At 35.6% G+C, this 121,896-nt stretch overlaps 1 protein-coding gene across 2 annotated transcripts; it reads left to right on the top strand.

Annotated features, from left to right (window-relative positions):
- Window positions 1–35,699: 35,699 nt before the first annotated feature.
- On the top strand, window positions 35,700–113,158 carry RSPO3 (R-spondin 3). Of its 2 annotated transcripts, XM_081296483.1 has the most exons (6): window positions 35,700–35,830; window positions 65,444–65,635; window positions 67,361–67,507; window positions 72,099–72,296; window positions 110,968–111,137; window positions 112,565–113,158. In XM_081296483.1, exons 1-6 carry the CDS (start codon window positions 35,734–35,736, stop codon window positions 112,598–112,600), a joined length of 840 nt encoding a protein of 279 aa, XP_081152609.1. In that variant the 5' UTR covers window positions 35,700–35,733; the 3' UTR covers window positions 112,601–113,158. The 2 variants fall into 2 exon arrangements, with proteins under 2 accessions (XP_081152609.1, XP_081152610.1); XM_081296484.1 differs by lacking the exon at window positions 112,565–113,158 and having other exon boundaries at window positions 110,968–112,556.
- The last annotated feature ends 8,738 nt before the right edge of the window (window positions 113,159–121,896 follow it).

Below are 121,896 nucleotides of genomic sequence, written 5' to 3' on the forward strand. Positions count from 1 at the left end.
CTCTTCTCAGAAGTATCTGTTCAGTTCCTTGGCCCATTTATTGATTGGGTTATTTGGATTGTTTTTGTTTGTTTGTTTGATGTTAAGATTTTTTGATTGTTGAAAAGCCGTTTTTGAGAATACTCACCAACCCTTGGACTGAACTAGCCAAGGTAAGAGGAACATTAGTCAGAGGATTGAGTAAATGCATGAGTTTGGAAATGAGGCTACCAGGACAAAACCTTGGCTCTTAATATCAATAATTTCAGGTCTTATTCTGAGTCATCTCATCTGTAAAATGGGGATAATTATAGCACAGTTATTGAAAGGACTTAATAATTTAATGCATATAAAGCACTTACCATACTGTCTGGCCCAGAGTAATTACTCAATAAGATCTTGTTGCTACTGCTGTTATCTTCACCATTGTCAGCATTTTCCACACCATCAGTATTGTCCTTCTTGTTATTCAGGGTTAGTCAGCAGGAACACTGGAACCTGGGACTCATGAGTTCCAATTCAATATTCTTTCACTTTCATATCAGGCACTCAACAGAACCAAGTTACTGTCAGTGAACCGGAATGCAACTCAAAAAGTCTCATTTCATGGGGATATCCTTCAACAATGGAAATTCTCTTTCAGTAAAAACCATCATGTATGCACTTACACATCATATATGTACATAGACATATATGTACCATCATATATGTACTTACACAGCCCTTAGGACAGTATTAGGATGAATGCTCTACAGATAGCAGTGTCACAGTGTTGAGATAGTCAGATACACAATCTCTTGGAAGCAAATTGAAATTGATATCTTTTAATCAGTCCAGTTGCTTGTGGCACCAACTCTTCTTCAATTCTCCCACATTATTCAGATGGTAATAATGAAAGCCTCCATTTCTATAGACTATATGGTTTACAGAAAAATCTTCATGTACATTCTTCCATTTGACTCTCTCAGATTACTATTCAGCAGGCAGAGTATTATTGCACTTACTTTACAAGTGGGGGATATTGAACCTAAGAAGTGTCTTAAGAGCAGCTGAACTTATATTCAGACTCCAAATTCTGATTACAAAATTCTGGTTCTAAGTACATATGTGCTCTTCCTACTATAGAAAGCTCCCCTGAGCTTGATTTCTTACATACATAGACAATCCATTATGAAAAAGTCAAAATGATTTTTATTTTCAGATCGGGTCCAAGTGTGAAAGATTTGCTAAGTGAAGTCTTAGAGTGACTGACACATATTAGCATCCTGTGAAATAAGTTAATAGACCTACAGAGATAATCAGTCTGGTCTTCCGGAGGTCATTAGTTGTGTTCCTGCCAGACAGAACTAAACACCTGGGAAGATAGAGCTAGGACTCTTTCCTCAAGTCCTGGCAGTATAGATAGTAAACTTTCTAGTAAAAAAGAAACCTGACAGAGCATGCAAGCAGTGATCATCTTTCTAGCTTGTTATCAGGACTTCTGTGCGACATCTGATTCTGCAATCTGTCATTACCCAAAGCCAAGAAAGGAAGAGACAGTGGGAGTCAAATCCCTTGTAGAAAGCAGTGGAGTTGTTGGGGGCTTTGTTCCCTTCTTTGTGCCAAATGGGATGGGACTCTGGCAGCAACACTTTGAATAAATCGTGAAAACAGTTCTAAGGGCCAAGAAATTACTTCATACGGGAGAGGGAGGAAGAGAAGGAGGCGCTGGATCCCTGGGGCAATCAATTTATGTGCTGTGGTATGAGATTTGATTATCTTTATCTGATTTGTATAACTTCAAATGCTATTGGTCACAAAACACCCTGAATTTTTAAGATCTGTGACTCACTTTTTAACCTGGTGACCTGTCTCTACATACTGGTTATGAGTTCAATTTCCTCAAGCAATTCAGCATGAATTAGCTCCATATTCCCTGAGAACATTATCTTGTCTTTTCCTAAGTATCATTGGTTTTCATTCCTGAGTTTTGCAACATTAACTCATTTTCAAACAAGCCAAAATAATAACAGCAGGTTATAGTATAAAAAATGTTGAATTTGATATAGTGGGATGTAAGTTGAGGTCCTGGTTTTGTCATTAACCAATTGTATGGCATTGATGATGTTATTTTCATCTCCCTGGTGCTCAGGTTTTTTTTTCTTTGTTCAAAAATGTTTAATTTCTGTCTTTAATACATTTTGAGATTCTACAAATTTCTGACTGCCAAACAATCCACAGGATTTCTCCTAGTGTCAAACTCTGAGGTACTATTTCTAAGTACAGCACGTCTCTTTGCATTCTGACAAAAGAGTGAAAGAATCCAGAATCTCTGAGAAATATAGTTAAGGCCATATTCTCTTCCAATGTGTTTCATTTCTGGTGAATTGAATAATTAGAAAATCAATGAAGATTTTGTGTTTTTGTACCAAACTTGCTTTAATTCATAACTTACAAGAATAAACAAAATCACATGGTAAAATTGAAATATCAAAAAATCAAAATAAGAAAATTATTAATAAAATAGAATATTAAGACCATACATGGAAATAGAACAAAGACATGTATAGATTGAAAATTCTTATGCAATCACTCACATTGGACTTATGTCAGTCCTCAGACTATGCTTTCTCCAGGCTTAAATATCACAAATTGTTATATGAGAGTATTTTTATGGGTTTTGTTGTTGTTGTTGTTGTTATTTTTATGGTTTTCAAGGTCATGTATTTTCAAATATTGGTGGTCTTTTATTATCAAATATCTATATAACTCAAGAAAAGCTTTTCAAAAACCTTCCTATTTCTAAGAACCCAAGTAATAGTTGAAGCACTTACGATTGGGCAATTTGCATGTCTTATGAAAATAATAAATGTTTCATACCTTTTAATGCATCTCGTCCATTAGAAAAGTTTCAAATCCATGGCCTGGGTCTTGGTCAAAATCGTTTTCAAAATACACTTCCCAAGTGCATATTACAATTCAATATTTGTCACTATACTGTCAAACCAGAAGATACAAATCAAGTAAAAGCTCAATGGCCATCTGTTGGGAATCTTTATAGATTATTCATGCTTTGGGAAAAGTTTTACTTATTTTCATAAAAGCTAGTGAAAACAGTGTGAACTTCAACCCTGTGGAGCAGTTTTCAGTCCTGAGATAGAATCCAGGAGCCTGGCTCGTTCAGATTTGTTTTGCAGAGCACCGAACAACAGATACAAGCCAAGCAGCAAAAACACATATAATCCTGGGATTATCAGTCACTATCTGAGGAATATTATTGGGCAGAAGATGCAAGAAACAAAAGTGAAGACATAGACAGGAAATGATACAAAAGGTCAGAAGCTGAAGAGATCACGAAGAGGTCAGAAACTGGAGTAATGAGTAGTGTGTCATGAAATGTTTATGATAGTGCTATATTGTCTGTGAATGGATGAAGCAAGGCTGCTAGAACCATTTGGGGGGTTTTAACGGTAGGTAGATTGGTCATGTTAGAAGAATATTAGGCTGGATATTATTACCACAGCTATTCAATAGGGACAGGTAGAATCACTTACCAAGAGAAAAAAATATCAAACCCTCTTATGTCCTACGGCCTTAAGAGGCCACCATAGTACCACTGTTCTGTCAGACTATGTAATAAGCTTCTCAGACCACTCGATGACTTAAATGTAGGGTATCTAGAGGAGAGGCATTTTTAAGTGTAGGGTATCTACAGGAGAAGCTTTTTTTTTTAGACTATTGTTTTAATTTTTATTTCTTGTATTATATTCATGTACTCTGAGATATGCTGGAGAAAGGTCACACTGACTCATAAAAATCCATGATGAACATCCCTTCCCAACTTTGTGTCCAATGACATCACATTGGTAGCTGGATATCGACTTTGTTAGGCAGGGGATTTATATTATTACAAAAATTGGCAAATGCCAAAAATCAGGGCTTCTCATTTTTAAAATCAGAGTTTTTTATGTTTTACTTTTTGGAGAAACAGTTATTAAACTTCTGTCAGCATACCACTCACTAATGAAGAGTTAAATAATTTTTTATGCTCTTTAACCCACAAATAACAGTCTAAAAGTGAAAACCATGCAGCTTCCAGTTATGTATGATGGATAGAAGATATGTGTTTATCTTTTCTCCTGTATAAAATCATACACACACACACACACACACACACACACACACACACACACACACACCATGGTAAAGGAATAAAAAGGACAAAAGAAAGGGAATAATTAAAGCCAGAAGGAAGATCTCAAAAAACTTCCAAAAATACAAAACAGATGGACGGTAGTAACCTTCCTAGCTGAGTGGAGATGGCAAACTCAACCACACTCAATCTTCCAGGTTGGCATCATTCTGCCGCCTGGAGTCCTACTGATAGTACACTTAATTTAATTCCTTATGAGACAAATTGAACAGATTTGTCTCAGCTTCTGTTGATCAGATTGATTACAGGGGCCATTCAAGTCGCCTACTCATGGGAAAATTAAACAGAAGCCAAACTGGTGTCAAAAACAGGGTTTATATTATTGAAAGATAATTCACAACTGAGTTTCTTCCATTTTTTCACATCTGTGAGCAGAGTAATTTTTACAGACTATGATTTAAAAGATATTTGTGAAACAGGGAGCATGGGTATAGACAAACAATGTTTCTTTCTGACCAAAGGAGAGGGCAGTTTGGTTATTGTCCTGTATGGCTAGCTTCACAGTAGCCGTTGTAGTTCAGGGGAATGATTACTGCATACGATAAAAGACTCAGGTTCCCTAGTCTCAGGACCTTTACTTTTAATGTGTCACTGTATGTACAGGTATTATCTAACTCCTATTTGCACTGTCTTCTCAGAACTGGAGCATGGGAAACCAGCATGAAAAAATGAATGTTGATAATCTGTCCATTGCTTTTGCTAATAATCCAGTCCTTTGTCTCTGAAACAGGAATCCTACGTCTTCTGCCTGCATCCATGAAACTGGCAAACTAATTTGTTAGCTTCCAAGTAGGGCAAAAATCTCCACAAGGATTTTAAAAATAATCAAAAATAGATTGCTTATAAAAGCTATCATAACAGACTCACCTCTGTTCTTCGAAGTACCTTCAGGAGCTAAGTGATACTTAGACTTACAATAGATGTGAGAGAACTTAAAAGGGCAAACTAATCTATACAAGTGCTACAGGTAATGTTTTTCTATTATATTTTAGATACCAAAACATTGGCCTTCTATAACTACTTTCAAAAACTTCTGCATATCTACTAAAAATAAACTCAGTCATACCTAAAGATACATTGAATACGTTAACTCTATCCTAAACCAGATTTCCCTAGTTGATAGAACTTGGGTTTAGAATTCCTATGCTTTGTCCCCTTTGACTCAGTTTCACATCAGTTATACTGGATCTCTATTCCAATTTGCACTTGGTTTTTATTAAAACTTCGGATGTTCAGCAGAGTTGCAAATTTCAAAAGGTAATAATGTAAATCGGGTTGTATGGACATGTTGCTTTTCACTTATCACATCAGCAATACTCAATTCATTTATCCCGGTTAGTACTGTAAGCCTTTTAAAATAAATGTAGAGGGGCTGGGGTTCTGGCTCAGCAGTAGAGCACTTGCCTCACACGTGAGAGGCGCTGGGTTCGATCCTCAGCACTACATAAATAAATAAAAAATAGAGATATTGTGTTCAATTACAACTAAAAAATAAATATCTTTTTAAAAAAATAAAATAATAAAATAAAATAAATGTAGAGACCATGAACCATGCTTATGTGGCATTCCTCAAAGGGGTTCTCTGAAATATTTTCAAATCCCTTTTTAAAAGGTTATCAGCATTAAAATTAGCTTGGGGCTGCCATGCCAGAATATAGATGAAGAAAGATGCAGGGAGAGATGATGAAGTATCCTAACACAAAAAATATTAGAAAAGAAACTAAATGTAGGGACTCTAGTTAAATATCAGGCAAAGAGGAAAGGAAGCCAATAAATTCAGAGAGTCTGTAAGAGAGGAGGAGACTGAGAGGCAAAGAGGAAGTAACAGTGCATGTGGTAGACTGAGACAAGAACCCTAATATTCACCAAGTTTAAAGTATTGTTTTATCACTTTTGTGTTCAATCAACCTGATCAATACAAATGCACCACTCTATTCGCTTCAGCAAATCTCCGCCAATACTCAGCAAGCTTCAGCTTAAACACTTCATGGAGATGTTTACATTCAGTAGGGAAACTTGAGAATTTTCATCAGGATATACAAAACTTGAGCCTGGAAGTCTGTGGTCTAACAAGTCCTCCTACTCAAAAGCAAAAGCATTATTGAGAAGAGGCTGCTTAAGCCGGGACAAAAAGAACTGAGTCATTTCAGAGACAAAGGGAAATGGCACACCCATCCAAACCAATCTATGTAATGCATCAAACCATCCTCCCGGCCACACCAAATTAGCCAAGACCAGATTTATATACTCACTTGACTCAGTGTCACAGAAAAAAGGAAATTGTTTATTTCAACAACTGCATACTAGAATTCGTGGTCATGGTATTATTCCGGGCTTCAAAATAGTATGATTATTACTATCAATAGAATTTTTTTCCTAGAATTTATGATATTTTAAATTGTAATTTTCTTTTTAGTTTATAGTATTTCCTTCTGTATTGTTTATGCTAGGAAAGTCATTGATCATCTTCTATATTTAAATCAGTGTTCTCCGCACAGCATACAAAGAGAATGAGTAACATAAAATTTCTGCCCTAAAGGAGCTCAGAGTGGGCAGTTATCTTTGGAAACAGACCATCACAGAAGCAAATAGATATTACCACTCCAGAAAAAATATTTAGGTTGTTAGTTGGTTTAGTTTGCCATATTTATTAAGTGATTTGACCAACCTATCAGCATAGATGACATTTTATAAATATGTATGTTCATGTATAATAAGTATACAATTGCTACATGTATAGTAAGTATATAATTACTACTATTCTTTTACAAGGTTGAAAGTAAAGCAAAATTACAAGTGGCTAAATTCATTCCTGTCATTCACTGTTATTAAATTGTAAACTTACAGACATATAAGAACTAGACTGGATTAAAAATTAATAGTAATAATAACTTGTGGTTTTTCTATAACTACTATAATCCTCTTCTCCAGTCATGCATCTACTTGGTCACTCACTTCCGCCTATGCAAAGAAGCTACTAAGTCAATCTCATTGTGAATCCATTGTCATCATGAGATTAGCATTTTTTTAAAAAGTCTATCCAAGTAAAATTTCAACAGTATGGCCAGTGTAGAAGGATAATAATAGATGTTGAAGACCTGTACTTGTAGTCACCACAAAACATCTGACAGTCATGTGATTTCTTTATTGTTGGGGTGTATCCTTAAGATAGCCATCTCTGTTGCTCACAAGATGGTTATTACACTGAGATATCAGGTCATAGACAAACTGTGACTAAGAAATATACATCAGAGCTATATAGGTAGTCTTAACAACATGAATACAAATGGAAAGATCCTATCTAGAAGACAGTAGACTTTTTTCAGACAGTAAAGCCACTTTATGTTCATTCATATATGATCTGTACTTAATATTGGGAGCATTCTGAGATGGGAAAACAATGAGTAAGTGAAATCTAAATAAATACAAGGAACAAATTTTCATAAATATTGCAAATTTTATCTCTTCCAAACTTATTTCACAAAAGCTAAGACACCCAGTCTTCAGTCAAATTAAGGTCACTGATCCCTTTTTAAGATCACTGATCCCTTTACCCATCTTTTCTTCCCTTGAATGTTAACGACCCCACCCCAGATGCATTGTTTCAGTTGCTGCTCTGCATAGCCTACACCTCTGTAGTCCAACACTTATGTTGTTTTTGACAATTCCAAGTACCTGGTCTTTTTGCAGTATCTAGAAAACCTCCAAACTTGTTTAAAGAGAGAGAGAGAGAGAGAGAGAGAGAGAGAGAGAGAGAGAGACTGACTCTCAAGCATCTGCTATTAATTCTGAGGAATAAGGAGAAAATCCTTTATTTTGAAAGTTGTTACCTACAAATATATGGATTCTGGCTTCTGGTCTCAACTGTGCCTGGTTTTTGTCCCCCACCCTCACCCTCCTTTGCTCATGTTAGCCATTCCAAATCTGCAACTTGCCTTGAGCTCTGTGTTCAGTCCCACCTGTCACTTTCCAGCAGATGAGTCTTCCTAACCACCTCGCTACCTTGTTTTTGTCTGTGCATACACAGCAAGCTTTCTGAAATGTGAACCTTCCCTCCATCTGGTTTGTTACTACTACTCTGGAGTAGTCAGTTATCATTTCTTCTGGATTATTTTAATTTTCTACTGATCCACCTACCTATATTCTTGCCTTTTCCTGGCATCTGTCCCTTCGTATGCAACATATCCATTCATTATTGCTGGTAACTCCCAAATCCATATCTCTTACCCTGACTGATCTTCTAAATTACAGGTCCGTCATTGTAGTTACCTCCTGAATATCTCCAAATGGACATGCTGCAGACTCCACATGTCCAATATATCAAAATCTGAAATTTTTAATTTCCTGCACCATAACCTACTCCACCTCTGCACTAAGTTATTGAATCAATAGTGCAAGTTGGAATCTGTTAGTCATTGTAGGCTTTTTCCTCTTATTCATCAATCTCTCCTAGACATCATGCATAATTACTAAGTACACCTATTTTATTTTCCAAATATCTATTGAATATCCTATTCTCCTCCAAAATCTCCTCTTTCCAATGTCCAAATCTTCATCACTTTGGGTTAAGATTGTTAATAAAACCTACTACACATTATTGCTTTCTCAAGCTCAGTGCCTATTGGTGTATCTTTCCTGGCAACACCAGAGCAATACTTCTGAAACGTATATGCATGACTCCGTTAAAAAAAAAAAAAAAAAGGCTGGAAGTCTCTGATAAACTTCTTGCTGATCATCGTCAATTTAAAACTGAAAAAATGGGGGCTGGGGATGTGGCTCAAGCGGTAGCGCGCTCGCCTGGCATGAGTGAGGACCGGGTTCGACCCTCAGCACCACATACCAACAAAGATGTTGCGTCCACCGAGAACTAAAAAATAAATATTAAAAAAAATCTCTCTCTCTCTCTCTCTCTCTCACTCTCTCTTTAAAAAAAACTGAAAAAATGGGACTGGTAATTAAAACTGGCAGGAAACTAACACCACAATTTAGAAAACATTTAGAAATAATTCTCAATAATGAACTCAACGGTACTACCAGAGTCCAAATAATCCTGCCCACCAGAAAGAAAAGGCCAGGACTTGCATTTGTTGAGTACTTAACACATGTCAAGGAATGTACATATTAGGTAGAAAATGAATTCATCACAAATTATTGGACCAAAAATGAATGATTAAGAGAGTAATACACTATATCCCTGGTGTCAGATACTGCGTTTGGGATCAGACTGAAGCTTTCTCTCACATTCACTTCTCCACCCCACCATTAGGACCTTCCTATCCATCTCTTGTCTAAGTCTGCAAACTGTTGCAAACAAGGTATAAATAGAGTATGAATGATGAGGTCACATTTATTTCTAAAAGCTATTCTTCTTCAAGTGAGTCATTAGAGTTATAGGTAGATACAAGGTTTGTGGAAGAAGGGAATATTGAAGATTGTAGTATTTAATGTACTCATGTGCTCAAAATTACTTACAGCAGGCAATGTCATGTAAGAGTAGATTACATCTTAAATAGTGACACTAAACAGCTGCAGACAGTAAATATTGGGGACAACTCTGCACCAATCAATGATTATAGTTATGAGTCTAGGAATTGGAATTAATCATCACTAAATGAAATAAATTTTGAAGGCAAAGGGAAACACATACAGACAGTGCATTGCCAAACATCAAAAATAGATACAAAGAAAAAGAAAAAAAAATCTTGAGCTCTGAAAAAATAAGTAATGTCAATGTGAGGAATGTTACATCGAATTAAATGTCCAATGAAAGAGATAGAACTTTGAAAAAAAATGTTTCAAATGAAAATATTTGGTATCTTAATTAGGACACAAGAAGTTACAACATTTATGAACCAGAAGAGAAAGCCATAAAATGAGATGAAAATCCAGCAGAATCACCAAAAAGGAGATATAGACGAAATGAGGGAGGATTTCTTTCTTAAGTTAAACTGCTTTAAAAGACTTAAAATACACATCAGAGAGCATAAATGACATCTGTAACCCTGGAGGAATTCAAACTAATGATGCAGTGGACATGCTTGAAATATTCTCACAAAATACTGTGGAAAAGAAAAGAAGTAAATGCTAGATATGTAGGAGAGGTAATGAAGATCTAATAAGCAATGACAGTTGACAGAGACATCTTTCAAAGAACATTACAAACATTTGCATGTTTGACTTCCCAGATAATGCATGCTTTTATTTACAGATATGGCAGCTGAGTAGAAAAAGGTACAATGAGTAGTAACCCAAGGTCACAAAGCTGGTAGAGAAAGAGAAGATTGCAAACTAGGTCAGTGAACTTCACAGTCTGCTCCACCACTATGCTGTAATGTCCCTCACAAAGAACTTCTAGGGGAAAAAAAGGAAAAAAGGAGGGGGGGATTTAACTGAAAGGATTTGAAAAGTAAAATCAAATATCAGAATAAATCCATAAAAATAAACAAAAAATAGATAAAAATTTTTACATGATGAAAATAAAGGAAAACAATAGCTTACATAACTTTCTTTCTGCAATAATAATTGGCAAAAGCAATTGAGAGAAACTTTTTGACCCAATAATTTAATATTCAGCCAAGTTATTATTCATCCATGAAGACAACTAAAAAACATTCTTAAATATTCAAGGGCTCAGAAATATATCACACTGAAACATTTATGAAAAAAAGAAATATACTCAAAAATGTTTGAATTATACAGTTAAGTGGGAAAGTAGGTTGTAAATTAATAAGTATTAAAATATTACATTTTACCCCATGAATATGTCGAATTATCATTTGTCTCTTAAGAATTTAAAAAATAAAACAACAGGTAGTAAGATATTTAAAAAGTACATTTGTATAATATAAAAATATGCAGAGAAAATATATACAAAGCTACATGCCAAAACATCACTAAGTATGAAAATTTCTGGTTTTGCTTTTCTAATTTGGCTTGTTTTGTTCTTATGTTTTTCTAGGAACTAAGAATTAGTCAAGCCCAGAAATTTAAAAATTATGATAAGGGTTGAACTCTATTAAGCATAGAACTAAATTTAAATACTCATTTGATAATAAAACTGAGTGAGAAAAACATAAAAATTATTGCTATTATGTGCTACAAATGACCTCATATAACAATAAATTTTCAAAAATCAGTACATCAAAGAATACAAAAGGGGGCTGGGGATGTGGCTCAAGCGGTAGCGCGCTCGCCTGGCATGCGTGCGGCCCGGGTTCGATCCTCAGCACCACATACCAACAAAGATGTTGTGTCCGCCAAGAACTAAAAAATAAATATTAAAAATTCTCTCTCTCTCTCTCTCTCTCTCTCTCTCTCTCTCTCTCTCCCTCCCTCCCTCCCTCCCTCCTCTCTCACTCTCTCTTTAAAAAAAAAAAAGAATACAAAAGGCTAAAAAGAGTAAAATATTCTCGTGTATTTTATCATTCATTCATGTGAGCCCAAAGATACCATAAGGAAAGAATAAAAATGGGTACTTTTAGATGTTTTAGTACTCAGTAAACTTAGAAAGCTGTTTGTTCTTCTCAGTTAAGGAAATACAAATTAAAACAATAAATGAAATGTCATTTTCACAGATGAACTTAGCACTATGTAAAGATTTATAATATTCAGTGCTCCTAGAAGTGTAGCTGAAATTGATCACAGAAAAAAAAATTGCAAATTTAAAAGATATAGAACTTGGGAGCTTCCGGTAAAACAAATGTTAACATTATTCTCAGCAATATTATTTATAGTATTTCTGTCCCAGAAGATATTTAAACATAGGTACATGAAGCATTAAAAAATATTTATTGCAGCCTTATTTGTATTGGAAATTACTGAAAACACATATTTTAAAGGAAATGGATTAAATCAGTCTGGTACATCCTCATGGTACCATCTTGGTAATCCGTAGTGTGGAATGCTGTGTTTAGAAGCAGGAGAGCACTCTGTTGTTATAGGGCAGTCTCCAAAATCCATAGCTTCCTGAAGAAATCAAATTGCATGAAAAGGCATACATGATTATTCCATTTATAGAAAAACTCCTCAAAGCAAAATGATATGTATTATTATCTCTTCTAAATATATGAGAACATATATTAAACATCTTGAGTAAGGGAATGAAGAAAAGAGAAAAGGAGAGCTATTTTTTTAATTTCTACATTTTTATAATTCTAAATGGGATTCATTTAAAAATAAATCAATATTTGTCAAATTTTAACTTTCCTAGAAGGCAGAAACTAAGGTAAAGCTTGTATCCTCATCCTTTATACAGGGTGGTGGCAGGTTGGAAAGAAGATGTGCAGTACTAGTGCAGTAAGTAAGAAAAATAACAAACAAAAGCCAAGGAGAACAAAAACAACATGGAGTGGTATAGAATTGGCAAAGTGGTAGGTGGAAACATAGTGAGGGACATATCATAGCAGGTCAGAAGGAACATCTGTGATTTGGAACAGTTGGTCAGGTTCAGATGGAGAGCGGGCTAGAAAATCAGCTCTCTCTCATCTCAAATTCCTCATTGGTCAACTATTTCTCACAAGTTAACTCCCTTGAACTTCTGGGTTGTGTTAATCATCCCCTCTGAATAGTATTTAGGAAAGGCATATCTCATGCCTGAGGTTCAGTGCTCATCTGAATGTACAACGAGTGGAAAGAGAATTTTCAGATTTTCAGATAAGTAGAGCCCAATTTAGATTATGCCACAAATCTCTCTTCACCAGCCCACCTTCTTGCCAGGCAGCCTGAGACAGAAAGTAATATTTGGGATAACTGCACAGTAATACAGGCAAAGATCTCCACTGAGCAAACGGCCAAGACCCAAGAAAGCAAGTGGGGCCAAATGAATTGAGGAAAATACATAAATGTTTAATTCTATAATGTGTTTATTAAATTATGTAAATGTAGTAATTGTAGAAATAAAAATGAAAAAGTAAATGAGCAAAAGTTACTAATTTATATTCTCTGTTCAATAATAATGGAAAAAAGAAACGAAATCTATTTTGAGGGGAGGGGTTGACAGGGGCAGTTGACCACTGAGCCACATCCCCAGCCCAATTTTGTATTTTATTTATAAACAGGGTCTCACTGAGTTGCTTAGTGCCTTGCTTTTGCTGAGGCAGGCTTTGAACTCTTGATCTTCCTGACTCAATCTCACAAGACCCTGGGATTACAGGCCAGGCCCAGCATTAAATCATTTGTGTGTGTGTGTGTGTTTGTGTGTGTGTGTGGTTCTGGAGATTGAACCCAGGGCCTTGTGCATGCAAGTCAAGCACTCTACCAACTGAGCTATATCCCCAGCCACTAAATCATTTTTTTATCACTAGAAGAATTCAAAAAAGATACTTAATTATCATATTCCTAGACAAGTTTAAGCTAAAATATAATTCCTAACAGAAATAAAGAGATGAAAAACAAACATAAAAATTAAGTATGAAACAAAGAACCAGAAAGAAAGATCACACATTTCCAATATGTCCAGTGGTTAACATCCCAGAAGGAGACAAGAAGACATAGATAGTATTAAAACAAGATAAGACCCAAATAAGAAGTCCTCATCAATTCTTACTCACCTCAGTGCACAAAGATGTTACCCTTCATCTAAGACAAGGTATCTCTAGTCTTGAATAGAGAACCCCCAAATGCAAAGGTGAATATGAATGAATATTCTTAGAGTCTATGTATAAAATCTGATGACAAGAGTTGAGCAATTTGGAAGCCTGAATTCAAAAGCCTCATGAAATAATTTGTAATGACACCCAAGTTATCCACAGTACTAGAATGATTTATCTATTACTTTGATATCCAGCATAAAGAAATAAAAAGTATAATTTTCAAAATCACAGAGAGCACATATTTTTTGGTGCGGTAGAGAGAGGAAAAGTAGAGAAAGAATGCAAACACTTATTTTTGTGAAAAAGATCCTTCTGAAACTTCGACTCTTTGTGTTTTTGCTTGTTTGTTGTTTGTTTTGTTTTGTTTTATTCTGTTTTACATATCTTGGCACAGGACTGAACACAAATATAAAGGCAACAAAAGAAAACTACCAATTACCACACAAGTAAAACTTAAGAGCATTTGCTATGATAAATCCAAGTTCCTTATTTTCTGCACTTCAGTCCCCAATGTAGTTTTTTTCTTTTTCTCCTAATTTTTCCCCTCTATTTTGACATTACTATAAATGAAATAGGTTTTCCTCTCTATAATGAGTTTTATAAAGTTAATATTTAAACGTTTGAGGGCTGGGGATGTGGCTCAAGCGGTAGCACACTCGCCTGACATGTGCACAGCATTGGGTTTGATCCTCAGCACCACCTACAAATAAATATGTAGTGTCCACCAAAAACTAAAAAATAAATATTAAAAAATTCTCTTTCTCTCTCTCTCTCTTTAAAAAAATATTTTAACGTTTGAGATAATTATTGCAATATAGAAATATACATCTGCTCTCCACGTCCATACCGTTTAACCTTAAGAAATTTTTCAGTTAAAATAAGATATTTAATTCTTTGGTTTTTCTACTTCTATTCTTAGTAAGAATCATACCCGGGAACATACACAATATGAGGAACACAAACCATACTCCTGCCATAAAGATAGAAAATGCTATTGGAAACATGTTTGAGGCTGTAAGTAGCCCACAGTTTACTATGAAGAATGATTTTATGGCACTAATTTTTCCTGCAGAAATGATATTAGTGCTACACTTACGTGTGTTTGTAAAAACATAGAGTAGCCATGGTATGTTCAGTTCTAGATTCTAAAAATAATTTTGTGACATAACCACCTCTCTTTGAAGATATTCAAGCATTAGCATTATCGGTTTTAATATTAGGAGCTCCAGAAAAGATTAGAGATCATCACAAACACACACATTAACTGGTCAGTTTTTCCATACTTTCCAGGCATTAAAAAGAAAAGATTGACAGAAGAGGGGCAGGAAGAAAGTAGGAAAGGATGGAAGAAGGGGAAAAGGGAAGGAAAGGAGGAGGGAAGAAAGAAAAAAAAACGGAGGGAGACACAATCTTAAAATCCTGAAATCTAAGCTACCACGGTCTGAATGCCTGTGCTCCGCTAACATTCCTCTCTCGAACCTGCCCCTTAGGTCTTGTATCAGGAGGTGACTGAGTCACAAAGCCTTCACTCTCATGAGTGGGGTTAGGTCTCTTCTGAAACCCAACTAAAGGAGCTTCTCTTTCCTTTAGCATGTGAGAACACAGCAAGAAGTCCCCAGCTATGAAGAGCCATCTTGATCTTAGACTTGTAGACACTGGGGGAAAAAAATTGTTTTTTTGTAAATTAACCTATCCAAGGTATTTTGCTTTAGCAGCCCAAACAGACTCTACATTGAACATAGGTCAATTCTATGATAACGTCATAGGATCTGGCATTTCACTAATTTTGGCCATAGAGATGTTACATTTTACCATCACTTACATCATTTTTCAATAGCAAAAACAACCAGCATGTAATTAAAGTTAACTCTAAAACCAAAAGAAAGGACTGATACCAACCATGTTATAAGGGCTGACAATACTCAAAATGTTTCTCCATAATTTAAAGGCACAACTCAAGCTATGAAAAGAAGACAAAAACACTAAGGCCACAGAATCAGAGATGTTGCTAATTATTTTTATTTTGAAATTCTGTTCACTCTTATTATAGAGGTAAAAATATGTTTTGTTTTCTGTCACATCTTTAATCTGATTTTATTTGGAAGCATCCTCATTCTACAACAGATAACTAAAAATTAACCTGGCCAATTACTGATTATAAAGTTTCTCCTATTTCTAGATACTGCACATCCCACACTGCTCAGTGTAATGCAACCCCCCAAATAGTATCTGAATATGCATCCAAGGGGCACAGCAAAAATGCAGGCTACCCTGACCCCCAATCCTAGGTCACTCTTGAACATGACATTCATCCCTCTCTAATCCAGTATTTCTATCTGGCCTTTGACACCAATCTCCTCAATGTTTCAGGCTCTGTGATTGGTGAGTAACCCTAGTCCTCTGTATTACCAGTAGGGTTTATTTTCAGATATATCTGTAGATGACAATTAAATGTGGCCACCCCAAGTTTTCCTACCCAGCATCCCAGAAGAGGTACAAAGGCCTCAACATAAGAAAAGTAAGCAACATGAATGTAATTCAATTGTCAGCCTGGAGCTGAACTGAAAGGTAAGGAAGCCATACCTAAGTTGAAGAAATTCAGCATGCAGTAGGAGGGAAGAACTTGCCCTCACCCATTGATGAAGCCATACACATTCATAACATGATACTATGTAGGGAATGACCTGTATAAAAGATTCAGCCATACCACTTGACATTTATCATTAGGGATTTAAGTTTTTACAGCCACTAGGAAAGTGGTTCCCAGAGTGTGGGATACCTTAGAGAAGAGAAATGGCAGCCAACTGGAAAAAAAAAAAAAAGGCAGAAGAGCAAAAATAAAGGATGAAGAGTTCAGGATGGAAGAGGCCTCTGAGAGAATATGTAACTGGAAGTTTAAAACAACAATGAACTCCACATATGTCCACACATGTCACTTTTTTCCCTAGGTAAAATTTTATATGGTGGTTAAGGGAAAAAGAATAGTAAGGAAAAAAATCAAATAAAATATGTATTGTGAACCTACTATATAAGTCTGTGTAACTATGGGTTGTGAGGAAGGAACAAAAAGCATAAATGAAAGTAAGGAAGACAGAAAGAAGGAAAAATAACAAAATATACAACAATAACTAGGAAACTGTTGAACAAAGTCCTAATACACATCTTATACCAATGTGGGCATGTCTGATTCCACATGCATCTTTATTTGGAGATTTCATTATTTTTATGATACAAAAATAAATTAGTAGCTTATGGGAAAAAATGCTGACAACTCCTCACCTCCAAGGGTTACAGAAGATTAACTGTGTGAACATTTTATGCAATTCTTTTTTTTTAAGTATGCACTCACAGTCTGCTTCTGATACATATCAACTTCCAGTCACCAAAGAACACTGAAGCTATATGAGTTCTTAGAAATAAGCATGTAAACTACAATTTAAAAAAAAATATACCAAGTATTTTTTCCTCCTTCAATTCCTATGGAGAAAATTTCCTAAAACCAACTCCTCAGAAACTTAGGCATTATGGAGCCTGAGGAGTTGAAATTAGTGATCTCACTAAAACGAACTCTATGCCTACTTTAACAATTTTTCAAAAGTTAAGTTTCTTTTTTTTTAAAAAAAAGTATCCTTTCATTCATTTTGTCAGCTTTTATGACACCTATTCTTGAGCACTTCATATTACTTAAAATTGAGAATATAAAGATTAGATCACTTGATCCCTGGATTTAAGGAACTTGAACATTTGTTAAAAGATTAAGACATGTCCAAAAAAAAAAAAAAAAAAAACCTGTAACACAAGGCAGGATTTGATAGTGTCAAAAAGAGAAAAATTTTGCTTGAGACTCTGGGTCCATTCCTGAGTATTAAAAAGAGAAAGACAAAAGGGAAAAAACACAAATTGAAGTGAAATTTAGAAGAAGCAGAAATCATGCCCATCATGTTGAGAAGGAACAATGATTTTTTTTTTCACAGAGCACATACACCTCAGTTGAGGAGCACGTAGGATTTCTACAAGTGTCAATAGAAGTTGACGGAATTTCAAGTGAAAGAAGTAGTGCAATAAAAGAAATAAATATTGGAAATGCACAGGAGGTATTTGGGGAGAATACATGCAGTCCGGTTTTGTGTATGTAGTGTTGGCACAAAGATATTAAGAATGAAATGACAGACAACCAAACTTTTTCTAAGAGATTCTGGTTCATACCCAGATTTTCAAGACATGTTTTTATACAAGTAAACAACTATCTGCTGTAAAAATAATATAAAATTTAGACCTGTGACCGTCTAACTCAACTTTTCATTTAAGCAGAATTGAAAAACTGAATTTCCAAGGGGTTAAGTGGTTTGTCTAAGTTCAAACAGCTACTTATTGACACCCCTAATTGACAATTCTATAATTGGAGTTTGTTATTCCTGTTGGGGAAGAAGGAATTTTCCTGGCCCTGAGTGTGCAACCTTTCCCCCTCTCCTCATTCATGCCAAATTGTGCACTGGTACATGTGCTGACCCTAGTGGGCTGTGACCAGAGAAGAGAGATTTTCTCTGTAAGATATTCACCCAGGAGCTCAGTGTCTTCCCTGGTCTCATTAGCTTCACGTTCTAACCAAGGACTGGGGGTTTATTAACTAAGAGGGTCAAAACAGATTGCTACCAAGAAAAGGAACTCATAAAAAGAACCAACAGTACTTGAAATGCATCAAACATAACTTTCTTAGATTTGACTCCCTCTAGAGTATGTTGAAGGAAAAGACTTGATCCAATACTTTTTCAATACACATTTTAAAACATGAAAAGTTCAATCTTCAAAGCAACCCGCCTCCCAAGAAATAACTATAAGAGAAAAAAAGTCAAAACAACTCAGAGTATTTCCATGGATAGATCTCAAATGTTTCTGTTGCATAGACTACTGATTTATGTCTCTAACTTATTCAGTTACTGGTGCCAGAACCAAAGATCTCTAAGGTCAAGTCATTAAATACTGCCTCTATGATTTAAAGTGTTAAAATTCCAAATTCACAGTAATCGCTTTAGTACAAGGCAGATAGTTTCTTTTAATGAGCTTACATTTAATAAATGCTATCAAATCAAATCAACCAAACACTAAGCCTTTATTTCTATAATTTAATGTTCACTAAACCAATTCAATGAGATTCAGTCTTTCATACTTAAAATGAATAGATATTCATTTGCAAATATTTAATGTTCCTTTAGGGCAAGATATATGTTCCTTTAGGGCAAGATATATATCTTGCCCTAAAGGAACATTAAACATTTGCAAATATATATATTCCATATTGCAAAAAACAAAAAGAAAGAAAGAAAAGAATAATATTAGGGTTTTATTTACTTCTAAAATTTTAACATTTGAACATACTTAAGAGTTATTTAATTTGTTTTGCATTTTTAATCTCAGGTAGACTTATTCAATATAAACATTTCCTCAATTTGTACGAATTATACAGAAGTAGTATGAAATCCTTCATTGAAATAACACTCACTCTAGGGTAATCAAGTTTCATCAGATCATTTTTAACTTCCCATTCTAGTAGAAACACTATAGGTAGAAAAGAAAGTCAAAATGACTCATTATTTTTAATGGACATATTTTTATGAATAACAATATTTTATGTATATACTTATGGATATAGATATTTTAGTGAGTTCTGTTTGATAGGAATTGCCATCATATGTTGATAAATTCAAATATCCTGTTATTTTAGTACTGACAACCCCCAACTTTAAATACTTACATAAAGAAACTTGGAGATAATATAAGAAACCATCAAATTTTAATGTGAACAATATCTTAACATGTATCCGAATTTAGTCAGGAATTCTTCTACTATGTAGAAAACCACATTTCATTTTTGGCAAAGTGACCACTTACGTCATTTTTTTCTCAGTAATGTTCCTCCCAGTAAAGAAAATTCTTGTTAGGCCTTGAGTCCCCAGCTATTAGTTGATTAGCAAAATAATTTGACTTGTCCACAAATATTAATAATTAACTTGATTGATTCATATTCATTAAAGGAGTAAAGAAAAGTCATGCTGTGGGAAACTGTAACGGATTGGTTATTTATTTGAACACCATTGTGTGTGAGGAGTTCATTTTGACTTCCTTGAATACTGAGAAGCAGATAATTGCTCACCTTCTGTAGAACTGAGGGAAAATCTCCAGTTTTTCACAAGTTGCAAAATAGAATGACTAATCCTCATAATATTGTATTACCCAGTCATGCAATGACTCCTGATATCAATAGACAGTTTCCCATTCCACAGACTGGACTCACTTGACTTACTGTTTATTTAAGTGACACTTGTTTAAAATGCTTGGTGCTTCTTATCCCTTTGAGTCACACACTAGTCTGGGAGCCTCTGCTCTGACACTTTTAGCACTTCATTAATTACTGACTGTAGCAAAGTCCTGCTGTTTTGCAACTCCCCTCCCTTTGTTGGGAAATCACGACCCTTTGCTAGAAGGAGAAGGCAGACCAATGTTATCAGCCAAATGTCCAGTTTGGGTGTTTATTACAAAGGTGCTCATTATCTTAGGGTCTTGTAATTCCTCTAGATATTCACACAAGATAAGATAACTCATTGTGTTCCTGAAGTTCTCTTAAGTTCAGCAAGGGAAATTCAGGAAGAATTTTCTTTCTTTCTTTCCTTCTTTTTTTCCTATTGTATTTTCCTTCAACTAACTAATATTGAGAGAAAGTAAATAATTGTTAAAGTCATATAGCACAAATTTGTGATGAAACAGAAAGTAGCCCCCTGTTACATGGCACTTTCCATGTAACATAGCATTCATAGGCAGCACAGCACTCTCAACTTCTTCAGTATGTCCTATCTGAATCTCTTATTTGGTTCTCAATCCATGCTTTGATCCATTATTGTTCTTTTTTGTGCATACAAGTCCTGACCTCCAACCAACCACTCCCTAAATTTTTAAACCCTTTAGAAACAGGCACTGTATTCTCTAGTATCTTCTCTTTGTAGCCCCTTACAGAGTGTTCCATATACTTCTGATATGTAAATACTTAAGATACAGGGTATTTATCCTACTACAAATACAAAAAAAAAAAAAAATATATATATATATATATATATATATATATATATATACACACACACACAAATAATTCTATACAGCAAGTACAATTTTGAAAAGAAGACATTTTTAAACAAAATCTAATATAATCATTTGAAGAATCACTCTGTCAAATCAATCTGGTATTCTATGTTGAGATGGCCATTATACAGATGTAATAAATATAATCCTTGTAATTCTTTGAAATGTATTATTGGCCTTTGTGTCATATATACCAATAAAAAATACACATTTTTGAAATAAGTATTCCTCAATCTGAGGATCACATAAAAATGTAAGGAATCCAAAACGTAGCTTTGCACCAGTCTGAAGAACGTGTTCTTATTTCCTTCGCACTGAATCATAAGACTATTAACTATTAATCATAAGACATTAACTATTCTGATGACTTTTCCCTCTTCCCCACAAACTCTGGTTATCTTCTCTGAAATGTACCCTTTCAGCACCAAACCTTTCCCAAACAGAGATTTAGAGTTGTTGAGAATCATTCACTGATCTAGGTACAGCAACAGCTCTTGATAATGATAAAGTGGTGTCAGCTGATTGGAGACCCACCTCCACCTCTGCCCCATTCTATTGGATGTTTTGGGACCTATATCTCATCCCACATTCTCTCTTTTCCGTGTTTGTCTCCCTGCTTTGTGAATCTACTTTCTCTTATCACCTGATGAAGGATGTAAGGATACAGACAAAAATTAGTTCCCCCAAGGTCACCAGATGAAAGGAATGGAATCTGAACCATCTGTTAAATATGCAGAAGGACAACTCTCTCCTTTAAAAATTCTGATTTCTGATTCAGTAGACCCTATACCTAAACTATGGAATATTAAAAAAAAAAGAAACAAGGGCTTTAGGTGATTCTTATCTTTAGGACTATTTGGAAAAGAATAGAGCAGCTAGTCTCAACCCAAGGGCACCCTAGAATCTCCTGGGCAGTGTTTAAATCATGATGATACCGTAATACCAGCTTTTGATTTAAATGTGTTGAAATTCAATCTATTCATTGGTATCTTTAAAGGCTCTCACAGATGATTGTATCAGGAAGCAGCTTTTCCAACCTTAGTGTGCATACAAATCACTTGGAAAAATGTTAAAATGGTGGGGTAGATTGTGATGTAGAAGTTCTGGGGTGAGGCATGAAAGTCTGCATTTCTAACAAGTTCCTAGGTGATGTTGGTGCTGTAGCTCTGAGGATACCCTAAGTACCAGGCCTATTGAGCTGAATATACTTGGGAATGAAACCAGAGCTACAGCTGGTATCCATTCACCCACCCTTCTCAACACACACACACACACACACACACACACACACACACACACACACAATTTATGTGTTTTAGATTCCAGTGATGAGTAAGATGCACAACATGGAAGAGAAGATTAAGAATAACTTCCAACCTACTCAGAAGGAAAAACGATTAGGTATATGGAGGCCAGGACATGCCATAGTGCCTGAGCTCTCAGGAATTGCTGCAGAACACGAGGCTGAACATTCTGAAGGGACAGCTGACACTGGCCATTCAACTGGCCTTAGAGGAGGGAATATGAATTCCTACATAAGTTTTTCCCTTGAACAGGAATATCTTCAACACTTGCGCTGCTCAATTCCTGTAACATCATGAGATTTAGACTTCATTTGCTTCAAAAGCTGGCTTAACACTCAAGTCTTCAAAAACCAGTATCTTATTCAAACTGGCCTTGTTCTTAGTTATCTATAGTCTAAGAGAGTGACTTTTTTTCCAGTAATAAGAAAAGTTATTCTCACTACATTTAATACATCGTGCTTATTGTCCACAAAGTAGGTACTCAGCATGCTCACTGATTGGCAGCAAGGAAGTAGAATTAAAGTGACTTTTATACATTACAGCAATTTGAAAATAAATGAATGGATTTCAGCAGAACAAAAATAGAATAATAACATAAACACATGGCCTTATTTGAGGGGTTTATGTTTTCCTTAAGTATGACTGAAAAATAAAATTGGGATCAGTTTGTACAGAAAATTCATATGGAATTCTTTAGTTATAAAAACAAATATGGGTTTCAGTTACAAAGTAAATGCAGAAATGTTAGGTCTTCTTTTTAGTATATTCAAAACTCACCTGACCATAGACTTTGAAAATAAGAAGTGTAGCTAAGTCAGTGAGAAATTATTAAAAGAACAAGAATTAAAATGTTTAACCAAAAGAAAATGGCTACATTTATAGTTGTTTAAAACTTTTTGAAGATTTCTTAGTTTGAAATAATGATGAAGGTGAAGGACAAGGCCAAACAAAGTTCATACTAAAGGAATGTTAAATAAATGTGAATCAATGAATGGACTGATTAATAAAATGACTGTTTTCATTCAGGGATATGGACTGATGAAAAGGATTTCTAAAACAGATTGAGGGATAAAACTCTGAATGCTTAATGCACAGTATTCAGAATTCTGGTGTGTTTAACAGTGTCCCAGCTGTACCAAGGAAAGAGTTTTAGCCTCAACCTTGCCAGGACAGCCTTGGCCATTTATTCTTTCACTTCTCAGTTTCCCATATTCAAAATAAAAATAATCTACACTGGATGAGCTCTGCTAGTACTTCCAGTTCCAGAATTCTTGACTTCTGCAAATCCAACTAAACTAGAGCCTCCCTTAAACTTGAATGTTTTACCAGTTTCTAGGCAGATATTCCAGCTTGCTTTTGAAATTTCAGTTCAGTGCAGAAACCTTATGCTGTCCTGACTTGCCATTCGAGGACAATGAAATTTGCTTTCTATTTTTAAAAGCTTATGAAAAAGATTTGTAATTCCTTCTCTGCAAAGTCTTTAAGAACAGCATACACTTTTGTCTCTCAAGGATGCTTAAATGTTTCCTTACCTCAAGGTCAGGTGGAAAATAGGTTTCCTTATTGTGTTCCAGTTCCCATCCACTGGCGGGGACTGCATGAAACACTTGTAGGAATGTTTTGAAAGCCTCCTAGGATCTGGTGATGCAGAGTGCCAAGACTGCCTGAATAATGTGCACTGCTGAAGGAGGGAATACAGCACCACACTCAAATATTGGCCAAGTGTGAAAATTTTAATTAAAAGATCCAACAAGGATTCTTCAAGTTCTTTGAAATATATGTATCTCAACCTGGTTTTAAAGATAATTTCTGAGATTTGGATGTGCTCTGTTCTAGGAAACTTGTGTGTTAGAAGCTCAGTCCCTAGTGAGGCTGGATTAGATGGCATAAAGCCTTTAAGAGGTGGGACCTGGTAGGAGATCCTTAGGTCACTGAGAAAGCTGACCTCAGAAGAGATTAAGATACATTTTGTAGGCGCCCTGAGCTCCCTGTACAGTGACAGTGAATTATTTTAAAAGCAAGCCTGGTTCATCAATCACTCTGGAAATGTGATCTTTCCCTCTTGCTCATTACTACCATGTACCATGAGGTTCTCACCAGAGCTGAGCTAAAAAAAAAAAAAAAAAAAAAAAAAAAAAACTCTTTTGTTTTTATAAAGGTGATTACCTAAGGTATTTCATTATAGTAATAAAAAATGGACTAACATAGAAAAATCAATATTGAACAAAGAACAGAAAATGAAAGAGTCCATTTAACTTTTAAATGCCTATTAATTCAGCAACAGCAAATATATCTTATTTCAGTGGACTCAGCTGCTCCATCATTCAGTCATTTTTGCCCATTCTCAATGAGGTCCTTTTGAATTTCTTCTGTAAATTATCCATTACTTGTCTCTTTGACACTTTGATAGAAATTACCTTATTTTTAATGTCTTGTTTATTCCCTTTCTGAACAAATGTCTTGATTTATACATGCTAGAAACTACTCTGACTGAAGGACTCAGAATCTGACTTAAGGGAGATCTCAGTTGCTCAATAACTACAAAGATGTGTTTCTCATTCACAGATCAGGAGGGGAGTGGGAATGAGAAATCTGTGTACTGTGGTTACTCAGGGACCTCAGGTAAAGGAGGTTTCATTCTGTCGTGTACTTCCTTGGTCACAAAGGCACTAGACAGAGAGTGTGGTGAATTCAAATCTGATTCTTCAGACTTTTATCTGGAAATGACTAGTACCATTTCTGCTCTCATTTCTCTCCATTTATATATACCAGGCCTAACTTTAAAGGGGGTGAGAAGGCACAGGAGATGCAATCTCTACACGTGTCCAGAAAGCAGCATGAAGAGAGACAGAACTATGTGCTAAACAGCTCTGTGGCTGCCAAACAATGTCATGCCAGGGCCAGTATTACAGGGAAACTCCTTTGGTTACTTTTCATTCATACTTAAGTGCTAAACAAAATGTTTCTTGTCTCCAAGGAAATTTACTCTTGAAAAAATTATATTTATTCCCACCAACAAAGGGATGAATTTATCTCATCCTCTGACCTTTGGTTCTTTATACACATTTTACACAATGCCCTAAATGTGTAAATCCCATCTCTTGTGTAATTCCATATGAATGATCAGCCATCAAGAAATTAGAAACCAGCAGGGTGGCACATGCCTCTAATCCCAGTGGCTCAGGAGGCTAAGACAGGAGAATCACGTGTTCAAATTGAGCCTCAGTAATGGCAAGGTGCTAGGCAACGCAGTGAGACCCTGTCTCTAATAAAATACAAAATAGGTCTGGAGATGTGACTCCATGGTTGAGTGCCCCTGAGTTCAATCCCTACTACTAAAAAATAAATAAATAAATGAGAGAGAGAGAGAGAGAGAGAGAGAGAGAGAGATTAGATTAGATTCTGCTTTCTTTGTCCTACATTCTCACTCTCCTCCCTCCAGAAGGGTTCTCCATTTCTTCTTCCCTAGGCAAGGATCTCTTTTAAATTTTGATTCCTAGATAACCGGTTTTCAGTGAAACTGTCTATTTGGACTCATAACTTTGCTAGTATATAAAAAGAAAATTTGACATTAAAAATATCTTACTTTTCTCAACAGATCCATTGCAACAATACTATTACTAGGGATTGAAGGAAGACAGCTTTGAGACTTCAAAGCAACACAATGAAATTGCAGTCTAAGATGCCCTTTCCTCCAAAAATTAATGGCCTTAATTCAATGGGTAATTATACACAATCTTTTTTTCTGGGAATGAAAAACGCATCTGCGTAACATTTTGAAAACTACTATCTTCAAATTAAACAATGTGGAATATTAAACTTTGGGGTATAAGTTAATATATTTTTCACTAGTTGGGGCAATCCTTAAATTAGAATGTAACATACATACTAGCATCTAATCATATAATTCTCTATTGCCATTGAGGATCCCCCAAGGAAGCTGATCATGGCAGAGAAAATCCTTTCATATAATCATTACTACTAACTACCTATAACAGCATCAATTTTGATAATAATTACTTTAAAGCAGAAAAATGGATGAAGAGCAAAAATGATATTCTGTGTTTTTCCTCACCTCCTTGTGTTCAAGTGTACTTATTTTCAATCACCACTGAATATTCTGGATAATTTTTCTTCATTCCTATCTCATCAGATATGTCAAAGCTCAGGTGAATCACTCAGGGATTTTTAAATTATTTTTAGAATAATTCATTGTGTAATATTGTATACAATCTCCATCTATGTTTAAGAGATTGTAAAAAGGTGATAAATTAAACTTTTCTGTTAATGCTTCCTAAGGCCATCTTTAAAACACTTGTTTCATCCTTGAAACAGTCACACCTTCTCTTGTGTTTCTGCTTTTTCTGGTAGCTTCTTTTTCTGCCCTCATCTTTGCATCTCCCATACTTACTCAGCATCCTTATTAGACACAGCTATTCCACACATTCACATTCAGAATACCCTGCACAGATCATGCCTTCTTCCCTTGCCAAATATCAGAAATAAAGAAGAAAACAATCTATTAAAATAACTCACTAGCTCTTAAGTTTCTTAGTCCTATTTGTTTTAAAATAAACTTTGAGGGTTTTGAGTGGTACACATACTGATATGAAAACATTCATTAACTAGAACAAATAGGAGAAAAATACCAATACACATGCACTCACAGAGACAGAAAAGAAAACCAAGCTACATATTAATATAATTATTTGATAGAGAAATCTTCAAGGTATTACTTATTGGAATCTAGGTTGAACCTCAATTTCTCAATATCACACTATGTTTCAATCTATTCCTGCTGCTATAACAAGCTACTTTAGACTGGGTAACTTTGAAACAACAGAACCTTATTACATATAGTTCTGGAGGATGAGAAGTCCAAGATGAAAACGTCAACTGAGTCAGTATCTGGTGAGGATTTGCTCTTTGCTTCAAAGTTGGCACCATCTTGCTATACTCTCCCATAGTAGAAGGGGCATGGGTATTTCTTAAAGCCTCTTTCATAAGGGAACTAAATGAATTTGTGAAGGCCATATCCTTATGAGTTAATCACCTTCCAAAAGCCCCACTTCTTAGTACTATCACATTGGGGGTTCAGTTTCAATACAAGAATTTGGTGGGGACATGTTCAATCCATAGCATTGTGTGTCTTACTCCACAAAATGTCCAAGACTGGATAACTTATAAAGAAGAGAGATTTATTATGACTTATTGTCCTAGAGTTATAAGAGCATGGCCTTTACATCTTTCAGGCTTCTGCTGATGGCTCTATACTGCATCATATCAATCTTAACAGACAAAAAGAAGAATTCCTGGCAAAGAGGTATTTACATGAAGTTCCTTTCAATGAGAAGAATTCTTAATTGTAGCTACAAACCTTGAGGAATGCTGCCTGAGTTCTTACCATAAGAGAAAGAAAGGAAATAACAAGTTAAAGTTACCTTTCTATGAGGGAAACCCTTGTGCTTTCCTCAAGATGAAAATGACACAAAGATCTTTCTCTATAAGTTCCAAATCAAAATTGTTTTTACTTATGAACCTAAAGCCAAACTGTCTCCCAGAAGTGGCCTGGAGCATTATACTTTGATATTCTGAGGTTTTAAGTCTAGTATTGAAAACCCAGTTCAGAGGAAGAACTAACTAATCTAGAACTAAACACTCTATAGGTGGTCCAATAGGGCATATAATACCTCAGTTTTGCTTTCTTGTTTTAATTCAGTGTCAATTTACAATTGGTTGAAGGGCAATTCAAAATCTTGACTTCATACAGTAATCAGTAATCTACTCATTAGTTCTGCGGTAGATTAAAAGTAGCCAACAATTATTTGCAGCCCTTCCTATCAAAAGATGAGGTTTATTGGGTAAACCATAGAATCTGAACCAGCCCCAGTCACTTGCTTTGACCTACAAAATGCAGTATAAGTGACACTGGAGGACTTCCCAAATACTTCTCACTGAAGCAATCTTGCCTGTAAAGAAAGAACATTGAGCCAAATATCAGGACCAACAGCCAATCAGAGTTTTTACTCTTCCTCATGATGACTTGAAGTTCCCCACATGTGAGACATAACCTACAGTACAATATGAAATCAAAATGGGTTTTTAGAAAGAACAGACCCTATTGTGGAAGAGAAGGAAAGGAATTTGAACCAGCCCTTTATCACTAATATGTGAGCAAGGGTTAAGTTTCAGAGTAGGGAACTTTTAGGGTGGGGAGGGCCAGTGTGCCAAAAGGATGAGACTCAGCAGGGGACTTCTGATAAGCTTGGATGCACAAAACCCCTCTGGGGAGAACATGTCCCAAAGGAACACAAGAAAGTATGGAGAGAGCTTTAGCAGGTGAGTGGGAATAGCCAGACCCCTGGGATGGCCAGTCCTCATTTCTTTGTTAGTTACTCCAAATCTCTTCAAACACTTTCAAGAAATAGGAGAAACAAAATAGCATTTTTTCTCATATGAGAGGAATCTGCCCACAGAGTAGCTACAGTAAAGTGGTCCAATCATTAACCTACACAGACCTCCACATGGGTGTCAGCCATTAACAACACTCCCACATGGTCAACACAGCCACAATGAACTGTTGGGAGGACAAGGAGGCTGATAATACTTCTGGGGTAGGGCTGCCTCTTAAGCAAGCAGGCAGCCAGCTGCAACCAGCCACCTCCACCAAACACCACAAAAGAGGAGTTTCCCCCTCCACCTCTGAACCAGGGCCCACCTCAAGCACAGGAAGGAATCTGAACCCTTCTTTATCCTCATGAGTACTCACCATTAGTACCTCAAACATTGCACATCCTAGACAAAAAGTTCCCCTTGCCTCCCCACCCTCCCATATTGTCCCTCTTTCCTCTTCCTTTATCATCAGCATATCCCTTATCACATGTAAGCTTTAATGGTTTATGTGGAGAGAAGTTTTGTTGTCTTGGTTTTAAATATGACTCTTGGAGAGAGAGTTCTTAAAACCTGTTGTTGAGCATGTCCTTATGTGCTTTTATATGTTATTTTATTTCCATCATAAGCAAAGGGTTTTTTGTTTGTTTGTTTTTGGTACCAGGGATTGAACCAAAAAAGCAATATCCCAGCCCTTTTTTTAAATATTTCATTTAGAGACAGAGTCTCACTGAATTGCTTAGGACCTTGTTAAATTGCTGAGGCTGGTTTTGAACTCATGATCCTCCCACCTCAGCCTCCTGAGCCACTTGGATTATAGGTGTGCACTACCATGCCTCGCAAAGGCATGGCTTTTAATCCAAGCACCAATTCAATCCATAAAGTCATCCCCTCAATATTCTTGCCTTATAAGCTTTACATAAAACCCTGCCTTTGTGTCTGTACTGGAGTCACCCATAGAAGACACTGTCAACAAATATTCATGGGAATAAATGGATGGCTGATTGACCTCAGATACCACTTTGTTCCCTTTCCAATGAGGTACCCTTACTAGCTTGTGGATTATGCAAGAATCATTTTAGACATAGCTGGAAAAAAATAGTGACCTAGTCAAAACATGCCTTAAAATCAACGTCCGCTTTCACTTTTGCTACTGCTGTTTCCTGACTACCTTGCTCTTTCTTTTCCTGTTTGTCTCCTTGTTTCTGATTGCCTGGCTGTAACTTTGAACTTTGCTTCATTTCTTGTCATTCTCATTCTAGTTCTTCACTCTGGTTTAACCAATGACCTGGCTCTGATGTCTGTTGTGTGTCTGCTTCCTTATTTTATAAGCCTTCTCGCCTGCCCAACCTGACCCCCAACTCACTTTTAATCAGCCAACTCACTTTTAATAAGCATGCATTCTGCTGAAAAGGCAGGATGACATGGTAGTAAAAGCACTAGCTTTAAATCAGACCACCTCATTTCAAGTTGCAGCTGATTCTTCTGTGTACTTAGAGATGCAGCAAATATTTTTGGAAGATACTTCTAAAAAATGACTATTTTTAATGGTGCAGATGGGGTAAAAAAAATCAATAGGAGGCGTTGAGGCATCTCTGGACTAGTTATAGTATGAACCTATTTTTATTGCTAGGCCCAAAGATTTGGGGAAGATAAATGATGGTATTGAAATCTATTTGAGAGCTAGAGCTATGGAAAGGGCATTGCTTCACACAGCCATAGTATCCCAGGGATACAGACACTTCCAGAATGATGCCAAAGCAGGAAGGGAGCAGCATCATTCTTTTCTCCCACGCTCTGATTTTCTGCATATACCCCCTCTGGCTGAACTTAACAGGAAACCAGAGGAAGGGAGCTCCGGTGACTTAGTCCATTGCAATCAACATCCTGAAGGACAAGGAAGGCAGAGAAAATACATCTTGGGGAATATAAACTATCCAGAATACTTACTACCTAAGCTTAAGCAAGTGACTTTACCTTTCTGGCTTCAGTTATCCTATTGAAGACACAATGTGTTTTGAAGCTATTTTGAGGTAACCCATGCAAATGAAAATGCAAAAATGGTTCATTAGTATTCTCTCAGTTGAATATTCTACATCATAAAATACTTCATTCCTTTGAAAGTCATTCCTCAATCTGAAGATGCGACCACAGTCATTCTAGCTTTATTGCTGACCTTCCAAGGGTATTCTGGGACAAAAGAGACTGGATATAAATCCTTATAAATATGATATGAATAGAAAAAACAAAAAGTACTTTTACTTCTGAACTTTTATTCTGAAAAAGTAAGGAATACCATGAAATGAAAATAAAGGCCCTTACTCAATAAAGTTCATGTTCCTCCCTCACCTATGATTCCTGAAAACAAACTGAAATGAGTGCTATTTCCATGAGACATAGAAGTCCTTTACCCTACTTTCTCTAGGAGTCTGCCCAGAATCCAGGGCTTAACATTTGTTCTTCCTTGTTATCCCAAAGTCTACAGACATCTAGATGGATTAAACTAGTCCTGGATTTATCTTTACTGGGCTAGAGTCATCTAGGATTCTTGTAATGGGTTAGGCATTTCCAGAAAATCAACGCATTTAAAAGGAAATTTCTAAATCTGGACCTATTCAATTAAACACAACTCCGTAAGTGAAAGCTGTGATGTCACACAACTAGAAATAGCTTTGACATTTACAATTACAAGTCTCTCTTTCTTTTTTGCAGATATTGCCATTATTTTCAGAGCTAACAGGGGCTTGGAAAATCACTTAGTTGAATTTGCTCATTTTTCAGATGGAGAAACCTGGTACACAATAATAATATAGAATGAGGACTCACCATGATCCCCAGATTCTTAATCCAGTGCCCTCTTACTGCAACACATATCCTCTAAACATTAAAGCTCTTTAATAATGCAAAACTTTCTGAGTTTAGATTTTTTTATAGTGAGTACTATTGAATATTCACTTTTTAAGTGATCCCAGCAGTTAACTGATTTGTGAAAGAAAGAAATTTTAAAACAGGCATGCAATTCTGTAAATGCCCCATAACTTCATAAATGGGAGGAAGAACATTTTTTCTTGTTTGAGAGAAAGTGATCTACCTTGGGTCTTGATCTTCTCATTTTATTAATGCTATGTAGATATTGAATCACTTTTAAATGGCTATAATCATTGTAACACCTTTCTTTCTCTAAAAATATTAGTTGTCCTTTGTCTACCAATTTCAATAGCTTTGAAATACTGCTGTCTGCTCTGGGTTTCAGAGATGACTTCTAGCTACAAAAGTAACACAGAGCCAGCCAGCACCCTATTTGACTTACACATTCAAATGACTCCAGATCTGAGCAACTGGAGAGTTGAGCATTTTCAGAATGTGCATATTAGCTCTGTGGTATAATGACTGATGTCAGCCACAACTTTGCCAAACATCTCTCATCACTATTAGTTATATCCCATTCCAAACTATTGGGCTTGCTCTCTGTTTCTGGAGCTCAACCTCTTCTACATATTTGCTGTATGGATTCAACAATATGAGAATCATTTTTCTTTCCTTAAAGTGCCACTGCTGCAATGGATAAAAATAACTTGTTACTGTTGTCACTGCCTTTTGGGGGGGAGGAGGTAGAAGAGATATGAGAAATTGTTTTAGTTAGTTTGCATATGTTTAACCCTCTAATTTTTATCCAAAACTGTTTGATTCTCCTGGCCTGAGTCTCTTAGATTCTTGGGAATCAAAAATTTCTGGGACTTATGTTTTTAGAGAAAACTAAGAAGCAATTGTCTACCTCCATGCTTAGCCTATCGCTTTTAATTTGCTTTAGGTTTGAACTCTGAAATCCACTACCAGTCACAGGCTTTCCTGAGTGTTGTTTATTGAAGAAAAAAAAATAGGTACTATGCTGGACAAAATAAACCATGGCATGCCTTATGTAAGATCTTAGAGCAGTTAAGGGAATGCAAGACAGCCAGACGAGTAAACACACTTTTAACAGTAAGGTAACATAGATCAGGCAAAAAGTTATTCTAAGGCATAGCATCAGGAAAGAAAGAATACTGAAACATTTATTTAATGTTTTCCTTATGTTTCCTCTGAAGAGTGCTTACTCTTTGACAAGTTATTCCTGCCCATTGCATCTAGCACTTCTTTTCTGGGATGGCTCAAGAACTGGAGCTTCTCTCTGGGTTTGTTTATTTATTTGCACTGCCATCCCTGTTCTCATCCAAGCTAACATATGTCTGCACAACACACAGTGAGAAGTGGCTTCATGGTTTTTCCCTGAAGTTTTTCACTAAATTGCATTTTTACATCCCTTTTGCAATCTCATCCCTTCCGGCTCAAGTATCCAGGATTAGAAAGACCGTCTCTGGAGTCTTTTTCAAAGGGAGCCTCCCATAGTCTTTAAATCCCCCACATTTTATGGTGCAGATATTCAAGATCTGAGGTATTAAGCAAGAAGGAAAGCAAAGCTGATGGGGACAGGCACAGAAAAATAGAGTGGCTTCTTTTCTAGATAATCATTATTGGGATTGTCTGGTTATCTGTAACTTTTCTGGTTCAAAGTGATAAACTCAGTCATTTACAACTAGACATTATGCAACAGATGGGGGTGGCTATGTGCATGTGTTCATGCTCACTGTGCATTCACAGGCTGTCCAGAAGACAGTCCCACCACAAAGAGGAATGTTGTACATGGAAGTTTTTCAAAATAAGGCAAAAATCATACCAATAGGGTTATTGCCCTCATAACACCAACCCTAAAGAAAATTATACCTACTTTTAGAATTCCAATACAAGTCTTCAAAAGAATAAATGACATTCAAGTAAGGAATTAGCATCAAAAGGCCAGTCTAAGCTTCTAATTTTCATAACCTTAAAAAGAATGAATTATTTCCAGTTCCCTTCCATTTGCATCCAGGCCATTACCTTCCTCAATCTTCCTTTTGGGGTATTTAACAAATAACTACTAAAGCATTCCAGAGGCATAGAAAAACCCGGGAGCATTGCAAGTTTGCAAAATGGGACAGATATGGCTAATAACCTTTGTTTCTCCTCTGCAAATTGAAAGCAATCTTGCAAGTCTTGTTTGTTTTCCAGGAAGATTTGGGCGATTTTCAAAACCTAAATTATTCGAGCATAAGAATCTGTAAAGTATCTATGAATCTGGCGGATTTTTTTTTTTTTTTCCAGAGTGGCCTCTCAGAAGTTTGGTCCTGTCTAAAGCTGCAGCGCTAAAGACTGCAGTCCTTCAGGTATTCTATTACATATACATAGATCAGTTTAATATTTAAAAAAAAAAAAAGCTTTTGGGGGTTGCGATCTTCAACTAAATACTTCTTCAGTAACTTCTGAAAGCTCCTGGGCTTATGCTACTGGAGAAAAGAGATGGGAAGCTCAACGTTGACTAACAGCTAGGGTTCACACCGCCTAGAAGCGCCAGCGCTTGATTCTCCCACCTTTCTGGGGGCCAGGCAACCTCGTTCTTTCCTGCCAGGAGCCCCCACTTGCGCTCGAATAGAAAGTCATGGAACTTCTCCTTCTCCCCTAAGACAGGGGAAATCTTTCCATATATTATTCCCAGTAACCCAGTTGAGAAACCGAAATGCCAACAGATCTCACAAGAACCTTGGGAGACAGAGGAAGGGAGGGAGAGAGGGAGAGGGAGCAAGACCGAGCGCACGCCAGAGTCTACCGAGGGCGAGCTGACTACTGAGGGAATTGCCTGAGGGGAGGAGGAATCTTCCAGAACCACAGTAAAGGGTCGGTTTGGAAGAAAGCCGCAGCACAATGGCATTCCCAAACGGACGGTCCTGAGCGCTTACACCTCTGGGTTCTCCCCCTTCCGAGCAGGTAAACCACAGCCAAGCAGACCCGCAGAGCCCTTTGAGTTCCCTCCGGATCACTCGACAGACGTCCAACCGCAGCTACTTTTATTGAAAGAAAGGAAGGAAGGAAAGCAACTGAGGAGGAGAGGCTAAGGAGAACTGGGAAGGAGTCCGCAGCCAGAAACCCTACAGCTATCTACCAAAGGGGCGAGGGGCGGGCCGCCAGGAAGCAGTCGAGGGTGAGGTGGGGGTTCAGTGGCGCAGGGGAGAATGGCCACCGAGAGCAGGGTTAGCCCAGCCTGAGACCCCGAGACCTGCTGGACTGGGGAGGTGGGGGTGGGGGACTCCCGCCCGCTGGACCCTCGGCACCAATACCCCCAGTGCCAGGGCGCCCACCTCTCCCTGCTGGAGCTGCCTTTCTGAAGGGCTCTTGTCCGCAAGCAGGGCCTCCCCCAAGTCCCTCCCCTATCCCATCCAGCCCGGGTTCTCCAGCCGTCTTTGCAGTGTCCAGAGATGCTCCTCCGCAGACCCAGGACCCCTTAGGCGCCTCTTCCCTTCCCTCTGCCAAATCGCAACGCCTGTACTTTTCCAGCTCCCTCTTTCCCTCTTGAAATTGAAAGTTATTGAGGTCGCTCAGGGTTGTTGCTCCAGCAGTTTCCTTCCCCGCCCCCGAGCTCCCCCCGCCCCCCGCAGCCATCCCCCTGTCTCCCCCTCCTACCCCTCCTTCCCCTGCTGCCCCCTCCCTCCCCCTCTCCCCCCTCCCTTCCCCTCCTCCCCTATGGGGTGCTCCCCGGAGCCCAGCCCAACACTGGAGCGGCTCCTGCTCGCGAACGCCAGAAGCAGCTCGGGGTCTCTCCGCCGCCCCTTGGCCATGGCCGCAGTGCAGACTGCGTCCGCTCCCCTGCGTTCCCGGGGCCCCAGCCGCTGCCGCAGCCGCCGCAGCCTCTGAGCCCTAGGGGCCGCCTTCGCCGCCACTGCTCGCCCGGATCCCGCCCGCGGCCACAGCCGCCGCGCACCATGCTACCTGCGGCCGCCGGGGCGGCTCCTGGAACCTTCGCTTGCGGCGATGACAGCCACCCCAGCAGAGCCGTCAGTGTTGGGTGTTCGGACAATTTGAAAGTACAATAGTTGGTTTCCCCGTCCACCCGCCCCGCTTCGCTTGCCATCACAGCACGCCTTTTGGAACTGAGTGGAGAAGTCCCGCTGCTTGGGTTCTCGCTCGCTCGCTCTCCATATAGATACGCCTAACACCTACATGTACTTTTAAAACATTAAATATAATTAACAATCAAAAGAAAAAGGAGGAAAAAGAAGGGAAACATTACTGGGTTACTATGCACTTGCGACTGATTTCTTGGTTTTTTATCATTTTGAACTTTATGGAATACATCGGCAGCCAAAACGCCTCCCGGGGAAGGCGCCAGCGAAGAAGTAAGTGCAGGGGTTTTTACGCATTTGCTCCCTTCTGCCGCGTTCACCTGTCGGGTCGCTTTGCCTGTCCTGAGTTCTGCTCCCAGAGTTAACAATTCTCCCACCATACACCCCACGCCTCCCAAAGGAGACGATATAGTTTGGGCTCTGGGAACATTGACGAAGCTCCTCTCTTAGCATCCTGGAAGATGCTGGAGTTGGGCAGACCGAGCGCTAGTGTGGCTCCCGCCCACTAACAACTTAAGGTTCTGGGAAAGTTTCATCCTTCTTTAGACTGGCTCAAAGGATTTGTGTCTTATCTTATGAGGCTCCCATGGAGGCTTCGCGCCCCAAGCCTTTGGGAGCCCGGCCTGCAGAATACTCTTGGCAGTTGGACAAACACCAGGAAAGGCGCGGCCGCGGCACCGGCTTACCTTGCATGGTCGCCTGGAGCGGGAAGACCTTGACTGGGTCCCCAGGCTGCGCTCGGGTAGTAAAGCGCCCCCCAGGAAGGCCAGGAACTAGCCAGAGAGCGGCTGAGTTGCCGCTCTAGTGGAGCAGGCGTAGGGAGTTCGCGTGTTTGTTTGCAGAAATGCCCGACGTCCCACGCCTGGGGGTCTGAACACAGGGCAATCCCAGAGATGCGGGTTTCCATTTACTCTCTTGTCACCTGTGAGCGTTTTAGCCATCTCAGACTCTTTCATGTGGGTCCCCTGAGACAGAAACATGTTGAGGATGGGGTTCCCCCTATAGACTCGAGCTCGCCTTCTCGCTGCCCCTTCTTCAGTTATTTAGGAACTGGTCTGTGATGGCTTCATAAAACAGTGCCCTAGGTGGGAATAAAAGGGTATCCCCCTAGGGCAGTCTCAACCAAAGTTGATCCTTCTGAAAGGTGACGTCTTCCAGAGGTAAGGACAGATGTGAGGATGAGGTTTGCATCTTACTCCTGGGGTCGCCCCGCGTGCGCGCTGTTCTGCTGTGCCTGCGTGGGGAGTTCCTTCGCAGATCAGTAGAGGCAAGGGCAACTTGGGCTCTATCATTGGGGGCGCTGGTGGGAAAAGGGAGGGAAAAAAATTTGTCAGGGGGTTCTCGTGGCTCAGAGAGCGATGCTATTGCCTTGGCAGCTCGGACCTCCGCGGCTGCGCAGCCTAAGATCCGTGTGGTGCCTGGTTCCCCCGGGCGGATCCCTCCCCAGCGTCCAGCTGGTGAAGCTCCTTGGGGCTGACTTAGGGGCAGCGCGTTGGACACAACACCCGCTTGTGTGAGATGGAAATTTAGTAATCGCTTCTCGGCCGCTGTTTGTCTCTGCCCTGCCCATGGGCATGAGGGTCCCCTGAAAGCTCCCTTTGTACCACTAGCCTCGGCCAGACAAGGTTTGATTCACCTGAAAATTGCCTTTAAAAAACGTGGCTGGGCCCTAGCGCCAGGGGCTCCGGCCTGGCTTCATCGCCTCTAGGATCGCGAAGCAGGGTGCAGGAGGTTCTAAACTAAACATGTCAGGGCATCCGATTTATTATTCTTGGCCTCTTAATGGTTTGTGTTCTTCGCAACTCTCCCACCCACTCTTTTTGCTCAGGCTGTGCAGCAGCCTCGCGGAAGGAGCCGCCCCTGGACTCAGTGGACCCCTTTTGGTCCTTGAACGGTCTCCCCACAGGGTCGTCTCAGGGAATTGAGTTGTACAGTTAGTGGGGAAACCGAGGATGGACTGAAGCTCAGCCTTCCGCTTTCCATCCTTTCTTACAATAGGTGCCTATTGGGTACTCACAGCCTGTTCCCTCCTTCACCCCACGGGGGACGCCCTCCCCCCAAATCGGGAGCTACACACTTGCTGGGGTAGGGCAAGGTCCTGTCAGTGTCACTGGCGTCTTCGTTTGCGGGTTTGGAGCCCGAGTTTCTGAAAGCTTGTTGTCCATTAGTCCCCATCTTCCCTAACGAGTACCACCATGGGGTAGGAATCTGAGGCGGGGTGAGACAGTGCACCTTTAGGATTGGACTAAAGGAAGATTGAGGAGTCGAAAAGGCAAGCTGATTTTCGACCCGCCTTAATCTTCTCAAGGCCAAGTCAAAACTCCCTCTGGTTGTGTTGTCGGAATGAAAGAGGGAATGGGTGGGTCTGGATTGAAATCTCAGTGATTTGTGGGAGTGGGTCTGGGAGAGAGCTCTGCAGGCGACGCTCCTTGCGCCTTCACACTTAAGTCTGCGTTTGCGGCTTGGTTTGCTAGTGCAATGCTGGGAGAGGAGCGACCCCTTGCGTCCTCTGAGAAGACAGACGAGACTTTTGGCAGGTGCAGCAAAACTCAGAGAATGGGGAAGGAGTAGAGAATAGAAAGATCCTTGTTGAATGCCCAGAAACTCAAAGTCAAATTGCACATTCACAAACTCATGTGGATCAATTCTTTGGAAATCTCTCTTGTGGTGGGGGGGGGATAAAAAGTTTAATAAGAACTAGGAAGAGGTGTTTAAAATTAAAAACAAGTTGGTATCAAATCTATTTTCTATTTTTCTTCAACAGGACTAAAATACTAAAGTGGATATTTAAAGTATCCTCTTTTTTGGCTTGTAGATAAATAGTTTCAGTTTCCTAAACTTCCTACTAATGGCTTAAAACCATTACTAAAAATAGAGATAGAAAATAAAGGCATAATAATTGTTTTCCAAAGTTTTTTTTTTTTAATGGTTTCTTCATTGTTGGGTTAGCAGAGTTCTTGTAAGTAAAGACATTCCCTTGCAGTGTTAAACACTGCAGGATCTAAAGAACCATGGGTTATCTCAGAAATAGCAGACAGAGCCATGTCAGCATTCTCCTGTTTCACTTAAACAACCCTTACTCAGTTATCTATACTTTGTTACAGACTAGTGATCCTAGTTGTTTCAAATGGTGTTTCCTCTTATAAAATATACAGGTTTTAAAACAGGAGTCTTGTATCTTGCAAATATCTATGTAACTATGGTTAATAAATGAGCAATAACATTTTATCTATTTTGATTGATATATAGTTCCTAACTGAATTTATTCAAGATAAAAATTAAATGCAATTCCTATTCAAAAGTCCCCTTATAGCAATGTTTTTAGAGATAAGCATGAGCTTTAAGTACAGGATGCTCAATCAAGAACCCTGAATTCAGCTTTTGACTCATTTCAGATTTAGCCTTTGCAGCTTGGTAGTGCCAACTTTGGAATTCCAGGTTGTGTGCTAAGAAAAATAAAAATAAAATATAAAAAAATATATTTTCCATAATAATAATAATTGTAATCCCTTACTGTTACACCACATTTTCATTTGCATGATATGCTTGGGTTTCAGAATAGTCACTTGAAGTATAGAAGCAGGTTTTGATCTTCCTATTTTACAGATCTCCTCAAAGTCATAGGGTCAGTAAGTAGAACTTCTTTCGGTCATGGGCCTCAGTTATTCATACATTTATACTATATGCTGATCTATGTCATGGAGAAGATATCAGGAATAAGTAAGATATTTGATTCTCTCCAGATTATCACTTTCCCAATATGTTTGAGAAATAAGCTGTTCGGCTTGACTGGGAATTTTTGAATTGATATTAATGTGTATTATACAAGATGACCATTTTCAAAGAATTAACTATCTAAAGTGATAGTGAAATTTGCTAAATATAATATAATATAATTTACTTATCCAGAAGACATTGTGGGATATTACTGGGTCAGAAGACTATTGTTAGAAGCATCAAATACCAGTTAAAATCCATTTTATTTATTACCATTTATTCATTGGGTTTTAATTGTTCAGATTCCAGATAAATGCAATTTTTGAAAAACCATTGTGTACATAATACAATACACCCTATTGCAGAGTCTATAAAACTTTTAATGTTTTTCATAAAGAAGACTGGAAAAAAAGAAACAAGAAAATAATATTAATAGTTATAAAATTTAAAAATGGACTTACTGGAATATACCGGTCATTGCTAATGACACTTTTTCAGATATGAAATTATTCTTTGAGATTCTGATATGTGCTTAGCAATCATATTGCTAATCTTGGAAAATAACAAGTTATCTGATAAAACAAAAAAATCTTTCACTCTACTATACATTTTATAATATTAATATTAAATGAAAGGTTGGTTTGAATATTGACTATGAAAGTTCTTTTTCTACCTATCAACAATTTTCACCAGTCTAACCTGTTTTTGAGAAAAGGATTTACAGATTGAGACATGAACAAAATTTTCTGGAGAGAGTGTATTCTGTAACATATCATGTGGTATCCATTTAAATCAAAGACAAATTCAAATTCGCAAACAGTAGTGACAACATCTAAATACAAGCAAAAAACATTTATCTTTGTGAAACTAATTTAATCATCATTACATTTTCAAGCTTGTTTCCTAAAATATCCTGTTGTTATATTATTTTAATTCATTGTTTATTACTTCAGTAAGATTTTTATTAAGTACATTAGAAACAGTAATTTTGAAATGCTGTCATTTTAGCCCCAAGTTGTTGAAATAATTAAGAATATAGGAATGGGTGTAAAAATGATTTAATGTGATTATTTCAATATTCCTTTAATCAAGAAATATGAACAATATTTCAACTTATAAGTAGATAAGCTTTGCTAAATCCTTTCTCCTTTAAAGATTTCCCTGGTATTTAGTGTTCTACAAATTAGGTCCCCAGAAAGCAATGAATAGAAATTACAACCTGTAGTAAAATTTGATTTTCAAGTTATTATAAGAAAACTCTTGCTATGCTACTACAAAATGAGTTTATTAGTCACTTGATCATTTTAGATTATTTGAATCTGGACAGAGTTCTCCAGATTGCTACTAAATATCTAAAATATTTTCTAGTTAAATGCCAGATCTTTTTTAGATGCAGTGGTTTTTTTCGAATCCTAGATAATGTAGAGTTTTTAATATGTTGAGTTGAGATGGAAAGATTCCTTTGCAATTATCATAATGAACTACAAAAAAATAAAACTACTATAGATATGATGATTTATTAAATAATCTTTTCCCTTTCATCTCTATCCAGAAGTTTCATTTTAGACATTGTCATGGCCTTTCTCTTCTCAGTTCCTCACGATTTAATCACACATCACATCCCTACCTCCAAAAATATCCTTTTCCAAGTAGTGAATTCTTGAAATGCCAGGACAGTGGATATTGTATTTCATGAAATGTAAGAATCAACTTTGGTTACCATTAGGAAAACATCATTCAGTTTTGAGAGCATGGTAAGGATCAGGCAAGACAGTGTTGAAATTGTATTTTTGACTTGGTTATGACTATTTATTCTCCTACTAGTACATTGTACACTGGCATTCTTTCAAAAATGATAATTTGAAGAAATGTTATGTCATAAATTATATATTTGGGGGTATTGCTTTAGATTTTGAGAGGAAAATATAGATTTTTTTCTTTGTTGTGAATTTTTCTCAAGGATTAACATGATTGGGTTGTCTTAAAATTTACCATCTGTTGGGGAACCTGGTAAATTTGAAATGTTTTGCTATTATTTTTTAATAAAGGGCTGGGTATGTAGCTCAGTGATAGATCACTTACCTGGTATGCACAAAGCTCTGGGTTCAATCCCCAGTTCCACCAAATAAGTATATATAATACATGAAGTATAAAATATACATTTGTGAAAAGTGCTGCCTATATTTTTCTGTTTATTTAATTTATCCCTTTAGATCTTTCCATTCAGGAATATTACTAACATTCTAATGAAAGTTGTCACTCAAGCAATACTAAAAATAATGGAATATTCCATTGTCAGGGATTGTGGGGTTACTGAAAATGCTAAATGCATAGGTGTCATTGAATGCTAAGAAATCCCATTCTCTGCTCCCAAAGTTTCAACAATGTATAACTTTAAACAAAATACCTGTAGTATTTTCACATAAGTACAGTTTGATTAGTTTAAAATTTCATTTTTAAAAATATAGTTGCAGGTGTCTCTTATCTGATAAGACCATTTCTGCCTTTGTAATCTTGGCAAGGGAGCTGGTTACCATCTGTTGTTACTAAAATTCTTTTGGAATTTTTTAAAGGAAAATTCAAAGGTACTAAAGAATATGATTGCTCAATTAAGTAGATTTAATAGTTTGTAAATGTCTTTATATTTCATGCAGAAGTTCATATACTCTCCAAGCATTGCCTTATTAGTGTTCAATCTGAATCAATAATTTCATGAATGGCAAGTATCCTATGTTCATGATAAAAACTGAGACCTGAGAAGGAGAATCTCCAGTTTAAGTGCGGAAGCAGAAACTGAAAAACTGAAACCTGGGTTCTAGACCCAGCTCTGTTACCAATATTAGATAACACAGGCAAGTCCCATTACTACCCCAGATACATTTCTTCTATGGAAAAATGAGGAAGTTGGTAAAAAATTTAGATCTACAGCATCCACTAGTCGTCTCAACTTTGAATCTTTTGGTATGAGAACATAAGTCATGACTAGTAAGCTAAATAATCATTCTAAGCTTACTTGTTCTATTCAACTAAATTAAGCTAATAAAACTGTAAATATAAGCTATAATTTACTATTAGTAAATTTATCCCATAAGGTTTATCATGTAAATATTAACTAATGGGCAACTTTTTGAACTGAAGAATGCATTAATTATGATATGCCTCATCCATCAGTTTATAGTGTCCGAAAACCATAGCTGAAGCATCCGTCAGTAGTCTATGGCAGGTTCATAGACTTAGGATCATAGGGAGCTGATTATAAATACCAACTAGAGTAATGCTTCAGAGCTCCTGTACCATGGCAGGCTTTCAAAAATGACCCATGTTGACAAGGGAGAGCTAATTCTGACAGTCCAGGTTTAAGGCAAAAAGTTCTATGCTAACTGAAGGTGAGAGTATATATAGCAGATAATTTATTTTGATCAAATCAATAGTTCTGGGCAATTAATTGGATGTGACAGGGAAAGAGACGGAAAGTCATATTTGGCTTTCCACATACCTTGGAATATAAAGACATAGGTGTTGGTTAATGGAAAAATGATAGACAAACACAAATACAAGTAGGGGAAGCAGATTTGACAGAAAACTTATTTTTCTTTTGAACTATCTTCACTTTGAGGAACCTATAAGACATTTAGGGAGTCTGAACCAGTCTCAGAGAGCATCAAGGGCTGAAGTCAAGAGCTTCAGAGTCATTCACATAAAGGGGATAGTTGGACATGTGAGATAAGATATCATGATGCCTTCTTTATTGTTATCAGAATGTTTGCATTGCTGACATTGAGACTTACTGTTCGTGGTTGTGTAAATTGATTACATTAAAGCACACTGTACAATTTAAATGGTTTAATACATTCTCAACTGCAATTCCTCATTTTCATAGTACTGTCTATATTATATAAGATAATGGTCACTGGCATCATGAGCTGCAGTTGTCAGTGGCCAGATCTTGAACTTGAAGATTATACTTGGAAGCGCCATTACCTGAGGGACTATGTTACTTTGCCACAGAGCATCAGGAGACTTGGAAAACTTTATGGTAATAAAAGATAAGTTTTTGTAGGATGTAAAAATGATTTTAGAACCATTCCATTTGGACTTAGCATCTATTTATAACAGTAGCATTCTACTTTCAAGCAGATTTCTCTACGAAGTGTGCTGTTTTAAAAACAGAGAATCTCAGGATGGGATAAAACTTGCAGGAATCTAGTCCCTCTACACAGTGCAACATCCCCCACTGAGGAATCGTCCAGCCTCAGTAATAACCAGGCCCGGGCTTCCTTTTTCATTCATTTCATTTCCAGGCTTCTGTATAGGAAGAAGTCTGTTCCCCTAGTCTTCCAAGTACCTGGCATGTCATGAACTAGGCTTACTTACTTTCCAACAGCTTTCTAAAATCTATACATAATAATGAAATATACTGTATTCATTCCCAAAAATTGTCCCCAGAAAACTAGCTGGTAAGCATATTTATAATTATACCCCAATACAAAGCACATTCCTAAAAGTAAGTGGTAAAACAACCCCCATTTTATAACCACATAACACAAACCACTGCCACACAATGTAAAATAACAATTTGTGAACTGCTTATTTTAGAACACTGTTTTCTTAACATATGCTCAATAAGTCAGTAAGAAAAATCAGTAGTTTCTGACTAATTCTGTTCTCTATCATACAAAGCAACCTTAAAGGTACAAACACTGTCATCTTGACAAAGCTGGCCTATAATCAGACAGAGTGAAAGTCATATTTGACCAATAAGCGACAAACTAATATGTCAAAGCGTGTTAAGTGCCTCATGGTAAACTATAGCTCCCAGAATCACTGTTATATTCCTGTATGTTTTATCTTAATATACATGAATACTTTTTTAAAGTATTCTGATAACAATTTTTATTTAAAGAGCTTCCATGTTTTAGTCACCTAAGAGGTGCTAACCCTTTAGGTGATGTTTTTGAAAAAACGATCTTATTTAGTCTTCATACACACCCTGGAGGAATGTTTTTGAATCATACACACCCTGGAGGAATGTTTTTGAATGGTCTCACCTTAGTCCACTGTGCAATAAAGATGTGAGAATCTGGATTCTAGTCTAGTCTGGCTCCAAAGCCTACATCTGAATTGCCAACTCAACTTTTGGGGCAACCATAGGGCCTTTTCTCAAACCTTACGTTATTTTTTCTTTCTTTTACCCACTTTTCTTTGGTCATTGTCTCTTATTTCACACAAGACAAACCACAAATCTTTTTTAAACACTAATTGTGTGGGTGACTTCTGGTATTACATCTCTTTATTTTCTCTACCCTTTATCCTCCTTTCCTTAAACTTGCCCTATAATGTTTTTAAGAATTGAAAAGTTGCTGGTCTTTTTCATAAGAAGCAATAGGATTGCACAGTTTATTTGAAATATTCTGAAATTATTCTTCCCAAGTATGATACACATGTCCAAGAGAAGATTACCCTAGGCATGAGGATGTGGGCAAAGTCTATAATTTTATAGTTAAATATCAAAATCTTTACAACCACAATAGATATTTAGATATTTCACTGCCTACATTTTGTTTTCAGAAAAGTTATATTTATGATGTTTCATAAAATGTGTTGTTGTTATTCATTTTTACCACAAGCAGCATTAATAGTAACCTCCACTCTTTATTTTTTTTCTTTATGGGTCTTGGTCCAGTAAATTCTCAATGCTGAGTTCACATTAGAATCACCTGGAAATCTTTTTAAAAACAAACCAATACCCAGACCCCATCATTGATGAAATAAATCAATCCCTGGGGATGGGACTTAGATATCCTTATTTTTTAAAGTAGTTCTGGTGATACTAAAGCAGAACTGAGACTGGGAAATATCACCAGACCCTTAATTCAAGAATAACTACTGCAGTTGAGCAACTGTTGAAAACAATGCCAGTTTTATGAGGGCTTGACGGACAAAATAAACTTGTGCGGAGTGTGTGATAAGAAATGAGCTATGTATCATTTGAGCAAATGCTAGTTGGAAATATAAAGCAATCTGATAGTGCTCTATTTTTAACCAAGAGTATTGATAAACTTGAGGCACTGACTTGTGCAGATAGAACTACCTGATAGAGACTTATCTCAAAGAGTCTGAGTAAAGTGTGGGCAGTGGCATGATAGTGCATTTCATAGGTACTGGCTTCCTGGAATACCAGCACTGGCTCATGGGTGAGTGCTTGCTCCTGGGCTCTGCTATGGTAGGGGAGGGAACAAAGAAGGCTACTATACAAGATGGGTACCAGCCTTACAACCATACTCAACCTTTTTTCAAAACTACAGAATAAACAGCTGTTTTTTGTTTGTGTGTTTGTTTTATGTCTAACCACTTGATTGGTCATGGGCCCTAGTATCCTCCTTGTTATTAGGAAAATCCTAATGGTTAGATGACTGCCTACCAAGAAATAAACATCCTTTTCTTTTTTATGGTTTCTACAATTCCTAACTAACTTTAGATTGACTACTGGTGATCAGTAAAACTACTATAAATAGCATAGTTTTAAGCTCTAACTTAATGGATAAAGCTTTGTGGTAGTAAAAAAAAAAAACTTACTGTTTTTTACTTCACTCCTAATGTCTTCTTCTTTGAGTAGTTATCTTCATTAAATCTTGTTGTTTATTCTTTTCTCGTCCATGAAAAATTTTCAAACCTTGCCATAAATCGGGGAAAGCTCCATGAAAAACTGAGGTGGAAGTCTGGGCTTCCTGTCAGATTTAATTCTGCTTGCTAAAGGGGCTCTTTGGGAAAATCTGGGTTCCAGTGAGTCACTAGGCCAAATCCCAATAACCACAATTGCCAAAAGTAATTAAAATGAGCAAAGCCAGGCTTCTTGGGAGGAGGGTCATCATAGCGTGCTTGAGCCATTGCTCCATGGTTAGAACTCCTTACTAGTCCCTAATGATTGGGAGAAATCATGAGTTACAGAGAGCAGGAAATCCACAAGAAAACAATGTTTTTTCACCTAGGTTTTTTTTTTCTCAATATGTCATTCATCCCAAGCTTTCAAAAGATGAAAACCTGCCATTAGTACATGCATAGTTCATGTCACCATCCTCTTATAAACCACCTGTCTGCCTGCAGTGGTGCAAACCCCACAGTGAGGACTTGTGTCACCCTCACACATCCTCCTGCCTTCATGAGCAGATAGAAAGAACCCCAGGAATATAGTCAAAGTCTTCCCCCAAAGCATTAACTGACAAGGAGAAAAAGGGAAGGGAACAGATCCTTATAAACATTCTCAGGTCAATTTAGATACAATTATGGAAGGAACTTGGCAATAAGAAGATGGCAGTGCATTTCACCAAAGCAAGAGCTCTAAAGTCCCCAGAATGAAGGCCAAGAGTGAACTCACAATAAAACATTCTTAAAAATTAAAAAAAAATTCTAAACTCACTTTCACTTCAAATAATACCTTTTAGAAGCATGGTACTGGAGGAGGCTAAATAGAAATTATCAAAAAAATAAGTGGAGTTACCATTTTAAACTTTCATTATATGACAAAATTGGAAAACAATTTACTCCTTTCATAGGAACATATTCAAAAAGCACATGTGTCTGTTGTGTAATAACCTCATTTGATAGATCTTCAATTAGCAAAGACACAAAGCTCCTGCTAGTCAATATCCTTAAAATTTCAAATTCCTTTATTATTCAGAATGACTTCTGTATATTGTCATATTACTCAAGCTTAGACTACTAGTTCTATTTATAGACATGGATGAGTCATGTTGCTTAATTTAATATACAGAGTGTTATGGTTTAGCTATAAGGTGTCCCCCAAAATCTCATGTGCAAGACAATGTGAGAAAGTTTAGAGGTGAAATGATTGGGTTATGAGAGCCTTAACCCAATTAGTCCATTAATCTGCAGATAAGGATTACCTGGGCAGTAACTGTAGGCAGGTGGGGTGTAACTGGAGGAGATAAGTCACTGGGGACATGCCTTTGGGGTCTATATTTTTGTCCCTGGTGAGCTGAGCTTTCTCTGCTTCCTGTTTTCCATGTCCTGAGCTAATAATTTTCTTCACTATGCCCTTCCGCCATGATGTTTTGCTTCACCTTGGGCCCTGAGCAGTGAGTTGGTCATCTGTGGACCAAGACCTCTGAAACCCCAAATGAGCTTTTCCTCCTTTACATTATTCACATCAGGTCTTTTGGTCACAGTGATGAAAAAGCTGACTGAAACAGAGAGGAAGTCAAAATCCTTTCCTGGCCAACTTTTTCTGGCAACTAGCAATATCCATTATCATGTGGTAAATAAACCCTGACCTCATGCATTATGCACAAACTTAATAGTTATAGTGATTTGCTTATTATTATGATGGAGAGTACAGAAAAATAACACATTTGATTTCTTTAGTTTTGAGTTCGAAATAATATAAAAATAAAGCAGTGGCACATACCAGTAATCCCAGTAACTCAGGAGGCTGAGGCAGGAGAATTGCAAGTATGGGGCTACCCTCAGCAACTTAGTGACACACTGTCTCAAAAGACAAAATAAAAAGGACTGGGGCTAGATGTGCATTGTGGTGCAAACCTGTAATCCCAGTGGCTTGAGAGGCTGAGGCAGGAGGATTGCAAGTTCAAAGCCAGCCTCAGCAATTTAGTGAGGCCTAAGCAACGTAACAACCTGTCTCTAATTCAAAAGTGAAAGGGCTGGGGATATGGCTCAGTAGTTAAGCAACCCCCTCAGTAAATCTCTGAGCAAAAAGAAGAAAAAAGGTACTGGGAATGTAACTCAGTGGTAAAGGACTCCTGGTTTCAATCCCTACTACAAATCATCATCATCATCATCATCATCATCATCATCATCATGAAATGGAAGAATCATTTTTTTTTTAATTTGGCTGTAACATTTTGACTTGTTTACTTGTACTCTTATCTTTTGGTGCTATATAGTTTCTGCCATTAAACAAAAGATACAGACAAAAGTTGCTTGGCTACAAACTAGTTGAGCACATATTAGGCAGCTGAATATTTCTTACAGAATATAGCTTTATTTCTCAATTTAAGACAATGTTTTTGATCCAGAATCTAAAAGGACTCTCATTACTTATTTGTTAAGAAGAAATAAGACCCAATATTGTATCCTTAGGCCCTTTGACCTGAATTCACAATTTCATTCCATCCTTAAATTGATAACTCTTATTTATACAAAGCCTGAATACAACTTAAAAGAGCTTTTTCACATAGGAAAAAAAAATGTCTCAATTGTATCCAGAGCTTGATGGAGATCCAAGTTTTATAAGAGATCAGTAGGATTTTCTCAGAGACCATTTAGGTTTACAGGATCATGTAGGTGCACACTTACCCCTAGAACAATTGCTAGCATTTGTCATTATACCCATTATCAAGCCTCAAGGATCCAGCCCCTGATTCATATGTATTTTCAGACCTGTGGGCATCATGTGCCCATATGTCAGTCTAATTTATAAAAAAGAAAGAGAGAATTACAGTAAGAGGAGCTCCAAACTATTTCAGGCCACCACTACCATCTTCAAACATCCATGTGGACACCCAATGGACAGTCCAGGAATTCATTTAAAACTGTCTATGTCTGAATTTAATATATTACTCATGCTATAAATGGATGTTTGCGATCCCAGAAACCTTCATGTAAAAATTTTTAGCCAAGCTACTTAATTCATAGACTGTTGGGCAGAAGCACTATATTCATGAGATAAGAGCATGTTTCAAATGAAAATTGCCAAGATTTTCCAGTGCAGGATATGTTCTTCATCCTTCCTAGCCCAAACTTACTTCCTCATCCACTCCCTAAATTCTCAACTACTGCTAAGATGAGTTGAACAGTTTTAATTTTAGAATCCAAAGAAAAAATAAACACACAGACAGCTGAGTTAATTTATAAAACACTGCTGCATTTATCTTAGCATTTATCTTGGCAGATTTCAGTTCTCTCCCCAGTGTACAACTCTTGTATGCTGACTGCACTTAGCACTCAAAGAAGGAACAAGTCATTTCTATGTATTAAACACTTTGAGAGCCATCGCACAGAATAAGTTTGATGTTTCTTCACACTTTTGGTACAAGTTTCTTTTCTTATTGATAATTTATTCACCAACTCTCTGAAACTTGCATAATACTCTTTCTTTAAACCTGAAGCAAAGAGAGTCATTTTTATAAGAGCAATAAACTAAAGTGGCTGTTCAAATACTTTACTTGAATTGCACTGCACACTGAAGTACCTTTTTTGTTAATACAAACCTTTCATATTCTAACAGGCAGCTCCCTGAAATTCTAGGGCTGCTTAAAATTATATGACCAGAACCCACCCCCCACCGCCCCTCCCACATACACCAGCCCTCTACTTCTGGGAGTAGGCCAGCAAATTTGCAGGATTCATTCTGACAACTGTTCTGGTGTAAATATTTAGAGAAACCCTTTCCATTAGAGATTAAACAAAGTGTAAGTAACTGTTTCTAAATGATAGATCTTATTAATGTTTGCAACAGCAGACCTTATGCTATCTGAGGCATAGACTTTGATACTGTACACTGAAGAAAAGATTAAAGGCAAAATAATTAAGACAGAAATTAGAATGGACTTATATAATTTGAATGGCAAAGTGTACAGAATGTAGAGAAAATGAGTTCATTTATATTTAAAATAGGAAAACAGTAATTACTTGTGTTTAAAAGAGGGTGGGGTCAATTACAAATCTTCTTATCACTCTGCAAGTTCAAATGCAGTCCTTATCTATTTTTCCATATGATCACCAAAGTAAAATCAATCACATGTCTGAGATCTGATCTAAGTCCTGGTTTGTGTATTGTTTAAGAACTATTAAAAGACACAATGATTAAGCTCTAATATTGATATCAAATATCACTTGTTAAAACAATGTGGCATCCTAGGCCCTGGGAAGTAAAAGCTTACCAATGTTCCCTTTCTATGTTTCCCATTTGCACAGCATTTTCAAGTGTTTATTATATAGAATCATCCCTTAGTATCCACAGGGATTTGGTTCCAAGTCCCATCTCAGATGACACAATCCTCAAATGTTCAGATCCCTTATGTAGTATGGCATCACATTTCCATTTAAACCTACTCACAGCCAACTGTATACTTAAATCATCTGTAGATTACTTATACCTAATACTATGTAAATGTCATGTAAATAGTTATGCTGTGGTTTTGGGGGAAAAACAAGTTTAGTACAAACACAAATTTAAAAACATATACGTTGTTGAAGGCATGGATGTAGAACCCATGGATATAAAGAGCCAACTATACTAGGGGAAAACAGCAAAGCACTTTAAAGTGGCAGAAACTTCACTAACTGCATTTTATATTAATTCTACAATATTAACGATTCTTGGGATACCTGACTGGAAAAGGTATATATCCCTTACACAAGTTATTTTCTCCTTCCCTTGATGATCTAAGGCTACACAAAAATATTAACAGTTATAAATTTATTTATTTATTTATTAGTAGTTGGGATTGAACTCAGGGGTGCTTTACCACTAAGCTAAGTCCCAGTCCTTTTTCGGGGGCGGAGGCAGGGGAATCTATCTAAGTTGCTGAGGCTGGCCTCAAATTTGTGATACTCTTGCTTTAGCCTCCCGAGTCACTGGGATTGTAGGCATTTGTCATAGCACCAGACCCAAGCTATGAATTTTAATTCAACTTACTTGTTGACAGATCAAAATCTAAGATCCCTCATTGGTATCTATGGTGTTTTCTTCTTTATGAAGTAAGTTTTCTTTTTTAAACTTTGCATTAAGATTTATTTTTTTTTCCTTTAAGAAAGCATTTAAAAAAAAAACAAATAAAGATGCTATGTCCATAACATTGAAACATCTCAGAGGGATTTTACTCCTTGTTTTGCCTCAGACATAACAAATATAATTCACTACTGAGTTTCCAATTGATTCCCACTCGCATCCTGTATATATCATGATTCAACAAAGAAAACACTAAAGAGCGACCTTTGGGATAGAATGGAAATTTCATAAACTTCATTGCAGGAGACTCACATATTTTGAACTACCTTCTTGAGTTTAGACTATTGTGAGAGAAATCACACGTTAGAAGCCAGGGAGATTGATTTCTAGTTTATACCCTGCTGTGCACTTGAGGCAAACCATTTAGTCTGTGATTCTGTTGCATCCACTATCAAGTGGCAGGCCCACTCTTTAATTTATCTGAAGGCAGGAAAGTGACCTTGAGGTCCCTCCACCAGTAAAATCAACAGACTTTCCCTTTTCCTTCTTCGAACATGCTCTACCTTAAGTTGTCTGTCAAAACTTCAAGAATGTGGAGTTAGGGCTTGAGTTCAAACATGTAAGTTTCCTTTGGTAGTTTCTCAGAATATTTAGACCATATTCAAGAAGCTAACAAGTGAAAAAGAAATCTTGTTCAGAATACAACAGACACTAGTATGGCAGTATGTATAAACATTGCTGTATAACCAATGTGATCCTGCAATTTGTACACGTGGAAAAAATAAAAATTCATACCCCATTTGAATCAAATGTATGATATATGATATGTCAAGATCATTGTAATGTTTTGAGCAACTAATAAAAAAAACCCAGAAATCTTGTTGGGGGAAGAATTTGGGAAAAGAAATGGCAACTGAACTTAGGCCTGACTAAAACACCATAAATTTGTTAATTCATTGAACAGCTATTTTAATGTTATGGGATTACAAAAGTGAGCAAAACAAACCTGGAATCTGCCCATGTGACATTGCACAGTAGTTAAAATAGAAAAGATGAAACCATAATTAAAAAGCAATATTTGGCTAAATGTAAATTAGAACACTTAGATACCATTTCTAAGCTATTAATACTTCCCTGTTAGATTCGTTCAAATAAAATTAGATATTCATTAAATAATTTACAATGAATCTAATTTATACCCACATTTTTCCCCCTCTGGAAAACAAAGATACTAGAGACCATTGTGGGCAGGAAGCTGGAAAGTGAACGGAAGATCAACAGAAAACACTGAAATTTATTAGGCCTCCCAGTATTTTCTTGTCAAAAGATTTATGACCAATGAACAGGAGTCATCACTTAGCATGACGTTTGTGACAATCATAGGAAGTATGCTATGCATACTGTAAACGTAGTTGGCATTGTTAGGTAAAGCTTGTAATGGAGTAGCATAGTTTGGCTGAGTGAATTTCCATTTTTGGCACATTGATTAATTTCTATAGCTGAACTTTCACACTAGTTCATTAACTGGAATTAGTTTTACCAAACAAACACTAAAATATTGTATGTTTAAAAATAGTGCATTTTTGTTCATCTCTCTGCCGCATTTCTCAAACCTTTTATGGTAACCCTTGACCACTACATAGAACATACAGTCCAATCCACTTAAAGTATCAGTTTGGCAAACATATGTCAACAAGTTATTTGGATTTCTTTTGTTAGTTGTTGAGGATCTTTTCTAACATTAGTTGAGAACTTAGAATATGTCAGTGGCCCAAAATCCAGTGTCTTGAAAATAAGTTGATTCAATTTTTTTTTTGTATGTCATCACTAACTTGTGAAGGGAATTTTAGTAAAGAGAGCAACTATTAGCAGTTTTTACAAGTGTTACTTCGAGTAACCCTCACAACAATTACTGTGATATATTGTTAGCCATTTATTTTATACTTGAAGAAAATGGCTGAAAAGGGTTAAGGAACACATCAAAATGATATGACATGGATAGAATGGTAGACCTAAAACCTACACACAGATCTTCTGACTGAACACAGAGCCCTCTCTGTGACACTACTTTTCACTCAGTCTGTGAAAGAAAATTTCTACAGGGTGTTTACATGAAGGAGATTTCTCTCTCTGCAGTAGAGATGGAACTATTACCTCATTGGACAAAAAGTGAGGTTGAGAGAAGGAGTTAACAAACTGTGCTAATTGACAGAGTGGTTAATTGGGAAGAGCAATGAGCTTTTAAACTCTTTTTAAAGCAGAAGCTCAATACGATCATCATTTGTTCCTAAAAGGTTCATCTGGTTGCTAAATGTTAAAGTACTAGTAGTAGTAGAAGTAGATAGATGTGAACTCTATTCAAAAAGGAGATAAAATCCATGGGAAAGGTTGATGGCAGATGGGGATGAAGAGGGATTTTAGATTTTTGGCTTCATCAACTGGATGGTGCCATTTTTCTGAAACAAAATATTATGGAATAAACTATGAATAGCAGCATTTATTTAAGATATACAATATGTTTTAATAGCTAGGAAGAGTTTTGGAAATGATGTCTGCAGCCTAAGCCCCTTGGGTTACTGAAGCCAAACAAGAGAGGCCAAAGAGGTAAGTAACTTGGTTGATGTCACATTGCATCAGAGCCAAGAGTAGAAAAGAGTCTGTGGCCATTGTGTCGCACGTAAGGCCACACAGCAAATGGTTCCAAAAACAGACATTCCTGAGAAGTGTTCTGTGGGTTTTCTGGCAATCTGATTTTATGTTTGTTTAATTAATGAGTTTTTCAAAGAAAATTATCTGTTCATTGGCTAAGGATTTATTTCACAATCTCTTTATTTCCTTACTGCAAGAGTTGTCAAGCCTTAAAAAGTTCCAGTAACCTGTTGTCCTAATAACCTCAGATGACTCATGAAAGGGCATCATTTTAAAAAACAAGCCAATTGTTTTGCTCTCATCAAATACCATTATTAGTTTTCTCTTCTTACTATTCTTAGGAAAAAGGGAGCTTCAGATCTGGCTCCAAGTAGTTACATAAAGTATCATCATTTATGTCCATTATTAACAATAATCAATATAGTTTATATCAATATAGTTTTGTGCAGTATAGAAAGACATTCTCATTGTTCTCTTATTTAATTTTTTCAACACCTCTTTTAAATGAATAGAGTAACTTTTACTGTAATCATTTTATAGTTAAAGCTCTATGATATTATGTCATTTGTGTAGCATCAAAGACTAGTGGGTGGCAGAATACCCCCCTACAAGTCCTGGTAGGATGATATTTGTTTTGTTTTTCTATAAACTCCGTGGTCTTTCCTGCACTGCTACAATCCACATGTATTTCCACTGAAGTGTCTATTGTTAGTAGAATTTCTTTGGATTTGATTGTGAAGGCTTGAAGGTTAGGGAAACTCTTTGTTGTGGATGAGAGTCTTACTAGCTGACAGCTGAGTTGGCAAATTCTTAAGGACCTGTCCCATTTCAGTTCCCCTAGAGTTCATCATGGGGAGGAAGTGAGGAGGCAAGAGCACCCAGCACTGTTGGACCAGCTTCTCTAAGGAAGAAGTGTTCTGTGTGGAACTAGAACTTCCTAAGAGGTTGAGTGTCTATATAAGGGGAATTTTTAAAAATAAATTATATGGATGTCTCCCAAATATCAGGATATTTGTTATTATAGACACAATCAAGTAGATGATTCTGGGGAATCAGTTTGAAGTAGATCCCTCCAAAGCTTTATAATTTTACCACCTGAGCACTAATTAACTTCAGGTTCAAATCTGAAAGCTAATAGGGTTAAGAAAGAGCAAGTTCCATGATTATATTCCCCATCCTCCCAAATATTATTTATGTATTCCTATCTAAAGAATTTTGTTAATAACACTTCACCTCTTTTCCCCTTTTCCTTTATATAAGTTCCTCTTTTCCCTTAAAGTCCCATAAACTATTCCTAACTGCTCTCTGTAGTTTTCACATAACCATTGGTAATTGCTCCTACTTAAAAAAACAAAAAACAAAAATCTGTTGTATTAAATTTCTCGTCTATATATTTATGGTCTTTGGAATTTCAAAAGATTATTTTACTAACTCCATTGTAGGCTTCTTGAGTCAGAAACAATGTTTTGTTTCTCAATATAATCAGTCCCTAGAAGATTGCCTCCAGCAATCACTTATTTATGAAGATGGTGATGATATGATGCTGAGAGTGTGGTATTTATGTCACCTGCATCAAATTCAAGTGTAGTGCTCCTTATAAGTATAACTAAGTCCGCCATCTCCATTCCCAAATCAACATTCTTGGAGTGGAACCTATGCATGTGCATTTTGAATAAGCACTACAGGTCCTTCTTCCATGCAGTGAAGTTCTGTAGCCACAAGCACAGACCTTTGGTCCTCTGCACTGTACTAGTAGCATTTCTATGTCATGTCTTTCAGTCTGTTTAAGTACATGTTTGTTTTCGGTAAGTTGCCAGAGTTCCTAAGACTTCTTACCCAGAATGTTGTGTGAGGTCACCAGGGATTCCCATTACAGTTTATATCTGTGGTCCTTGGAAAGTAGCTTCTTTCTCAGACTGTGAGTTTCTGGCTCTCCAAGTTATCAAATATCCTATTGTACAAAAAAGCATCAGCACCTGCCCTCTTTCCAGTTTTCTTGCTGAGTGGTTTCTCAGACTTATTATTGGTAAATCTGCCAGCTACCTTGAATATGGATGGAGGTAACACGGGATGTAGTTAGTGCCTCTTGAGTAAAACGAAATTTCCTATACCTATTGATTTTGAATGCATGTCTGTGAAGATGCTGGTGCTTTACAGTGTCTTCCTGGATCCACTCATTAATCCTCTATATTACCTAGATGCTCCCATGTTCTAAATGGGAAAGGCTTGCTTCAAAGAGGCTAAGCAACTTTTGTGTAAATAAATAATCAGATTGTGAACACCTTGAAACAAATCATTAGAGATGTTCATCTTTGTAGGTTTACTAGCTGATGGTGTCTGGATGTTGAACAATTTAATTTTTTTTTAAACTAGTAGCTGGAAGAAGAGATAAACGTTGGCAATTTATCTAGATAAATCTCAAAACTGGGATTCAAAACAGACTGTGCATGAGTCCAGAGCCAGTGCCTCACTACCCTGTCCCTGTGCTCCTTTGAGAAGTGTGCAGGGCTCACTTCTGAGGTGGCAGTGCAGCAAGCTGTGCACATATCATAAAAATTCATCAGACCCACAAAGGTGCATGTGTATTTCTTTTCTGTTAGTAATTTTATGAGAAAAATTCACTATTTTCTCTGCTCAGGACTTTAGATGCAGGATTTTTTTTAAACGGTATACCAACTATTTGTACATCTTCTTGTGCCTGTTAAAATACCGCAAGGCTTCTCCTGCTGTTTGCTTATGCTAAGGCTCCAGCCATCAGATATGCTACTTTAACATGCTACGTGGCAGGAAGATCCAAGTTTATTCACAATAAAACAAAGCAGAGTTTGTGTTTTAGCACAAACTGAAGTTTGTTTCACTTAAGAATGTGAAGTTAGTAGTTATAGACTCACCCATGCAGATTCATTACCATTAAACTATCACATTTTCTGTTTGTGTTGATTTCTAATTATTTCTCCCCTTAAAAAAAAAAAAAAGGAATGGCTCTTTTAGCCAGACCAGAGCACATAATGATTCCCACTGTTGGATGAACACTGTTGGATCTGTCTCATGAAAAACGCTGTTATTACCACCCACTAACTCATCAACAGATCCTGGCTCTCTACAGACCTGGGTCTCCATTACCCCTCTCCACCCCCTCTTGTCCTCTATTCACCTCCACTTGGGAACATGGCCACTTGGAGAAGGGGAAGCTTTCCCTGCCTTAGCAACAGCTAGAGATGCTGATTCAGTACCTTACATTTTAACACGTAGCAGAGTGCATTAACTTTATGATAGTTTCTATCTGTGGTTTGGGGGGGGGGACTTTATTTTTAATCCTGCAAAAGTTTTGTTACAGTCTTTATAGCAGTATCAACTATAGCTGCCTGGTTGGTTACAGGAAAACTAATATGGGTTTTCACTACTTCTCAAGGGTCCGTTTCGAAATTACTCTGTGGATTATTAATTCATTTAATGAATAAAAGAACATAATGTTGAAATTGTTTTTTTAAAAGATTATATTAAAAGTGAAAGCCATAACATTATTGTTACTGATATTTCATATGCATTGCTAATGGCAAGAGTTTAGAAAAATGCAAGAAAAGATGATGTGCAAGATGGTAATTTTTAAACTTTTTATCCTTTCTTTGTTCTTATGACTGCTTACATATTTCATAATTTTACCATTTCTCTTCCTCTACCCCACCCCCACATACCCTCCAATAAAAGAGCAGTGAAAATTTAAAACCCAAAGCAGACTAAAATTACTGCTGGTGGGAGATGGGGAGGGACAAAGGAGAAATGAACTGTTCCCAAGAGCAAAGAGCATGTAGATGGATGCACAGTCTCTTCAAAGGTTGGGATCTGAATGTAAATTCTCATGTTTGTTACTAATTAGAACATTCTCCTCTAATGTAAAAATTAATAATAGAACATATTTTCATGGAATACAACATACTGGTTCTGTTCCAAGACTCATGAAATTAACAAAAATTAAAGTGAATAACTGTATCAGGCCACATGGGTTCTTTTCCTTCCTTTTGAGATTTACTTAGAAATGCAGAGTGTAAATAGACTGAGACTATTCACTTCCCTCTGGAAGGGCCTTTAGGATCAGGCTCTGCCCTTCTCTAACTTTATGTCATATCACTCACATCTCTACAGCCTCATGATTTCCTCATGATAGTGATGATCCTCAGGCCTGGTTCTTTCCCACAGTCTTAAAAATCATTGCACTTGTTGGTTCTGCATCCATCTCCATCTTTTGTTTCTAGTCTTGATCCTACAACATGTGATGAGGCAAAATAAAGCCCTTGCCCACCAAGTTCACATCTAGCTACCAAGTATTCATCATACCTTAGATTTCAGGAATTCTACAGCTAACATCATTTACTGAGAATTTTTGCAATATTTTGAGCTGACTTGATTCAAGTAAAAAGAAAAGATAGTTGCTATTTAATGTTAGGTTTGTCTTATTGCTGTGGTTTTATCTTAAAGTATTTATAGAATACAAATATTAGACTCCTTTAGGAAATTATTATTTAGTAAGTGAAAAGGAAAGATTTACCAAGTTGTCAAAGAAATCACTTCCATTATAAATAATGTGTTTCCCCACATAATAATGGTGGAGCACCAACTGGACTGTATTCAGCAGCTGTTGAGTATGTTTCTCTCTCAGACTTAGGAATTCTAAGTTTCACTGGTGTAAAAACAAAATTTCAGATTAGAGATTGATTCAGTGGGACTAAAACATACAGCACAAACTATTATCCTGTTATAGTTCAATTAAAGTCTATACTATTGACTTTGATAATAGGCCAAATAATATGCATAGGTGTATGTGTGCATGGGTGTGCATGTGCATGTCTGTTATGTATATGTTTCCATATCACATATATACAATCACATATGCATATATATGTCATGTAAATAATAGGTGAATTTTAATTCATTTGAAGATTAAGACATTGGTTTATTAAACCATTAAACCATCAAGCGATAAACAGTATTTCAAAAATAGCAAGATGTATATATGTTTAGATGCATAAACATATATCTCTTTCAAAAATTATTAATAGATAATAACTATGGAGGACTATGAGTAAACCTTGATTCATGCAGTTTCATAGCTTGGGAATGCCAAAAGAGAGTTGAATCCCAAAAAGTAATTATATTTATTCAGAAAACTTTTGTACATATCTTGCTTTCTATACCTAACTTCTCCTAATTGTTTAAATGGCTCTGGAGACCTGTTCATTGTCAGTTCTACTTTGAAAGCTTTTTAACTTATAAATAAATTTTTAAAAATTGACTTTCAGTATTTTCTTATTTGACACAACAGAATCTGAAGGGGACTGCCAAGTAATTCAAATTTTTAACATAAGATTTTTCTAAAAGTGGATGTTGCCAAGCATTCCATAAGGACCATGAAACATCTTAACTGTAGCATTACACTAAACTTAAATATGGTTCAGTAACAATCAAGTTCTCAGATATGGTAGAAATGTGTTGTTCTAACTTGGGCAAGAAAAAAAATCCCACATTTTCTCTAGGTCAATGTATTATTCAACTAAATGACCTTTAGAAAATTTTCATAATTTCATTTTGAATGATTTATTTCATAATTAAACATCTTCAAATTGTATGTGACTTGGAACTTGATTCTTTTACCAGAAGTCTATAGGCACAGCCCACATAAAAATAAGTTATTATAGATACTTTCTCTTAAGTATTTATTGACTTAACATCTTTATTATTTTTAAAAAGCACAGATACCATATTTTACCATGTAATCATTACAGATTTTATATCAAATATTTTTGCAAAAAAGTGGAGTGCAACCATTATAGTAAACTTTTAAACTTTTAAAAATTTGCTAGTATTGCTAAAATCATTTATTACTAAACTCTCTTTGGTACAGATTAAGGTGCACAGAATACTTGTGAATATATATCAAAACCAAATAGCCCAAATCATTTCTTCATGACAGTTTACTGAACATTTTTCTGCTCTGGGGTGGGGGGAGCTAATACATTAGTTGTCATTGATTTGTGCATTATTATCAATACACTTAAGAAAATTCACTTCTGTGCTGCAAAGTATGGACTTAGAAAATTTAACCTTTTGTATTAGAAGATTCTATACCACTATTGCTATTATTGGTTTCCTTATCTGACAAACTAGCTGTTTCAGCTTTCAGAAATATACTGATAATGCATGAGTGCTGAGAGCTCTAGGCTTAAGCTTCCAAGAAGACAAAGCACTTCCATAGGCCACTGGTGAATTCATTGCTGCTATCTTTGCCTTTTAAGCCATGTGTTGAACAGAAATGTGCCATGGGACAATACCGTGATGCAAAGTTAAAGACCAATTTTTGGACTGATATAACAACTCTGGTGAAATACAGTAGCTTATTTTTTCTAATTTTTAAATTTGTTGTTGTTGTTGTTATTGTAGGTGGACACGATACCTTTATTTTATTCAAACCCAGTGTCTCACACTTGAGAGGCAAGCACTCTATCACCGACTTACCACCTCAGCCCTATTTTTTTCTATTTATTGCCTTCATTAATTAAAGATAAAGTGTCTCTGGTTTCAATCTCCAGTAAAATAATAATAATTATTATTATTATTTAATTATTTAATTATTTTATTAATATTCTATTATTATTATTATTTATCAAGAACCTATTCAATAAATAGCCACGCTGTGTAGAAACTGGGAATCATCGAGAAACTTAACAGGAAATTATCAAAGCAATCATATTCCTGCCCTCAAGAAACTTATGTTCAATGTGAAGATCCTTGTAAAAGGAGAAGACCTGGAGAAAAGGACAAATGTAAAATATAACTGTGGAATTCCATTGCTATCTTTTCCCTACCCTGACTCATAAGGCTCCTGCACACAGGAAAGAAATTAGTAAATGTGAAAACAAGAATTCTTTCAGAAGACTTTGTATAAGTTTTATGCTGTTTTTGGTTTAAAATAACTTTTATCACATTTGTTACTATAAATTTTTAATTATATAAATTATGAAATCAATAAACCATTTCTTTATTTAGAACTCCCTTTGAATTCAATCAAACCTGTCTTACAAGCCTAATTTATCAAATTTGGTATTTTTTAAATCCTCTAGCCACAAATAAAGTACCATCAGAGGTAACTAGCAGCATAAAATAATGGATTATTCCACATAGAAATATACAATAGATAGTGGTACATTTTCAGTTGAGCTTTAGAAAGGCATTAGAGTAAGACAAATCTTAGGAGCTTGCACTTAAATTATTAAAGAAGGAGAACTTAGTTTTCAATATTGTAATTGGTTTGATATATCATAAACACTGAAAATTAGTAACATGGTATATTTACCAAATGCGCTGGTACCCTCTAAAATTCTATGTTCTGGGGCTGGGGGTGTAGCTCAATGGTGGAATGCTTGCCTAACATGCATGAGGCTCTAGGTTCAATTCTCAGCATCAAACAACAAAACTGAAAACACTTGATGCTCTGAATATCACAGTTGAATTAACTCTCATGCCAATAGTAAGTTCCTTAGGAACTGTTTCATCAGTTATTTATCACAAGTTGAAGGTTATCAAGGAGATAGTAGGAAGGCTTGTTTAAAAGCTAGAGAAACTGAAGTCATTTAACTCAGGAGTGTTGACAATTCAGACACTGCAAATAGTTTTTAAATTATGCATTAATATATACCCTTTTCATACACTTAACCCTCATAAATAGGTTGAGAAAAGATATTTACCTCTTTCTTAATTTTAAGAAAGGCATACTAATTTTACTGTGTAAAATCTTAAGATCCCAATTTAAATTTCCTGTGAATTTGTCCATTTCCCACTCATATCTATCCCTGTTGCACATCTGAAGTTTATTTGTATTTAGATAAATAAGTACCAGATATCAAAGATATGTGTTTTAGCCCTTGATCTAAACTCAATATTAATTCAGTGATTTGTAGTATTTCTTTGAGTCCTATTTTAGGGTTTAAAAATAAGTAATTATGATAGCTCCAACTTACTTATATACATCATAGGACAGTTACCACAGTTAACTTAGTTTTTTAATGAGATGCTTTATTTGAAATTGGTATAGAAATGTAAAGTATTATTAAAATCTGTTTATAATACATCTTTTCTCTTACCAAATGTTGTTTATTTGGAATTGTCTTTTTTCCTACCATTTATCAATGTTCTCCACTTTCAGAACATCTTTAATTAAATAGGCAACACCAGACACTCCCATGTATGTCTCCAGTAACCACCCCAAAGTAAGCTCCATTCCTGAAAATTAGTGACTTTAAATGATATTTATATTTTCTGACCTCTTTATTCTACACACTGTGTCCTAATCCTCCCCATGCAGGCTTTATTCACCTGGTAGCTCCTCCCCTCTCTATTCACTGGTGAGAACTAGAAGCTTCCCAAATCCCCTTTCTTGTTCAGGCCACATTTATTTGGTTGCCATATTTGATTGATTCTATCTCCTAAATATCCTTAGAACATGCATCCCTTTCTCACCAGATTATACTGTTTCAGCCATATAAGCTACTGTCTGTCTTTTACCCTGAACACTACATTATTCATCTCCCAGTTTCCAGGACTCCCATGCTACTAGGAGAATTCCTTTTGAACAGAAAACTGATGTATCACCCATTGGATTGAAACCCCTATGTCTACAGGATAATTTCTTTGGCACAGCCAACAAAGCATTCCATAATTTAGATCTACTCTCTACCAATCTTTCTGATAGTCCTCATTTTTCCATAACCCACTACTTATGCACCACTTGGATTGAACTCATGCCAGTCTCCTCGGTTTGGGTGATTGTGGTGTTTCTTCCCCTGGCCCCACAGGACCATTTATGTACTGGTAAACTCCAACTCACTTTCTAAAATTGAGTTCAAGCATTAGATATTCCATGAAATCTCCCCTTGCTTTCCACCACCAAGATCTACATTGCTTATATAAAATACAGTAGAAAAATATTGCTTGGGAAAAGAAATTTACAAATAAAAATGAAGTTATTATTAGAATAGGAATTATGAAGAGGCACAACAAAGTAAAATTCTATTTTCCATTTTAGGATCACAAGATTTTATGGCTGAAAAAGCTGTTACAGTCAATCCAGACCAAAGTTTTCTGTGGTTTCCATATAAAAAGTAAAAGCTCTTGACTTAAGATGAAGTTTGGGAAATTTGTATCTAGTTGTGTAATACAGACTGTATAATTTGAGTGATCCTTATACAGCATTCAAGAAAGCAGTCACTACAGAATTCAACAATAAAAAAATAGGATCATAGAATCTGGACTTCATAATCTCAATTTCTCTTATGTCCACAGCCAGCATTGAAGCTTTTTTGAAGAAATAAAGTTTGTCTTCATTTCATATTCAAAGTTCACTGCCCCCATTGAAAGTTCACTAACAAGAAATAAACAAATTTTCCTGGCAAGTTGGGACAACTGGGTCTTCCTTGATTTTTCAAAAGTATTTTTTCAAAAACCTTTGTCTTCATAGACAAAATATTAAAAAGACAGGTGAAAAGATTTACTGTAGCACAGTGTCAACTGTGGTACATTTCATCAGTAAAAGGCTCAGGAAAAAAAGAGAATTGAGTGAGGTATTTTCAACATACCTCATAATTTCAATGGATACTGGTTTCAATCATGACCCATACAGAGATCCTCCTAAGAACTTTCCAAACACCCCAAACCCATTTTTTTTTAAAAAGTGAAATTTATTTTAAGGAATCCCAGTATTTGAGGTTTTGATATGTAAACCATGCTGATACTGACAACTGATCTATTTAAATTTATACTATAATTGACAAACGTTTCAAGATATATAAATTTGCAAATGTGTTTTCTTTTAAGCAGCTGCATTTCAGAAATAAGGACATGCTGGCATGGACCAACCTGATCCATCTTCCCTGAACCCAGAGCCACTTAGTGCCTGGGGACTTGAGGCAGTTCTATTTCAAGTGAGGTCCACTTTTCCATAGGCAATTCTTTTCGAAGAAGGGTTGCGGGTTTTTACTGACACCTCTCATTTCTTGAAATGAACTCTAATATATTCTGAACATAGAGCTCTCTTGACCCTTTCCTTTCTTAGGGTGTTTCCCTGCTTAAAATATGTACACATTTTCTGTAAGTCTCCAATGCTGAGTTACTGGCATGAAAAATGACCCTGTTACTTGGAAAGCAGTTTTCACTTACAAGTCCCCAGGGCCCTATAATGTCTAAACCTCCTGTGCCACTTTATATGATTGTCCCACCCTGCAGAAGAGCATAGACAGGAAAAGCAGACTTCCCTTCCCCCCACACATTTCCTCAGTTTATTTACAAAATGTCTTGGAATGAGAATGAGCTGTTTGTGGTTCCTGTGGCTGATTCCAGGATGGCTTCTTACAGACAGAGGATGCTGGTCAACCAAATGACCTCTGTGTAGCTCACCCATGCACCCCTATGTAAGGTTCTTTGATCTTATGGGTACCCCTACTAGGTAAGTCTGAAGCTCTTTGTTTTATAAGAAAGAATTTAGTAACCAAATATTACTGAATACAGACTAATAACAGCATGGCCTATCAGAGCTATACCTTCCTTTTCCAACAAAGGAAGTCAGAAATATGTGGAGATACCTTCAATTCCTGTTCATCAACCTTTGTTTTTCAAAGGAACATTTTTTCCCTTCTAGCATTCTGAAATGACAAAAAAAAAAAAAACGCTATTCATCTTATATTTGAATAGAGAATATTTTAGCAGGGGAAATCATCCCAAACCCTGGTCACAAGGAAGACGTCCCTTAGGCAGCAGTTTCTACCACATCACACACAGTTAATAGTCATAAGAAGGTTAAAGTGGGGATGACCTGAGGTAAACATCAATCTCCCCAGATGTGTATTCATATTTTCTCTAAATTAATAATGGACACTCTTACATGAGTGATTCTTTGAAACCTGGGAATACGTGTAGCCATATTCTTAGGACAGACTCGTCTATCCTCAGCATATAAGGTCTTTACTTCAGTAAGCACAAAACGAGGGCACAGAAATTGTAAGAGTGTCCCAAATATACAATACTGAGAATAAATTACCATAAGCACTTGCATATGGCCCTCATGGAAATACTAGTAATATTAAATTTACAGCATTGTATCAATTTGTGTTGGCAATTATTAAACCCACTTGAGAAGAAATATTTCAAGAAAGCATTGGAGGGTGGTGAGTAGCTAACATAGTTTCAGAATCAATTTGCACTGAATCAAAAAGAGTAAAATTGTGTTCTCTAATATACCATAGTTGAAAATAAATATCTTAGTATCCTTTCTCAAACCCTAGTGTGTGTAATTATATTACTGAAGAAATTAAAGACATGTGCTTATCACCTACCACATAAATGAAAAACTAAAGCCATGTGTATTAATTTCAATTCACATGTGAGCATAAAATTGCCAGTCCCTAATTTCCAGAGAAGCTAATTCAGTAAGGATATTTTACATATAGTCCCTAATTTCCCAAGGAACTAACTAGTAAGGGTATTTTGCATATGTATTCTACAGATTGTTCAAGCCAAATGCATTGCTATTTTTCAAATGCACAAATTTTATGAACTTTGAAATTACAGGCAACATATGTGTTAAAAGGAATATCATATCCCACCGAAAAAAAAAAAAAAGGTCGGAAAAAAATTCTGCTTCATTCAACCATTACCACCAAATTGAAAGCTAGTGAAAGAAATGTAAACACTACCAGAAAATGTCATGCAACTTCTATGTTTATAAATTAACCTTTGTTTTTGTCTTTCTTCATTTGTCTCCCCAGTGCATCCTAATGTCAGTCAAGGCTGCCAAGGAGGCTGTGCAACGTGTTCAGATTACAATGGATGTTTGTCATGTAAGCCCAGACTATTTTTTGTTCTGGAAAGAATTGGCATGAAGCAGATAGGAGTGTGTCTCTCTTCATGTCCAAGTGGATATTATGGAACTCGATATCCAGATATAAATAAGTGTACAAGTAAGTACCTACACAACATTATATTTTTATCTCATCCTTGGGGACTTTTTCAGATTGAAATCGCTTCTAATATATCTGTGATAGTGTTAAGTAAATAGTGTTTACCTGATGATTAGGCTAAACCATACTTAAATTTAGCAAGATAAAGCAAAAATCATGTGGTTTTCTTTTAATTGAAAAGCTAAGACTGAGAACATGTTTATTACTTATTGAACCTATGGAAAAGTACTGTAAGCATCAATACCATCTTAGTTCCCGTGACCATCAAAAATGGTATTTAATTACTTGAATCATTGTAGCTTTTTAGGCTACCAAAGGATTTGAGTGTAGCAACTCAAACATTTATTTCATCCATTGGATATATTCTCTTCTGGACCCAGGGAGTCTGCACTCCACACTGAACCCAAGTGAACTTTCAAAACTATAAATTAGGAAATACCATATAGCTGTCTATCTGTCCCTCCACGATCATCTCCTAGGACTCCCTCTCTACCATGTTGCACCAGCCTCATCTGGTCTCCTAACAAGGCCTTCCCACCTCCAGCCTTTGTAATTACTGTTGTATGCTGGCTCTTCTGGAAATTTGGAAAGATCTTTGCCTGCCTTTGCATGGCTAGCTCTCCCATTTCATCTGGAATTCTTCTCACATGTCAGAGCAGTGTTCCATGACCATCTTCCCAGAGAGGTATTCCATGACCATCTTATTCAAAATAATCAGTCTTTCCCTTTGTCAGTTATTTCCCAGTTCTTTTTCTTCCCTTTTCTTTTGTGGTTGTTTTGTTGTTTTTTCAGAGTGCTTTTCACTGAAAAGTGAAATCAAACTGCCTGGTTTAGAAAAACAATTCACCTCTCTGGTTCTCAGCTAATTACATAACCTTTTGAGCTTCAAGCACCTTATTTGTAAAATGGGAATCATCATAGGGACTTCCTTGTTGGGTTGTTTTAAAGTTTAACTAACTTAATATTATAAAATTCTTGTGATAATCCTGGCTTATAGGATTACTACAAGAAGGTCAATTTGTTGTTTTTATTATATTTCCTCCTAGAATGCAAGCTTTGTGCAGTCTGAATCTTTTTTCTCATGTGAATTGCTATCAACCAATATCTAGAATAATCACTGGCATATACTGCAAATCAAATATTTGTTGAGTGAATAAGAACAGTACAAGAGAGTATCTCAGTATAGTTTGTAAAAGTTCTAATGAGACATCTTCACTATGGTTTAATACAAATAGATACTTGTCCTGTAACCAGTTTTGGCAATATATATGTACAAGTTGAGTATCCCTTATCTGAGTTGCCTGGTACCAGAAGTGTTTCAGAATTTGAAGTTTTTTTACATTTTAGAATATTTATGTAGTTTTTACTGGTTGAGCATCCCAAATTCAGACATTTGAAATCAGAAACATTTTGAGTGTCACATTAGTGTGGTGCTAAAAAAAAAAAAAGTGTCCTATTTCAGAGCATTTGGGGTTTTAGACATTAGGAAAGGGAATACTCATCCTATATAATCAAAACATTTCATTAGGTAATTAGTACATGATATTAAATCAACAACTGATATACGTCAACTAAATGACTATAGAGGAATCTTTAACTCATTTTAGCAAGATAAATTTGAACCCCAAGTGTGTTTTTGATACAAAATTGCCTGTGTATGGAAAAATGGTCCAACAATAGTTATGAAAAGATCATGAAAGCATATTTCTCTATTTTTTTTTTCAGAGTGCAAGGCTGACTGCGATACGTGTTTCAACAAAAATTTCTGCACAAAGTGTAAAAGTGGATTTTACTTACACCTTGGAAAGTGCCTTGACAATTGCCCAGAAGGGTTGGAAGCCAACAACCATACCATGGAGTGCATCAGTATTGGTGAGGAGGACTTCTGAAATTTAGAACGGATGAGAAACACCTCACATGATAGTCATTCTCCATGAAGGTGCTTCTCAAAGTCCAGTCTCACAAGAGCCTCAACAATTGTCTCTTAAGAGGCTCTCTCCATCCTTCTTTACAAAGATCCTATTCTAAAGATGCTCTCATAGCATTATCTAGCCTGTATCACAGTAACATTTTTCATCCAATGAGTGCTCCATTATTTCTTAAGGACTGTTTGTATGTTTCAACTATTCTGAACACTGTAGATTTATTTTGCATCATTACCTAATGAAGTTTTACTTAGAATTAGTCTCTGTATCTTGAAGTAATTAAAGCAATGATTTCACAAAACACCTAGGTCTAATATCAACCAATAACCAAAGTTATTTTCCAAGGAGGGAATATTTTCTCTTGATAAGTCCATTAATGCTTCAATGTTCTGCTTGCACAGGTATTCAGAAAGAAAAAAAGAAATATTTTGGACTTACTCAAACTAACAAAAGGAGAGAGTCCCGGGATCTGATAAACTGCAGGCTGAGTTTCCTAGAGGGGAGGTCCCTGAGACAAGTTGTTTGTCTAAATAACAGATCACTGTCAGGCTATATTTTCCCTCTTTTAAATGTTGTGCAGCTACTTGAGCTATGAGTTTTATGAACACTTGGGGAGCAGATGCTAAACCTAATGAGAAAACAGCATAGGAAAGCTCAAAATCCCCTGGGCAAGAACTGCAGGAACCTTTGATGCTGCACTGAGGTTGGCATGTGCACACAACAGCCCTCCTGATTCAGTACAAGATAGTCTCCAGGACAGCCCTGGGGCCACAGCACAGACCCTTCAGAATTTAAGTGTTGGAGCAGTAAATATAAGGTGGTGATTTAACCATTTCAGGTCCTCCATAGAATTTTTATTTCTGAACAATGGTTTGGGTAGAATGAAACAAATAGATGATATTTTAAAAGTAACCTCAGAAGCATCTGGAAAATAACAGTCCTGAACCAGTTCATGACTCTTTCTGATTACATTTTTTTCTTCTCAATAAAAACTCAGAAAAACAGCTTAGGAAAGGGTAAAAGATACATGAGAAAGCACTTCAAGTTGATCTCTTTACAGGTCCTGAGGGCTGACGATTAGAGGTAATCAGTTCCAAACTTGGAATAAAAAAAAAAAAAATGGGAACATGCTTGTGGAATATTCAAGGATAGAAATTCAAGATGAATTACTGAGTTTGTGGGATTTATTTACCCAGAAAAAAAGGACCCACATTGAAATTTTCTTAGTGATTGAAGGTGTAGCACTCTGTGTTCAGATATTATTTATATTAAAGGTATTAAAAGCTTTCTTATCCGAAAGAGCATTTAACATTTGGTACTGTTGGGTTAGCCTTTAATGTTTCCTAGTTTTATTCTACCAGTAAAACTAGATTATTTTTTAACACAAATTTAGGAGGTTTATATTTTAAAATATGTACTAGCAGTCTAAAGGCCACTTAACTTCATTTAGCTCATTTACCAGGTACAAAGGACCTAGGACACAATAGTAGTGCAAACCAGAGACTTTATTTCAGGGTTGGCTCTTGTTTGTCCATAAGGGCTGTCTCCCATCAGGTGCCATCTGGCCTACCGGCGCCACACATATCGGCTTGCCCCAGAATTTCAGGAAAGAAGATGACCTACTTCACCATGCAGAAGAAAATGAAAGCCTATTCCCCTAACAACCATGAAAAATAGGACCCAGAGAGCTGAAATCTTAACCCCCAGGCCATATTGCATGTTGTCAGGGCTATACTTAGTACATTAACCTTAGCTCCCCACTGGCTACCCAACAAAATATGTCTTTCCCTTTGCTAAAAATATAAAAACTGTATCTCTGGCTTCCTACCTAGATTTCAAATTGAGTGGAAAGGTCAAAATCAAAGAAAACACTGCCCTGATGTGGAACTGGAGTCTTTTGCCATCACATACGTATTCCCCGAGGTTTCAGGTCAAAATAAGCATAAACATCCACTGTACCCAATTTTATAAGAGGACATATTCTTTCCAGTTGGTGCTCAGTTATTAGCTTTCTTTCTTCACTGTCATTCTGTCATCCTCATTGGAGAAGTGATCTTATTCTATTAGTCACAGATGGAAGAAGATGTCCTTGATAGATTTTCTGTGGAACCATGTAGTTGATCAGCAAGAACTGAGCAAAAACAAAATGGTATTGCAAGACCAATAATGGTAGGACATCCAGTTAAATTTTCCTCCCAATTTTCCTCCCCTTCACTGTTACCCAAGACTAATGGTCAATTTCAACATAACTAGTACCAGGGGAAGGCAGCTCATTATTGTTTTTGAGACACTTGCTTCATTAGTGAATAGCTAGAGATTTCCAATGTTGAGATTGTTCTTATTACAGAAGATAGAAGAAACACAGAAACTAAGTGATTTTCTGCTTTTTTTTTTTAAAAAACTATCTCTTAACCAAGTATTGCTCCAGTTCTCCATTGTTCATTTAGTAACCTGACTATAACCTTTTTGTTATCTTTAGCATTTCCTCCAAAATTTCCATTTTTTCTGGATGCTAATATAGTTTATTCTACTATTTCTATGGGAAAAAAGTGATTCTCCTCTCCTGGCATTTTAACTCTCTTGTCTTATTAGAGCTTTTTAATACCTAACCCCATTAGTTTGAATGTACTTCTTCTTCCAATGTAATTGTCAAAGGGTGTCATTACAATTTCACTTTCAGCACCATTCACTTTCTGACTATAGACCAATACTTACCCATGTTGTAATTTTTTAAATCTGGTTTTCTGAAGGCTAAATACACATTTTTCTTTACCATTTTTTCTACTATGAAAGAACACCCAGGTCTGGTCATTTCTGCATTCAACAATGTTTCCTAATGTAGTCCTCTTAATTATGGCATTAAATGAATACTAGACAAAATTAGAGCTCACAATCTTTCCAATATTTTTACTTTCATTTTGGACATATTTTTATTTTATGTATTAAAGATCCGCTACTTTTTCAATGGTTAAGTTTGAGATGGGATGCTGGAAGATAATGTTCATAACTGGAAAATGTTTATGATGTTATTAATGGTTGTTCTATTCTTTAACCATAATTATGGTGGTTAATTGATCATGAAGACTATTTTGAAAGTGGTTCACTAAAGCTCAAGATCACAGAAACTTAAATTCAAGTATCTAGTGTGTAATCACTTTTATTTAACTCTGTGTTACATTCAGGTATTGAAAGGAACTGAAAAAGCCTGAGAGAAATGTATGATGAATGGATTTAAATTTATAATATACTTAGGTTATGTTTCTTTTTGTATGTGTGTGTCTGTGTGTGTGTGTGTGCACCCATGCGTGTGTACAATGCTGGGGCATTCTACTGCTGAACTATACCTCACACCTGCTTTAAATTTTATTTTGAGACAGGGTATTGTTAATTTGCCCAGACTGGCCTTGAACCTGCAACCCTCTTGCCTCAGCTTTCAAAGTAGTGTCACCATGCCCAACAAGGTCATGTGTCTTGAGGTTGTTATCAAAGAGCATTCTGCTCTAAAACAAGGATTCATTAAGACAGAAGAGTTTTCTAGGAAACTTGGCATGGGTTGTATCATGGGAAAGTGTTGCTGTTGGAATCTGTGTCACTTGTTACTAAGTTAGGAAGTTCAGTGGTTATAAATATAAGAAGAGAAGTTTTCAAATGTTTCTTTTTTGTTGGAAGTACAAATATCTGTTCTAAAACTTGGGAAAGTCATTATTGAAAAGACATGAATACTGCATACAGAAAAAGGAAACAAATCTCTAAAACCTTAAGAAAAGGTAACTCAATTTCTCTTAGGGATCACTCAGTCAAGTTCATTCTAGAAGCAGGTTATCAACTGAAATAATCCCAGAATTCCCTTATAATAGATGCTGTTATGCTGAACCATACCCAGTAATAAATGGCAATATTTAAGGGCTCTTCTGCACAGAAGTAAGAAAGGCTGTGAATGTAGGCCAAAGACCTGGATTCATTTGCTGCTCAATCATTCTATTGTACAGAAGTTTTCAAAGGCTATTCTTAGTATCTACAAATCAGCATCACCTGTATTGTTAGGAAAGCAAATTCACAGCCCCATGCCAGACAACTGAATCAGAAACTCAAGCTGTGGGGTCCAGCATTCTGTGTTTTAGCAGACCCTCAGGTAATTCTGATGCATACTGAAGTTTGAAAATCAATTCTCTAGCAAATAATCACATCTTCTCTCAAGTTCTGGTCAGAATCAATAGATAATTGTAGGGGTTCTCTGGAAATTATAAAGCATTGATCAGTTGTGATTAACTGTATTATTGCCTGAGTTAATCAAATCTAGAGCAAAATGTAAATCCAATGTAAGAATGAATTTACCTAAGAATTATGAAAAAACCTGAAAGCATTCTATTTCTGCTTCTTCAATTCTCTGATTTATACTTAAGTCATCTTACCCAACTCTGATCTTCAGGTTTTATCCTCAAAATTTGGGCAAGTATTGAGGGAAGCAAATCTTTCTTATTTAACAATCATGACAGTGTTGTAAGCCAACTGAGACTGTTTTTGCTGTTCTGTTTCAGTGCACTGTGAGGCCAGTGAATGGAGCCCTTGGAGTCCATGCATGAAGAAAGGAAAAACATGTGGCTTCAAAAGAGGGACTGAAACACGGGTCCGAGAAATAATACAGCATCCTTCAGCCAAGGGTAACCTGTGTCCACCTACGAGTGAGACAAGAAAGTGTACAGTGCAAAGAAAGAAGTGTCAGAAGGGAGAACGAGGTACAGTCATACAAAATGTGCTTGTTTGAATTCTCATAATTTGATGTATATCTTGCTTTATGCATTAAATATTTCTTAGGAAATATTTGGCCATGTTACTCATGTCTAAAATCCTACAGTGTGTACAAACAAAGAATATGTTTACCCTACATTATAGAATATAGGTCTGATAATTTTAAAAACTGGAGCCTAATCTCAGAACATTATGCTACTATAAAAGTGTGCTAACTGAATTGTGATGCATGAGTTTATATTATAAGCATCTGGGCAATTATTTTTTCTATGATCCACCTTCTTAGTGCCTAGAAGACTTTTTAAAAGTCTTATAACACAAGCTCTGATTCCATTTTGTGTAATACTATGGCAAAGAGACAACACCAACTTAGTCCTTTCCTCCTTGCATACAAATCAAAGTTGTGTAATTAGGTAGCAAATTTTTGTGACAAAACAAATATATATTTAGTTGTGGATAGACCTTTATTTTATTTATTTATATGTGGTGCTGAGACTCGAATACAGAGCCTCACACATGCTAGGCAAGCTCTCTACCACTGAGCTGCAACCCCAGCTCTAAATGTGTGTGTATATATATATATATATATATATATACTTACACACACACACACACACACACACACACACACATTACCTCTGAATTAAATGACCCAAGTCTGTATTTTATGAGTTTAGCACAATCATTAATGATGCTCTATTCCTTGGGGGGGGGAGGTGGGGGTTGGTTGTCTGTTTGATTTTTCCATGTAATACTAACTCTAAATACTAGATTATAAAATCTATTAGATATTTATTAACTATTCACGGACTTGTTCTGAAATCTTATGAGTTCCAAGGAAAAATATACTATATATTATGATTCTTGAGAGTGAATAAACTTCCATTTAGAAGAACCACAATTGTTGACCTTTAAAATATCATTTTCCTGACTTTCTCACTCATGAACATAGCACCACTTCCTACAAATATGTTATGTAGCTTTGAGTAACTATTGGTAGTTTTCTGGTGACCCTGTTAATGAGCCTCTCAAGTAATTGCTTTTTGTAAGGAGTAGTCTGCCTCTGGATTGAACTTCCTAAGTTTTTTCACACATTCTTTCAGCATATTTTGTTAAATTCTCACTTCATGGCCATACATAGTACTAGCTGTAGGGATTCCTATCTAAATAGAATACTGTCAGAGCATTTTGTCTCTGAGAGTATACTCAAAGTCGTGTGAAGGGTTAAGATATTTGAACAGATGATCACAAACCATGTACTACAGGAATTTATATGTATGTGAACTAAGTTTAATGGAGCACAGTGAAGGGCTCTGTGCACACATGAGCATTGTTCATATAAAAAAGATTTGGAGTCACCTGTGCATTTCAAAGCACCTTTCATTATACCAACACAAAATGGCCATCATCAGAAAGTATAATCTATTGTTACCATTACATCAAGTAGTTAATGTGATAATATTCTTGAACACATGGGTTATTCTAAAAAGAACTTCAAACTTTTGTAAATTTGTAAGAAGTTTTGATTAAAATTTAGATTCGGGAATAGAAATTGGCTAGTGAGGGGCTGGGATTGTGGCTCAGTGGCAGAACACTTGCCTAGCATGTGTCAGGCACTGGGTTTGATCCTCAGCACCATACATAAATAAATAAAATAAGTAAATAAAGATACATCTACAACTAAAAAATATTTTTAAAAAAAGAAGATGAAGAAGAAGAAATTGGCTAGTGAAAAAGGTCTTTCTGGCATTTGTTACCAATTAATCTAAAACATCTTAGATTTTAAAAGTTGGATTTGGAAATCAAATATTTCATCACTGTACTATGTGTATGCTCCCATAGCCCTATGTTTACTTATGTTTACTAAATTTTCTTGAAATTTAATGACTTACAGGTGGTCTTTGCTCATATCATTCTTTCCACAAGACTCTACAGTACTAATCAGTATTAGTATACTTTACTTTTAAAATTTAAGGAAAGTTTATCCAATTGAAAAAAATCAAAGTAAGACACTAGGAACATTTTATTTCCTTTATTTAAGAATGTGGTCTTCTAATATATTTGGCTGGAACTTGATCTAAACATTAACATTGAAAATGTCAGTTCTTAAAATGAGTAACTGATAAGATAAATAAGCCACAAGGCATTTGAAATAGTAACCTGTGACATAAGACTTGGCTTAAAATTTCCCTCTGATTGCCTCGGAGGATATAGTGACATTTTACATTGACAAGAGAATTTATACAATTAGAAAGAATTCAGTCATTTTATTCCTTTTTAAATTTAATAATGCATAGACTATTTAGTAGAAAATATGGATCACTTATAATTAAACTCTAGATCTAGCTTCACTTTTACTTACTCTTCATTCATCTTTCAGTGTTTTCTTTAGAACTATTTCAAGTAGTTCAGGAACAAATCTGTTTCTCCCTTCATTCACTACTTCCCTAACCTTATACCTTTCTTTCCATGAGGTTTACTTGTCAAATATTCTATATGAACACAGAGAAACCAAATAGATAAGTAATTATGACCTCTGGACATCCCACAATTTTAACTATATAAAGCATACCATCAAGACAATAACAAAAACAATCATGCAAGTCCTCATTTAGGGTTTGATATAAATTTATGTTACATATACAATATAATAAAACACTTAGTTATCATCTTGAATATATCATCTTAGTGGTAAGAACCACAAATATGCATAGAAGGAAGAATATTATCAGGCCAAATAAAGTAAAAGACTAATTTCTTTTTAATTTTTATACCATCTGATGTTTCTTATTTTAATTAGAGTAAGCATTAGAAACCTTTAGGTAATTTAAAAGATAAACATAACAAAATAATAAAGACATGATCTCTCCTACCACTAAAATATCTTATTATTTGAATTCTCCTAAATACCAATAAGAGTCATAAAACAGGAACATTCGTTTAGTGAGTAAACTAAAAGGTAAAGTTTTTATTATAAAATTTAGCCTAAAATTTTAAACTTACCTCTATGATCCCTGCCCAAGAAGTTAACAATAGACAGAGGTAGATAACTCATTTGGACTAGGTATGGAGCATGTGTTCAGGATTTTTTCTGCTGTGTTGTAATTGCCAAAGGCAGAGTCCCTAGAGAAGAGTGATAAGAACCAGAAATGACTTTCCAAAATGTGCACAAAGAAGTTGAATAGAAGAAAATAGTTTCTAGTAACAGAATGGCTTATCCTAGTCGTGAGATGTTTTTCAATTAATACGTGTTGTTGAAAAGATAAGTTGCAAAATCTTGTACACAGTTTTCTTTCCTATCTCTCTTCTGTTGTTGAGGATAGATGTAGTAAGTGAATGCAAGGAGATAAATGTAATTTGCATAGTTCCAACTCAAAGTTTTAATAAAAATAAAATAAGTAAATAAGTGTACTGTTTTAAACATATTTAGATATATTTCCTCTTTACCTAACATGATATCTTTATCAGGCTTATTCATCAATTACTAGCCCAAATAAAAAAATTAAACTTTACTGAATTATATTTGAAATACCAAAAATATGTGAGATATATTTGAAGAGACTACATAAACCAACATGTAGACAAGTACTATATAGGCATTAAAATAATATATTGAAATGGAAGAAAAGAAGGAGAAAGTATACTTTCAATGGTTATCAATTTATAATTATTGACTTTTTCAACATATGGGATATAACCATCTCAGATAGAAGTGAAACCAGGAGGTGCGTGTATGCCTGCATTTGATGCAAAAGTGTGTTTGTATGTGTGATGGAGGTGGAAGGAGAGTTAGTATTTTTTAACTTATTTTATCATTCCTCTAATTCACTGAAGAGAATTTCCTACAGATGATTTTTAGTGCAGTTCATCAGGAATGAAGAAATTCCATTCATGACTAACTCATGAAGAAGATCCTCATTAATTACAGGTAGTGGGTGATCTTGAAATTGAAAGAAGAGAGAAGAGTCATGGGAAAAATGCAGTTGGGATCTACCTTTTTGGTAAAAAATATGACGTAGTTTTATTCCCATCTTAGTTAGAAAAGGAGTACATTAAAATAGAAGTAAATAAAATGTCCAAGGAAATAAGTACAGAAATTATTGTATAGATTTAATATACTATAGGTTGCTTTGTGTACCTCCCCAAAATTAAGTATAATAATTCTATTGGTTATTACATGAAAGAAAGGTCTTACATGCTAACTTATAATATCAGTATTATAAATATGCATTATTATGATGGTCTATTTAAAATTACAACAATATCAGTTTTTAAAACTCTAACAAAAAACAACAGTGAATCTGTTTTGTTTCTAGGTTTGCTTCTTTGTCATTTAGTTTGCTTCCTAAATTTTTATAACTACTCCAATGACTTATAGTTGAATTTACTACAGGAAGGAATTAGATTAACTAGTAATTCAATTCAAAACAAGGTACATGGCCAAGATTTCCAGAACAATTCATCAAAAGCCAAATAGATGGTTTTATTCATTGAAAATTGTAGGATGCCAACTGGTTTGAAGAACTTAGATTTTGCCCTTTACTAGTTCTCATCCTCATGGAAGGCCAACTGGACTAAAGACACTCATTCTGTTTAAGCACTGAAGGATGAAACTTTCTGCTCTTTCCTTACACCTGTTATTAGACTGAAGCCTTGACACAGGTAAAAGAAATGTCAATAAAATATAGAGCTCAGATAAAATGGCACTAGAGACTATGGTTCTCAACCAGGGATGACTTTGCTCTCAGGAAAAATTATTAACTGCTAAAAGTATCAAGAATAAGAAACTGTGGTATAAACTCAACAATTTCTTTTATATATTCCTTGGGTTGTTTGGATTCTGGAGAAGACCACTTGCCACCAATAAAAACCTGCACTTCATAGGAAGACATGTTAACTAGGACAAAATGGTGGGACAGAGGCAGAAGTTTTACCTCACAATATGAATATAATAATCAATTTTCCTAAAACTTAATAATATTTTAATTTAAAATATTCCTGTATAACATAAAAATATACAGCTATGCTTAAAACCCTCATGAAAGGCTTTACATTGTAGTAAATAACAACCTTCATTCTTAGAGAACCATTCCTTAATGCAAATATATGTGTTACTTCTTAAAAACCGAGCCCAATTTTTCATTTAATGTCCTCAGTGGAGAGGACTCCTAGTTGTTTCAACCCTACTTATCTTTCTCTTCACCAAAATTCATTATATAACTATAGCCATCTCTTGTTTCATAATTCTCTCTTATTGAGTAGAACCATATGCAGCTGCCTCTTACTACTAAGACATAATATTTGTGTATCTTCATGAGGTTCATTATAATTTGATACATGTGTACATGGTATAAAGATTGAATCAGGTAATAAGCATGTCCATCTCTTTAAACATGAACCATTTTACTTGTTGGGAATTTCATACTCTTCTGATCATTTTAGCATATCTATCATAAATTGTTTTAAACAATACTAATCCTACTGTGCTATAGAAAGTAAAACTAATTCCTCTGCTCTGTGTTTTGTTGCCTTCTCATTTAACTTCCTTCTTCCCTCCTCCCCACTACCTTTCCCAGTCACTAGTTACCACTGTTCTACTCGATTGTTCTATAAGTTTGACTTTATATGCAACTGACTTTTGGGGTAGGTCTTAAATGGTCTAAATATTAGCAGTTTTAGATAATTCAGCATAATACTTTAAAATTTAATCTCTAAATTTTTCAAATATGAGAACTAGACCTAGAGTATGCAGTTGGGATCTACCTTTTTGGTAAAAAATATGAGGTAGTTTTATTCCCATCTGAGATTGTTACATATTGAAAGATTACAGTTTATATGTGCTAAAACCTATTTTAAATATTAGATCTTTAATAATAACACAAGTGTCCTATTGTCTTTGAAAGAATTTAGGTATTATTGATCTGTAAAGAGTCCCATAAAAAAAAATCACCTTATCCTCCATCCTTTTCAGATATATTCACATCTGGCTCATTCTTTGTCTTACTTGAGTTTTTCTCCTTACCCATATTACACAACTCTTACTCCCTTTTCTTTCCTAACAACTCCAATTTAATCACTGAAACATTAAATCAGCTTAAAAACTTCTTGGATATGAATCAGAATTTAATATACATGTAGATAAAAGCATCTATAATTTTAGCAATAGGCCCCAGCCTCTCATTGCTTCCTTTGATATTAGCATTTCTAAGGCAGGATCTGTGTAAGGATTCTCTGGTGTCCGGTTGTGTGGGTTTGGTTGGTGAAGACCAAACCAAAATCCTTTATATGTATATTTGTCATAATGAAGCAGAAGGACTGCAGTCATCCCTGGATGGATATTTAAAAAAAAAAGTGAATGACAGTAACTAGGTTTCTTGACTCTAACATATTTTATAACCCCATTGTATATTATTAAACTTCTCAGTGTTATAGAAAAAAAAAACTCTGTAGAAAATCAGAAGCTTTTTATTTCACTCTTTGTAATTCTGTGTATGACTATCAATTTTTATATCTCAACCAGCAATTATTGCTTGTTTATAAGTAAGACCATGTTTGTATCATCCCATTTTATAGGCTCCCTAAGATTTGGGGGATACGACTAATGATGATCAGAATTCATGGTGTCTGTTATTAATGGTGGGAAATTCATGAGTGTTATTGTTACTCATATAATCCCTTCCTTCCTATGGTGGTAGAAAAATTATTTGTAGACTTTCCCTACTATAATGGTATGGCCCCCAACAACAATAATCTTGCCATTGTTTAGATCTTGTGTGGGAAGGTTGTTTCCATTGCCTTTTGCTGTACAACAATTAAACTTAAAACACAGAAACTGGACTGGGGCTGGGTCTCAGCAGTAGTACACTTGCCTGGCATGTGTGAGGCACTGGGTTCAATTCTCAGCACCGCATACAAATAAATAAAATAAAGATCTATCAACAACTAAAAGAATAAAAACATTAAAAAAAAGATAAAGACTTAACAATCTGTGACTAGGCAAGGTAGGCTGAGATCCACAGAGCAATTCTGATCTCTGCTCCCTCGTGTGGTTGGATGACTGAGGACTGAGGAAGCTGGACTATGTTTCTATCAAGATGCTGAGAGGGTCTTCAGGGGTCTAAGTGGGAGAGCAGAAGTGTTTTTTCTTGAGGCTAAACTTAGAATTGGCATGCTTTTACTTCAAAGCCTTCTGTTAGCTTATGCCAGTGGCAAAACCAGTCCTGATTCAGGAGGTGAAGAAATAGGTTGCACCTGTTGGCAGGAGAAGCTGGGACAGTGTTTTCCAAGGTGCTAGGCATGCTCGGGAAACAGATGAGAATTGCAACCTTTCTGCAATCTACCATAAAGGTCTTTCTCTTGTTTGCAGTTTGATTAATATGATTGCTCAATCTTTCCACTATCTCTTACTTTTGGAGTTAAATGTTTCTTCCTTTGTAAACACACAGTCAGTGATTGATACAGAAGATGTACAGAATACCATTTCTATTGTACTTTCCAATTTGTAAAGGGCAGAATAAGAAGAAAAATAAAAATAAGAGACCAAGAGACATTCATCCACTCAACACATATTTATTAAAGCACCAGTTGTGGGATAGCCGTTTTAGGTGCTGAAGAAGTAACAGAGAACAAGAAAGACAAAGCTCTCCTTCACCATGGGTCTTACATTCTAGATGTTAGTACCATGGTTTATGTTATTCCACAAATTAATAACCACTGATGATCAGCTTGCTTGCAGCAACTACCTATATTGACAGATTTCATCTTCAGATTCAAAGTGGAAGTAGCTGTCGCCTTCATTAAGAGTTTGCTGACACATTTCCAAAGACATTTTTTATGCTGGCAAAAGCAAAATATTTTTGCCTATGTTTTGTTTTGTTCTCAAGGAAAATATATGCATTTTTTCCTGTAACCACCATGTTGATGTGCTACAATGGGTTTGTAAGAGGCCTATGTGGGGTTAAAGGTACAGCCTGTGGCTCTGGAATAGAGCTGAGTTAACTGGACCTTTGGAGAAATGACCCCAAGACCTTGGCTTCATTTGCAGCCTGTTCTAGCCAACAGTGTTCCCTGCCAATTAGGAGTGTTCCCTAGAGAGAGACTCCAGAGAGCTTCAGCATAAATTTAAATTCTGGACCCCCAAATATGGTTTCCAAAAGGGCCTTCTTGTGCTTTGCTAATTACAAAGTAAACATTTCTCAGCAAAAAGACACTTCCTTCTTTCATGCTCCTATCCTCCTTCCCACATCCCTAAGACAGTCACTCCTTGAAACTGCTGGTGTTGCTGAAACCTCTTTGGCAGAGGAGCCACCCCACATTTGACAACACAAAAGAATTATTTTCCCGTAGATCATTATCTTGTTCTCTTTTCTTCTATTCCAGCAGCTTCATGGAAGCCTTTACAGGCTAACTTTGTAGATGTTACTGTCTGAAAGAAAGGTTTGGATACCTAGTTCTTGGGCTTCCCAGGAGGTGTGACCAAGCAAAAATGAAGGTTATCATGAAGTTCTGTGACATCATTGAAAGAATCATTCTCCTCATACTTGGTTATGTAAAAATCAATTGTATCTTTTTGGACATTGCAAATGAGAATGTAGCCTTCAAATAGTTTAATTATTTTACATTGGTACCAAACTAGACTCCAAATAGACCAAGTATGTGTTTTACTGGTGGACAGATTCAATTGTAGTTTCTAACTATTTTTAATGTGACAAAATGTATATAGAAGTATATTTTTACTCCTCTATGTTCGCATTCTCTTCCACAAATTCTTCTCTATTTCACTCCCTATTAGTCCCTTTTACCTTTTATTCAAAACACCCATTTCTCAAGGTTCTACATGGGAAATACTTTTCTCTATATTTTCTTTGTGATTCTTAGTTTCTCTTAAAAAATTACATGATGTCTGAAATAATTACTATAATAGAAAAATAATATTGTCAGTGTTTATACCCCATTGACAGTTCTTTTCATCAAGCTCAGATTGCTTTAAGTGCACAAAGGATTAGATCCGTCTTCTCCTTTCTTTCTCACCATTTCAACACAGCCTGCCTCCTTTTCTCTTTGTTTATGTATCTGTTCTTCCCTGATGTAGGGCTTCTCTCCAATTAGGAGGAAACCTGACTCTGAGCACTCCAAGTCTATAACTACACTAATCTCAACTTAAAAGGGTAGTGTCCTCCCACTCTTTCAGTGTCCATTCATTCAATTGCATGAAGATTCTAATTGACTGGGCTTGTATCACATGTTCACCCCATGAACCTGTTGCTGGTGGGGAATTAGATACTGCAGTTAGTCTGCCTAGGTTACATTCCTACAGTTGAAACTATGAGCAATTGTGATTGGTGATTCTACTTAGAAATAAGGGTGTAGTGTCAAAGAAGAAGTTCTAAATTTACCTAGTATAGAAACATCCTTTTCTGTAAGATATTCCTGTCCAGTATTAATTATTAAAAATAATGTAAGTAAGGAAGAATATCTAAATGTTTTTCAATTTAATTTAGACTAGAACATGCATGTCCAACATAATGTTAATAATACTTTAAGTAATTGTTTCCAATATCTCTGAATTTTCTAGAAACTTTCTTATAGGAGTAGGAGTAAACTGGCTTTAACTGAAAGTAAAAAGAATTCACTACTCCTGTGGCTTCTGGGACTGATTTGTGCAGGCTTAAGTAAAGTTATGACCATTTCCATTTGTAGCTGCTGAGTTCTGTGTGAAATGCACCAGTGTGGGTAATGACCTTTGACTTAATTATGCACTAGACCACTGGAACTTTAAGATTAACTCAAACCCAATTACTGAACTCTTGTGTTTATATTATGCATGTGCCATCAGGTCATAACTCTGGTCTCTGTGAGCCCAGGCTGCCATCATCGAAACATATGCCTTACAAAGAGTTGTTTTGTTTATTTGTTTTTTCTGCTAGAAGAGACTGTTTTTCCTATTTTTGCAAAGAGTCAAATTTAGTGACTGGTTCAAGGGGTGGACATGTGACCCAAGCCCAATTACATTTTATGTGTCAAGATAGCACACACACATATTAAAATGAGATATTTCTTTTACATTTGTATTACATGAAATCTTACATCTGGAAACACAATGACACTTCACTTTTTTGAATAATGTTGCATTTTAGATAAGAAAATAGTATACTAAACTCATTCTTGGGAGATACAAATAATTGCTTATTTCAAAACTGAAGCAGATATAAAAATGTGCTTACTTAGCATTAGAAGTTATTGTCAAATTAATTTAACTGTGAACAAAAAGTATTGTCTTATTTAACAAATAATAAGCTCGTTTGTCATAATAAAATTAGTAGAATGTTTATTTTTTAAGTAATTATTTTATGAAATATGTATATATGATAGGGAAATATCCCTCAGATATTTACATTTGCTGACTGTGTGTTCTCCAGCCCACACCAAAATTATACAGAGATTTTGTCTTATTTAAAATTTGATTCATTTCAACAGCCAAGATACAATTTATAAAAGTATTACATGGGCAAGCCTGTAATAGACATTTGTGTTAAGTGTTACTTTTAAATGTGTAAGAGAAGGGAGTTTTTATATTTAATTTTGCCCCTCAGCCCTATGGCTTCCTACCATGTTATATACCCCTAAGTTCCTCTTCTCTCACCCTGTTATCCTTTCTCCTTCCCTGCATATTTCCTTAATTTTAAATAAGAATTACCTGTGTTTATAGAATCATAATTTCTTCTCACATTCACAATCTTCAAAAAATTATGTTTAATATTTTCAATGTCAGACCTAGTGAACTTGAAGTAATTATAAATTCTAACTTCAAATGGGTCTCAAACTTTGAATGAATAAAGCAAAAGGTATCAGTATTTTATTTTATTTTTTGGTACTGGGGATTGAACCCAGAGATGCCTAGACCAGATGTCAATATTTTAAATATTAATGTATTCTGCCACATTATTTTTCAAAAATGTTTTAACAGTTAACACTTGACAAAAACAGAAACGTTTGGTTCCTTATATCCTTACTAGCACTGAATGTATCAATCCTTTAAATTCTTGCCAATCTATCAGATTAACAAATTACATTCTATTGTTTTATTAATAGACATTTTCTTGATTATTAATGAGGGTAATTGTGTGTTTGGTGGCTATTTGGATTTCCATAGATGCCTATGTATAAACAGTGCCCATTGTTTTGCCCTTTGTTCTAATTTTTGTAATGAGCGAACAGTTGTAGGAACTCTTTGTTATAGCAAGAACATTGATGTTGGGTCATGTGTACAGCAAACATTTTTCTTATTTTATTTAGCTACATTTATAATGGGTTTTATATACATTTTAAGTAATTGCATTTCCTAGGCAATGCTGATTTTTTAATTTACTAAATACTATAATCTTTTATGTATGGGTGCGTGTTCAATCAGCAAACATTTCTTGAGCAGCAACTGTGTGTTAAACATAGTGCCAGGCACACTAGTGTAAATGGATTTGTCTATATATATGATGATCCATACACACTTATAAGGGATGTATATCTTGCCTTATACCCTCCATAAACTCATTTCCGCCTCTGTTGCTGTAATTAAGAAGTCTTATGATATAGTTAATCGTATTCTAGATTTTGGCTTCTTGTAGTAATAGCAACATTCAAGAAATGAGAGCAAGAGTTCAAAGGTACCTTTTAAGACTCATTGGTCTTTTAAAATTGTATTTCTTTTTATATTAAATGACACTAAAAAGTTTAAGTGATGGGCCAGGGTTGTGGCTCTGTGGTAGAGTGCTTGCCTAGCATGTGTGAGGTATTGGGTTTGATCCCCAGCACCACATAAAAATAAATAAAGGTATTATGTCCATCTACAACTAAAAGAGAGAGAGAGAGAGAGAGAGAGAGAGAGAGAGAGAGAGAGAGAGAGAGAGATACAGAGATCCATTTAAAAAAAGAGATAGTTTAAGTGACTTCTCAAATGACCTTATCACAAGGCTGGTAGCGACAGAAGAAGGAAGAAAAATTATCCTAGTACATTACAGTTTCCACTATAACACGCTGCTTTATAGACACAGTATTTAGTGTAGTCTTGTTTAATTTTTTGTATGAATTATGTTGATGTTGTTAATTGGATTTGTAGAGCTATTTAATTGGTAGAGATATTTAAAGTGTATCAGTAAACCAACTTTTATGACTATATACTCGAAATAATTGAAAGGTATTTGTATACTCATCTTCATAGAAGTAGTATTCCCAATAGCCAAAAGTTGGAATCAACTCAAGTGTTCATTAATGGATGACTAGATAAACAAATATGAAACATCATTATCTTAAAAATAAGGAAATTCTGACACATCTGAAAACATGAATAAAACTTAGACATTATGTTAAGTATAATAAGCCAATCCCCAAAAGACAAATATTGTATGATTCCACTTATATGAGGTACCAAGAGTAGCAAATTCATTGAAGCAGAATGTAAATTGGTGGCTACCAGGGGTTAGGGAAAGGGAACCGAAAGTTCTTGTTTAAATAGATAGTTTCAATTTTACGAGATGAAGAGTTCTGAAAATGGATGGTGGTGATGGTGACATGACAGTGTGAATGTTTGGGTTTTTTGTGGGTTTTTTTGTACCGGGGATTAAACCCATAGGCACTTGACCACTGAGCCACATCCCAACCCTATTTTGTATTTTATTTAGAGACAAGGTCTCACTGAGTTGCTCACCGCCTTGCTTATGCTGAGGCTGGCTTTGAACTCTTGATCCTCCTGCCTTAGCCTCCTGAGTTGCTGGGATTACAGGCATGTGCCACCATGCCCAGCTAATGTGTATGTTCTTAATGCCACTAAACTGTATACTTAAAAATGGCTAAGACTGTTATATGCATTACTCCATTAAAGCAATAAAAGATAAAACAAGTGCTTATATAGAAGTAAGTTCTAACCAACCAACCAATAGCTCTATGCTGAAATAATATATTGAAAAACATTGAACAGTGTGGTTTCTAAATCTCTTTTGTTTTATTATATTCTAGTAAAATCTGAATTTGACTTTCCTCTGGACATATTGCTACAGAAAAGCAAAATATTTTTTTCTTAGGAAAATTGCTTAAATCTTGGAAGGGAAAAATGTGTCACTGTGCTTCCCAGGGCATTGAGCAGAGGTTATTTCAGATGTCCATTCTGCTGTAGCTGTAGTATGTTGTACAGTGGCAGGACGTGAGCTGCTGTGAAAAGTAGCTCTCTCAGGATAGGCTAATATTCTAGGCTTTGTGTTTATTTGGTTTTGGGTCTTCTCCTCAAGTTTATATTCATTTATGCAAACTTATAGGAAATGACCCTTCCACATTTGTCATCTAAAGCATGAAAACTGTGGAAAACAGATGAAATTTTGTAACACTCCTAACACATATATCAATCAATCACATGAACTTATCTTATAGTAATGTTTAATGTGTGGTGCTATATCATTTTGAGCATCTCATTATTTGTTCCTTGGAATATGCTGGCATTATGGTTTTTACAGAATTTCTGTCATCCGTCCCTCCTGTTTTGATTGCTAAATACATAATCTAAAACATTAGGTTGCAAACTGGCCTTAAATTGCTTAGGGCCTTAGGAGAACTACTCAGAACGCTTTTTACATAAATTCTAAGAAGGTCAGATTTAGAAAAATCTCAGCTGCTGGACTTGGATCCCATGAGCTACTGACCATTTTTAATTAATATTAATAAATGGCAGATGACAGATGTTTATTGCTTAACTAAAAATATGTGTGCAATACTAAAAACTTTTTAAAAAGTTAGTTTAATACCAAAGATGTGAATATATGTATTGGAATGTTGAAAAGAATAAAGCTGCCAGCATGTGAGACACAATACTTTAACTGCAAAGACGTAAATTTATAAAGGAAATATAGCAGTATTTTTATTTTATCATATTCAATAGTAGATTGCCACAAAACTCTATTTCTTTAAACTAACATCCCTGTTTTAAAGTCTACATCTCTCTAGAGAAGAGGCTAATGAATCATTTTATAAATGTGTATGTATTGTGTATCTGTTTTACACATATAAACACATTTGTAGCTGCTGAGTTCTATGTAAAATGCCCATATATGTACACATTTATCTATTAATCTCAAAATATGAAACAAAACTGTTTAACATACAGTTTTCAACAGAAACTTTAAAAAATAATATGCACTTACTAAATTAGGTTTAAATCCTAAATGTTACCATTGACAAGCATTTATTCACCTCTGTACACTAAATAGTACACGGTAGTTCTGTTAGCTGGTTATATAATTCTGGGAACCTGATAAGACATTTAAAATAAAAATGAAATAGCTATTCCAGGGCCTGTAAAATGGTTTCCCAGGGAAAATTCACATGGATTCAAAATCATGCAGTAAAATAAAAGGTGGGAAAATAATTTGCTGGTGTCATCATTGTTCAACCATATCCCTTAACTATAATCATATTCATTAACATAGATTCTTTCCAATTGCTTATTTAAGTCTTGGCAATTTGTGTAGTTATCTCAGTCCTTTAAATATTCCAGACATGTATGCATGACCATTATCAGTCCCCTTTCAAAGATGAGGAAATCGAAGCCTTGTGTATGAGTTGTTGACTTAAAAACACAAAGTTAGTGGTAGACACTGGACTAAAATCCAGACCTGACTCTGTTCAGTATGATTTCAAATAACTGAGGCTGAAAAGAAGACATAATATCTTATGAATGTCAGTGCATAATTAGGCGAGGCAGACATAACTAGAACCTGGATCTTTTCCCACATGCTCAGGATTGCCATTTATTTGCGTCTGTCTGCTCTTTTTGAACTATACCTATCACACATGCCGGTGAACATTAACCTTTATTTCTTATTGTTATTAGTGCTGATAAAATTGAAAACATTACATTTCTACCACAAATTTGCTTAGTCTTTCTGTTTTACAACCATTCTGTTGTTCAAAAAAACAAACTTGAACTTATAAATAAATTAGCCAATAATTCGCCTTTTGCCTTAAATCATGCTAGTGTTCAAAAGCCAGAGAATTTTCATAAATTACCGATATCATAGTCAAGTGCAGTAAATGGGTACATTGGCAATATCATGTTGTCTAAACAAAGACACTGTCAGTGACCTTCAGGCTGTAAATATTTTGTGCAATTTTTACAGAGCTTTGCTTAAATATAAGTCCTAATAAAAATCCGCATCTGCTGTTTTAAAAGGTTATGAAGGTTAATAATGCATCCAGCTACTATTAAGCAACATTGAAGAAATGAAGTAAAATTTACTAAAATGTGTATTCAAAAGTGGGAATTTTCTACTCAAATTAGAAGCATATATGGACTCCTAAATGTTATGTGAATCAGTGGACATGCCAAACATGGAGCAAAGTTCTCACCCCAGGAGGTTTCTCAGCATGAAGTAAACCCTGAGTGGGTAGAGTTCCAAGAAAGAACACAATGTGCATGTGCAAATGGAGCAGATGCAGCAAGACTTTTGGGTTGTTCTCTGGGAACACACCACTGTATGGAAAAATCACATGCTGCTCTCAATTGCTGTAGACATCTGCTGAAGGCACGAGAGACTGAGGCTTGGGAAATGATGCAAAATTTCTCCTACAATATCATAGCTTAATGTTGGAAACAAGGGAAACTGTCATTGAGAGAGTAAGCTATTTATTTGCAAAAATATATATATATTTTACTTCAGTAGTATTATTTATATTTATAGCCTTTAGGTTGTCAAACACTAGTTCATTTCTAATGCCATATATATTTGTGATATTTTGCTTTAGGAAAGGCTTACAAATTTAAAGAGCCTTTTAAATACTTTTTAGACATGAAATTGAGCTCAGAAAATAGGCTTAATAGCAAATTAGTCAGAAACACATGGATATGTTTCCTTTAAATTATATACAGATTTTCAGAATTAAAATGTGGTAAAAACCTACTAGTGGTCTATTAAGCTTTCTAAACCACTTGAAATATAATTATAGATTTGCACATTCAAGCTTGGCCTAATAGAAATAAGAACAAAGTTGTGGTTGCTATTTCAACATTGCCTATGTATTTTTTCATAAACACTTCATTTAGTATAGTTTTAAAACAGTAGCGATGTTTCCATCAGAAGACCAAGAAGTGTGAAGAAGTCATAAAAAAATGGAATGTGAGAAATCAGGGTAATAGATACATTTTTTAAAAAACTGCTTCTATGCTAGGTTTTATTTTGTTGCCATGGTCTAATAGCAACAAAATAATACCTTTGAGGGTTAACCTCACTTCCACTATATTCTCTAGAGCCATTAGAAAAAAACTAATCTTGCTCCATTTTCCTCAGTTTAAGTATATAAGTCTGCACAGATACTTAATAAAATCAGTAGAAATATTATGCAGGGAGCCATAGAGCTGGAAACATAGTCACCAATGCTCAAAAACACTTGATGCTCACCTCATTCTTTCATATTGAATAATCCAACATATGCACTTCCCCAAAATAAGTTACTGATTTGTCAGGTGGGAGTGGGAGATATTCCTATATCTTCCCGTTAAGCTCCCTTATCTTTGGTTTTCCCACTTGTTTTGCTTTGTTCATTTGTTTAACTTAGAACATAGACTTCCTTTATTGAAGACAGAGACCCAACGCACATTATTTAGTTATTATTTTAAGAAGAGTAGGTATGCATCTTCCTGACTATTACAAAACACAGAAAATGGGTAATTCCATTTTTTTAGGCTGAATTACATAAAATGTTTAAAAGACACACTTGTGTGGCTGGGGTTGTGGCTCAGTGGTAGAGTACTTGCCTAGCATGTGTGAGACACTGGGTTTGATCCTCAGCACGACATATAAATAAATAAAGGTCCATAAACAACTAATAAAATATTTAAAAAAAAGACACACTTGTACCACTTTCTAGGAGTGCCTTGGTAAGTCTTTCACTGCCAGGTGAAAGTTGGGTAGGTGACAGCTCCAGTTACCAAATAATACTATCTGGATAACATGATTTTTTTTTAATAAGTACTAAAAAAATCATGGTTTTTAATCATTTAAGTACCCTTAAAACAATTATTTGTTTAAACTATAATCTGTGTAACAAATTCTTTTTTTTTCCTGACAGTCTTGCGAACATCAATTTTAGCACAATTGCCAGAGTCCCTTCTAAATCATCAATTCCAAATTCATGAACTTTAGCTAATTTTGTTATTATCCAGCCTGATTTCTGCATGTCTCAATCTGAAAGCAAGGAAGAATAGACCAAACCTGGATATAATACTGGTTTACCAAATTCCCAGTTTTGTAAGTGGAAGCATGGTAAGCTGTTTACTCATAAGCATTTAATATTCATCATAAAAATAATCTCTTATTATTTTAAAACACAAAGTACTCATCTGAACATGAGATGCTGTTGGATGCTCTGTAATGTTAAACAGATCCAGACATAAAGACAAAAGCAAATTCCAGAGTATTTTTGCAGCCATGAGACAACCATAAAAAGAGGTTTGTGACCCCAGTTTTACCTTAACGTTGTTTTTAACATTTCATATTTAATTACAGTAGATTACTCACCAATAAAATAAATATAGATTTATGAGATACTTTTAATGTTCTTAAAACAAATGACAACCACCCAAGAGGAGCCTCACCAAACCTGAGGTTGTCCAGATTGCATTGGCTAAGATTAAGTGGAAGATCATTCATCTCCAGGGTCACGCAATTAATCGCAGAGTGGGAGTCACAGCAATGACTAAGCAGAAAAGGAAGTCAGAGTACTGGCCTGTAACAGAAGGGGTGGGAGCTCCAACATCAAGGAACTTGCTATTTCCTTTTTTGTGAATAGACCTAAAATACTTCTTCTTATTGGCTCCTTTGGATCCTAAAATCCCATTTATAAACAGGTATGGAGAGTAACCTTTTAAAAGAGCCCCATGGGTTTTGATGTGGAGAAAGAAAAAAAAAGGCACTTTATCTCAGGTGTCATCAGAAAGTAATTTAAGATCCATTTAGGATAATCCAGGATTTGTACAATGAAAAAGCTCAAGATAAACTTTAAAGAAGAAATATTCTACTCTAGGGTTTGTGTATTTACTTAACTTCAAAATAAAAGAGTGCTCTTCATTTGACTCAGGTGGTACCTGCTCCAAACTACTGAAGAAAGTGTTGCCTGTCATTCCTTGTAGATTAAGTTACACTCTTGATAGTCCTTATGATTCTGTGTGCAGAAAATTGATTTTCAATAAATACTGTTTTTCCCCCACTATACTGAGATTCTCAAATCTTACATTTTAAGCCAAGAGTTCTTTTAAACTTGTTTCTTCCCTAGTGTTAGGTCTTCCTCTAACTAGAGAGATTCTGACCCAAGAATGGCCTGCCTTTGGGACTTTTATTGTAATGTGCTATGGCTGATGGCTCCTGAAAGTGACTGCTAAATCTAAAGCTCACTTCAAAGTTCCCACTGGGCATTTTGCTCATTCCTTGGGAATTTAAAAGAATAACAACCAACAAATCATCAAAAACTATAACATGTTACCCAATTCTTGACAAAAAGCCAATGAGACTAAAATCTGCTTGAATGTCATAAATGTGAATTCCTAGTCTTTTAAGTTACCAGAGTGTACCAAGCATTTGCCAGTTGCAGTTCTATATCTCAGCTGTACAGAAGAGGCACATTTATCTGGTTGCCATCAACTGTGAGGTTCTGACTCCTGGAAACCAACTGGTCATCTACAAAGGCATGAGCTACATATTTGACCCTCAGACAGCAGAGGGTGGTGCCCCGGTCGGAAAAAAACATAGATCCAAGTGTAATCTGGAATAGATTTGAGGTTGGCACCAGATGTTCCAGGCCAGTAATAAGTGCTGATCACAAGAACTTCTTTCTGTATTCAGAATTTGTGATAAGGTATAAGCACAGTGTGTCACGTACTATAGGGGTCAACAGTAAGAACAGAGAAACAAAGTTAAAATGGTGAAACAAGAATTGAAGTTTTGAAAAATGTCAATTGAAAAGATTTATGTCTACTTTCACTCTTTTTATAGCATGAGTAAAAGAGTTGAAAGACAAAGGAGGAAAGGACTAGCAAGAAGCCAAACTTTTGTTTTACACATGTGTTTGTTTTTCCTCAAAAGTCAATTGTAAATGCTATCCAGATAAGGGAGTCAGAGAGAGCCAAATAGTGGACTTACAAATTTCTCTGTTTTTTTTTTTTATTTTTGGAGTTCTATTGTGATTTCAAAAAGAGAATGGCAAAATAACTTTTATCACATTAGTATTGGCTTTATAATCTGTGGGATATAGTCCTGCTTTGATTCATTTCTATTTTAGAAATGAGTGTGGAAATGAGCCTCATGTTCATTAAATACTAATAGGTATCTTTGGCTGCATGTCAGTGGCTGTGCATCCAACTGAAAGGATGATTGATTATAAAAAGTTAAAATATTGAAATGTTCTAATTATATTTCCTTGTGTATATTTTTAAATAATACGTTATGTATTGTAGTTGACAGGGGAAAACATCTTACATTTGGGGGGCTAGACAGCACCCAGTAACATCACAGACAACTCAGATTCTCTAAGCTCTACACACAAGCTTCCTAATCCTAAATCAGGATATACGTCTTACAGCAGCTTTAACACCAGTTCTATTTTTTCATAATCATGAAAATAAATGACAACTGAATGACTGAATTTGGGATGAAATAGTTTTAGGTACCTCTTCAAAGTTTTTCCTAAAATAATTGGGAGTCTGGCAAATAAAAATCTTATTTATGCTACAAATATGCTTGGTAATAAGTCAGGATACCTAGTGGAATAAATATCAATTTTCAAAGAAAAACATGGTAGGCTAAGAACCATGATATAAATTTATTGCCTTGTAGTGAACTTTTACAAATGAAATCAATAAAAATATATGGATATTTAAAATACACATATATTCTTCTAGGTCTGTACTTAGCTTTTTATATTACACTTCAAAAGTATGAAAATATTGCTGAGAAAGGAGCATCTGTGTCTTTTCACGTATAACTTTTCTTGATTATTTCTAGGAAGGCAGACTAAACATGCAGCTCTGACATAGTGCAGCATCCCATGTTGATTCCTGGCTAACTCAGAAGCCTTCATCAGCTGAAAAAAAGTCTCTGAAAAGGGCACAACTTTCTAATCTCAGGAGGTTCTGATAGGAAGAACTGAAGCAGTGAACACTGAGCGTGGTGAAAACTCTGGGATAAATTCCCCATAGTTCTGTAACCACACTGGTGTGGGTGATGGGGGAAGGCATAATTTCATTCTTAAGGAATCTCCCTGTTTTCACATTCTTTCATTTGTCTTAAAGCTGATCTTGCAGTTGATATAGTCCAGATGAATTTCTGCTTAATAGGAATTCTTGTTCACAAATTGACATGAAAAGATATCCACCATATATTGAAAAATAAGGCAGAGAGTACCCAAGTGTGCTACACTACCTTGTTCACAATTTAATACTCAATCAGATCATTTTGCTTCTCCTAAAAATTAGATTGAGCATAGAGGTATGAACTGGTAATTATAAAAATCAGGATATTGCTTTTTTTCTAACGTTTAGCTGCCTTTGATTTATGATTTTCCATTTGATCATCAGTAAATTCCATTTCTCCAAATTTACTGGAACAAAGTTTGCAAAAAAGGAAAGTAAGGCTTTTTTGTTCTAATAGTGTGTGTACACAAGTTAGGTGGTATTCTTCACCAAGATGATCTTATACAGTTTGCCCTCGAGCATGGGAATAATGGGACAGTTGTCTCTAAAACCACTTTTGGCATATGTGAACTGAAATATGAGAAATCCACCACAAAGTTGGGATTGTGTTCATTTTCTACTGTAGTCATAAGTGATCAAAAACATAGTGTTTTAAACATCACAGATTTATTTTCTAACAGTTCTGTAGGCCAGGAGTCCCAACCAGATTTTACCAGGCTAAAATCAAGATGGCAGCAGGTTATGTTTCTGCAGGTTCTAGTGAGAAACTTGCTTTTTCCAGATTTTAAGGTCTGCCCATATTTCTTGGATCATGGTCCCCTCTTCCACCTTCAAAGCCAGACATAGTAGATTGACTCCTTTTCACATGGTACCTCTCTGAACCTTCCTTCTGCCTCTTCTCCTTTTGAAAACTTATCTAAATAAATAGATAATTCATTTCTGAAAAATTTCAGATAACCTCTCCATTGCAAGATCAGCCTACTCTCCATTCTTAATTCCCTCTTGTCCTGTATTGTAACATATTCACAAGCTCCTGTGACTAAGGCATGGGTATTTTGGGAGGCTATTATCTTTAGAGGTTGTTATTATTTTATAGGACTGTTTGAGAAAAAAAAAAAGGTCATGTTTCTTAGAAATTTGAAGGGGTCTCAATTTGCATAATATTTTTAATGGACCCTGGGTAAGAATGATTACCAAGACAAGGATAAACATTAACTGGCATTGCTCATTTTTTTGAAGTGGATGCTTATAGTAAATTTCTTCTGAATCTGCCCAGCTCTTTTATTACTGTTTATTCTCTATTTTTCACTGACTTTTAAAGGAAAGTTAATTTTTCTTGTAACATAGTGTATAAAAATGTGACTAAATTTTACATTGCTGACTTACGCATAACGTTCTGTGCGTAACAGTCAGAAGTCAAACTGAAGCCTAGAAATTTTGGAAGCTAGATGTGATGGTACCATGAGTGAGCCTTGCAACCTCCTGCTCCCAGCTGGAATGATGCATTGATACCATACCTCATATAAAATCATTTCATACTGTATCATAACATAACTGAAAGCAAGTATTCCCTTACCACGAATGACATCAAGAGACAAAGAAATATAATTATATCAATGAGAAAGTAAAGCCCATTAAATGACTTGTACTACTAGAAAATTTGTTTTTAATGAATAGAATGATTTAATTGTATTATTATTTAAGCCTTGTGATACACCATTCATCTTGCTTTGCATGAGTCTGGTGTGGAACATTGTCTGTCCATTATTTTATTTGATTTTTATGTATAGGAAACCACTCCATGCTGGGTGTAGAGTAGCTACTATACGCCAGGAACTGTACTAGATACTAGAAGTGAAAACAAGAAAGATGTACCAATATGTGCAAGACTCATTTGGAAGTTCATAATTTCATGGGAAAGTTGAGTGTAGACAAAGGCAGAATAGATTAATGGGTCCTCAGGAGACAGAGGAGGTAAATTATTATTGGATCTTGAAGGCCAAGTAGAATTTTTCCAGCTAAAGAAGGGGAGAGGAACTTTCCATTGAGAATCATCATTCACCAAGGCATAAAAGCAGGAAAGAGCAAGATGAAGTTAAATAATAGTGAGATATATAGTGTGGCTGAAGCAAAAATAAGTTGCTAAAAGAGATAATGCTCTGTAAAATAGGGTGGAAAATACTTGGAATCACACACAGGCACACACACATACGCATATACACACAAAACCAGTGATCTAGTTTTTGCAAAAATACATTCTGGATATTAGAGATGCTTTAACTAAATGAGGACAGATGAAATGACTCATTTAAAAGAGATGCAAGAGGTAAAATGTTTTATAATTTCCTAAGGCAGGTAGACTTGAGTGGGCTCTTTTACCAGAAGTCTAAAGGGAATTAAATTCTCCTGCTGAGATTTTACTGGAGGCAGATAAAGGCTGATGTCTTTTCAAAGGTGGCTTGCAAATCATTCAGCTGTTTTGTAGTTTCATAGAGACCAATATTAAATTAAATAATAATTTAAATAATTCTTTATATTTCCTAGTACTTATATATCACTGGTTTCTAACACCTACCCCAAATTAAGAGAACAATAAGAATTTATCAATTCTATCTTACAGATGAGGCAACAGAAACACAAAGGGTGCTTTACTTAAGGTCAAATTACTGATAAAAAAAATATAACTAGTTTAAAATGCATAGTTCCTGATATCTCTTTCAGATTTTTTTAAAATTTAATGTCATGCTTTTTAAAAAAAAATATTTATTTTTTAGTTATAGGTGAACACAATATCTTTATTTTATTTTTATGTGGTGCTGAGGATTAAACCCAGAGACTCACGCATGGTAGGTGAGTGCTCTACCTCTGAGCCACAACCCCAGCCCCAATGCCATGCTTTTTTAGGAACATTTTAAAAGATGAAGTCTTGAGGGTTTAAGTAATATCCCCAAGGATAGATGATAACTAAATGGCTTGGCAGAAAATTAGATTCAGATCTTTCTAACTTCACAGTCCAGGGTTATAACAGCTCTATTTTACTTTATCCCTCCTTACCTGCTGGAGAATGATCAGGGAAGATCTGATAAAGAGGCAGCCTTCAAAATGTACCTTAAATGGGTGATTTTCAATAGCTAAAAGTAGTATAGTAAAATATATGAATCCTTTAACCCATGTATAAAGTTAAATACATTAGCCTAGATAGATAAAGGATACAACTTCTTTCCAGCTATTATAAGCAGTGGTGCAAAAATCAGAAGTCATTCAGTGATGTCTGAAATATTTGCTAATATTTTAGAAGCCACTGTATTGTGTTCTGTTTATTATGGCAGACGCACACACCCACACCCAAACTGTTCCTACTCAGCAGGTCTGCCCAGGAAACATTTTGTACTTAATTCCTCAAGTCTTCTGCAGCTTAAAACATTCTACAGAGTTTGTTGGGCCCAAAGATGTGTTTGGTTAAGTTTGGACAAGGTATAATGAAGAAGAAAGGATTATTTCTTCTTTCCCCCAAAACCCCAGCATTGCAGAGGAACAAGTCTACAAATCTAATCTTACTTCCACTCTCCTTCAATAATTTTATTCCCTAATCTTTTTAATCATATCCGGACTAGTACCTTTTCTCACAAAAATTCTCTGCCATAAGGGATGGGCTTACATATGATCCTCTTTTCTACAATAACATGGTCTTAAGGCACAGATGGAAGCTGTTCACTTTGCTCAGAAAATAAAAACAAAAACATGGCTTATCAAAACCTATTATCCTTTTAAAACTATACTTGTCTATTTTATTCAGCCCTCTTATTCCCAAGATCATTTTATTTGGTTCTTAGATACTTCAGTTAAACAACAAATACTCTATTTTTTTTTCTGGAAATCGCATAAGATGGAGTTTATTCCTTCAGATATTGTCACATTTTCTTTAGTTCTCAGCTTATTTGCTTCAGTTTTTCCCTGGACTTTCTCTCTCCTCATTGACTGCATTACACATGCCATCTGCTGCCCTTGCTGCATCCTCTACATGGAAGTTTCATCATACTATCCAATAGTCCTTCGTTTTGGGGGCATTCCACTGAAAGCAAAATTCAATGGATTACAGCAAAAGCCACAGTCATTCAAAACTCAAGGGGAAGTCAGGCTTCTGAGACTATGTAGTGCCACTTCAAAGGAGTATACAAAAGCCCCAAGATTGGGGCAAGATGAGCCAGGATCATATTTCAGGACTTTAAAAGAAGACTACATTCCCAACTCCACCAAATGAAGCATCATTTATGCTGCTATAGAAGATAATTCAAGAAAGAAAAAGTTGTTTTGGCATCTTTCAGCTTCTCACAATCGCCCAAAGTCCCTGCCTCTCCTCTTCCCTTTCCCCTTTCTATTGCTCTGACTCTTTTTTTCCAAGCCATCTCAGACACTTTTTTCTTAGGCCACTGTTTCCCAGTTTTTGGCTGGGAGATGGACTCTGGCCCATGCCCCCAAGCTCAGGAACACTGAGAGCTTTCAAATCTCTGAGTCTTCCCTTTCTCAGACTAGAAGAGAGTAGAATCCCCTATCACCTTTCTGTTGCAACCTGGACTCTAAGCCTCTTCTTGACACAGCCTTAGGGTACTTTAGAGTACTCTAGTTACTCATCGCTATCACTGACTTGGTCCCAAGATACTATACTAGATTATGACAGGCCAGAATGATTTACCTAAGACTAAATCTCTGGATTGGGCTGTAGCCACTTGAAGTCAATCTTGGAAAATAACTGGCTAACTGGCTGAAGACTTCATAATAATAAATGGGGCTTATTAAGACAAGTTGTTTGGGACACTGGGTAATCAAAGAATATTTGCATAGGAAAGAGTAAGACCAAAACTTTCTATGCCTGTTTTTAACTCTCCCCCAAATTGAGTAGTAGCCATGACATCAAGAAAGGAGACATTATTTATCTTTTTCTTTAGTGTAGTCAACATATATTTATTGAGTAGCTATTGTATGAAGGTTTTTGCCAAATAGAAAATTGGAGCTACCATAAATTTTTGAGTCACAGTGGTAGTATGTACCAAGGAATCAAGCATATGTGCTTTATAAGCATCCCCTTGTGCATGAAATCATGCAAATAGGCCAGGAACCCACTGCCAGAAGTTGCAATTACTGTCCATCTATCCTACCCCTAAATGACCTGTCCTGTGACTTGTATTTCCTTTTTCAATATTTTAATAGATGACTTGTAATTAACGTTTAATTTCTGTAAGGAGTAAGCCCATTGTATTTACAACTGTTATTTTATTATGCAGTAATTCATAATAATATGAAAATACAGGAAGTAAGTTTAATATCACCTTGACACATGACAAAAAATATAGATTTTAATTTAGCAAACACATATTGCAATTCCCAGAGGTTGTCAAAACAATGGGAAATACCCTAGTTAGTCATAAGAAAGTACTAGGGAAATTGGACTCCTAAGGATAATGTCAATCAAGTTGGGAGGGAAAGGCCTCATATAGGTTGAGTATACAAAGAATGAAAGTAATTTCTTTATTTCTTTTGAATCAATCAGATGCTTATTGGAGGACAATATTTCATTTTTCCTGAAATATTTTGAAGGTTTGTAGAGAAAAATAAAGAGGAGGGCTGGGGATATAGTTCATTTGGTAGAGTGCTTGCCTTGTATGCACAAGGCCCTGGGGTTCAATCCCCAGCACCGCAAAAAAAAAAAAAAAAAAAAAAAAAAAAAAAAAAAAAAAAAAAAAAAAGAAAAAGAAAAGAAAGAGGGTACATGATAATTTAGTTTATGGAAAAAATGACTGATAAAAAGATAAAAGTCATATAACCTAGAGAAATCTCATCATTCAAATCCTCAAATTTCTGAAGCACTCTTCAAAAAAGGACACATTTCCTTTTAGGATTATTAAAAAATAAATTGGAAAATAGTCTGTCTTGGAATTCATATTTTAAAATCCACACCAAAAATAAGAACAATTTTCCATCTGTGGTAAGAAAGGACCTATGAATAAATATGTGCAAATACACACACACACACACACACACACACACACACACACACACATTTGTTGCACATGTGTCTATTCTTCCAACTCTCCCTCAATCCAACATTCATAAATACAGTGATAGACAAAGTATGGTGAAAACCTGTAAATGTGATATAGTAAAATCTTACTAATCTTCCTTAACTACATGGGGGATAGTCCTAAATTAGTGAACATCCAACTGCTAAAATATTTTAAAGAAATTGAGGCACTTGTGTTGCACTCAAGTATGTGTACCCCTATTGATGAAGAAATACAAGGAGCCCTCTTGCTGATATGGAAATGAATATGGGAAGTATTTCTAATTTAGAGAAGATATTTGTCTCATCCCATAGAAAGGAAGAAAAAGTAGATGAAACTATCTGCATTATCTGTTATTGGTGAAATATGCCCCTTATGACTTTATTTACATTAGGAATAAAACTAAAGTATTAAGAACTTTAATGAGACTGAGTAAAGTTTTCTTGGTGGTTTGTTTGTCTGTGATGCTTGGGATTGAACTCAGGTCCTCGTGCATGTCACACAGGTTTTCTATCACTGAGGTACATCCCCACTCATGTTTTTCAAGCTAGTTATAGTAATGGTTTGAAATGGTGTGCAGTAAAGGAAAAGAAAAAAATACTGATGCAAAGCAAAAAGCATTTTAAATTGTATTGGAGGTACATTTATAAATTAGCTTCACATAGGTAGTCAATATATAGCTAGAAACATTAAAAACTGCTACAAAAGTGTGGATATCTTTAGCTAAAATATAGAACAGCACACTAAATTAGATAATTGACTTAGTAATTGTTTCTCCCCTTGTTATTAGACTTACATTATTTTTCTCCATAGAAGAATAAAATGCCCCCCCAAAAAGAGTGGGCTGTGGTCAAATGAGAATTTGACAGCAGAATCAACTAGTGCATAAAATGATGAAAGACAGTGGAGTAACATCAAGGTTTCTTGTATGGTCGGTTATTGCAAACATGTCGGCAAGTGTGAGGCCAATCCCTCTTGTCAATACAACTGAGCAGATAATTTGGGTAAGGGAAGAAGTACAGTACAGTCAAACATGGCTATCAACACTTTCTTTTCTGTCTCAGAAGACCAAAATTCTGAAACAAATTCTTGGAGCAAATGGAAATTTATCCAAATGAAAATCAAATGATAAATGCCCAGAGAATATTCTTTCTTTGGAATTGTTTCAGTTCTTCAATTTACCCAGCTGGAATGAATTTTCAAGTAGCATTCTGTTCAGCCTTTTGAAATGAAGGCCTTTCCTGCTAATTGGAAAGCTATATTTCATCAAAGATGAAGACAATGCTCTTGGCTTAGTGATTCTCTTAAAAAAAAAAAAAAAAAAAAAAAAACAATGAAAGAGCTTTTCTTTTGGTGGACATTAACCATGAGGATATTCCAGAACATCCATTTCAAGCAAAGAAAAATAGGGAAACTCAAATATCATTTTTTCTCTAAAACATGAAAACTCAATGTACTTCCTCATGAGAGGAACATGTACAGATAAAAGAAAAAAAATTTAAAACACATTAACCTTTAGAATCAAATATTGATACAATTTCATTTTCTGATTTTCTGAGGTATGTGCATTAGAAAAGTCAACAAATTTAAGCACTTTTGTTTTCTTTTTACAATACTAGGGGAATTTTACCACTGAGCTATATTCCCCAGCTCCTTTTATTTTTTTCATTTGAGAAAGGGTGTTGCTAAAGTGCTGAGGTTGGCCTTGAACTTGCCATCCTCTTGCTTCAGCCTCAGAACAACTGGAATTCCAGTGGTGTACCACTGAACCCCAGCAAATTTATGTGATTTTTATTGTTACTTGAGTACAGTTATTGAATGTGTGCATGAGAGTCAACTCAGAAAAATTTAGAGCAAGAAAATTAAAATTCACAGTAGCAAATTCTTTAGAAAATTTATATTTTCAAAGCAATCTATACTGTAAGCAGCACTTTCAACTTAGTTGTTGTGTAGTGATATATTAAATAAAGTGGTTACATTTAAATTTTGAACCAAAACAACATTAAGCAAACTACTTCATCATAAAGTGAAAAGTTTTTTAAAGTAATTAATTGTAGTCCGTTAATAAAGAGAACAATTTTCCAGATTTCTCAAAGGGATCACTGGTATGATTATTAAGTATTCTGGTTTATAGGAAAACTCATAGGTGATAATATTTATGTACTTTCAGTCTGGCAATATGTGTATGATAGGAATTTTCAAAGAGGTCCTTTCACTGGTTTTTGTTGTTTAACCTACTGAGAGAATTTTCTAAAGTGTAATATGAAAAAAATATATTGTCATGTTTCTGTATCCATAGTTCCACATTCAAGAGTTCAACCAACTTTGGGGCTGAAAATATTTGGGAAAAAAAATTATTTCTACTGAACTATACAGACTTGTTTTCTTGTCATTATTCCTTAAATAATGTAGCATACAAACTATTGACATGGCATTTGCATTGTATTAGGTATTATAGGTAATCTAGAGATGATGTAAAGTATATGGCAGGATGTGCATAGGTTATATATAAATACTATGCCATTTTATATGAGACACTGGAACTTCCAGGGATTTTGGTGTTCATGGAGGTCCTGTAACCCACCCCCATGGATACCGAGAGACATATGTATTTGTCATAAACATTCCATAGGTTCACAGGTATTCTCTAGGTTGAGATACTAAGTGTAAGCTAAAGCCAGAATGGGTGGTGTGAAGGAGACTGAGTAGAATATGTGTGTTACAAAGAAAGATGAGCATGTCTGTTCATTTTTGAGACAGTTACTAATACTGTGAGAAGATACAGTCCAAATGGGAAGTTTTTGTTTTGTTTTGTTTTTTTGCAGTATGAGGGATTGAATCCAGAGGTGTTTTACCACTGAGCTACATCCCAGCCCTTTTTATTTTTTATTTTGAGACAGGGTCACATTAAGCTGCCCAAGCTAGACTTGAATTTGTGAACCTCCTGCTTCAGCCTCCCTAGTCACTAGGAGGGCTCCAAATGAAAATTTTGAGTAGGACACTTGACAGTGTTCCCAAATACATTTTTAAGGCCTTTGAAATATTAGAACTCAGCCATAGCATTCTCTAAGTTTCTGAAGATAAGCAGTAAAATCCCCACATTTTAAGTTTATAAATAGTATGTGAAACAATCTAAATATTCTCTGCAGGGTCACTTTTTAGGGAATAATAATATTCATTTTATAAGGTAGTCAGAATTTCCTGGCAAAAGAACAAAAATTGGATTGTAACACACTCTTTTACATCAAGTGAGAATCAGAATAAATTTACATGTTTATCCAATAGATAGTATTGTTTGAGATCCAATATCTAGTTCAAAATGTGTTAAGCAAAAGTGTTTAGATAAAGAAATTTTCAACATGTAAATTAATGGGATTTCAACATGTAAATTAATCTGATTCTGTTTCCAAGTTGTTTGATCTAACCTAATTTGGTGGATAGAATTTAAAAGTTAAGAACTTTGGGGCTGGGGATGTGGCTCAAGTGGTAGCGCGCTCGCCTGGCATGCGTGCGGCCCGGGTTCGATCCTCAGCACCACATACCAACAAAGATGTTGTGTCCGCCGAGAACTAAAAAATAAATATTAAAAAATTCTCTCTCTCTCTCTCTCTCTCTCTCTCTCTCCTCTCTCACTCTCTTTAAAAAAAAAAAAAGTTAAGAACTTTTACACCAAAAAAAGAAACATTGAAATTGCTTATTTTTAATCAACTTTTAAATGTAAAGCAGTTATTCAAGAGAAATAATCCCATATTAAAGAATGATAAATTTAAAATGTTTATTTAACATAAATTGCTATACTATTGTTGGGTTTTTAAAATATTACCCAATAAGTGCAGGACACCCTATACTTTTAAAATTAAGTACATTTTAAATATTGTAAATAGCTTTAAAAAATCTTTGGGAACTTTCTCAAGTATGTATTTTTAATTGTTTTTAAGACTGATTACTTACTGAAGGAAGACATACTAGTATGCAATATTCATTATCTTTAAAAGTTACTTCTGGACTCCAATGTCCCTTTTTAATGCAAACAATGATCCAGCCTTGGGTTCACAGCAGGGGAAGTCAAGAGGTGGGAGGGAGTTTATTGGGTGAAAGGGTCATAGAAACTTGTCAGTCCATAGAGCCAAAATTAAAAATTTCTGAGCATGGGGGTAAAAACTGCAAAAAAATTCCCAAAAAACAAAACAAAGCAAAACTATTGCTTAAAGCAGACAATAAAACTATAGATTCTAAAAAATTGTGATTTTATTAACATTTATGATGTTTGCTGTAAGATGAAATGATTCATAATAGGACTACATTCAAAACTCAATGGGATTTTTAAAGCAAAGATCTGCATAGTTCTTTTCCTCATTTTTGGTATTAAGTATGACAGAATATAAAAACATTTGATAATTTCATTGGGGTTTCAAAAAATGCAATGATAGCTTGATGATAAAATAATGTTTCTAAATTAGATGTAAATTATATTTTATACAGTAGTCTCTCCTCTTATCCAAGGTTTCACTTCCTGTGGTCTGTTACCCACAGTCAATTACAATCCAAATATATTAAATGAAAAAGTCCAGAAGTAAACAAATTCTGGGCCATGCTAAGCAGCATGATGGAGTCTCACTGTGTCCTGCTCCAAACACTCAGGACATGAATCATCCTTTTGCCCAACATATTCATGTTTTTTTAAGTTTCTTTTATCCACACCTGCCTGCCAGTCTGTTAAGCTACCCTCTCAGGGACCCTGATATGCAATGTTTGTGTTCCCATACCGGTCTCACACTGCATCAGGATACTGTCATTCACCTCACTCCATCTCTGGATACATCATCTTGCATCACAAGGAGGGTTAGCACAATACAGTGAAACAACTGGAAGAAGAGACAGAGGCCACATTCATGAAACTTTGTTATTATTATATTGTTATAACTCTTCTATTATTGTTAATCTGTGCTTAATTTACAAGTTAAACTTCCTCCTAGTAAGGTAAACAACAGAAAACCATTTGTAGGATTTTATATAGGGTTCAGTACATGGTTTCAGACATCCCCTGGGAGTCTCGAAACACATTCCCTGCAGAGAAGTAGAGACTGCTGTATTAATAAATTCAAAATTAAATGTATATCGTACCTCTATGTGTTAGGAGGAATAAAAATACTAAAAAATAATTATATTTGTAGCATTGAAAAATAAAAGGAAAGAGAGGGAGGTAACTAAATGAGGTAACAAAATATCTATTCCAAAATGCCCTCAGGTTCTGATAACCAACTTGCTGTCCAGGAAATTCAAATTTTAAGAGGTTATATAAGTTGGCTGCAAACCTTGAATTTAAGAAAACTCTCTGTTTTCTTGGGGCTGGGACTGTGGCTCAGTGGTAGAGCGCTCACCTAGCACATGTGAGGCCCTGGGTTCCATCCTCAGCACCACATTAAATAAATAAGTAAGTAAGTAAATAAATAAATAAATATTGTGTCCAACTACAACTAAAAAATAAATATTAAAAAAAAAGTTAGTCCACATCTGGACAATTGCCTTGCCTCACTTTTTCTACTCAGTGTAACTTGAGTGTGAAATAAAACAAGGATGAGTATCATATGCTCTGTTGAGAAATACCACAGAAGCAGAAGGGGACCATGGTTAAGAGCCCCAATTTCCTCATTGGCAAAATGGGGGTAAGATTAGAGCTTATAGACATAGCACTCTTACTTAGAAATGTGTCTGGCATATAGAAGTGTTCCATCAAATTTTAGTGATTATTATTCTTACTGTTTTAAGAAACAGACTACCAAAGTCATCTTCACCTTGATTAGTGCAGCAGTATCCTAATTGGGGGCTGAGTACTCAGAAAAGAGAAATGTAATAACCTAACCTAGAAAGACTTAGACCAAGAAAGGCTTCCTTGAAGAGGTGATGTGGCCAGAGAATTAAACACTGAGTCTGAGTTAGGACAAAGGATTCTAGAGACTATATTCTAATTAAATGTAGAAAATAGATATCATCAGTTGATATAATGGTGGAGGAAGTGCAGGGAGCCTAGGAAGAGAAGTGTGATGGCAGCAGAGTGGTTGAGGAAGCAAGTGGGTGACAGGTTACCCTGGACATGAAAGCCATGCTAAGAAGCTTAGGTTTAACTCTCTTCCTTGTAAAATGTACATTCAGTGTTTTATAATAAGTGTCCTCTCATTTCCAAATTCCCAGAATAACATGATATAAATAGATGGCATCTCTTAAATTGACTTTTTTCCCCAAATGGTGACAAAATACAACTCCAATCTTAACATATTTTAATGATCAGATCTATCTTTGCAAAAAATAAGTTCAAGATAATGTCCTAATTAACAACTTGTAGGAGAATATATAATAAGTTGAATATTTACTTTTTTTTTCTGGTACCAGGGATTGCACTCAGGGGACTTAACCATTGATTCACTTCCTCAACACCCCCCCCCCCACTTTTTTAAGACAGATTCTTGCTAAATTGCTCAGAGCCTCTCTAAGTTGCTGAGATTGGCTTTGAACTTGCAATCCTGATGCTTCAACCTCCCAAGTAGCTGGGATTACAGGTGTGGACTACCACACCAGGCGAATTATTGATCTTCAAATAATTAATCAAAAACATCTTAGAAGTTAAATAGAAAACAATAGAATTTAATCACATACAAAGTAAGAGAAAAATAATCCAGGTAGCCATAAAATAAATTCCAGTTGGGAGAAATGAAGTGTTTGCCTATTTAAAAAAGAAAGAAAGAAAGAAAAAGGAGGAGAAGGAGACATCTAATCTTTGATATTTTTACTACATTTCTTAGAATTATGGCAAAGGGTGTATCTATTTTATTTAAAAAAAAGCAAACAGAAAAAGAGCAAAAAGTTTGGATATGTTTCTCAAGTCAAAATGCTTGGTAATAATATAACTGAGAAGGACATTTGGCCTTGGTGACTTTCAGCTGTGTCTTTCACCACTGGGTCAGGCTGTCCTGTGTTTATATAGCGCACAGTTCAAAAACCTTTAAATATGTATCTACATAACAGATCATCATTGCTATTTTTTAAAAATAATACTGTAGTAAATCTTTTCTACAGTGATATATTAATTAAAAAGCACGGCTGTTCAAATTTTTATCCTGTCTATATAAAAACCAAGGCCAGCTCCATATTTAAAAATCATCAGATGAATCCCTTTCCCCACCATTTGTGCTTTTTGGAAGGCTGAAAGCCATGAACTTCCAATTGAATTTCATTTTACAAGTAAAGGACAGAAAGAAAATTTTTCTCTTAAATTGGATATTTATTTGAATGGTTGGAGTCATAGAATCATTCAGTCCTCAGTCTAGAATGTGGGATACATTTTTGCTTTGGGGAAAAAATCATAACCTAGTTTAGCTTGGGAAGTGTAACCGCTTAAAGCTCATTGGCTCCCCTTAGTGACACTTTGTAGGAACTTCATAAAGAAGCCCTTTAAAAAACTATGGACAGATCATTTCTAAACATCACTAACTCACATTCATAATTTAAGTAATTCTTGGTAAATGAATTAGGTTTCTCATTCTATGGAAGGCATCCCTTTTATTAATAATCATGGTATGTTTAAAAGGATATTGAAAATTTTCTAAGGTTTGTATTTTCACTTGGAATTTAAATATATCTTGGGAAAAATAATTCAGGATCATTTTCTTATCTCTTTGTTATTTTTATATGTTTATTCTTTTGTGCTCATATTTGCATTTTAACAGAAAATTGGTAAAGAAAAATTCTGCAAGGATTTTCATATGATAACTGGGTGACTATTCAAATGTACCTAATTAGAAAAGTTTCCCTAAAAATTAGTAGGAAAATATCCACTTGGAAAAGTAATTCAAATGAGTAACCATGTAATTTGAAATAAACTTTAATTGTATCTATTCAAGGAAAATGGGTATTCATATTGTTCTACAAATATAGTTCTTAATGTGAATACAATCAGAACAAACTGAAACTAACAAATCACAATCTCCAAGGAATCCGTATTTTTAAGTCATATCTGTTTGGAACCTGGTCTTTAAAAGATCTTAGAAAGTGCTTATATAAAAGCTTGTATATGCTTGTATTAATTCAATAATTTCAGGGGCTGGGGTTGTGGCTCAGCGTTAGAGTGCTTGCCTAGCACATGCAAGGCCCTGGGTTCAATCCTCAGCACCACATAAAATAAACAAATAAAATAAAGGTACTGTGTTCAACTACAACTAAAAAAAATTTAAAAAATAGAATAATTTCAAAGGCTCAAAAATGTCTATTATCCATTCACTTATGTAATGGTAGTGTACAACATAAATAATAATGATGTCATTGTCTGCACAGAGATTTTAGCTACTCTTTCAAAAGTTAAGGCTCAAATATAAATATCAGCCCCTGAAAATATTCCCTCAATGGATTCATATAACTTAAATCAGTTTTCTGTAAAGGAAACAAAGTCACATATTAGCATATTCCATTGGTCTTTTATAAACCATCAAAATTCTGTCCTGCTCTCAGATTCTGATATTTTCCCTTCTCCAGTGCCATTGAGTCTCAGGAAAAATTCCCAACTTGGCAATTGAGCCCTGTATGTCTTTCCAGGCCTCTCAGTAATATCCTATATATAGACTCTGATCAAATGGAGGAAGTCTACTTCCAGTGCTCCAGAATACACTGTCCTTGCATGCCTTCATGATGTTATATTGTTCACTGCCTGGATTGCCCTTCTAGTTTATTAGTCTGAAAACTCATGACATGTTTTTAAAGCTCAACTGGAATATCATCTCACCCTTTTCAGTCTCTGTTGGAAGAGTTTAATGTTCTCCCTCCACCTTGTGTTCCAAATAGATATTTTGCCTGTCTCTATTTTGGCATTGGTGTGTGACTAATGTGTTGATCTCAATATCTCATTTGTATCTCCAGGTTTTAGCATATTTTTGGCATGAAGTAGGGGCTAAATTCATGTTTATATAATGAGTTAATAATTTCAGCTTTCATTTGTCTGATGATTAGTAGTTCAGGCACATATTAATCAACTGTTCTACAAACACCTCATTTAATTCTTACAAAGTTTAACAGGTAATAATGATTATTCATAGTTGAAATATCAATTCATCCTGAGAAATATCAGAAACTTGCCAAAGGTCACCCAACTATTGGTGGCAGACTTAGAATTTGAACACAGTGTTTTTCTGACTCTAAAGACAGTGTTCTTAAATCTTACATCATAGTGTTTCCCTACAAGGATTATCTTAGTCCATTTGCTGATGCTATAACAGAATATCATAGACTGGGTAAGTTATAAAGAATAGAAGATTACTTGATTCATGGTTCTGGAGGAGGAATTCAAGAGCATGGCACCAGCATCTGATGAAGATCTTCTTGTGGGAACTAGGAAACTACATCACAACATGATGGAAAGACAAAAGAGTATGTGTAAGACGAAATTGATGAAACTCATCCTTTTTATCAGAAACTCATTCCTAAAAAACCCAGTCCCATAACAGTAGTAATCTATTCATGAGGACAGAGTCCTTGTCATCCTCATGACTAGAACACCAAGGAGAGATGAACATTCTGTTATGCATTGTATAACTGCACAATCCAGTTCAGGCACACATGGTCTGTGCATTCTACACACATAGTTTCAAAACATGTACATGGTGGATTTTTTATTACTGGAAGGCTTAATTTGCAGAAATGTTTTTTTAAGTCATAGAATAACTATTAACCACATCAATGAAAAGTCATCGAGTCACAAAAATAGAAAAAGAAGTCTCCTTTAATGAAAACCTTACAAAATCACCCTAAATCGCACATGATTTTTAATGGACTACAGTCACTCTTTTGCATTTCTATTTTATTTCTTGGATAGGAGGAAAATATATTATTTATGCAGAGGGGTAGTTAGCATTTCCAACCACTAACACATGGTCTGTAAAAAAAATAATAATAATCCCATTTTTCTATTGCACAATCACCCTCTCTTGGGCAGCAAAAGTGTACAATGTGTTAGTTTCCTGTTACTTCACCAGATCCTCCCCTTTCACTCACTGCCCAGACTAAATAGTTTTTCCTTGGGTAATAAAGCTATAATAGTGAGTTTCAAGATACTTCCAAAAATGTTTCTGCCTGTCTTAAGAAATAATCATATCAGCTTGCTAATAAACAGAAATGCTCTGCGAGTTGAGCATATTGTCAAGAGTGGCTAAAAAAACATATAAATCAATCTGTAACCAAGAAAGAAACAATATATTTCTTAAGTTTCTAAAACACTATGGTTGGGATCACAGCTGTAAGATGTTGGATCATCATCAAGAGAACAATGTCAAACACTGAACTTCTGGATAATTTCCATAAAAATAACATTTTGTTTAGGGTCAGTAATTTTTATGAAACTTTGGAATGATTTTCATTCACAGTTTTTTCAGAGCTGAACTTGAACACCTCCGAAATATGCTTCAAAATGGAAATATTATGTAATCCAACCTTTGCCACATCTCCTTCTGAAAACCAAGTACCCCCTATGAAAACTAGCATTTCTCTTTTTCAGTTTGTGTAGCTTTATAAAGTTTAAATTATGCTGCATATTCAGGAAGTAATTTTACTTTAAATTTACTCTCCAATTTTCTCTGTTTAGTTCATGACCATGTTCAAGTCAAATATGTAGTCATTAAATCTAGCATGAAAAAGAGGCTCTGGATTCTGTTGGTAGATAGAAATCTCACCAACATAGCAATATTCTTTACAGTGAAAAGAATAATAGAAATGGCAAATTTGTGGATAAGTAGTTCCACTTAGAAGTGATAATTGCCTCTAGTATTTTTGTTGATCTCTATATACCTCAAATAATATTATATTTGCTTTACCCCTATCTGAATTCTCATTTTTATTAACTATTCTAGAGTTCAAAATGTAGAGATGTGTTATGTTGAGCCCAACAAGAAAAGTTTTCATAAAAGTAATTGGAAGGTTTTGTAAATATAATCTCCTGATATATTTATGGCATAAAATCATTAATCTAAGGAGACTATTGGCCTAGGATATGTATACAATATTAATAATACTGCTCCCTAGGACTTGGTAACCAGACCTCAGAAAAAGAAGGGCCAAACCACTGAATTCAATATTTGCAGTCTGTTTCAGAACATGAAAATTCTTTGGTTCTCTCATGCAAATAATTTTTCCAAAATAACTAGTCCAGAGTTACTTATTGTAGACAGACTGATTTTAAATTTTACATGTCCCAGTGTACAAGGCTACACATTCAGAATTTGTTGCACATTGAGGGATACTTGGTTCCTAGTTTCCATTTACTGTGATACTGAATTGAGTATAAGTAATTTCTCCTTGGTATATATGTGTTAGTGAATGTTACTAAAACCATTCCACTGTTGATTAAACATATAAAATGTTTGCATAATAGAACTTTAGTTAACTCACTTTTTAGAAAGAAATGAAAACAATACATCTAATTTGGTGTCAGGCTCATATAATTTGATTAAATTGCTGTCTGTAAAATTCTCAGAGGTTTTATAATGTCAGTGGAATAAAATTCGTTCTTCACCCTGGTGCCATGTTGGCTACAATATGTCTTCCCACATGAAAAAGGACTGTTTGTCCCTCTTGTGAAAAATACCTCACAATCTGAATCTGACTAAAGAAATCTATGCTTCAAATCCAGTTCAACGTCCAGAGTCTCCATGGAATCCAGTATATATCCAATAAATACCTACTTATTTGGTCAATAGAAATAAAAAAATCCCTGCCCTTTTAGCCTATACCACAGGATTATTGAAAAGTTATCTATAGCACCCTAACACATAGAGAAATTGAAATATAAATTGATTTCAAAATACAGATATTTGTGTTAATAAAAAGTACAATTTATCCTGTACTCATCACGAATTATTTCCATATTTGTTATGATAATCAATTCTCTTCCTGGAGGGCTTGCAAATATCTTGTCAGATTGCAAATATGTAAATATTACTTGAAAAATTCTGAATACAAAATGATACCTTAAAGAGGAGCTAGATAAAATATTTATATTAGTAAATATTTTCGATGGTAAGAAATATATTTGAAATTTTCTATTTATTAACTAGACATAAGTAATATGTTAAATAAACCTCAAACCTATAGGAATAGAATTCTGCAGCGTTCAAACTAGTTGTGTCATTATATTGTATATGCATTTCATGTTTACATTGTTGGAAATATTGCAAGGACTTAAAAAAGTATTTGAATGAAGGATGTAAAGAGTAAATATTTGCTATCAATGGGTATGATATGCCATGCTCAAGTGAAACATGAGACATTTTTTAAAAACTTAGAAAAACCTAGTGGAACATAATTGAACATAATTTTTAAAGGAGTGTCCTTTTATTTCAGGGAAAAAAGGAAGAGAGAGGAAAAGGAAAAAACTTAATAAAGAAGAAAGTAAGGAAGCTCTCCCTGACAACAAAGGTCTGGAATCAAGTAGAGAAACCCCAGAACAACGAGAAAACAAAGACAAACCACAGCAGAAGAAGCGAAAAGTTCAAGAAAAGACACAGAAATCGGTATCAGTCAGCACAGTACACTAGATGGTCCCATGAGATTATTGTAGACTCATGATGCTGCTATCTCAGCCAGATGCCCAGGACAGGTGTTCTAGCCATTAGAACAACAATGGACTACATATCTGTTATTGCTCTGTCTAAACAACATTGCAAATAGTTGCTATATTCTTCATATGAGCATAGTTAACAACAAAGAGCCAAAAGTTCAAAGAAGGGATACTTATGAATGGTTATCTTACATGCTTCTAAGCATTTTTAAAACACAAGAAAATTTTGTCCATTATTATCAATAAGTTATCATTAATGTAATGATGATATCTGGAGAAGAAGCCTCTTTTCCCTATAAAAATTTTTTGGAGCTATTGTTTTAAGAAGCAGAAGATAATTCTGAAAATTCAAAGATGCCATATCCCTTGAAAACAAAGAAAAGATCAGGGGGAGAAAAACAATGTTCTAAGACAATGTGGTTTTTTTTGTTCAGGAAATCTAGAGAATGCTCACTCAGTATTAGGGCCTGGCATTTGGAATCATAGGATCTATCATCACAGAAACAACTGTTTTAAGATTACTTCTATTGTCCGCATCCTATACTTCTGCAAGAAATATGAGAGTGCATACCAGAGATAAATATACTGTATGGGATTGGAGGAAGGCAAAATGTGGAAGAAATATAGAACTGGAGATTACTTTTTTGCTCTCCCAAACTGTGAAGGGTTGTGATCTCCTGGAACAGGTCTCCAATCTGTGTCAGCACTGTGTGGTTTAGCCTCTGCTACCCCTTGGATTATATAAGTCTGTAAACATGTGCCTGTAACTTTCTTCCAAAAACAAAATCATACTTATTAGAAGAAAACTCTGATGTCATAGAAAACAAAAAAAATAGAGCAAGGAGAATATGACACGTTTGCAAAGTCATGTGTTTTCTTTCTCTCTCAATGAGGGAAAAATGATTTTATTACCTGCTTAATGGTTCACCTGGAACTAAAAGGGATACTACTTTCTAACAAGGTGTATCTAGTAGGGGAGAAAGCCACCACAATAAATATATTTGTTCATAGTTTTTAAAGTTTAGTTCACTTTGTTTTATCGTTGGTTTTATTGAGTCATTGTTACTTGTAGAGACCTGAGAATTCTGCCAAATCAGAGAAACTGTGACCTGCGTAATCCAAAGCATATAATGTTTCTCAATGTTTTCTCTTTGCATCCATCTTTATCTGAGCCAGTGGAGACTTACTGACAGAGTGTTAGGAGATACTTATTCAATTTTTCTTTCTTAATAAACCAACACAATTAGTTTTGGCCACATGAGCCTACCAAAATGGTCTCACTGCTCCCTCTTCTTTGCCTAGAAATGAGCATCTTTTCCTACATGTTGTTTTTCTCCTGCATCTTCAGTGTTTAACCTTTTCTTCTCCATATTTTCTCAGTCTGTGGATCTCTTTTGGGACTTGATTTCACCCTAGCTGAAGGCTTCACCAGTGTTTCACAGAGGACCAGCCAAGCCAGTCCAGGAGGAGGCCTCTGAGAGTATGCACCACAGAATCTCATGACCCTTAGGCTTCCTGCTGTAATGGAAGGACATACAGCTGCCCTGTCCACCATGCTTCCTAGCTCTCTCAAACATGTCTACTTTCTGAAGAATTGCAGTGAATCTGCTTCTGTCTCTCTATCTCTGGGCCCTGTTCTCCATCAACTGCACTGCTCATGTGGACTGCTGGGCTTAATTGGTTTTCCGATTCTAAGACATAAAACTTGAAAATGATGTATTCCTGCTTCTTACTCTGGTCCTTCTTTCTTTGTCCACACAACATAATTATTTCAACTACTTTAAACTACTGTTTCCAATGTAAAAAGTAATTCTAATATTATCTTCAACTAGAGTTTAGGTTGCTAAGGGAAACAAACATTATCCTGCAGAATTGTTAGGTGGAAGCTTTGTCTCCATGTTTTAAAACTTTTGGATGGTATCAAACACCATCTTTGTGCTTGAAAATAAGTAGCCAGATTGCTTTTGCATCTCTTTCTGTGTTTCTCATTGTCCTTATTCTTTCAACATGCACTTATTGGGAAGGTCTTTATCTGCATATGCAATCCTGAGGAAGGGGCGGATCAGGATATAACAATGGTGGCAAAGGACTAACATGACTTCCCATATGGTCCTCCAGACCATGAGAGATCTAAATTCTTCATACAAAACTTAAGTAAAAATACCAAGGAAAAAGAAATGAAAACTAACATTGATCTACATACACTGGGTGAAGACAAAGGCAACATTAATTTTAGCTATAATTCTCAATCTACCCTAATAGATGCTTAGGCACATGGAATCATATGATATTCAAATTAGAAACCCTCAAAACAGTAAAAATTCATTAGCAGCTTTCCGATAAAGTTCCCATACAAATCACATTTTTTTATGAGAACACGTATTGATACAATGAGAAATGAGACAAATCAGCAACAAAAATTTATGAGTGTCTGATCCAGGCCCCTGACCTGGTCATCAAATTCTGCTTTGTAACCAGAGGGTGGCCTCTGTTCTACCATCAGAAGATTTATGTTGAAGTCCCAGGTGTGTAACCATTGGTAAGTCACATAACTTCTCTGGGTCCGCATTTCTCATGTGCAATATCAAAGAGTGGGGCAGGAAATGATCATTGTAGTCCCAGGGAAGGGAACATTTGACCTTTGTCAGATTTCAGGTTAATGCCCCTCATAAGTCCTCAATAGTAACAGTGTCCTTTGGAAATTCTCCTAACCCTACTTCTCAAAGTGGAAAGGTACAGACTGTCAGAGAATAAAGATTGAACACTGCTGCTCTGATGTTATCAAGTTATAAGTGGTTCATGTTAATGGTAATAAAAACATAGGAATAGAAAAACATAGGTAGGGAACAGGACACATAAATACAGCTAATGCCAAGAGGGGGCAGATCCCCACAAATCAAGATGATAAAGAAAATGAGAAGACTCAAGTTAAACAGTCTATGTGAATGCTAGAATAGTGCTACTAACCGGTTGTAATATGTGTGACCTTGGAAAGTTGTGTGTCTCTCAGAGTCTCCTTCTTCATCTGCAAAATTGAAGTGGTGATGCTTCTCACAAGGTTGTAATGAAAACTGAAAGTTTCATCATTCAATAGAATAACAACTATTCCATAGACAAATAAATAAAAAGATGTAACGACTAATTCCACAAGTCATACATATAAATTAATTTTATTTCCTGAATAATGATATGTGATTATATCCATATAAGTGAACACATGTGATCATTTCCAAGAACATAGATAAGAATCATGGAAATGAAATGAGTAATAGCAACTCACAGATAAATCCCAGTTTACAATTTGTTTTGGATCTTCTTAAAATTAAAATATTACTTATTCTTAAGAATCTGCACTTTTATAAATGGACATAGTAAAGATACTCCATCTTTCCCATGGATGTATTTTAATAGCAAATGAAATGACTAGATTCTTTCTCAACACAACTGTAACTGTTACTTCAAAATAGAGGGAAAGTCTTCTATCAAAGGCTAAGTTGTAATTCAAAGGGAGTTTTTATCTGGAGTCTGATAGTCACTAAAATAAGATTAAATAAACCTGGTGGTCAGATCAATTGAGAATTTTCCCGTTTTGAGTATTTTATCTCACTAACTTAGTAGATCATAAACATTTAATTCCTAGGTATTTTAGTAAAAAGAAGCAAAACAAATGGCTAGATATCCTTTATGCTAGCCAATCGCCCTTTTACCAAGCTTTGTTACATAATTACATGAAGAGCCATCTGAAGAGGTTACTGATATCCTTGTTTTATAAATGAGGAAACTGAGACACAGAGAAGTACCCAAAGTCACAATTACCAACCAGTGAGCCTGGAAGTCCCACTGAGGGCCGGCCAATTTCCAAGCCTGTGTTTCTTTCCAGTCATCATATCCCTTAAAATATGCATTGTTAGTTCAAAGATGACCTATGGCATTACATATTAAAGTGCTTTCCCATGATCTGGAATAATAACCTCATGAAGCAGGCTGAGAAAACAATCTTAGAGGCCTCAACCCAGCATAAGACTTAGCCCTGAACCTGAACCTGAAACATGCCCACTAATGTATTTGGGTATAGATCTGTGTAAGTGTATGGGTGACAGCTTCCAGGAGCCTGTGAATGAGTTGGAGCCCAGGGTTGGAAGGGACACAAATGCATTGGTAGGTAAAAAGAATAAATAAGAAAAATGAGATTTGTGTGCTATTAGAGAAAATCCAAAGTTCACACCATGGAATCTAAACCCTTGGAAAATCTTGGATTTCTGTAGCCCTTTACAATTTTGGAAAAACCCTCAATTCAGTTTTCTTCCAGTACGCAAACAAGGTATTCACCAGCACTGTCCCATTCAGAATTACAATGATCTGAAAAGAAGCAGTAACACATCTCTTCACTTTTGGAATTGACTGAAGCTACTTCCTTCATACCATGCCTCACTTTCTCACAGCTACTTTCAGACATTTAATATCAGGAGTTTAGTTGTTAACATCTTTTTTCACCCATCCTGTCTCTCAAATAACTCAGAGGCCAACATTTGCATCACATAAATAGTTAACAAAAAGGAAAGTGAAAAGAAAGGGGGGGAAGGAGAAAGGGAGGGAGGGAGAAAGAAAGGGGAGGAGGGAGAAATGGAGGAAAAAGGAAGGAAAACAGAGAAAAGGAGCAGGAGGGACAAACCCCCCAAAATAGTAATTACTTTTACATTAAAATACAATTGTAGAAGAAACTCCATGAGTAGCAATATTCCACTAACTGCAAAATCAACAAATGAAAATTTCAGAAGGCAAAATTATATGACTATAAAGTAATCTAACATATAGACAGTTTGAAAAATGCTTATACTGCCATTATCTATAGTTGTGTGGAATGAAAATTGTTCAAAACGATGTTAAAACAATCCAAGACTGAATCATCTACTAAAGATTAAGTTTTAAACACAGTGAATTGGAAAATACATATTAGAAAAGTTTTTAAACACATCTGAATACTAATTTTAATTACCAAAATGTTCTGGACAATTGAGGTTTAACTGAGGCATTAGCTTTTGCGCTTATTAATATCAGTTAAAATTTTAGCTAATAACTCCTTATTTCTGTCAAAAATAGATTCCAAGTAAGAGTTAGACTTTAAAACCAATGTAACAACTATTTAAGAATTTTAGAAACATCTTCAGAATAAAATCTAAAATAACTCTGCATTAAAAATGCTTTGAAATTGCAGAGTATAATAAATACATAAGCTATTATTTTCACTATCCAGTTGCTATCTACTATAAGAAATTGTGTTTCTTTTCCCATTCCTCACACTCTGACTTTATTGGAGATTTTATCCTTAGAGGATATTATCCAAATCCTTCCCCAAAAGAAATCAATGGAAGTAGTAATACCTGTGGCAACCACATGTTTGGGCATGCAACCTTTCTTCTGGTATATTTCTTCTGTAGCTGCTGGCATTGGAGCTACATCAAAGATGCCCCTGAGAAAAAAATTTCACCCTGTAAATATTACATATTTCATCTTGTATATTTACTTGGTAAATATACCCAAACATAATAAAATAAGCTACTACTAAATCTTGAGTCCTAATCTGGAGATATCTTTGTGTCAGTTAACGCTACCATCTATACCTGTTCCCCCTGGACCATGCACACTCCTGGTTGGTCCCAGTTTCCCAAAAGGTACGAAATTCTGCACCAGCTCAGTCAACCATCTGGCCATGATGATCTCAGGTTTATAAAAAGAAAAAGAAATTCTGTTTCCCCCCAAAATGAAATCCTTCCTTTTATCCTTTTACTGTTAAAGTAAAGTTCATTATTTAACAGCCATGTACAGACTGTCCTAGAGAATGCCATGCCAAAAAAAAGAAGAAGAAGAAGAAGAAGAAAAGAAGGAAAGGAAGGAAGGAAGGAAGGAAGGAAGGAAGGAAGGAAGGAAGGAAGGAAGGAAGGAAGGAAGGAAGGAGGAAGGAGGAAGGTAAGGAAGGAAGGAAGGAAGGGGGAGAGAGAGAGAGAGAGAGAGAGAGAGAGACAGACAGACAGACATGCCTTGGGGCTCTGAATTGTTCATGGCAGCTATAGGATCATCCTGGTCTTTAATGCCTCCCTGCTTTGCTCCTAAACTTTGCTGATTTATGGGTTTTTTTTTTTTTTTTGGTTGACTAGTTAGGGAAAGGAAAAAAAAAAACTCATGACATAAAAATTATGGGAATAAATTGGAGAAGATATATTTAATAAGTTCCTCTACCCTTAATATAGAACCAAGGAAAGACTATTGTTTGTAATTTTTAAAGAATTAATTTAATAAAACAAAACAAAACTGGAGAAAAAATAAAACACTTGATATTTAACATCCAAGGGATTGTCCTCATGTGGTAACTGTTTAGAAAGAGGTTCAATTTATCACTAGGTTCATTCCTACTGATTTTTTCCCCATTGCAAAAAATTGATTATGACTCACTTTAGGAATATATCAAATGCTCCAGGAAATAGATTTTAGTTTTATCCAAACCAGCACTGAGAATAATTTATAATTTAAAAAAAGACAGGCAGAGTCACTTTATGAAAATGACTCAGTTTTATGCCCAAAAGTGCTAGCTTTCTTGATTGCCAGTTTCCTTTTAAAAGTTGGAGTTTTACCATGGCAGGGCAGAAGAATAAATTATTGTAGTAAGTCAACATTTCTACTTGTTGATTATGGAATGTTTAAAACACAGCTTAATATGAACATATGGAAAGGCTAAGAGAACAGAGCTTAATTTGTGGAAATAGATGATCCAAATTCAAAATGGTATTATTTGTAGAAAGGAAGAGGTAATTAAATAAATGTAATAAATAAATGTACTATTTAGTGTCTTTAGATTTTCCAAATTGATTAGGATTATCAAAATAGATTCTTTAATCATGGACTTTATTGCAGATTTAAGCCACTGAATTCAGAGTCTGCATTAGTTTCTTTGCCTCTCGACCATTTCCATCTCCCACAACCTACTCCCCCCCAAAGCTCTATCAATTAGATAACAGATAAATTAAGATGAAGTTAACAAAGTGTAATTAGAGATGAATAAGTAGAGAAATTACTGTAAGAAAATCACATATTTCAAGTTGAATGTAGTCACTTTAGAACACAAATAAAAAACCAGTCAGTAGATGCACTTTTCATCCATTAATGAGGTGTTATTTAAATAAACAAATAACTCATCATTTTCTGTCCTTTAATGTATAGCTAGTTAGTACCATATAATTGAGATGCCAGTAGAGCTATAAGACTATATTTGAAAATAGTCATATACACAGACTACATAATATTCAAAAATTGTCCATCAGGTTTCTAGGTGAAGGTAAAAAGTCTTTGTTAATCTATAATAAGTGATATATCAAACCCAGCATCCACAGTAAATACTAATGTTTTCCATTCTATAAAAACTATATGAAAATATATTACTGCTTTTATGGTTGCTTTACCTTGTAAGTTTGATGCCATACCCTCCAAATAAACCAGAAAAATGTGAAGTACACACAATTAAGGGTCAATTCACATAGATCAAGAGTAGTTTGATCAGCCATTTAAAAGAAAACTTCCTTATCTGTTAGAATAATCAGGACTGAACTATTTGACTAGCCAGCAAAATCAAAATTATGATCTGCTTTCCAGTGATGTTTTCAAAAAAATAAAATCAATTATTCCTGTGAGGCACATTTTACTGGGAATACCAGATAGTTAAAATGTCTAGTGATTGTCAAAGCGTTAACAGGCGTCTCCTTAAGATTATTTCAGATCCTCAAAGAAAAAGTAGCAGATGGTCCTGATTTCCCTATGTCACTTGAAACACTAAGTTAAATGTTAAGCAATATTAAGTTAAAAGTGAATTGAGAAGAATATCAGAAAACAAATCCTAAATAACTTTATAAAACATGGGAAAACAATAGTGAAGGAAAACAGTTAAATGTGAAGTTCACTATGCACTTGAAATCGCAAGATGACACTTTCACTTAACTGTGAAGTGCTTCTTTAGGGTTATAAGGATGTTGTCACTCCAGTCCTAAGGGAAAACAATACTCAGCACTTCCCCAGACTTCACAGGCTCTCACAGTGACAGTTTCTATTCTATAATTCTCCTGGCCTGGCCTGCCACAAACTGGATTTCCTAAGCACATTCTGAGGAACTCAACAGAGCAAGAGTTAAGGAAGAATAGCTTTTTAAAAATGCTACTTTATATTACAAAATAAATTTTGAAATACATGCTGTTTAATATTATCCAAATGGCAATGAAGTTGTCATTATAGAAAAAAATGTGAAATCTTTGTTGAATTTTTTCTACAGGTTTTATACTTTAATATTGCTTTATTTTGCAGTGTTTTAAATGGATGACAGAATCTTTAGCACTTGGGGCCCCCAACAACCTTGGTTCACAGACACAATCACCTACTACCTCCTTAGTCTCCAACTAGCCAGGACTAAGCCTCATTTGAGAAACACCAGTGAGTCTATCAAAACACAACCAAGTATTCTCTCTATCCTGGATGCCTTGAAAAATTCTCTAGCTATTCTAGTTTCACCTTTGACAGAAGCCAAACTTAGGAGCAAATGTGCCAAGGTCTATCAACTATCCTGTGTTTCTTTCATTTCCTGTGCAGGGTAACAGCTCCAGGAGCTCAGATATTTCTCCGGGTAGGTAAATCATGTAAAGCCCAACAGTATTAAAAAAGGAAAGAAAAGAATAAAACAGAGTTCTCATAAAGAATGGAAATGAGGAATAATAGAGAACACACTGGAGGGAACCAGACTCTAGTGCTGTATAGCTTAGCCCGCACCCAAAGTAAACTGTCTTCACTTGAAGAAGCTGTCTCTCTATAAACTGGCCAATGTGTCTTTAAAATATAAACTTCTTGGACTGTCATAATAAACATTGCAAAATAAATACGAAATAACATCTGGAGGCAAAGCTTTACATAGAGTAGGGTGAGAGAAAGTGATAACTTTTCTTAGTACTGGTAATAAAAGTATGGAGGTTACATTTTTATTTTGGGAAATGTTTTCCACTATCAACCAAACACAAACAAAAGACTTAAATTTTTTATTTTAAAATTTCAAAGAATGTAATCCGGCCTATACATGATTTTTTCTCACAAATTGGGATACTCTTAGTAAATGCTTTAATTCTCTTATTTTCAACTATATGAAGCTCATATAATAAGCATTCAGTTAGCAAACCTGATATTTAGATATGAAAATGGTTCATTCTAGGGTCTAATTCATATTAGATAGAAAACTATCCATTCTTTTTGCCTTGGGAAACCAAAATTTCTAATTAATATGCTAGAAAAGCACAAAATTTTCATTATAAAAGTGTATCCTGAACAAGCTAATTATGTCACTCCTAGTAAATTTAAGAAATGGTATGCAGATCCTTGCCCAAGAAATCACTTCACTTGTTTTACAGAATAGTCTGATCAGATTTTTGTAGGTGACATAGTTAGTATTATATATCCAATGCCAAAGAAACAAAAGCATTACAAATTTATGTAATGTTGAGTAAATACCTCCTAAAAATCATTGTGCCTTATTTATAACAACTAGTAATAATAAAGAATGAGATAAATGACTCCAAATTTATATATGCCCTCATTTGTTTTTAGTTCCAGCTCATAAATCTTGATTTTTAAAAACAATGTAGCCAGTCAAGGTGCTACATACCTGTAATTCTAGCAACTTGGGAGGCCGAGGCAGGAGAATCACAAGTTTGAGATCTGCCTGGACAACTTAAGAGACACTGTCTCAAAATAAAAAATAATAAGTGCTAGGGATCTAACTGAGTGATAGAGCACCCTAGGCTGGATCCCCAGTACTGAAAAACAATAAAATAATAAGAAGAATATGAACAAGAAAGTGGAAGAAGGAAGGAAGGAAGGAAGGAAGGAAGGAAGGAAGGAAGGAAGGAAGGAAGGAAGGAAGGAAGGAAGGAAGGAAGGAAGCTGTTAACTATAGTGGAATAGAAAATATTTCTCATTTGGTCCAATAAATATGTAAACATAATTACATTCAATTTAGTAATTTTTAAACGTGTACTTGTCTCTCTTTCCATAGAGTATGTGTTTGGCAGAGGAAGATAGTTAAGCTAGTGTGAAATATGGTTTCATCTACTCAGTCTGTGCCTCATGACATAAATCTATTGTGTTTCTCTCTGGCCTAAACTATCCCAGAAAAATTCATTTTCTTCAACAAAATTCCCTTTTAAAAACAACAAAAATTTTATCAAATATTTTTTCTTAACCAAATACCAGTTGTAGGCAGGCTACATAAAGATGCCCTAAATTCCAGATTCCCTTTCTTCAGATATTACCAAGGTTGGAGGTAAGGTCAAATTCACTCAGGCTATTTGTGGTAATAAACTTAAAAGAATCATCCTCAGCTTCCATGATTAATCATTTCCTTTCATTCAACAAATGAAAACAAAAGTTGATTCATATTTTAAGTTTTTAAAAGAGCATTTTCCTTTGATTCTCCAAGCTTCTAAATGAAACAAAATAAAACATAATCAGCCAAAAGCAAACATTCCATTCAACAAAAAGGGAGGAAGAAGAGTACCAATACATCTCTTCCACCAGTTCTCTTCCACTCAGCCCCTGCAGTGAGTCCTGCTGTTCTGTTCCTGTTTATCTCCTGATCAGCCTGCCCCATTATCCTGAGACAACTAATACAGGAGTTGTCTTCTACTCCT

The sequence above is a fragment of the Spermophilus citellus genome, assembly GCF_964194105.1.
Source record: "Spermophilus citellus genome assembly, chromosome: 5".
Lineage (NCBI taxonomy): Eukaryota > Metazoa > Chordata > Mammalia > Rodentia > Sciuridae > Spermophilus > Spermophilus citellus.

Bases quoted from the DNA above. Each gene is read 5' to 3' on its own strand.
- RSPO3 (XM_081296483.1), top strand. From the start codon at position 35,734: ATGCACTTGCGACTGATTTCTTGGTTTTTTATCATTTTGAACTTTATG. The intron at 72,297-110,967 runs GTACAGTCATAC...CTTTTATTTCAG, and splicing joins GTGTCAGAAGGGAGAACGAG to GGAAAAAAGGAAGAGAGAGG. The intron at 111,138-112,564 runs GTATCAGTCAGC...ATATTTTCTCAG, and splicing joins AAGAAAAGACACAGAAATCG to TCTGTGGATCTCTTTTGGGA.